The 134,662-nt window shown below is 55.1% G+C and overlaps 6 protein-coding genes and 2 non-coding genes across 16 annotated transcripts; 6 read left to right on the top strand and 2 right to left on the bottom strand.

Moving 5' to 3' along the window:
- The first annotated feature begins 15,725 nt into the window (after window positions 1–15,725).
- Window positions 15,726–59,389, top strand: EFNA2 (ephrin A2). Its single transcript, XM_086767339.1, has 4 exons — window positions 15,726–15,847; window positions 52,756–53,045; window positions 55,570–55,635; window positions 57,070–59,389. The coding sequence occupies exons 1-4, from the start codon at window positions 15,726–15,728 to the stop codon at window positions 57,189–57,191; spliced, it is 600 nt and encodes a 199-aa protein (XP_086623465.1). The 3' UTR covers window positions 57,192–59,389.
- A 15,137-nt stretch (window positions 59,390–74,526) lies between these two features.
- On the top strand, window positions 74,527–87,150 carry LOC104484995 (calcium/calmodulin-dependent protein kinase type IV). 2 transcript variants are annotated; one of them, XM_086767592.1, is made up of 12 exons: window positions 74,527–74,596; window positions 75,871–75,998; window positions 79,511–79,589; window positions 79,871–79,933; window positions 82,242–82,324; window positions 82,492–82,564; window positions 83,061–83,151; window positions 83,254–83,328; window positions 83,553–83,628; window positions 83,763–83,889; window positions 84,016–84,168; window positions 84,599–87,150. In XM_086767592.1, exons 2-12 carry the CDS (start codon window positions 75,901–75,903, stop codon window positions 84,821–84,823), a joined length of 1,143 nt encoding a protein of 380 aa, XP_086623718.1. In that variant the 5' UTR covers window positions 74,527–74,596; window positions 75,871–75,900; the 3' UTR covers window positions 84,824–87,150. The 2 variants fall into 2 exon arrangements, with proteins under 2 accessions (XP_086623718.1, XP_086623717.1); XM_086767591.1 differs by lacking the exon at window positions 74,527–74,596 and adding an exon at window positions 74,806–75,445.
- Window positions 87,151–88,815: 1,665 nt separating this feature from the next.
- Window positions 88,816–97,703, top strand: PWWP3A (PWWP domain containing 3A, DNA repair factor). Its single transcript, XM_010125110.2, has 13 exons — window positions 88,816–88,909; window positions 89,171–89,262; window positions 89,631–89,701; window positions 90,116–91,144; window positions 91,735–91,854; window positions 92,278–92,348; window positions 92,813–92,889; window positions 93,388–93,448; window positions 93,927–94,002; window positions 94,130–94,180; window positions 94,624–95,054; window positions 95,519–95,607; window positions 95,853–97,703. The coding sequence occupies exons 1-13, from the start codon at window positions 88,853–88,855 to the stop codon at window positions 95,929–95,931; spliced, it is 2,304 nt and encodes a 767-aa protein (XP_010123412.2). The 5' UTR covers window positions 88,816–88,852; the 3' UTR covers window positions 95,932–97,703.
- A 510-nt stretch (window positions 97,704–98,213) lies between these two features.
- Window positions 98,214–98,286, bottom strand: TRNAF-GAA (transfer RNA phenylalanine (anticodon GAA)). Its single transcript has one exon. It is a non-coding gene; the product is annotated as a tRNA-Phe (tRNA).
- A 204-nt stretch (window positions 98,287–98,490) lies between these two features.
- On the top strand, window positions 98,491–98,564 carry TRNAN-GUU (transfer RNA asparagine (anticodon GUU)). Its single transcript has one exon. It is a non-coding gene; the product is annotated as a tRNA-Asn (tRNA).
- Window positions 98,565–98,693: 129 nt separating this feature from the next.
- On the top strand, window positions 98,694–102,827 carry NDUFS7 (NADH:ubiquinone oxidoreductase core subunit S7). 3 transcript variants are annotated; one of them, XM_086767288.1, is made up of 8 exons: window positions 98,694–98,812; window positions 99,249–99,285; window positions 99,704–99,811; window positions 100,105–100,222; window positions 100,941–101,120; window positions 101,205–101,251; window positions 102,052–102,140; window positions 102,618–102,827. In XM_086767288.1, exons 1-8 carry the CDS (start codon window positions 98,797–98,799, stop codon window positions 102,713–102,715), a joined length of 693 nt encoding a protein of 230 aa, XP_086623414.1. In that variant the 5' UTR covers window positions 98,694–98,796; the 3' UTR covers window positions 102,716–102,827. The 3 variants fall into 3 exon arrangements, with proteins under 3 accessions (XP_086623414.1, XP_086623415.1, XP_086623416.1); XM_086767289.1 differs by lacking the exon at window positions 99,704–99,811 and adding an exon at window positions 99,585–99,653 and having other exon boundaries at window positions 98,701–98,812; XM_086767290.1 differs by lacking the exons at window positions 98,694–98,812; window positions 99,704–99,811 and adding an exon at window positions 99,585–99,653 and having other exon boundaries at window positions 99,283–99,388.
- A 580-nt stretch (window positions 102,828–103,407) lies between these two features.
- Window positions 103,408–106,870, bottom strand: GAMT (guanidinoacetate N-methyltransferase). The gene is made up of 6 exons (XM_086767287.1): window positions 106,464–106,870; window positions 105,670–105,815; window positions 105,526–105,589; window positions 105,149–105,216; window positions 104,588–104,698; window positions 103,408–104,240 (listed from the first exon to the last, which is right to left on the bottom strand). The coding sequence occupies exons 1-6, from the start codon at window positions 106,645–106,647 to the stop codon at window positions 104,100–104,102; spliced, it is 714 nt and encodes a 237-aa protein (XP_086623413.1). The 5' UTR covers window positions 106,648–106,870; the 3' UTR covers window positions 103,408–104,099.
- Window positions 106,871–107,644: 774 nt separating this feature from the next.
- On the top strand, window positions 107,645–133,750 carry DAZAP1 (DAZ associated protein 1). 6 transcript variants are annotated; one of them, XM_086767643.1, is made up of 12 exons: window positions 107,645–107,799; window positions 113,018–113,058; window positions 113,503–113,669; window positions 114,006–114,071; window positions 114,700–114,807; window positions 117,154–117,202; window positions 121,722–121,804; window positions 125,200–125,353; window positions 126,863–126,892; window positions 127,323–127,463; window positions 128,402–128,584; window positions 132,723–133,750. In XM_086767643.1, the coding sequence occupies exons 1-12, from the start codon at window positions 107,768–107,770 to the stop codon at window positions 132,893–132,895; spliced, it is 1,227 nt and encodes a 408-aa protein (XP_086623769.1). In that variant the 5' UTR covers window positions 107,645–107,767; the 3' UTR covers window positions 132,896–133,750. The 6 variants fall into 6 exon arrangements, with proteins under 6 accessions (XP_086623769.1, XP_086623768.1, XP_086623771.1 ...); XM_086767642.1 differs by having other exon boundaries at window positions 114,697–114,807; XM_086767645.1 differs by lacking the exon at window positions 114,006–114,071.
- Window positions 133,751–134,662: the final 912 nt, after the last annotated feature.

Below are 134,662 nucleotides of genomic sequence, written 5' to 3'. Positions count from 1 at the left end.
CTAAAGGGGGCTGCAGGAAAGGTGGGGAGAGGCTGTTCAGTAGGGCCTGTTGCGATAGGACAAGGAGTAATGGTTTTAAAATAGAGGGGGGTAGATTTAGATTGGATATTAGGAAAAAATTTTTTACAATGAGGGTTGTAGAGCACTGTCCCAGGTTGCCCAGAGAGGTGGTGGATGCCCCATCCCTGGAAACGTTCAAGGCCAGGTTGGCCGGGGCTCTGAGCAACCTGATCTGGTTGGAGATGTCCCTGCTCCTTGCAGGGGGGTTGGACTAGATGACCTTTGAAGGTCCCTTCCAACCCAAACCATTCTATGATTCTATTATTTCCATCGCAACTTCCCTGCGTGTAAACAAATGCCCACTCCAAAGGAGCCAGCGGGTTCCCGCTGCCGCTCTTGATCTGGATGCGGACAAGGCTGGCGTGACTGCGTTCTTTGTCAGGGCTGTCGCTGCTTTAAAGCCATTCTGGTGGTGTTGTGATAGTGCCAGAGATCCCCGCCAGGATCAGGGCTTTGTTGCGCTGGATGCTCCGCACACGGATGCTGAGAGCCAGTCCCCATGCCGTTGTGTGGCAGCCTGGGCTGAAAAGGCTGATGAGAGAAAAAAAAATAGATGTGTGAGGCAGAGCCCTGCCGAAAGCGCTGGCTGGAGAGCAGGGTGGTCCCGGGGCCGGACTGGAGGAGACGGGGCTGTGAGCAGCGCGGACGCGGTGTCCCCGTGTACCTGTGGGAGCGGCTGCACCCCCCATAATGTGGGACTGGGGTCCGGCTCCGGCACTGCGGGACCTGCGCGGCGATGGGCCGATTGCTGAGAGGAAATGGCTGGAAGTTGGCTTGAGGGAGGTGAGTTTTGAGTTACTCGGAAAGGGCCGGTGCGAGAGGCCCCTCAAAACGAGCAGCCGTGAGCAGGGGAGATGAACAATGTCATAATTAGAGAATTAAACCTTTCCTGTTCTTTTCTTTTCCTATCCTGATATAATTAGTAATGATTAGACCTGGGGTGCAGCGCAACCAGACAATGCGAGTCGTCTATACAAGAGCAAAACAAGACTCCTGCACAGACCCTGTCTCTTTATTAAGTTGATTTGCATTCATAATCTTCATTTGCCGTTATTATTTTTCCCCCTTGTGCTTACTGAGTGATATTAGCATAAAGTCCCTTTTTTCTTGTTTTCTATTCACACTCAAGGTCAGAGACTTAGTGAGACACCGACGAAAACAATCTCTTCCTCACCCTCTTTTAATTCTTTGCAGAAACATGTCCTGGGGATTTTAACATAACAATTGTTGGAAAAGGAGGGGGGAGACCTGAACAGAGCCCTTTCTGTGCTGGAAACGGGAGCTGCCCCAAAGAGAGATGCAAATCCGCAAAAAGGAGGGAGGGAAATGGATCTGGGAGAGGCACCAGTCCTGCCTCATCTCTCTTGGAGCAGAGAGCGAACGGAGCCGTCGCAGCAGCTTTCCCAGAGCCACGCGTGGAGCAGACGGGGCTGGCAGCTCCACCGACGAGCCTCCGGTGTGTTCGGGGTCACCAGGGACAGCCCAGCCCAGAGCATCGCCCGGTCGCCTGCCGCACCTTGCTGAGCTGGGAGCACCCGGATCGTGCCGGGGCACGCGCGCTCCAAGCCGCGTTCATGGGGGGAATGGTGCTTCCCTGGGGGTGGTTCTCCAGCTTTCCCGTTTTCTTGTTTCAAAGCCCCGCAGCTGCAGGGATGTCCCGTTTGGGAGACGGTCCAGGGATGTCGAATAGCATGGGTCAGGCGGAAGGGACCTACAACCATCCCCTACCGCTGCCCTCGCCAGCTCCGCAGCGGAACAGGCTGTGATGGGAAGCGGGAGCTCCTGCAAGCAGATTTATTGGAAAGGGGCAGGGGTCTGTCAGAGAAAGCCCCAGGTCCTCCAGCTCCTGCTGTGCCGCTTCGCTACGTGAAGCCAACGACCTTCTCCGCTTCCTCACCTTCCGAGCTCTGTGGGCGGGTGCGCAGGCATTGCTCCCGCCTTGAATTGTTGGGACAAGGAGGAGGACAGCTGAGTCCAAGCGGGTCTGGTTTCACCGCGGTTAGAAGATTAAAGGAGGGGGGAAAATAAAAACCACAACCGATTGCCGAGGGGCTCACACGGAGCAGCTCCATGGGCAGCCCCTCTCTGCGGCTGAGCATCGGCTGGATTTCGGGCTGGTTTCCAGCTCCTCAGCGGCTGCCAACGAGTCTGACCCTGCCTTTGGAGCCTGGCACGTGGCTGTGGGACGGGATGAACAGGGCACCCGCGCTCTGCCCCGCGCGACTCGGGTTCTTCTTGGTCAGACCCTGCGGCATTGGTGAAACCGAGCATGGAGGCAAAATCCCTTAGGTGTCAAAAATGGAGGGAGAATCCCTCAGGGCCCGAGGTGTTTGCAGGTCACTGTCAGTTTTGACAGGGAGGCAGATTGAGGAGTTGGTTCCTTTTTTCTGTGCTCAAGCTGTGATGATTTTAACATGTATGAAACCACGCGAATCTCCGGTCTCGGGCACGAGCTCTCCGCAGCAGGCCGTTTGCTGGGAAGCCTGGCGCGAGGCTGGACGGTGGCAGATGGTGGCTGCTGCCGATTACGGCCCGAACGCTCCCGAGTGAGCCGGCCGGGAATGGGGAGCGATCGACTTCAGGAGCTGTGATACGTCTGATGGCTGGGCTGGAAAAGCTGGCGATAGCTGAGATATGGATGTTGTCTGGCGCTGCAAGCAGGTTTGCTGTGCACAGAAATATGTCTTATTTTACAGAATTGGTAGGTTGCTATTTTTTTCCTGAGGACGCTTCAGGGCTTTCAGCGCTCAGATGCAATGCGAGTGTTTTCGTGCCCCTTTAATGCTTCACTAAACAGTTTGAGATGCTGCCTCTTAATGCCCCAGTAAAGCACAGAATGCTCTAGAGCGGAAAGAGCATGTGAGGGAAAGGAGGGTGGTGGAGAGAAAGAAGAAAAGAGGCTGTGAAGAGAGACAAAACCAGGGAGAAGTCATCTTTTCCCTTTCTCTCCCTGCACATACGCTGTCCTTGCTGCTGTGAAGGCAGCTGGACGCTGAGATCCCCCCGGCTTCCACCGCTCCTCTGGGGAAGAGCCGCACTTCGCTCGCCCGCTCCCAGCCCCTCCCGGGCTCTGTCCCGCGGCCGGTGGGCGCGTTGCAAGGGGACAATCTGGTCCCCGGGTCACTGGAGCGGGGCGCGGGCCCTGGCTCTGCTTCGCACCCTGGGATGGGGTGCTGGGGGGTTGGACGCCTGGGTTTTGTCAGCCATTTCTCGACCTCTGTCTTGGGCTGCGGTGTGCATGATGGGGCCGGATGAGCGCCCCGTAGCCCACACTGTGGGTCGTGGCTCACCATCCTCAGCGCGCACACATTTTCTGAACAGATGCCAAACTGAGGAGAAGGGCAGGCGGGAAAAGCAAGATCCAAAGTTTTAACCCAGCAGGGCAAAGTTTGTGTCTCCTCCCGACCAGCGCCAAGGGGAGTCGCCGGCTCTCCTGTCGTTAATTCAAGTCATTAAATTTCCTGCACTCTGTGTATTCCTCCCCGGCACCGCTTGCCCTGCCTGTTTGATCTGTAAGTACCAAAAGTACCGCCTCCGGCTGCAACATCGGCATCCTCGGTCGCCATAGGAACGGGAGCCGGGGGTCCCCTGCGCCCCGCTCCCCTGGGGCCCAGCTCCTGGGGCTGAGCTCTAATGAGCCTCTGAAGTCGGGTTTATCAAGGCCGGGGCTACACGGCCCCCAAGGCCAGCGCGCTCTGCGGCAGGCTGCAGCTAACCTGAAAGGTAGAGTTTTTGTCTGAGCCGGGAAGCACAAAGGCAGAGGTTATTGGTGTCAAAGAACTTGCAGATTGAGAGGCTAAACTGCTATTACATTTTTTTCTTAGCGGAGGGGAGTTCAAAACCAGGAGAAGGGAAGGGGAAGAGCTTCGGTGGGGAAGGCACAGGCTTGGAGCCAGAGCCAATTATTGCGGGGCAGGGCGGGAGGAAGAGAAGGAAGGCGATGGGGATGTCTGCCGCAGGGAGGGCAGGTGGGGAGGATGGGGGGGGCTGAGGCTCTGCCGCCAATGTGTCGCAGGACCCCAGCTGCCGGTGGGGATGGGCTGCAGCCTTCGGCTTCCCACCTGTAAAATGGGGGTGTTAATCCGTGCGTTCCCCCTAAACCCTTCCGTCGGCGCTGTTTGAGCTGTAAACACTCTGTGGGGAAGTCATCCCTGTATCTCTAGATACTGACCTTGTGGTTGGTGCTCCCAGAGATGCCCAAGGCCAGTCAGGGCCCACAGCCAAATACATTTTCATCTGGCTTTCACGGAGAGCCAGCCCCAGCCCCAGCTGTGGCTTTTAGAGGACATGGCAAAACCAAGGCTCCCCACGACGGCTTTCCTGGACCTGCAGAGTGGGAGCCAGGTAAGGATTTGGGAGATGGGAGGCGAGGAGACCGACCGAGCCAGGACCAGGGCCGCATCCCCGCTCTGGCACCCTGGCTCTGTGGGGCAGAGCTCGGGGCTCCAGTCCCGCTGGCCCTCCTGGCCCAGAGCCTGAGGGCTGTGGCCGTGGTGCAGCTCACCACGGGTCTGACCGCTCAAGCACCTGGGCTTACAGGTGTTCAGCCCGGCACCAAACAGTTTTTTTGGGTTTTTTTGAGACAAACGCTCCAGGACCTGCCGGCACAGCCCTGTGTCTCCGCTGGAGATGCCCCGTGAGCTCGGGAGGCGATCGCCGGCGCCAGAGCAGCGAGGTGCTGCTGGAGGGGCTTCCCTGCCATGTCCGACAGAACGACCCGGCTCCGGCGTTGTCATCCTGGCACGGGGCTGTGATGAGCAATGGGGGACAGTGACCTTTTCCAAAAACAGGGCGTTTGCAATGCAGCCTCTGGCTGCAGCTTTCTGCTGCCTCCCTCCGCAGCCATGGCCCTGGGCACCGCTGCGGTAGCCGCCATCCCTGCTCTCGGCAGCGGTGGGTGGCATGTCCCTTGGTGGATTCGAGCGCCCCTGGGGAGTTTGAACCTGGAAGGCACGCTGGACCCTGGGCAATCCGCGGTCCAAAGGCAGCGCTGTCGATGTAATGATTGATGTGCTGGAGCTGCCTGACTCCCCTCCGTAACACCTACACCTTCTAATTGCTGACAGTTATTTACTGTAAAGACAGGAGCACATGCACCACCAACTCTGACAATGCGTGTCAAAACCCCACAGGAAACTGTGTCTTCATGTCTTCATCTATTTTCCCCTCTTTTCCTAAACACCTCTGTTTTCTCTCCCCTCTGGGTGAGAAAACCTGACGTGCGCTGCCGCGGGGCTCCCCTGCCCTAAACCCCGTCCCAGGAGCTGTGGCAGGCGCAGGGCAGAGCTCGCCCCCCTCCCCGTCTCCCCGGTCCATGCCTGGCTGGGCGCTGACGGACGGGTGCAAGCCTACATACAGCGGATCCCGCCGCACGCCTGCTTGTTTATGTGCTGTCTCTCAGCCCCTCGATGTTCGAACATAATTGGTTCTGCGTGGCGCGGTAAACAATGATGTGCGATGCATCAGTGAGCCCTAAACGGTACCTACACGCAATTAAAATAATTGGGCACGCACCTAGCTCTGATTTCACCCCTCCCCACGTTGCTTTTCTCCCTTCATCTCCTTTTTCATCCTCTTTGTTCCGTCTTGGCAGCCCATCGCACGCCTCCTCTCCGGGCTCCTCTCGGAGCGGGTGCCGGTGCCGCGCCTTTCTCCGGCTGGAGCAGGGGGTCCGGGGCCGCTCGCCTCGGCCTCAGCACAAGTGCAGAATGAGTTCCGCAAGGCACGAGTGAGGTGATATTCCAGCCCAGGCCCGTGAAATATAATGAAGGCCCAGGGGACTGTACCAGCTCCTTGGTTAAAAATGATGCTGTTATATTTAGACAAGGTAACTAGGAGCCCCTCCGGACAGCGAGGAGTACAATTTTTTGTTTAATGATTCCATAATCTGATATAATATTGGGCCTGTAAGACATAATGAAGACCTGGGGGAGTTTACATCTTTGCAGCATTAAAGGGCCTCTGCTCGGGGACACAGACAGGTGGAGGTTTGAACTTTGATGCAGTCAAACATGTTTTTCTCTGGATTTGTTTGACATGATTGAGAGGGAATCCAGCAGCCGCAGGGAGAGGAGAAAATGGTTGCGAACGCAGTGGTGCTTAAACCGAACCCAGGCAGCTGATTTGCCTGCGCTGAGAGCGGGTGCCGGGGAGCTCGGGGGGACCCATCCAGGCGCTGAGATTGGCTGGGGTCCGGGCGGGCACGGTCATGGTGGTCTTTGGGCAGCAGAGGTGCCATGGCCAGGCAGAGCCGCGCTGACCTGCCGAAGGCTTGGCATGGCAGAGTGACGCTTGGTCCGGCTGCACCTGACCTCTCGCAGCGGTGGAGCCTGGGCTGAGCCCTCGCACCTCAAACTGAGCTGGGAGCGCAGCGTCGGATGGGCTTTGCTGACCGAAGCTGCTGAGGAACAGGCGTGCGGCAGAGCCCGCTTTTCTTCACGGGGCGAGGGTTATTTGGTGACTGTCAGACAACGGGGGTGACGTTTGCCCAAAATGCACAGCGACGCTAAACGTGTACCAGAGCCGCATCATCCGTACGTCTCTCCTCTGTGCCCGTTTTGGAGTGGGTCCTCATCCGGAAGGCTCATCCCCCATCCCGAGGGACCGGTGGCAATGCCTCTGCAGGTGCCGTCGTCTCCGGGTGAGGAGGAAACCCTCCGTCGAGAACCCGCCAACACGGAGCTGGGACCTTCCCCGCTGTGCGCATGTCTCGGTTTCAGTGCCGGGAGATAACCTAATCCCATTTAGGCTTGGAGAGAGCTGGCAGATTCCTCCCCTGGGAGCCAGTGCGCGGCGGGGGGTGGTCTGTAATGAATTCCTATCATTCCAGCACAAAGGTAGCTTACAGGAGCGCTCGCTGCTGAAAATATTAGGGTCGCTGCCCTATCATCCCTCGGAGACATCCGTCGTAGATCACTGATTCCTGCCTGCTGACATGCAGGAAGCCCTGGGAGGGCAGAGCCGGCCTCACCTTCCCCGGCTCTTTCTTTCCTGGAAAATGTTTTTTCCGTGTAACGAAGGGTTTTAACGCCCTGCTCGGGGCCGTGTTCTCCCGCATCACCCGCATGAGCAGGTGCCCAGCCGCATGCAGGGCATCGCTCTGTGGCGCCAGTGCCTGTTGTGCTCCTGGTTTGCTATTTTTCTGTGTTTCAGCAGCTCCTCGGGGGTCCCGCCAAGGGTGAAAGACCCCGCACCAGGTCCTGCCGGGAGCTGGGGATGCCGTGGCCTCGCACCGGCCTCGGGGACGGCTCGGTCAGTGGATGGGAGCTGGGGGACGATGCTGGGGTCATCCCAGGGTCCGGGCCGTGCAGGGCGAGTGTGCCAGCACAGAGGAGCCCTGCAAATGGCCAGGTTCGGAGAGGGGGTGCTTGGGGACCCACCCAGGGGGTCCCCGTGGCAGGGGTCCCCAGGAGCTGTGCCCCCTGCCAGGCCCTGTTCCAGCTCCCTGCTCTCCTTCCCCTCTTGCTTTTATTTATTTCATTTATTTTTTCCTCTGTGGAAAAACGACGTAATGAAAGCTGCCCCCTTCAAACGGGCTTTAATACGGCTCCGTGGCTCCGGCCGGGATGTTTCACCTCGGGAGCTGCCAATCCGTCTCTGTCAAGCTGTCAGCCCTGATGCGTTTGCTGTTGGCTGGAGCCACGCTGCAATTCAAAGTGGATTAACTCTTTGGGCTGCCCTTCCCTCCTCCCCTTCCCATTCCACTTGGGTGGGTTCAGGTCGAACAGAAAACGCTCTTCCCCTGCGCTTTCCATATTCAAAAGCTCCCGAAGCGCGGTCCGCAGGGCGGCTCTGCTCGCTGGGGCGGCAGCGGGGGCTGCGCGGTGCCGGGGGGGTTTGGGACGTGGTGCAGGGTGGCTGGCGATGCTGGGACGTTGACAGCTGTGAATGGAGCGCTTCTGGGAAGGGCGCATGGGAATGGATGCTCCTGGCCACCCTGGTCCAGCCCTGGCAGGGAAGGGGGCCAAGGGCTGCGGACCCTCACAGAGCCCCCAGCTGTTTGCGTCACCCGCTGCTGCTCACCCCAGCTGGCCGTGGGGTCGGGGAGCTGTGGGACTGGGGTCTGAGGGTCTTTGCCTATTTTCCTGGGTGATAAAGTTTTCCCCAAACAAACCAACAGCTCCTGGGAAGGGCTGGAGCTGTGCTGAGTGGTTCTTGCGGGCGAGTTGAGTCCATGGTGCCGGCCGCTGCGTCCCTGCCCGTGTGGCACCGGCATGGGGCGTGGGCAGGATGCGACCCCACGGAGGGGCACGGCACTAGGTGGGGGTATTGGCCAAGCAATGAGGTGCTGCTCGGCTCTGCCTGCTGCTGCTGCGCACCCGGCCTCCACTTTGGGTGAAAACCACAAGGCTTTGGAATTATGGACCTTGGGGTTTCACGCGGCGACTGGGCAGCCATTGCATGTCCCCGGTGCTCTGCGGGTCAGCCGTGGGCTGTGGGATGCAGGATGTGTCTCCATCCCCCTCGGCGAGGGGGCTCAGGGGTCCACAGCCACCCTGCTCCTGGGCTGTGCTGTCTCCAGCCACGCTCTTGCCGTATGCGGGTTGAACCCTGATCGGGGGTTAGAAAATAATTGTTATAATGGGAAAACAATATTTGGGCTGCTACAGCATGAGATTGATGGCTTCGGTGCTGGCCTGGACTGGGAGGACCAGGCTGGAGCTCGTGTCTGGCTGCATCGTGGTGCTGGCCGAGCTGTGTGGGAGCTGTGGTCGGTGCTGGAGCTGGCGGCGTTATCTCCGTACGCGCCTGTGCAGGGGCCCTCCCCGGCTTGGCGGTGGCAGATCGGCAGCTGGGAGGTGCAGCTCTTCCCGAGGACGGACCGTATTGCTTGCTAACAGGGCGCCGTCGTTACGCCCGCAGACGTGATCCGCACAAGCTGTTCCTCGCTTCGCAGCGCGCCGCCGGGTCATCCGCCTGTCTGCGTGCTGTTTGCCTGCTGGAGGCGATGGCCAGCTCTCTGTCCGTCCCCTGCCAAGGCCTCGGCACACTGCAGCGGCTGCTGGGCGCTGGGGTCCTGGCTCAGCCCCGGGACAGTGATGCTGGGGCTGCAGCGAATTTCCAGGTAGAAGCAGGAGGAAGGCTTCATTGCCAGCGCGCGCCTGCGGAGCTGCGGGCTGCTCACCAAGAGCTGTCGCCTTTCCTGCTCTTAGCCTCTTTGGGTGTTTCAGTAAGCCCGGCTCGGCTCCTCAGGAAAATTAGACCCCTGCGTTCCAGGAGGAGTGAGGGTGGTTTTTACCGGGCTGGTTTTAGAGCTGTCAGCTGCCTTAGCATCCAGGTGACATTCCGCATCCTTTCCCACCCCCCTTGGTGAAGAGGCTGTGGTTTAATTAACGTTTGCAGATTGCTTTGAGGACGGCTGCTGCAAGAGGGGCGCGGGTGCTGGCGGTGCCAGCGTCTCCCACAGCCGAGCGCTCGCATCAATGCCACCACGCTCCCTGGGAGAAGAGGAGCCACGCTCGCCCATGCCGGTGCGGTTCCGGCGTGGGATGGCTCGGCAGCTGGGGAAGGCTTTATCTGCAGCGGGATTTTGGTGTTTCAGCATCTGATGATGTGGCAAAACGTGCCCGGTGCTGCTGGGGGAAAGGCGTGTTTCTGCTCCAGGACGGCCCCGGGCAAAGAGTGTCCCTGTGTGGAGGGTGGGGGAGAGGTTTGGATGTTTCCCTCCTCTGGGTTTCCACCCCTGTGCTGAGGTTTGGAGCTGTCCCATGCTTTCCAGCGGAGCGGAGCCAGTGCCTGGGGTCTGCACAGGAGCTCTGGGCTCAGGGGCGCAGCCGGGTTTGGGGTTTAACTGCAGAATTTGGCACCTCTGCTTCTTTGGAAGGGATTTCCTAAATAAAGAGGAGACTCCAAGGGCCTCTCCCAGTAGACGAAAGGTGCATCTCGGAGCTGTTCCTCGGTCCAGCCATGTAGCCCACCATGTGGCATCACCGGCCTTTGAGCTTGGGGTCGTCCCTCCCCGTCACGGACCCTGCGGGATGGGGCCATCCGCGTAGACCCCTCCGCCATCGTCCTGCGCTCCTCTTGGGGCAGCTCGGCCCACAGCGATGGGCGCTCCTGGGCACGGCCAACATGGCCGCCCCTGAACAGCTCCGGCACAGCTCTCACCACCCATCGGGTCAGTTTTGGGCTCGCACGAGGCTGCCCCACCACAGGCAGCCCGAGGGATGGAGGCGAAGCGAGCAGCCAAGGTTCAGCATCCTTGCCTGAGCTCCCTCTGACACAGGGCGGGAGCAGAGCCAGGCCCGCTTCCCAGCCCGCATCGCCTCCGCTCCAGCCGCAACGGGAGACGGAGCAGCCACCATGGCTCGCGGCCCTCGCCGTGCGACGGCCCGGTGCTGGCCTGTGTGTCCCGGCTGGGGGAGTGCAGCCGTGCCCCACGTGTGCCCTGGCACGGGCAGGGTCGCCCGCGGTCAGGAGCCGTGCCATCAGCTCCTGCGTGGCGCCGGGGGGCGGAGAGGCCCGAGCGACAGCAGCTGCTGATGAGCCGGCAGGAATGCGCCGCTGGCTCTTCGTTACCGTGGGCTCTCTGCCAGTTGGGTCCGTTCATGGATTTGTCTCCCCTGCCAGTGGCTGCCCGGGACCAGCTATGAACCAGCCCCCAGTTTCTCAGGTGTGCCCTTCAACGCTCAACAGCAACCCCCCTGCCCACCCCTTCCCTCCCCGGCCCCTCGGGGGTTTTGGGGGCCAAGGGTGCCGGGGCATCAGCATGACCCCACCGCAAAAAAAAACCACACAGATGGACGCCACTGTCGAACCACACAGACCGACCCCACCGCTGAGCCACCCGGACAGACCCCGCTGCCAGCCGGGATCCCCCCGCGCTCCGACCCTGCGTCTGTGCGAGGGTTTGCGCTCGGGCTGGGAGGGCTCCAAGGGCCCTGCCTGGGCCCCTTTTTTTCCTGTTGCGGCTAAATCATAACCAGGCTTTGTGAGGAGGCGCAGGCTTGCCTCTGCGCCGGCTCTTCACCTTTTAAGTGGGAAGTTTTTCTTTCGGTAGCAAATATTTTCCATAATTTCTAGGCTGATACAATTAAAGCTAAAGAGGACGGGTGTAAATTATACATCCCTGCCACCAGCCTCGCCCCCCTAGAGTAGCTAGGGGCTGGAAATACGAGGATTTGCAATAATTAAGGCAAATAGTTGTTTTTGTTTGGTAAGAAAAACAACCCAGTGCTGTTAGAAAGAAGGCAAGGAAAACCATAGAAAATGTTTTCCTTACAATTACCAAGAAGGGAGGAAGAAAAAGTCATTACGTGCAAAGCTGGCGCTGGGCTCTGCGCCGGGCAGAGGCGTGTACAAACGAAACCAGGAGCGGGCTGGGACACAAACGCCCGTCGGGGAGCTGGGTGGCAAGGATTAACCAGGCTGCTTCCTTCTGCTCTCCCCGTTTTCCAGTGAATTTGATCCGTGACCTCCCACAGCTCCGGTGGAGCCTGAGCTGGGATGCGCTGGGATGCTCTGAACTGGGCCAGAGAAAAGCCGTGCGGAGCACTGGGTGAAGCCGCGGGACTCGCCGGCACTGCCCGGCGCCCGCCGTGGCCTCTCTGCCAGCCGCGCTTTGCCGAACGGCCGCAGATTCGCCAGCCGGCAAGTGCCCGGGCAGGAACCAGTGCCCCGAACCGCAGCCAACTGAAATGGATAGCCGCTGCCGAGTGCAGCGTGATGCTTTTTATTGTTTCCGTTCCTCAATCCGCAAAATAACTATGGAATTGATTAGTCTCAAGGGATATGGTGAAGCTTGATTAATTTAGTAATTATGACTTGGAGGTATTGCCCTCCGCAAGGGCCCGATCCCAACGCAGAGCCCTTCGGAGACCCTTGGCAGCGTTTGGGCGGCTCCGAGTCCCTGCTGCCAGCGGGAACACCGAGCTCCATGTTGTTCCCGGGAGTGGGGACCCGGGATGCGTCTCTGGTGCTCGGAAGCTTATCAGCTTTCTCCAGCTCTATCGCTGGTCTCATAAAAGGTGCTGCCTCTCCCGGCAAGCCTTGCCTGAGGTGTTTTAGGCAGGGCTGGAGCAGACCCCTGGTATTTTAGCTGCCTATGACTTTGTTCTTTGGGCTGAATTTCTCAGTCAAGGTGTCTTTTCCTGTAATTTCAGCCAAATTTGTTTAGTTATTTCCAAGAACAAGGCTTGGGAAAAAGATAAAATACTTTTTTTTTTTTTAATTGTGTTAAAATATTCTAGTGACCTTTTCTTTCAAAAGCCCGAGTGCCCGGTGCCAGGGAGAAGGGACACGGAGCCTGGCACGGAGAGGGCGCAGCTCACTGCTGGCCTGCGGTCCGGCTGGGAGCCCGATCCCAGCGAAGGCCGGGCAGAGGAGCCGGGGTGGTTTGCGGTGTCCCGTAGGCCACGTCCCCACTCTCCAGCCAGAGCTGGGGGGAGCCAGTGTCCCCAGCATCACTGCTGCCAGTGCTCCAGCAGTTCGGCAGTCTAAATAAGGTGGAATAGGCAAAAACTGGAGGCTGGGAGCACGGCAGCCTAAATGAGCCTGGCTAGCCAAAATCTGAAGCCTGGGAGAGCTGGGAGAGCTCAGCCCTGAGCTCGCCTCGTGTTTCTGGGGGAAAGTAACTGCCTGTCCCCAGTGCAGAGGTTGGAGCTATCGAGCCTGGAGCGGATGGAAATTCAGCTCAGTTCCTCCACGCCACGGCCTGAACCGGGCAGGGATTCCCGTCCTTTCCCAAGCCCTTGCAGCTCCTCCTGGCCTCGGCCGCGGGTTTTCCAGCTGATGTTCTTGTTTTTCCAAGCTCTCAACAAGGAGCAGGGCGGCTAGCCGGAAGAGTCTGGGAGCCGTGCTTCCTTCTCACTTTTTGGCTTTCTCGGTGGTGTTCGGAGGTTTTTTGATCTTAATTGGCATTCGCGAGTCTCGTGCCCGCAGCCGCCATCCCGCTGCGCTGTGGTTTAGTGTTAGGGAGCGGGAACCAGTTCCCCGGAAGCTCCCGCACTGGTGTGGCAGTGGGGGATGGTGCTGGTGGTCCTGCTCATGATGAACACCATGCCGGTACCCCAGGAGAACCATCCTGAGTGGACGGAGAGCTTGCAGCCGGGGGGCATCGCAGGCAGGGTTATTAGGGAGTTTATCCAGGGTTACTCCTTCAGGATGTTTGCCGTGGGTTTTTAGGGGCAGCCGAAGTCCCCAGCGTGGTTCTGCCCCAGCACAACCCTTGCCGTGAGGGAATCAGATGCAGTCACATGTGCACGAAGCCTGCGATGGACAGGCTGGGTTGAGGTTCACCTTGGATCTGCCCCAGAAACGCTTCTTCCAGCATCTGTGAGAAGGATTTTCCATCGGCCGCAGCCGTCTCCTGGCGACACCCTGAAACCTCCCTGTTGTGGACGGTGTCAGCTCCAGTTTTTGCCGAGCTGGAGGTCCCATCTGGGTCTCCCCCAGGGCTGTGCTGTCCGGATGGGCTCTGCTGGGGGTCCCTTCGCCGTCCGCTGTGCCAGGAGGGACCGCCGCCGGCCGTGTCGTCACGCTCGCAAAGGCTTTTAGCGGCTTGGCTTGATAAATGAAAACAAATAAACTTGATAGACAAGTGGACAGCTTTATGATAGCTTCCCACTGACAGGGAGAAAGATTGGTTGTCGGTGGCTTGATAGAGAAATATCTCGATGGGAGTCAGAGAGAGATGTATAACCTTGGTGAGGATGAGGAGATGGCTGCGCGGGAGGACGCCCTGGCAGCGTTATTCAAAAATAATTCTGCCTTTATTTGTTTTACTTTTTGGTGAGGGGAGGGATGCAGAGCCCCGCAGTTCACCGAGTTTTTCAAAATAGATGTGCTGAATAAATAATGGCGACGATCCATATTTTATTTATATCGCACCTATCTACATGCAGCAGCGGAGCTCTTGACAGTGGACCTCGTTCTCCCCTCTAAAGCGAACAAACTCCTAACTAAAAGCGCGTTAGCCGGAGACAGATTTGCGAGGATATTTAGAGGCTGAAGCATAAAGACGGGCAGTGAGCGGGATTCGCGGAAGTGCCTCGGCTGCTTGCTCCCGTTGATTTTTAATGGGCACCTTGTTGCTATCGTAAATCCGAGCAGATGCGTGTCCGCAGCCGGGGGCACCTGAGGAGCTCTGGCAAGCTTGCAGGGTGCCTCAGTGGCCCGGGAGGAGGGTCCAGAGTCCACTCGCCCCTGCTCATCCTTCTGCGGCAGCGGCGATCCATGTATTGTTTCCAGAACTTGGCGGGGGACAGGGGGACACGGTCACTGTGCGGGGCGAGGGCCGTGGCTCGCGGTGGCCCTGGCCAGCGAGGGCTCTGCCTGAGGCACCGCCTGTGCTGCGTTGTCCGCGTCAGCGTTTTCCGAGAGCGCGAGGAAAGGGAGCGGTACGTTAATGCAAATCGTTGTTTAATTTTATCCCTGGATTGGAGGTGAAAAAAATGTATATGCATGCCAGAGAGCGAGCGGCCGTCCTCCGCTGCCGGCCTGGCCCCGGGACGGGGTCTCCGTCCGTCCATCCCTCGGTGCGTACCCCTGCTGCCTGCGGGGTACGGCCTGGCCCTGTTAGGGGGCAACCCCAAACCAGGCGCTGTGAGCCCCCAGCTGCCCCTCCCTAATGTACCCCCCAACACACTTTGCACCCCCTCCTCCCCAAAGCAGCCCCAGCGCCCCTGTGCACCCTCACTCCCCTCGTGAGCCCTTCCCTTCCTAAAGGTACAGCACCCCCAAACCTCCCTCCCCACAGTGTGACCCCCCCCTTTGCACGGGGACCCCTCGATCCCGCCAGCGTGACCCTCCCTTTGCACAGGGACCCCCCCCTCTTTGCACTGAGCCCCCAGCCCCGCAGCGTGACCCCCCTCCCGCCGTTGTGACCGCCCCCCCGACTTTTGCACAAGGACCCTCAATCGCGCCCGTGTGACACCCCCCCATTTTGCACGGGAGCCCCCAGCCCGACCGGTGTGACCCCCCTCCCCCCTTTTCACAGGGACCCTCCCCCGCCGGTGTGACCCCCTCCCGCCATTGTGACCCCCCCCCCGCCTCATCCCGCACCCCCCCATCCCGCAGCAGCTGCCCCACCCTGCGGGCGCGCTCGCGCGCGCGCGCTCCCGCGGCGGCCGCCGGTGGCAGCGACGCGGGGCCGGGAGAGAGGGGGCGGGGCCGGGAGAGGGGGCGGGGCGTGCCCGGCGGGGCGGGGCCGGGCGGCGGCGCGGGGCGGGGCGGGGGTCGCGGGCGGCGGGCGCAGCATGGCGCGGCGGCACTGAGGCAGCGGCGGCCTCCCCGGCCCGGCCTTTGTCTCTCTCCGGTGTCCCCGGGGCGGAGGAGCCCGCGCGGGCGGGGGTGGGCCGGGGGCTGAGCCCACAGGTGCGGGGATAGCACCGGGGCTCGGTACCGGGGGGGAGCGGCGGCGGGGGGAACTTGGCCAAAGTTCGGCGGGGGTGGGTTGGGGGGGGCGGGGGGGGGAGGTTCCCGGTACCGGGGCACCGCGGGAACCGGCCGTTCCCCACCGACAGGGTGCGGGATGCGGTTGCCCCGGTTCCGCCGCCGCACCGCGGGCCCCCCCCCAACTTTCCCCACCGACGGCTCCCGGCGCCGCGGGCGATGGTGAGGGACCCCCGCCCGCCCCAGGGCTCCACCGGCCGCCGCGCCCCCCCCGCCGCCGCCGCCGCCGCCCCCCCCTGAAGCGGCCGGAGCCGCGCCCGCCGCCGCCCGGGACGATGCTGCGCTGGGAGGCGGCCGCGCTCCTCGCCGCCCTCGTCGGTGTCTGCGTTTGGACCGACGAGACCGGGAAAGTTATCTCGGACCGGTACGCTGTCTACTGGAACCGGAGCAACCCCAGGTGAGGCCCGGGGGGCGAGCGGGGCCGGGTTTTGGGTTTCACCCCTCCCCGCCTCGGCAGCCCCCGCAGCCGCCCGTCCGTCCCGCTCCCCCCCGCCCCGCATCCCGGTTTGCTCTGGTAAACAAGCAGGGGGGTCCCGGGCTGACACTCCCTCCCCAAAGTTGTCCCGAAGACCCGTCCCCGGGGGCTGCGGCAGTCCCGACGGCATCAGCCCCCAACCGGTCGCCTTCCCCGGGGGGCGCGGCCCGGCTCCCCCAGCCTCTCCGCGCCCAACTTCGGGGAAGTTCCGAGTTCCCCCCCTCCCCTGGTTCCTCTCCTGGCGAAGGTCCTGCGAAAAAAACCCGAAATACGGCAAAAAGCGCCGGGTGCTGCCGGCGGCGGGCGGCCGCGGAGGACTGGAGGCACCGAATTGGGGCTGAAACGGTAAAACGGGCCGGTTGGGGCCGGGAGCATGTGGAAAAGCAATCCCGTCCTGGAAGCAGAGCCCCTGCCCAGTTGGTTTAGTTGCCCTGGTCTGTCTTTAAATTAAGATTTTTTTTTTTTTTTTTTCCTCCCCCCCCAAGCATCCTTTTTTTTTTTTTTTTTCGGCGAGAGTTTCCCTTCTGTTGTATTTCTTTGTTCGGAATTCCGAGGAGCCACAAACTGTTGCGGAGTTTGAAGCGCGGGTGAGTTCTGCTCCCGGCTCAGGTGCCCGCCACCCCCCAGGACCCCACGCCCTCCTCCCCCTGGGAGACAGAGCAGTGGGGCTTTGCGCGGGCTAACTCGCGGGGTCTCGTAAAACACACAAAAAAATAACACTGCCACCAAACCCGCCTCTTTTCCACCCAATTAATCCAAGTTAGCCTGGTCCCAGCCGAGCCAAGCGCGGGGGGCGCGTGCCAGAACTCGGTTCGCCTCTGTGGTGGGTGCTGCTGTGCCCGCTGCCTTCGGCTCTCCGGGTGCGAGGGGGGTTTCTTCGTCCCCCCGTGGGCAAGGGATGGGGGGTGTGTGGCCTGGCCTGGCCCTCATCCTCCTGGGCTCGGAGGTTTTTCCCCCTCTTGCGCTGGGAGAGGCGTTGAGGGGTCGCCCGCTGGCACCTTCTCCTCTCCCGACCGCATCCCGCTGACACCATCACGCTTTATTAAAGTTCCCGGCTGCATTTCGACGGGTGGCTGCAGGCGCATGGAACCGTTGGGATGCGCATGGAACCGTTGGGATGCGCTTGGGGCCGAGGACTGAGCTGGCCGGCCACCAGCCCCTGCTTCAGGGGGATCAACCCGGTGCCATCGCCCCCAGCCTCATGCCACCCCGAAATTGGGGCGAGCCCATCCCTTTGTGCGCGGCGGTGCCTTTGCCGTGGGCCGCCTGTGGTGCATATGGATTTTATTATCTCTCTCACATTTTTGTGGGGAATTGTAAGAGGCAGAGATTTCTTTTTTTTTTTTTTTCCCATTACAAAGTTTTTGGTTACAGTTCCTGGTTCTCCCCAGCTCCCACACTTTGGGCTTTTTTCTTTTGTTCTCCCAAACGCCAAACATGTGCGAGGGCCCCCCTGGTCAAACTCCAGCATCCCGGCCGCTGGAGATGAGGGCGGCATCGCTGAGTGGCCGGGGCTGTGGCCGAACTTTAGCACCCAAGGGTTCCTGCGGCGGTGCCGATTGACAAAAGTGGCCCCTGGCCCTTGGGTGACAGGCGTCCCGGGAACTGGCATCGGTAGGGGCCTCGGCCCAGACCCTTGAGCCGCTCGCGTCCCCGTCGCCCCCTCGTATGTGCTGGGATGGGCGCTGCGGAGAAGGCAACGGGAATTTCTCCTCGAAAATAGTGGTGGCTCGTTATTACATATATATATATATACATATGTAACATATATATATTTTAAATCCAACATTGGCAGGGAAAATATTTTCAAAGTGGGGAAATAAAATAGGGCAAAGGAAGGGCGAAGGGGTAGGAGGGAAGAGCAGACAATGGCTGGTGGGTTTTTGCAGGCACGTCTGCAGCGCCCGGCTCCGGGATGTGACCCAAATTTCCCAACGTGGGAGCACCCCGTGTCGCAATCGGCCGACGCGCTTGCCGCCTGCCTGTGTGTTCAGGTCTCGGAATTCAAGGCGATTTATTAGACGTTGCAAATGTAGAAATTGCCATTGAGTTTTCTGCTTATTTTCCTTTTTGAACCCAGCGGTATTTTTATTTTGTCTGTCTCTGGAGTTGCTGGAAGACTCATGCTTAAAAATGAAGAACAACGTATATGTGCTTTTGCTGGTTTCTTGTTTTCCTCCTCTTTTCCCACCTACCATCTCATTTAATAAGAGGGAAATCAAAAAGGATTTAAAAAAAAAAAAAAAGGGAAAAAAAGGTGAAAATGCCCAATGCTCGTTTGAACCCACAGAACTGATCTTGTGATAAATATTTTTCTTCAGGTTTATATTGCAATCTATATTTTATAAAAGACAGTAATAAATCTCATGGTCAATATGATTTGCCCAGATTAGATAATTCTATATTTCATAATTGGGTCTAAATTAAAAATAAGTGGTAGCTCGGGATGCTGCAATTTACCTGTTCTGTGGAGATATTTAGCCACTCCCTGTGGATTTAGGTTTTTTGGGGTGGGTGTTTTTTTTGTTTTTTGGTTGTTTTTTTTTTTTTTAATTTTTTAAAAATGATTTTGTAAGCATGCGTTTGGAAAAGGTAACCTGGGCTTTGCTAGATGTAACTCTGGGGTTATCCTGGAAATAGCCAAGGGAGGTAGAGCCCGTATCACGGGCTGTTTCCATGCCCACGTAGAGCTGGGGATTTTTGCTCCGCGGTGTCTACAGACGCGCGAACACCGTTTTGCTTCCTGGCTGTGGGGTGCGTTGGCCGTGCCCCGGCAGCAGCGGGGCCGGGCCCGGCCGTGGGTGCAGGCGCTCTGCGTCCGGGACGACGCGCCCACTGATGGACCGTGGGCACGGGGCGCTCGCAGCCCCGGCGTCGCGGGCAGGGCTGTGGCTGGGGCAGGGCTCTTCCCCTCTGCGGGATCTCGGGGGGGCTGTGTGCTCACGCTGGGTTTTCCAGCCGACATGGCCGGTGGCGTGGGAGCTGCTTGCCCGTGGGGTTCTTGGGTGAATTTGCAGCCTTGGGACCCGAGGAGAGGCCCAGCGGACTGGGCCGGGCATCCCGGAGCATCCGATGGCATCGCTTGGGCGGGTGGGGGGTCTCTGGCTTCAGCCCCCCTCGCACCCAAGGCCCCCGCGCTGCAGCAGCAGGGTTTCGTGTGAATGTCTCGGGTACACCACGGTGCATCGTGGGGCGAAACACCGGGGCTCTGGGAAACCTCCACGCGACGGGCGGAGAAGGTCTGTGGGACGGAGTGAGCTGCCCTCACAGGGTCCCCAGTCCCGGGACCCCCTGACCCGTGCCCTCGGGGCTGCGACTGGAAACCTCTCGAAGGCCGAGGAAGGACGGAGGGTTTCAGATGCGTTTTCGTTCCCCGCTCTACCTGCGGCTGTGTAATGGGCAGGTTGTAGTAATTCTAGAATGACAGTGTTCCTGCAGCCAAATGCAATTTCCCGTGTACGCTGCCGTGTGTTTCTGTGTCTACGGAGAGGGAAATGTGCAAAGTATTAGGTATTTTCCTCTCTCTGTTTACAGTACAGATACAAATTCTGTAAATGGTCTAGATTTTACCCGTGGCCTATATTTAACTGTGAAGTCATTTCTTTGCCTTGGAAGGCTTATTTTCTGATTCCTTTTTTTTTTTTTTTTTGGTTTTGTGAGCACAGCTGGGTTTTCTGTTCTGCTCCTCTGCACTCCCCAGTCCCGGGGTCGGGAAGCCGCAGAAATGGTTTCTAGCCGGGAGATTTACTGTGGCGGGCGAGAGCCCAGGTGATGCTCGGGGACAGCGGGGATGGCAAAGCAGGACGTTGGGGGGCCCCTTTTGTGCGCCCTGTCCTTCGGGAGTGGGCGAGGGGTCCGTGCCGCAGGGATGGTGGAGCTGGGGTGAAGGGGGCATGTCTTGGTGCGGGTCTGGATTGTGCTCCTCAGCCCGTTTTGTGCCCCTGTTCCCCCCGCGTTGCTGTCTCCCAGAGCCGCAGCCCCGGTGCCTGCTGGCGGCCGTGGCCGGTGCTTTGTCCGAGAGCTCGGCGCGCGGCGAGAGCTGGGGCTGAGGCCGTGGCCCAGCCACTGCCCGAGCAAGCTGGCCCGCCTGCGGGTCACGAGGGCTCGCGGCCGGGATGATGGCAGCCCGTGTGTGCCAGCTCTCCTTCGAGAGAGTGGAGAAGCGACACGTTTGTTTTTTTTTCTGGGGGAATTTGGTGCTGGAGAGGGATAGCCGAGCAGAAGGGCTCTCGGCTTGGTGGGAGCACGTGCAGGGCGCTGGACGCGTCCACCCACGCCTCCGTGCTGGGTTGGGTTTGGAGCCAGCCCTGCCATGGGGCTGGTTCCCAAAACCTCCGTGTTCCAGCTCTGGCGTGGGCTGCCTGGCCTGGGACCTTTGGGGTGGGCCCCCCGTCCCTGCTCCTGTAGGCCTCGCCCTGGGGTCTGCACCAGCCTCTGCAAGAAACGCGCCCCGGTCCCCCCTCGCAGCGATGTTAGCGTGAATTTTAGCTCCGGCGCTTGGGCGGGTCCTGTATCGCCGCAGGCCGAGTCCCCTCACCGGGGGCTCGGGGTGTTCGAGGTGCCCTGCCACCCCGCTCCCCTCTGCCTCGTCCCATGTCCTGCGCAATTCCTGCTCTCTTAGTTTTCATCTGCTTCGCTTTCCCTTTGTGCCGAGATCATTTGCAGCCCTTCCCGCCCCTCTTTTCCAGCCCGTTAAGCCGTGTTAGCTATTCTTCGCCAGCCCAGGTCTGCGGCGAGCGCGGTTAATGGAGAGCAGATACAAACAGGTCCAGCGTCTCTGACAAGATTTTCTCTCTCTGCCCGTCTCTCCGCCCGTCCCATTCGAGGGACCGCAATTACGTTCCCTGCTGCTCGCGCATTTGGTATCCAAATGCCAGCCATGTGCCACATCCTAATGCGGGGACGGGCTGGGGGTGAGCGGCGCTGCTGGCGGGTCGGCTGCCCCCCGGTGTGCCCCGGCGTCCCCCGTCCCGTCCCGGTGTGGGGAGGCACCGAGGGGACGGGAGTGAGAACGGTGCAGAGAGATGCTGTCAGTTACCACTGTAAAGCTTTAAAAGTGCTTTTTCTCATATGTAGATATGTGTGAGTGTAAGTATACGCACCTACATACGTGCTCTTTACACACACACATAAATAGCGCAGATGCCCAAACCTGCGCCCGGCCAGCCCACCTCGGTGCCTGGGGTCCCTGCGTGACGTACACGTGTGATATCTGCCTGCAGGCTGAGGGGTGGCCGTCGCTTTGGGTTTGCAGGTCTCGGCGACCAGGTCTGATCTCGCCCAGCTGTCCGTCTCTCTCGCTGCGTACGCCCCACGTGCCAGTGGCCGTGGCTGTCTCCAGCCGTACCTGCCTACATTTGACAAGGTTCATCTGTCGGGTGGCTGTAAAATTGCAGCAATTGTTCTTTAAATAGCTCCTTGTTCCTGATGGTGGAAATTTCGGTTCTTTTGTGTTAGATATTAATCATGATTTTAGAGGCTTCATTTTTACCCTAGATGTTTTTCCCAAGTCGGGGCAGAGCTCTTGCCCTGTTTCGTTTGGTTTAATGGGGTTTATGGAAGCCAAGCAGATCTTGATGTTGGTACCTTCAGCCCCTAAGAGGAGTTTAATTTTTTTTTTTCCCCTCCACCCTGACCCGTGTGAGCCTGATGCTCTCCAGCCCAAACGCCGACCATTTTCCCATGCTTTGAGCGTCATTATGAAACCAAAACCATTCCTGGATCTGCCTCTCGGCTCAGGGGTGAGCCGTGCTTCCCCCAGCGCCGCCGACGCGGTCCGAGCCGCCGCAGCAAACGGGTTGGAAGCCTGAGAAGCACCGATGTGAGCAAGTGGCTGCCGCTGGCGCTTCGGTCTTTGCCAAATGAATTCAGGAGGCGCCTCTGAGCCAGGGACACCCCAAAAACGGGGCGTGTGTTTCACTGACACGTAGTGGGTGTTTGTGTCCGTACAAACTCTTTGCCCGCGTCTTTCTCAGCCGAGAGCGGCCCGGTAAATCCTTCTCCCCCGGCCACCAGGCTCGGGGTCCCCATTGCCGTCCCCATTGCCGTGTCCCGTGGGGCCACGGGGCTGGCCCAGCCCGTGCCATGCACCGAGGTTGTTTTACACCAGCAGGAAAACTGGGAAGGGATGAGGCTGCGAGAGCGCGGCGGGCGGGAGGGAGCCCGTTCGGGTAGCGGCATGCCGTGCCACGTCACGCCACGCCGCCCGGGCAGGGTGCTGTGTTCCTGTGCGGTCAGAGTGGTGTTATTTATTTATTTCTCCTCCCTCCTCTCTCTCCCTTGGCTTGTTGATGCTGCTGTGGCTGGGCTGCTAAGTAGCTTCCCATTGTTGGAGAGCTAATTACCTCTTAATGAGGCTCCTTACTCAAAAGCCCAGCAAGAGCGGAGGCTGTGGGGTGGGCTGCTGTCAAAGGCTGGCGATGGGACACGGGACCCTCTTGGGGACAGCGGTTGGGTTTGGCTTTGCTGCACCAACGGTGTGAAATCGGGGCTGCGGTGGGGGCTGCGGTGAGGGCTGTGGAGCTGCCAGCCGGGCCTTTGTCCCAAAGGGGTGGCCGGGGAATGGCTTTGCCGAAAGTCCCATGTGGAGCCCCAAACCGGGTGAACGCTGGGCAGAAATGAAAACCCCGCGGGGTTTGTCCAGGGCAGAGCCTGGGAGCAGGTTTCCACTGTCCCCTCTGGTAGGACACCTTGCCCCGTCTGTAGGGACGGGTGCGACCCTCAGGGCCCCTCTTTCCTTTTGGCCGTAGGTGCTGAAACCAGCACTCCTCAAAGCTGATCTCATGGTGGGACAAATCCTGCTCCGCTGTGCCCATCTCCTTCTGACCCGGTCCCGTCCCTTGGTGGGAGGCTGACGCGAGCCCTCGCCCCTGACGGGGTTCAAGAGCTTTGGCCGGAGGGAGCCGGGCAGCGCGGATCGAGGGTCCCTGCCCTCCTGGGGTGAGGAGCAGAAGTTTGGTCTCCACTTGCCAAATCCTGGCTCTGCCCCCAGAATCGTGCGCATCCCTGGGGCCAGAGCGGTGCTGGGCAGCGATGCCGCAGATGTGATGGGGGCTAAAAAAGGATCCTTCTCCAAAGGGATTGGGAAAGCACCCGCCACCGCCCTCCCCAGCCGCCCCGTTCCCATTGAAGCTGGGCTTTGCGCCCCCGCGCTGGGGGTGGGTGTGGGTGGGAGGATCCCAAACTTCAGAGGGGGACGAGGCGGTCAAAGCAACAACAGTGGGAGAAAATAAAACAAAGGAGGAAAAATCACTCCCTGGAATAATAACGAAGACTGAGAATGGCTCCTCCATCCCCTGTGCCCTTGGGGAGTGCCCAGGGTGACGAGGGGTCCCCGAAAATGGGGGTGAGCCCGTCTGAGCTGGTGGAAGTGCCAAGGCACATGCGGTGCTGGGCTCGAGCCCCAGCCTGGGCGACTGGGAGCTTCAGGGTCATCCCCCCGTCCTGCCCAGCCGTCCCGGGCTGCCAGCCAGGGCTCGGCCGGGGCTTTGCGGGGTGGCCAGGGAGACCCACTGGTCTCGCCCACGTAGCACCTTGGTGGGGACTGGGCGGTTGGCGCTGGATCTGGGGGTCCAGGGGCAGAGAGGTTTTGGGGTGAGGCTGGGGCTCCCCTGTCCCCGTGCTGTCCAAAAACGACTCGCCTGCCCGGTGAGGCTGGTGGCAGTGGGGGCCCGCAGCGCGCCGCTGTATCGATCCCCGACAGTGATTTAAATGCCACAAAGCGTGGCTATCGATGTCCTGCGGCCTCCGGTGAAGCCAATCCGTGCTGGGGCCGGCGAGACCTGCGCTCCCGTTTCTGAGCCCTGCTCGCATCCATCTGACATTTTCCTCCAGGTCGTGAATGGAGGGAGAGGGATGCGGACAGAAATGGGGATTAAGACTTTGTTATTTTTTTCCCCTTTTTCCTCCTTTTAAATTTTCCCCCTCTTCCCATGTTTGCTTACCAAGCCCTTCCTGTTAGAGCGGCGAGCGATGCTGGTGCTGGGCTGGGGCCCAGCCGCGTCCCGGTGCGATCTGCTGGCCCTGGTGGGTTTTTTTGCCTTTTTTTCTTTTTTTTTTCTTTTCTTTTTTTTTTTTTTTTTTTCATTTGTGGGGTTTTCCATTATTTTTTTTTTTACTCTGCGGTGCAAATGCCGCTGGCCCAGGGCTGCCCATGCAGAGTCACTCCCACCGAACGCCAGCCTGGACCCGGTACCGTGGGCCCCGGCAGCAGCGCAGGCACCGTCGGTATGCCCACCGCGTGCGACGGAGGCGTTACCGGGGTCTGTCCCTCAATACTTTTTGCTGGAATATGGGAACATGCTTTTATTTAAGCTCCTTCCCCACGCCACCCTGAAATCCCCCTGAGAATCAAACTTTGTATTTCATATCTTTTGTACGAAATGTAAATCCCCCCGCCCCGGCTCCGTTCCCCGGGGCCACCGGCTTTGGCAAAAAGGCGAATAAATTGCGCGGGGGGTTTGTAAGGACCGGAGATGGGAAAGCCCCGATAGATCCCCCAGCCTGTTCCTCTCCCGATGCGTCAGAATTGTCTTCTCCGTCTATTTGAGTAGCGTGGCGTTCAGCCTAATTTCTCTGGAAATATTTGCTGTTTCCTCTGGTGCGTCTGCAACCGAGTTTTGTAGGATTTTTTTTTTCTGCAGGAGAGGAGAAATTATTTGTATCGGTTTATTTTTTCTTTAACATTACACGGAGAGCAAAACTCTCCCATGTGCTAGGAAACAGATAAAGTGTTTAGACAGCAAATACAAATATTTCTGAGCACTCGGCCCGGCTACAGATATTTCTGCCTGTCCTCCAGCAGGATTTCTTACTGTGTCTTCTAGTGGGTTTTTATTTAGACTGGCTTGATTTTTTTCTTTTTATTTTTAAAAAGCTCTATTTATATTTGCAGTAAAATAAAATCAGCCAAGCCTGACCCTGTAGAGAACTTGAAAAATCCCAATTCTTCCTTTTTCCAATCCCGTTTTGACTGAGAAAAAAAAGCCGCTGGACCTCACGCCCCGCACAAAATCCAGCCGCGACAGGATTATTTCGGCAGCTGAGCTTTCGACAGCCGCGGGTGCCGGGACGGTGGCGGCACCGGCAGCCCCCCCCCCCCGAGCCGGGATGCAGGGATGCGCTTACGGAGATGGGAAGGGAGCTGGGGGTCCCCGGGTGCTCATGAGGGACATGGGGTGTGGGCGGTGGCCGGGCTTCTTGTGCTGCAGGTACCGACGGTGCATGGTGCATCCAAAAAAGGGGTTTATTCTGTTGCTTTGAAAAAAAATTATAAATCAACTAATGCTGCTCCCTGGCAGTGTCCCAGCCTCGCTGTGCCCGACCCCATGGGTGTCAGGAGCTGGGGAAGCTCTTTCTCAGCCAGCTCGATAATCCCAATTATTATCTGCTTTCTCGATCAGGGTTGCTTATTAAACTTGGCACCGCTGGCTTTGCCGTTCCGGCCGCCTGCCTCGGCGGAGGGATTTATCTCCTGCTGACTTGGGAAGGAAATTGAGTGGAAAAACGCGGGGCAGAGCCCCCCGGGACGGCAGGGCTGGGGGCGAGCGGGGGCCGGGGGTACCTGGCCTCTGAGGTGCCGCTGGGCTCCGGTCCAGCCCCAGCAGGCTTTAGGGGACGGGGGCGATGCCGCGGCACGTCTGCCCCACCACCGCGTGCCAGCGGAGGATCGGGCTGGCGGTGCCGGGGCCGCGTCCGTCTGTGCGTTCCCGCTTTCTGTGCTGGGAGGCTGCATCTGGGGCTTCACATGGTGGAAAGACCCGGTTCTGGCACAGGTGCTTTTATTTCAGTGTTATTTTGAAATGGTAGGTTTTTTAAAGGAATACCTAAGCGTTTTCTAAATAGTTGTTGTTTTCCCCTTACCCTGAAATGAAAGGGAACCTTCATTGGCCTCCTCTCCCCGCTCACACCAGGAATATGAGTTTTTTTCTCCATTCAGGCCTTCCAGCGTGAATTCCTCTGCCTCCCATGACACAAACGTTCTTCAGTGCTTTGCAAACCGATCCTTGCCCTTGCATTTCTTCTGCAAATTTTATTTTGACCAAGACAGTTTGCCAGACCCGCTGCCAGAGCTGCCCATGAGTGAGGCGCCGTGCTGGCCTGTGGGGCTTTTCCCAAATCTCGGACCAGTTCTCGGCACGGCCATGGTGCGACTGGTGAGATGCTGCTGGAGAAGATGCTCTCCCAAAGGGTTTCCTTCCTGGTGTTGGGTACTTGGGTGTTCACCAAAATTTCCCTTTGCTCTGCTGGAAAACTTGAAGCCGGATGGTTGAGCTCCTTTTTCTCGTGCTCTCCCACCATTTTCATTCATTTTGAAAAACTGCACAAATCCTTTATTCGGGGAGATGACCGTTATCCTGAACCTTGCGAGGTTCATAACTCCGGGGCAGCCTTGTGCTTCAGGGTGTGCTGTCCATCCTGCAAATCGTCCCAGCTTGCTCCCTGGGTTTCCCCAGGTCCTTCCCTGGTGGGCAGGAGGACGCGCTGCCCACCTGCCTACACGGCTCCGGCAGCGCTGCGGGACTCGGGACGGAGCGGTGGCCCTGCCGGGCTGTGCCATGCCGTGTCCCAGGGGCTGCTTGGGGGCTGTCCCTCTGCCGCTGACACCGTGTTGCGGTTGTAGGACCGCTGTCGGATACGGCGTCGGTACGCGACGGTTCTGGCACCAGCTCCAGCTGCAAACGCCGGTCGAAATGGTGCTGGTTTGGTTTCCAACAGAGAATCCAAAGCACCGTCTGGAATAGAAACGGCTTTTGGTTCCAGTCCTTGTCTGACGTTGTGCTCGTCGGATTGCCTTGGGCTCGCAGGTCTTGCTTTGGCCGGAGCTGGGCGGGCACGCAGGGTGCCGAATCCTGGGAAACACCGAGGTGCCGGTTTTCGGGGGTCCAGCCACCCACCGCCGCCTCTCCGGCTGGAGCGGCCGGGCTCGTCCCCGCCGCCATCCACAGTTGTTTGTTTTCTGCCTTGGCTCCGTCCCGGCGTTGGGATGTGAAGCGCTGTTGGGGCTGAGGGATGTCGGGGGCCCGGCCTGGGCATGCGGCAGCAGGGATCTGGACTCCAGAAAACATCTCAGAGCTGATTAATAATAATAAATCATAATGTTGTCTTTTAAAATAGAAAGCTGTTGGATAAGGTGGAGGCATGCTCTCATCATTAAGACAGCGAGCTGGGGTGTGAGCTCTGGATCCGTTTTCCAGCTCGTTACAGAGACAAATGGCCTCCCCCCTCCCGGCCTCAGTTTCTCCGCCGTTAAGGTGAGGATCGCTGCCAGAGGCTAAATTAAGCAATTAATAGTTGTAGCGCACATGCAGAGACTGAGAAGAACGTGCCTCTCCCAGTGCTGTATCCCACTGCACAGCGTGTCCTGCTCCGTGGCCGAACCCAGGAATTGCGGCTGGGAGCCGGAGCGTCCCCGTGACAGCTCCGCGAACGCAGCCAGCGGTGCCGATGGTGCCGGCTGCGGAGCCCTTTCTCCTCCGTGTCCGCAGAGCCCGAGGCACGAGGACGGGCTGCAGCCACCGGTTCTTTCCGGGCCGGTTTTGGGGCCTCGGCGGGGACGCGGTGGCTCAGAGCCGCATCCGTCGCACGGCCGAGCGCGTTTGACAGCGCTGGGGCCCAGCTTCGTTACGGCTTCTTGCCGACCTGGCCCTGCGCCGGGGGGTCCCTCGCTGCCCCACGAGGGGGCAAAACCCTGGTGTCACTGAGGGTCCCTGGTTCACGCCAGCCCCGTCCCTGGCGGGAGGGGAGCCCGGATGGGTGGGTCTTTATTTTTTTTTTTTCCTTAAACTTTGTAATATTTGTTCCACCTTATAAATCACCCCACCCGGGCTGCCTTGTAGAAGCAGGATTTATGGGCGCAGGCGTCGCTGCCTGGGACCGGCCTGGTTTAATGTTTTTCTAATGATGGTGTTGGAGCAGTGATCTCGTCGAGGGGAGACGTCTCGCCCGGCTGTAAATCCTGCCCGGGGGCTGTGACGGGAGCAGGGGTTGGTCCCCGGGATGGGACAGACCCGGCCGGGATGGCGCGAGGTCCGGCACTCGTCTGCGGGGTTTTCTCCGTGCTGGAAGGGGTTGTGATGCTGGCACAGCGACAGGTCGGACCCCAAATCGTCTTCTGCTGGTGTAAATCGGCAAGGTGGAACTGGGAGGGGCTCAGCACCCCAATGAACCAAAAAAGGGGTTTCTGAAGCCTGGGGGTGGGCCTGGGGTCCAGCAGCCCCGCTGAGCTGTTCCTGGCGTCACTCCCGAGGGATGGAGCCCTGCGAGGGGCTGGTGGGTGCCCCGACTGCCTCGGACGTGGACCTGCTCTCGTGCCCCATACCGGCATCCCGCTGCGATGCATGGGGAGCATCAGCGGCCCCGCCAACCTCCGAGGGGCAAACACGGGCGTCCGGCTCTGTTTAACTGCACTTGGCATTCACGCCTCTGGAAATGGGGTCCAGCAGCTGGAAACGGGGGTCTCTGCCCTCCGTCACACCGTGGTGGCAGTGGCCTCGGCCCCCAGGACATTTGTAGCTCGGCGTGGGGACATTGGGGGAGCCTGAGCGAGGCAGAGCCGGGGTTTTGCAGCCACTGCAAACCAGGGAGTTTCGTTGCGACCCTCGAAGGCCAGTTTAAATCCCAGGAAGGTCTCGCTTTCCCGCCGCAGCAGCATCAATGTCACAATGGGGACATGGGAAAGCTGTTAACCGTCTGCTAACGAACGTGGCTCTGGTGGCGAGGGGGCTGGGGGGCTTTGGGGTGCATGGTGAGGATGAGAATGCTCGGCCCTGGAAGGGCTGTGAGGGGACTGTGCCGGGACTCACCTGCAATGCCCGGGGGTCAGGACAGCTCCAGCGGGATTTTCCCTGTGCCAGCGCCGCCCGCAGCAGCACAAACGAACCAAGTAATTGGCAACATGGAAAGATTTTGTGCTCATTAAGCAGTGGGAAGTGGCGGGTGAGGAAGCGGCGTTCTCCAGCGCAGGCGAGGGGCTGCTGGCAGCCAAAACCTCACCAACCTCTGCCTGGAAAGCGCAGCCTGCAATTGCTGACGGAAAGCCGGGACAGGGACTGTGGGTGTCCGGGGCGCCCTGGTGTTGGGGCGCTGGCGGTGGGAAGCCCGGCACTTCAGTGCACTCTGGGGAGCCGAGGAGCTGGGTCCCGGCACCGTGTGGTTGGGAGCCCTGGATTTGTTGAGGGGGCGAGAGCAAACTTGGGGAGCGGGTGGTTCACAGCCGCTGGACGGAGGGCTGGGGCTGTCACCGTGCGTTTTCTTCTACGTACTGTAACTACCACGGATTAAAACTCGAAATGGCGAATCTCAGCGGCTGCCTTCGAGCTCCCCGAGCCCTGGCCCGTGTGTCGCTGGTTCCCAGGAGGGCTGTTGAGGGGAGCCCTGTGCGGCTCTGCGTCCCCTCCTGCTCTCAGCGCAGCCACGGAAGCCGGGGGATGCTGTGGGCTGGGGACCCCGGCCAAGTGGTCGACGGCCTGGGGACGGCCGCTCCCTTGCACCTCAGCATGGAGCCGTGGGCGGGCGGCGGCCCCGGCGGCATCCTCTGCCGCGCCCAGACCCCAGCACGCGCCTCTGGCACTTGGCGAGGCCGAGGTTTTGCCGCTTGAGCCCCCCGGCGCGGCGCGGGGAGCGCCCGGCAGTGCTGCAGGCGGGGGAAGCTTTATGGCTGTAGTTAAAGTGACTTTATGATATTGTATCTGAACAATTGCCGGCTATTATCTGGATCGATGCCGCGTGATTGAGACACCGGTTGATAACCCAGCCGGGGCCTCTGATCGCTTTTAAACCGCGCAGGGTCGTTTGTGCTTTCGATAAAACCCCTCAGCATTTTCTATTTTAACTCTGCCCCGGGCTCCGGCGGGTTTTCCCCAGGGGGGCTCTTTCCGCCGTGCTGGGTGGTGGGAATGGGGATGCTGGGACCCAGCTCAGGGCGACAGGATGCATGCCGGCTTCAGGGTGTTGCGTGGTGCCCAGCGCTGCCGGGTCCTGTCCTACTCAGGGATGGGAGGAGGCGACGAGGGGAGATTTCGGGGTCCCGGTCCCACCTTCGCCCAGCTCTCAGCAACCTTGGGCCAGTCACATGACCTCTGTGCGCTTCGCTTTCTGTAGCTGTAAAACGAGGACAGTGATCCCTTTCCCACCTCGCCAGAGGGGTTGGGAGGCTTAATTAGTTAATGTTCGTAAAGTGCTTTGAGGATTAATTAATATTGTGACTCTAATTTTTTTTCCAATGGTAAAACGCTGCTTAAATATCTCCGCGCTGGTACCTTCCCCGTCACCCTATAAAGCAAATCTACCCAGGGACAATCTACCCCGGACTCCGCAGGAGCGGGGCGGCCCCGTTGCTGGCAGGCATTGTCTCCCCAGTGCCCAACTGGGAGGCCACTGGTATTGGGAAGAGAGCAAGGCTGAGCAGGAGGCCCTGGGGTCAGTGCACCCTGCAGCGGCCGTCGCAGAGTTTGGGGTGCAGCCCTGCACCCCAGCTCCCCAGGGCATCCGCCTGGGCCTGATCCTTCTTTGCCAGCCTTTCCCTGCTGGGAGCAATTCCGATGTTGGAATGACACCTCTCACCTCCCTGGGATGCCGCTTGCCCTTGCCTGGCCTGCTCAGGCACCTCCAGCATCCCCATCCCCAGCGGGTTTGACCTGCTCCCACGCTCCCGTCCCCGCTTGCGCTGTGGAAAACCGCCCCCAGCAAATCCCAGACCCCGTGTCCCATCCCATCCGGCATCTCGGGGCCCGGGGGGGTGGCTCGCTCCAGGGAGAGGTGTGAGCCAAAGCGCCGAGTGCCCGTCGTCAGCGCCGCGCAGGCATGAAGCCGGCGTTCCCCGGGAAAACGAGCTGCGGCGCGCACACCTGCCTGGGAAGCTGCCGGCGGGCGCAGGAGGGCATTTTCTGGTGTCTTAATTCCCGTATGCCATTAGTCAGATCGCTGACTGGCAGGTTTTGTTTCCTCTGAGATGATTTCTCAGCAGTGGCTCTCGACTCCGCCGTGCACTCACACCTCCCTCCCGCTCTGCCACTGGGATGGAGCTGGGGGACGGGGGTGACGGAGGGGTCCCTGCGGTGGCAGGGCTGTCACGGGAGACGTGAAACCTAGGGCTGAGTTCAGCTCCAGTGCTTGGGGTATCGGCACCGCTGGCCTGCTGCTGGGGGGGGATTTCCTGCGTGGGAGCAGCTGAGGCAAGGGCTGAGTGTCTTCCCCAGCTCCCCAGGACCCGAGGGGGGCCAGCCGCGAGCGCTGGCGCAGAGCTGGGGCTTTTTACCGTGTTGGAGACGTGCGGTCTCCAAGAGGGGCTGGTAGGAGGGTGCCGGGCGGGATGGGGTGCGATGGAGCACTGCGGCTGGAGAGTTGGTGACGGCGGGAGCGTCCCTCGTTGCAGAGCACTGGAGGGGATGGGCACCTGCAGTGCAGCGAGGAGGAGGAGGAGGAAGGACTTGGCAGGGCCCCCATCGTGCTCCCAGGTGCTGCTGAACAGAGCTGGAGGAGGTGGGAGAGGACAAGCCGGGATGCTCTGGGCCCGGCTGATGGCTCCTGTCCCTGGTTGTCACCAAACGCAACGCGGAGCTGCGGCCGTGCAGAGGGGAGGCACGCGCTGGCGTGCGGCGAGCGTGCTGGGTCTCAAGCCCCACTCCAACGAGGGCGTCCGGGAGGGGTTTGAGGCAGGACAGAACGGCAACAGTGTCCCCGCTGCCTGGACCCTGCTCTGTGCCGTTAATAGCATCCCGGCAATTAAGCTGGAACTAATGCAATGATAAAAATAACGCACTGTCCTGCAGCCCGCTGCATCCCACAAGCTCAGAGGTGTTTAAAAACCCATTTAAAGCCAGATCCTACCATCAGACCGGCACAGGGCGCGGAGGGGGTGGCACTGGGCTCTGCGGGACCGGGATGGTGGTTTCCAGCCCTGATGAACTCCCTGCCTTCCGCAAGGTGTGAGTGGCCCCAGTTCCCTCCAGTTGAGAGACTGGTTTGCCAGGTTTTAATAATATAAATTAGATTAATGTTTTTTTCTTCTTTCTAGAGTTGTTTAATCCCCAGAGGTTGGTTTTCAGGCTTTTCTCCGTAACGTGAAGAGCAGAAGCGTGTGCTTTTAATGGTATTTGGGATTCTCACATCATTTCAGGGCTTGGAAGCCGTGACGGCCTTTAAATAACGTGAGAGCGGGTGAGTTCAGGTTCTGGCTCTTCAGACTGGTTTCTAGTGGTTTTCCTTACTCTGCTCTGGGGTCAAAGGGGCCAGAAGGCTACGTCCCTGTCTCGTGCGGGGGCATGCTGCCCTGGGCACCCTCCCCAAAGCGGGATGTGACTTAGGGGGCAGGCAGGGACCTGTGGGCCATGGTTCTGGAAGGGATTTGGTGGGCCCCTGTCCCTTCGATGAGCCCTGGGTGCCCGTCTCGTTTTCCTTTCGGCAGCGAGAGAGCAAGCGGTGGCGGAGGTGATAATCTACTCCTCGCCTGCCACCACAGCTCCCCACTTCGCCGCGCACAAGACCGGGGTGGTTTTGGAGGGGGGTAAAGAGCAGCAGCTGGCCGGGCCCCCGTGTGCCAGCCCAACGCGAGGAGCTGGGTGTGCAGCCTGAGCGGGGGTCCCGTCTCTGAAACCTCAAGTGCGGGTGCTGCCGTGCCCATGCCCCCCCGAGCTGCCCCGTCCCCTCGCCGCGGTGGGGTGAATCCCTGCCCTGGTGCCGGCGGCACGCGGCCGCACCAGCGGCGCTCGCCCACCCACCACCAGCCTGTCCCCGCCAAAGCTGGTGCAGGGCGGTGGAAGGGGCTGCCGAGCACTTTCTGGATGGGGGAAGCAGTTTCCGGCTGCTGGGGGAAACATCTGGATCCAATTGCTGCTCCACGTGCAGCTGGCCGGGCCGGACCCGCTTGTCCCACACGACGCAATGGGAATCGCTTTGCTGCGGAGGGACCCGTCCCGTGCCCGGGAGCCCCGCCGTGTCCCCATCTTGCCGGTCCCCTTGCCGTCGCTCGAAGCTGCCGCTGCCCGTCCCCGGCATCCTGCTGCCCTGTCCCGGGCCGTGGCGGAGGGTGGGAGCCGCTGCCCGCCTGTGCCTTTTGTCAGCCTCAGAAAAATTGACCTTGAAGTACGCTGGAAGAGCCCTGCAGCTAATCGTGTTAGGAGGTATCTGACTGCGGCTCCGCGCGGCTCTACCTGAGCGGCATTAGCAAGGGGGACGCGTCGGGCTCGCGGCGCCCCGGCTCAATAATTGATGCGTTTTTCTCAGCTCCCCCTTCCGTGAAAGGAAACCCAAGTGCCGGGAGGACAGCGGCTCGGGTGGGGCCGGGGTGCCAGGCACGATGCCGAGGGTGGACGGGGATCTGCTGCCGGGGGTCTGGGCAGCCCCCTGTGCGCTCTCCGGCTCTGCCCAGCCTCCTCCACGCGGGCGGCATGTCCCTGCCTGCTTTTTTGGGAATCCTGCAGAAACCCTTGAAACCTGCGTTCCTGTGGGAGCGCCCAGCATCCTCGCACCGAGCCGTCGCCCTTTTCCCCGCGAGCATCTCCTGCTCTGGAGCCCGGCCCCAGCGCGCGCTGCCCCAGCTCAGTCCTGACCTCCCCTGCTCTCCCCACCGATCCCCGTCACTCCCAGCCACCCTGGACCCCGCGGAGGGGGACGTCGGCCCCGGCTGCCCCCCCCGGTTCGGCCACCGCGCTCTGAGCAAAGCTGCCTTGCCTTGATACAAACCCTCCTCCCCCTGCCTCTTTTTTTTTTTTCTTTTTTTTTTTTTTTCCTTTCCCCTCTTAGAAAAGCACGCAGGGAAGGGGAGAGATTTTAACCTTCTGCCTGGAACCAATTAAAAAGGTCTTTCCACAGAGACGAAAGTGCTCGTGCACCTTTGTGCGTTGCTAACGGGGGGAAGAAAGCAGAGGCAGCCTTTGAAGGGGGAGATGGAGGTCTCTCCGCTGGGACCCCTCCGGGCTTTCAAAGCTGGTGTTATTTCTTTATTTTTAAATAGCCAAATTAAAGTGACTCCCGCTTCCTTTCCTCCCCGTTAGCGCATCGTGGATGGGGAGATGCAGCCGGGGGGGCACTGCCGCTGGCTGGTCCCACGCTGGGACCTGCTGGTCTGGGCATGGGGACCCCGAAACCCAACTCGACCCCGCAGGACCCCGCCGGGATGGGACAGAGCCTCCCGCCTTCCCCTGGGGCTCGCGAAGGTCGTCGGTGGCAGGCAGAGGTGGCCCCGGCAGGGCAATGCTGGGGAATGCTGGGGGGTCCTGGCTGAGCCCCCCCGCCTGCCCCAGCAGCCTGCCCCCTCCCCTGCCCCTTGAACTCAACCAGCTGAACGGATGAGTGAGTTTCTTCAAAGGGACCCCCCCCAAAAGAGCTCTGTGCCCCCCTCCCCAGCGCCCTCGCCCCAGCTCCCTAAGTCTCGGGTGAAAAGGCGGCAGAACAAAGCACAGGAAGGATTTGAGGTGGTTTCCGCGCAGACCTGAATGTCGAGTTGCTCAATGGAAGAGTAGATGCCGGCGCGCCGACGCTTTCATCCCCACGCCCGAGTTTGGCCAAGGGGGCGAAGGGGAAAGAGCTGCCTCCCTGTGCCCCCCAGCCTCTTTTTTCTTTCTTTTTTTTTTTTTTTTTTTTTATATAGTCTCAGATTTATTTTTCCACAGTATAATTCTGAAAGACAGCGGAGTATGAATTATTCATTGACCCCTAAATGCCTTTGCATACAATCCTGGCCGGGGGAGAGTGCCCGTGTCGAATGCATTTGTGTGCAGAGCTGGGCCAAAGTGAATTGAAATCAATTTTTAAGGTTTAGGGGGGGGAGAATTTGGTGATTTCAGGGCTGGAGGAGGCTGGAGCACGTGGGGAGGCGAGTGGGGTGGGGCCAGAAAGTTTCTAGTGGGGAATTACTCCCTTTCCAAAGCTGCCGAGGAGCAAGGCTGGGCTGCGGGGGGCAGCTGAGGGGTCCCGGTGGACAGCGCGGGTCCACTTCCCGTGTGTGGCTGGGGGTCTCGGCTTTGTCCGTCGCTGCCGTGGGCAGGCACCCATCGCGCTCCCCAGTCATTGGTGAAGGGGCGGCTGGTGCAGAGCAGCGCTGGCGCATGCAGCTCCTGGGCAAAAAGGGGGGGAAATGTCAAAAACGCCTGTTTTACTCAGTTTACTCTGTTCCTAGATGCTCCTTTAGCCTGACTTGAAATGCGAGGCGTGGCTGAGAAGGGGCAGGGATTCCCCAAAGAGTGCGATTGCCGCCCCACTGCCTTCATCCGCATCCTGCTGCCCTCCGTCGCTCCCTCTCCCCCTGCACCCCCCCACCCTGTGCCCCTCGCGGTGGGCTCCTCGCCTGCCCGCTGCCACCCTGGCGTGGCGATGCCTGGACCTTGGCTGCCAAAACCCGCCGGGGGGATGGACGGGGGGGAGCACCCTGGGTAAGGCTTTAATCTGATTAGTCTTGGAGTGAATGGAGAAAGCGAAAAGGCTTAAACCCCAGTGAAAGGAGCGGGGAGGGGCAGGGGGGCCATTGTGCCCTGAGAAGTGCAGACCCTGGCCGATCTCGCCAAATTAGGTCAAATTTGGCCGGAGGAACAAGAGGGGAAGGAATGAGGGAGGGGGAAGAGCCAGGTGAAGAAATGAGCGTGGTTCTCTTGGCCCCGTGACCTCCCCCAGGTTCGTGAAGGCGGCTGCTGGCTCCCCTGCCACAGTTGCCTGCCCCCTCCCCTGCCCAGGGTCCCCGCTCCCCTCCAGCCTCACACAGTGCTGGAGGTGCTGGGGAGGAGCCTCCCCTTGCTACTGTGGTCACCTGGCTCCTTGGATGGGGCAAGGGGCTTTCCCGTGCCCCCCACCTGGGACCCGCCAGGTGCCACCGCGCTGGGAGCTCCCGGTGCCGCTGGCAGCCCCTCGCCTGGCGAGCCGTTCTGGTGAGTGAGTAAAACCGTATCTCCGGTCGCCGTGCGTGGGTCACTTCTGCTCGCTGGGGAGCCGCGGTGCTTGCTGGCAGAGCCCGGCTGTGCTGTGGAGGTGCCAGGCTGCAGCAGGGCACAGTTGCCGGCACGGGCGGAGCTGTGCCGGACCGGGCATCCTTCGGGCTCTCGGCGTGTGCCACGTGGCGCCTTGTGGCTCCTCTGCAGCCCGCGCCGGTGGCACCTCTGGATGGATTTTGATACCAACATCATTTTGCTGCTGCGATGCGCGGGGATTGTACCTGGTTTGGTTTTTTGGAGGGGGAAGACGGGGAGGCCCTGTCGGCATGGCCAGGAGGGTCACCTCAGCCCCAGGCATGCTTGCTGGCTTCGCCTTGGGGTTGGACTGAGTGGGAGCAAAGGCTGCTTGGGGGTCTGCTCCCCCTCGGTCCCCTCCGTGGGGGTGGCCGCCCATCCCCTCCATCCTCTCCTCCATCCGATCGATCCTCAGCCCGATCGATGGGCGCTTCCTGCGGGCGAGGGGCGGTGCAGCCCGGCTGGGCAGGCAGGGAGAAATGGCTTTTCACAGAGCCGTGAGCGGGTTCCGGCATCGATCTCCCGGCGAGGAGCAGAGCATCATCAGAGATCAATTAGTCCAGTCATTAACTGGGCCCCAGAGCCAAGCGGGAATCTCGGTGGTGAGCTGGGAGGGAAAGAGGTGCCCACCCAGCATTGCTATGAGCTTCTGCGTGGGGCTGCGGCCTCCGGGGAGGGTCCCTTGGGGTCATCGCCTTCCTGTGGGAGTGGGGATATCCCAGCACCCCACTGCTCTGGGAGCTGCTGAGCACCACATCTCACCCCAAGCATGTGTAGACTCCTCTGTGCCTCAGTTTCCCTGACCAGCAGCCGGGGTGGAGGCTCTATCTGGCTGGCGATGGTCCCGGGGGCCGTCAGTGCCTTGCGGCAGCCCCGTGGCCCGGCTTGGCCCTGTCTGCGTGGCGGTGGCGTCCTCCTGACCAGAAGTGGGAAGGGGAGGTGAAGGAGCGCGGCTGGGGCTGTCCCGGCAGCTGACGAGTGACGGGCGGCGTTTGCAAACTCCCCGCGCGTGTGTCCATCCCGGCTTAGGGAAAGCAGGCCGTGGGAGGCCCCGAGGGGCCTGGCGTGCGGAGGAGCCGGACATCGGCCAAGTCGTTGTCCTTCTGCTGGGAGGCACGCGAGTCAGAGCGGCGCGCACAAGGCCACCCAAGCAGCGACGCTGGGGCCGGATGGGACCCCCAGCTCGGCCCCCGGGGATGGGAGAGCGCGGGGAGCCGCGGCTGGGTGATGGCCATGGCTGCGGGTTTCCTCGCTGGCTCTGGCAGGTTTGTGCCCGGGTGGCAGAGGATGGAGGGAGCGGAGTGACACGGTGTTTGACATCTGCCTTTTGTGCTGCTGCCTCACCGTCCTGCCCGCTTCCTTCGGCCGAAACACAGCCGGAGAGCGAAGCCGGACAAAGCGAAACCGGACAAAGCAAATCCTGGGGTTAGGGGAGGAATGACCTGGAGCGGGTACCGCCTGCGACAGCCACCCCTGCCCGGGAGCTGCAGCTTCTAAGAAACAGAAAATAAGGAGTTTCAGAAAAAAAAAAAAAAGAAAAAAAAAAGAAAAAAGTTCCCCGATTACATCTGGTGAAGTGACAAATCTGCCAGGCAGGTGATTATTCTGTGTACGGACGTGCTGAACACAGATGCCGATAGGATTAAAGGGGAAGGGGGGGAGCTCGCCCTGTTAAACCAACACCTGATAAAAGAATAAACCAGCTGGAGGAGTAAATTGCCTGCGCTGCCAAGGTCGTGCGCTGCCAGTCCTGCCGCCGCCACACCGCAGGGAGGGGGCTGCGTCCGAGCTCCTGGCTGAGGCACCGGCGAAAAGCCCCCCGCCCCGCGCGCCTGGCCGTGCCGCCGCAGCCCCCCGCTCCCGGGTGCGCCCGTACCCAGCATGCCCTCGGCTGCCTGGTTGCTTTCCAAGCACGTCCCGGGCATCCCCTTGGGACGGCGCAGAAAATTAACAGCGGTTCAGATCTGAGGAACTTTATGACACGTGTATGATAGGACTGAACCAGGGCGTAATTGAATGACGGATGAGCTTCCAAGAGCCACATTTCCAGGGAGTAATGAAAAATAGAAGTGCTATTGACTAAAGGAGCTTTCGGCGGCCGGGCGGCGCAGCGCGGGATGAGCAGGCTGCCGGCAGGGGGAATGCATCAATACGGCAAGTAATAGCTCAGTTATTATAACTCTGGAAATGTCATTCAGGCCTAACCAGAGAACACTAGCTATTAACTAGCCTTAAACAGAAAGCACCGGGCGGGGAGGCCAACCTGGGAGCTCCTGATAATTATTTTACTTCTTTTCACGGCTCCGGCGCTTTTTCCGTTGTGGGGTGCCGGCCCGAGCGCACCTCCGCGCTGTCGGCAGCCCCGGGAGTCCCTGCGCCCGCTGCCCTGCCCGCGCCGCAGGGTCCCCTTCACGCCCCCGGCCTGTGCCCCCTGCCTGCTGCTGCCCGTCCCTCGCGGGGCCGCGGGCGGCAGGGCGCTGCTCTCGCCGTCTGCAGCCACCAGCTCAGGGCTGAAAGCCTTGAGCGCACATCCCTCCCCGCTACGCACGCATCCCGCCCTGCGTGAGCATCCCTCCCTGCGCACGCGTCCCTCTCCGAGCATATGTCCCACCCTGCATCCTGCCGGAGCCTCTGCCGAGAGGCGGATGGACGGCAGAGATGCGCTCTGGGCTCGCAGCTTGGCCGTCTCGGGGCCCCGTGGACCCTCGAGGTGTAATGAAAGCCTGTGGAAGAGTATCGAGTGAATCTAAATGGATTTCCTCCATTAACACAGACCCATCATCCAGTTATCAGCTCCTCAGCACAGCGCTCTGGGGCCGCGGTCGCAGCGGCTGGCACTTAAAGGCGCTCTCCGTCGGCGCAGCCAACATCTGCTGCCGCAGCGCAGCACCCAACCCGCCGGCACTGCCAAAGCGGGCTCCGTCCCGGCTACGCCGCCGCCCTGTCCCCGGCACGCTCCGCGTGCGCCGCTGAACCAGCACCTTCCTCCTTGCGTATGGGGCCACCTGGGTTTCGGGGTGGCCTGTTTTGGGGACAGCGTGCCCATGGGAAGGATGGTGGGAGGCGTTGGTGGTCTCAGTGAAATTTGGGGGTCCCAAAGCCCAGCTTTAGCCCTGGGTACCCCGCATCCCCCTGCGCCCGGCCCGCTGTGGGGGTCCCGGGGTGGGCACGACACAGCAAAGGAGAGGAGTGACGGGGAGGGCTCTCATTCCTGCACACAGCCGCTACCTGTTTTGCAAGTCGGAGTTCATCATTAGCCAGGAAATAATTAATTGTTGGGCAGACAAAAGGCATCGCTCGGCCCCCCCGGGGACCCTGTCAAAGGGAGCTGTCAGGGGTTGGCGTGATAAATTACGGCTCCACTGGCTCTGCAGTCCGTCACCGTCAGGGCTGGGGGAAACGTCCCGCGTTGTTCTTTCGATTGGGGGTCACTGCGGCTTTGGGTCCCGCCTGGTGTCACCCCGGGGACACTGGGGTGGTGTGGGGCTGGGGCCACAGGGCTGGGGGGACGAGCGGGCAGCTCCCTGCCCTGTGCCACGGTTGTGCCCGCTGCATCCGTCCTTCCGAGCCGTGTCTGTCTGCCCACCCCTGAGCATCGCCTGGCCCCGCCGCAGCGTCCTGCTGGCTGCTGGCGGCGCATCGGGCGGCCAATTTCCACCTCGTCGGCGTTTTTGCAGTGATTGTGGGGCCGACGCTCTCCCCAGCTCCTGCCGATCAAATTACCACGGCCGCACTCGTTGGCAAATGCGCTCAGAAATCGCTCCCGCCGCTCGCGTGAAATTTCCTGTGAATTAAAGTGTTGCAAGGTTAAAGAGTCACTCGTGAGCCCCGCTGCCCCCCTCAGCCCCTGCGACCGCAGGGGCTGCTGGAAAATAACGTGGCCGACAACCGAAATAATGCAATAATACCTGTTTCTCCGTGTTAATTCGTGTGTCTTAGACAAAGCAAGGTGTTTGTTGCTGGTGTTGCTGGACCCGCGCTGTGCGGGATGCTGCAGCTCTGGGACAGGGAAATTGATGCACGGGGGGCACTGGTGTCACAGCAGGCTTGTGCCGAGCCCCAGCCGTGGCTCTGGGATGAGGCCACAGAAGCGGCTCCGGGGAACGCCGAGACAGCAGCTGGTTCGGCTCAGAGACCCAAGAACCCCATCTCCCTGTGGTGGGGCTGGCAGGGTGGGCGCCCTGCAAAAGGGCTGTCCCTCGTCCCTGCGACGGGACGGCGGGACGGTGGGGAGGTGATGGCACATGGGATGAGAGGCCGGCACGGTGCTGGGGACGCTGCAACCTCAGGCTCTGCCCACAGCGTGCCAGGGCCGGCCCTAACGAGTGCTGGGGCTCGGCAGTGCTAATGAGGTCAGCCATGGGGGCTGTTTACCCCGTCCCCCTGCAGGAGACCCCCAAACTGGCGCCTTGATCCGCCTGTCCCGGCGGGCTGCGGCGCGGAGCCGGCGCGGGCGGCGGGGGGCCCCGGCTGCCTCCGGTAGATAACCCCCAGCGGCTCCCGTCCCGTGCCCGTTATCAGTGCCCGCCCGCTTCGCCAGACATGTTAATTAGGGCACTCAGCGTGAGCAGCCGGAGCACGTATGAGCACGCGTGGTCTCGTGCACGGGCTGGCATGTGTCTGGTGCCCAGCTGGGAGCGACGTGTCGCGTCGGGCCCGATGGCTGCGGGAGCACCTGCACGGCTGCGGAGACGTGAACGGAGGCTGCGGGTGCATCCGCGTCGGGCCGGGTGTGTGCAGGACAAGGCGTGCACACATCCTGGGTCAGGCGCGCGTGGGTGGACATGTGTGGGGCAGGGTACGCGTGAGTGCGGGCACGCTGGACCACAGCAGGCTGTGATCTGGAGAGCGCGGGCGGCCTCTCGTTGCTGCCGGAGCCCGCTGCCCCTCTCACCTTTGCTGTCAGCCACTGCCGTAAACACCTTCTGCCGCCAGCTTTGCCCTCTCCTGAGCCATCTGCTTTTGCAGAGCTCCACTCACCCTTCCCTGGCCCTCTCCCCAGCTCCCTGCCTCCCTCCAGGACCCTCCCTTCTCCCTGCCTGCTTCCCCCTGGGACTCCCAGCGAGCCCCCTGCCCCGGCATCGCCGTGCCCGGGACCAGCGTGGCGAGCCGAGGCCGCGGGGCTGCCGGCACTAATGCAATTACTGTTACACTTTCCAGCCGTCGTCTCTCCGACAATGAATTTCTGATCTGATTAAATTTGTGCAGACCTTGGCTGAGTGTACGGCTGTCTGCCGCCATCCCTGGAGCCGGGCCGGCACGGGCGCTCCCCGGGGAGGGCGAGGAGCAGCCACGGTGGGAGAACCCCCAGTGCCGTCCCGCCGGAGAGAGTGGAGTGGGCAGCGCTTCGCCTCTGCGCCAAGGGCTGGCAGGAAGAGATGTCAGTGTGTTCACGATTGAAGAGGCGAGCGGCTCCTTGTGCCTTGGCCAGCCGGGAGCGGCTCCTGCGGCAATGCCCGCTGGTGCTGCTGGTTGAGCTGCGCTGGGGCACGAGGGTGGTGGTCAGCCCCCGCGCGCTGCTCCCAAAAGCCTGGGGGAAGGGATGTGGGGCAGCGCGCCCCCCGGGATGCCAAGTGGAGAAGAAAGGGATGGTGCTGGGTTGCCAACCCGGTGGGGTCTAGGGGTGCTGCAAGCAAGCGGCTGGCATGAGGTGGGCCCGGAGGAGTGTCAGGGCGGGGAGGTCAGGGTGGGGGTCCCAATGCGGTGTGGGGGTCCCAGTGCAGTGTGGCAGGGCCTTTGGGCCACGTCTCGCCCCTCGGGATGTTGGTGCCTTGCTGGTCCCTGATGGGGGATGATGGCCAGCGTCGCTCGGTGGCCACAGGGTCCGGCTGGGCACAGCTGGGGCAGGGCTGCAGGAGGGGGAGCTGGAGTGGGGACCTCTGTGCACCCCGCTTTATTATTGAGTTTAACCTACAGCCTTCCTTACATGCCACAGTGCCCGTAACTAGTGCAGAGGCTGCTTTTATGTGCAAATGAGCCTTTTTTTTTTTTAATCTTTGACAGAAAATGTGCTGTGTTTACATAACAGAGGGCCCTGGTACTCTGGAGAGGGCCACTGACAGTGCTGGCAGGAGATGTTAGGAAAGATCTAACATTTCTGATCTCTGTTTAGCCAGAGGCGCTGCGAGGCAGGCAGGAGCGGCAGGGGAGGGTGGCTCTGGGGTGCCTGGGGGAAGGGGCCGCGCTGGCGGGGCCTGGGCTCCGTCACCTGCGGCAGCGGGGACGGGCAGAGCAGGCCGCAGGGCGGTGGTGGCACTGGAGGGTTGGGGACCTGGGGGTCCCCGTGCTGGGGCAGCGGCCACAGAGCCCTCGTGGGGGTCCCCAGCCCCAGGGCCGTGGGGCAGAGGCTGCCCTGCCCTTGCGGTGATGGTGCTCCCCGAGGTTTGGAAGCATCCGGCAAACGCAGGCTGGCCAAAAGCTGGCTGTGAAGCCAAAGCTGGCGGCGAAGCCAAATCTGGCGGCAGAGCCAAGTCTGGCGGCGAAGCACTGCCTTTGGCAGCAGGGGGAGAAGGGCCCCCAGTGCCATGGCCTCCAGCTGTCCCAAGCAGCCGTCCCATCCTGGACAGGGGTCCTGCTCCCCTTCGGCGGCACCTCGGGGGATGGGTCTGGTCGGGATAAACTGTCCCCACGTCCCTCTCTGAGCCACTGCCACCCTCACCCGGCACCGGCAAAGGGAAAAACTCCTCCTGCCAGGTTAAGTGGAAAAATGACCGATATCGCAAGGCCTGCCGGGTTAAAATGCATTAATTCAGGATAGTCCGTTAATGGCAATATTGATTAGTCTCAGCGCTGGGCTAACGAGCATCCATGTTAATGAGGGGTGAGCGGTGTGAATTGCAGCAGCTGGTGTGGTTCCAGGGAGCTTGGGTTGGGGGACGAGGGTAGGGCACCCCCAAAAAGGGGCTGCTGCTGTGATGACCGGCTTCACCTGTCCGGGGAGCGGGTTTCTCCCCCAGGACAGGCTCAGGCACACGGAAAATGGAGTGTTCGCGTGCCAAAAATACGTATTTCCCATGGACACCGGCGGGTTTTATCTGGGGAAGTGAGTAACACTGTGAGCCCGAGGAAAACCCTGTAACGAGGCATTTGGGCGGGAAGGGGTCTCAGGAGGCAGAGAGCAAAACCTACGGCAGGTTCCCGTTCCTGTGCACGGCGCGGGGCTGGGGAGGCGAAGCAGCTCTGGCTCTTTCCTGAAAAGCTTCTCATTTTTTGAACTCCTTTGCTTTTTTCTTTTCTTTTCTTTTCTTTTCTTTTCTTTTCTTTTCTTTTCTTTTCTTTTCTTTTCTTTTCTTTTCTTTTCTTTTCTTTTCTTTTCTTTTCTTTTCTTTTCTTTTCTTTTCTTTTCTTTTCTTTTCTTTTCTTTTCTTTTCTTTTCTTTTCTCTTTTTTTTCCTTTTCTTTTCTTTTTTTTTTTTTTTCTCCTTGAAAATACTTGAAAGATGAAGTTTCTTTCCCCTCCACTTTTTCTAGCAGCTCTGCCTTACTCTGCCCCCCCGGCCCTGTTACGCCCTGGTCCCCCTGCAGTGCAGGGGGAGGAACGATGCCCAGGTTTGGCTTTTCTGCTTCTTTGCCCAACTTTGCAAGAAGCGTGGGAGGGGATAAATTTGGTCTTTCAAGTATCGAGAGCGGTTTTGCTTCGAGGTCCCCACGAGTTCCCTTGGAGGTGACCCCGCAGTGGGGTGCCAGCCCCAGCCCAGTGCCGGTGAGGATCCATTTGTAGATGAAAGCCCGTGAGAAGAGTTGTTCCATCCACGTCGCTTGCCTGGTGCGCCCACAGCCGGCTGGCGTGATCCTGCCTCCAGATTACCTGGGGTGGTTGAGGGCACATCTCGTGAGAGAAGCACGTCGTCTGGAGAGCGTCTGGGAGGTGAGGGTGGCTGGGTGCTTCCTCACCGAATGGCGACGGGACGCACCTGGCACCGCGTAGGCTCTGCCACAGGCAGGAGGGAGGCCGCGGCTGCTTGGGCTGTGTTTTCAGTGCCAGTTTGGTGGGAAACCTCTCCGATGTGCCCCGTGCCCAGAGAACGGTGCGGGACGTGGTGCCGGCACTTTGCTGCCGAGCACCGCCAGTTTGGCAGGCTGGTGCTTGCATTTAAACAAATTTTGTTTTCTTCTCTGTTATAAAGCTTCCGCGTAGCCTGGGGGAGCAGGGACTGCAGCTTTTTTTCCAGATCTGCAAACAGGCTGGAATAATAGCTCCGGGTGTACCCATTTATCTCCGTGTCTATCTCGTCGTGCATCCCATCTCATCCCGCTCTATCACCCGGTCCTGTAATATCTCAGCATCTCCCTAAAGCAGAAGATGACAATAAAGCGTAAATGGGGAGTGTTGGCTCTGGAGCATAATGATGGCAATTTAGATGCCAGCCATAATTTCCCCGCCGTTGCCCCAGGTAACGGGAGCCGTTGTCTCCTGTGGGAGTGCGGCCGAGCTGGGACGAGGTTACCTCTGCTCTCCCGTGTCTGATCGCCACCATGGGTTTCTCTGTCGTTTACGTTAGAAGAAAGGAAAGGGAAATACTGTTAAATGAAAGCGTGAGCCTCAGGAGGGCTGGGCGGAACCAGCCAACGAGGCTGCTGCTTCCCAGTCCCGGCTGGACCAGTGCTGGTCCTTGACCGTCAGCGTCGCTGGTGCCAGCCCACATTGGCTCAAGGGTTGCCTGGGCTGGGGAAAACGCTCACAGGTGGTGGTTCCGCATGGGAATTTGGATACGTTACGCACAATGCCCTGCCCTCCCCAGTGCACCCGGGAAGCTACGTGTGCTGGCTTGTCCTCCCCTTGCATGCTCCAGCTCACCGTAACCGCGTGATGCTGACATGGGCAAGCCAGTGGCCTCTGCAGCACCCCCAGAATGCTGGAAAAAAAAGCAGGTTTTAGAAGGAGCAAGTTTGGGGTTTGTAGCAGAGCCAGCCCTGGCGCTGAGGGCATGGTGCCTGCCGGGGATCTGGCTGTGCCGTGAAACCACCTGTGCCGTGAAACCGCCGCTCGGTGAAACCGCCGCTCGGTGAAACCGCCGCTTGGCGCTGCAACCCAGCGCCTGGTGCAGAGGCTCACAGCCCATAGTTGCTAGGTTTTTAAGGATGAAAAAAGTAACACAGAGGCCTGGTTCTCAGGGCCCTTCCCTGCCAGGGTGTGTATCCTTGGGATGCCAGGTAGAAAAAAAAACTAACGATGAATCTGTTAGCGATTTCCCAATGCCAGAGCGTGATCTCCCCGTGGGCTGCACGGGATGCCGCTGGCGATGACTCAGGGATGTTGATGCCGAAGCTGAGCCGGGGCACGCCGGGCCGGCCTCGGTGACTCAGGAGGCGAGGGTGTCGGGAGAGGCTTGCGAGGGCGCATCGGAGCAGGCGGCATCGGGCAGCCCTGTGCTGGGAGCTGCCAGGTGCCGAGGGGGCTCGCTGGGAGACCCTCGGTGCTCACCCCTTCCTAAGCTGGTTGCATGTCCCACTGCTGGCTCTTGGTGTGGTTTGGTCACTCTGGTTCGGGTGACAGGGACAGGCGGTGCTCTGTGTCCCCGTCCCCATCCCTGTCGCAATCCCTGTCCCCGTCCCCATCCCCGCTGCCAGCTTGGCTGCGCTGAGACTGTCAAACGGCATTAAGCCCAAACTAACCTCCCGTCCGTGGGAGCCGTCACCGTCATTCCAGATAACTATAATCGAGCTGCTGAATATGTAGCTAGGCTCGGAGTTTTGTAGTTGAGATAAATATTGATATTAAAGCTGTCAGGGCTGGCGACGTGACGCTGACACCCGCTCCGCCGGTATCTCGCCGCCTGACCTGTTAGCTCCCGCCGGACGTGGAGCCCCAGCTCCCGCCGGCGGCCTCAGGGGGCTCACCCAGTCCCGCCACTCCCCGAAGAGCAGGGACTGTTTCCTGGAGCAGCAGCCAGGTTGGCGGCTCATTGCTGAAGCAAAAGGGCGACCTCGGGCTCTCGGCCTCTGCGTCGGCGCAGCACGCGCCAGGACGGCACCCGCTGTCCCTAACCGAAATGGTCCCCACATCCCTCTCTCCACACCTGCCCTGATCCTGGGGGTTCAGGGAGCTCCCGCACACCCTGCGACAATGATCAGGAGACCAACAACCCCTGTCCTGCCCGTGTTTTGGCCAGCACCGGCACTTCCAGGTGACGCGGTTGCAGCTGGGACTGGCTCGTTCCCGGGGCTCCCCTGCTTGAGAGCTCGTGGTTTATGCTCAGGGAAAAAAAGGGGGACAGCAGGCGATGGGTGCTGAGCCCCCGGGGTGGCACCCGCAGCCGGGCTGGCCCAGCGGAGCAGCAGCCAGTGGGCATGTGGCTCAAACATTTGGGAAATTCTAAAGTAAATATAATCCCTCCAACACCGTCTCTGCCTTTCGGTTTGTTCCTGCCGGAATTCTGCTTGACACCACCTTTCCCAGGCTGGCTGCTTGCCCGTCAGGGCGCATGGCGAGGTGGGGACAGGTGACACGAGCTGAGTGTGGCTCGCTTCCCGAGGGAAGGAAAAGGGGAAAAACGGAGCAGGCATCCCTAAACCGGCCCCGTCCGCCCGTCACCACCCGCCCGGGTCATGGGGAGCCCTCGTGCAGGTGCCCGTCCCTCCGCCCGCCCTGCCACGCTCCCACTCATGCTCCCGCTTGCTTCTTTATTTTTTTAATTAGCTGATTCGCTATCTGGCAGCGAAGTGCGTTTCCAACCACCGCACTCAGGAAACCTCATTAACACAGATCAAAAGGAGCTTTTAATGATTTATAAAGGTGCAGCAGTTTGGAGAAATTAAATAATTTAGGTGGTGTGTGTACGGCGGGTCCCTCAGGACCGCATTACAGCCGTACCGTGAGCCGCAGCCCCAGACGCGCTTCCCTGCTCTGTCCCGCCACCGCGGCGCTGGGGACGTTGCCGGAGCGCGCGTGGCGCTGCGTGGCCCCGCTGGGAGCGGGACTCATCGCCGCCTCTGTTCTGCGGGGCTGGGGGAGGCGAGGCCAAGGACGGGGCAGCTCCTGCCGTGACCCTGAGCATCACCTCGCTCCTGCGAGCGCTGGGGCTTGGCCGGGTTGGGATGCCGGGATGCTCCGGTGCAGCCTGGCGGAGGTTTGGGAAGCAGTGGGTGCTGGTGCCACCGCTGGGGTGGCTGCGCTCGCTCTCCAGCCGTGCAGAACATTTTACCAACATGGTTAAAATAAACCCCGGCGCTGGTGGGTGGTGGGATGGGGTGAGGGGAACGCCCGACCCCTCTGGACCAACACCGGGTGGACCCCCGTGTCCAGGTGCATCTGGCTCCAATTCCATCCCCTCCTGGACCCCACAAGTGGCTTTTGCCTCTTTTGCCCCGAGCACTGCGATGGCCCTGGAGCAGGAAAATGAATCTGCCTCCAGGACGCCGTGACCAACACATGGCCAAAGTCCCCCGACGACCCCGTCTGGCTCCTGCCGCTTGTGCCCGGCGCTGCCTTCAGCATCCCGCGGGACGGCGTTCCGCGCCGCGGCAGGGCCGGCTGTCCAAGGAGAAAGAGAAACAGATGGGAAAACCAGCTTAAACGTTCCCGGCGTGAAGTCCATTGCCGGCTACGGACATGCCAAGAACCAGGCGAGCAACAGGATTAATGGAGAAAAAAACCGGAACGCAGCTGAAAGGAATCAGGCGGACGCCTCCTCTTGCGGGGGCCATTCTCCGCCACCCCCCCAGCGCCCGGGAGCTGCTTTGTGCCTATTTCCCGAGGCGGGGGGACCACGGCAGAGGCTGGCGGGGGGCTGGCGTTGGCTGCCGCGCAACTGAATTTTCATCAGGTTGCATTTAAAAGACAGTGAGAGGGCGGCGGGCGAGGTTGGGGGCTGGTTTGGGGGGGGTGGGCTGCTGTGTTTTATTTTGCTCTGTAATAGGCTTATTACTCCTGATCACGCTGTGACTATTTGAATGAAGGAGATTTCAGGAGATGAAAGCGTCAGGGAGATTTTAAGTATCTTGGTGCCTGACTCCTGCCAGGACGGGTGCCCTTGGAGCTGAGGGACCCCCGCGCCCGGGACCCCAGTACCGGCAGCACCCAGACCCAAACCCCCTCCTCACCTTGCTGCCCCCGCCACCACAAGGCCCTTCCAGCCCCTCACTCCCCCGACGGTTACAAACCTCCTAATTTCCAGCCTCAATTTATTCATGGCCAGTTTATATCCATTTGTTTATGTGCCAACACTGTTCTTCAGCTTAAATAGCTCTTTTCCATCCATAATATCTCCCCCCACCCCATATTTCAGCAAGCGCAATCATATCTCTTTTCAAGCTGTTCAGGAAAGAAAAATCTGAATTATTTAACCCTTGGGACGCTGGCTGGGTATAGCAAGACCGAGAGAAGTACGCTTTGTTCCCGTGCTGGGTCGGTGGCCTTGTTTGGGAGTTTTGGCAGGGGGGATGCTATTGCTACCCAGGGGTAAACTGAGGCACTGGCTGTGGCTGGGGGGTCTGGGGTGCGGGTTGGGGTCTCGCGACACCCACGCCCAGGGCTGGGAGAGCCGCGGGGGTTTGGGTGCGGGCAGGGTTTGCTCTGCCAGTTGCTCTGTCCCACGGGGGCTGGGGTCTCAGATGGCTCTGGCGCGTGGGTTTGCGGGACGGGCTCTCGGAAGGGTTTTTCCCCTCCACGGCGAATATCCAAGAGGTGAAAACTTGGGAAGCCATCAGGCTCTGGCATGGGCACGGGCAGGGTTTGGGTGCCACTGCGGCCGCTTGATGGGCTCCGAGATTTTATTCCAGGCGATTTCACTCCAACGGATTCCTGCTCTTGTCCTGCGAAGGGCCAGGCGCGTGACGGCGCCAGGAAAGTTACCGATTAAACGCAAACCAAGATGGAGCCGGGGGAGAGTGGAACGGCCGGCAGCAGCTCCGGGACCCCAGGGTGCTGGGAGGTGGGTGCGTGGCACGGTCGGCTGCTGCTCTGTGGTGCTGCCGTGGATCATTCCTGGGGGATTCCCACGGTGCCGCTGCCGGAGTCCCCGTGCATGGACGGCAGCGAAGGGGCCCACGGGGTGAGCGAGCCCACCGAGCCGCCTGCCTGTCCTCGTCCCCTGCCCTGCCCCGGCCCGGCTGTCAGGCACCGCTAACAGTAACGAATGCCCCTAATGAAGCACCCAATTAGCCGGGATCCCAGCCTTAATGGTAGCTGACAGAGCTGAAAGCTGCGAGTACTGGATTGTCAAGTGTAACATCCCGCTGGGGTGACGCGGGGAGGCTGCTCCATCCGTCTCTGTCACGAAAAACAAAGCTCCCGCGTTAACCCCTTTGGCAACGGGCAAGCTCCGTGCCCGCCGGCAGGGCTCCAGCGACCGTGGTGGACCGCGGCGTTGGCCCTGGTGACGGCGTCAACCCCATCCCACGCCACCAGCCCATCCTGTGGTGTGCGTCACCCTGGCCATCGACCCAACGTCTGTCCTGGAGGGGATGGGACTACCCTGTGCCCAATACTGGGGTGACCCCCACGCACCCCACCAGCCCCCTGCGGCTCAGCACCCTCCTCTTTTATTTTTCCATGCATCGCAGTGCGTGAAGACAAGGAGGCCGAAGCTGCGGCCAGCCTCATGGGCAAAACCACCCCATCCCCGCAGAGCACTCTGGCATGGGGCAGGGGCCGGCCGGGGAGCGAGGGGAGCCCCCCAGCCTCCCCTGGCAAAGCCATCCCGTGCCGAGGGGCTGCTCCGTGCTGGACTCGTGCAGCTTGCAGTGGCACGGCGTGGCGGACGCCGCTGTCAGCCCCCGGTCAGTTGTGGTGAGCCCCAGGGTGCCGCCGGCACGTCCTCCGAAACACACCCATGGTTTCTGCTTCGCCAAGGGGACGGTGGTTACCCCGCAGCTACTGGATGGAGAATCGCCCGGCTGCTGCTGCCGCCCCGGCACCGTTCCCGTGTTTGGAGTAAGTTTGGGCGGCGGGTTTCCAGTTGGAGTAAGAGAAACGGGGATTTGCTCAAAGCTGAGCTTTTCATTTGGCTTGAAAATGTGAATTGGCGTTTGTCGGTGTGCTGAACGGGCGCCTCTTCTCTTGCTTACCGCATTTCCTGGTGGCCGCCGTCCCAGTCCCTTGGGGCCTGGAGGGCGGCTGGGCCTCCTTGTCGCACTCGCCCTCGGCTGGCACCCATGGGGACGGGGAGACTCTGAGACGGCGGCGCAGGGGGGGTCCAAGCGGCGCGCACCCTGCACGGAGCAAGGCGTGCCAGGCTGGAGCGCGGCGTGCTGGGCACGGGTCTCTGCTGTTGGCAAAGCCGCGACTCCCGTGAAACTGGGGAGCAGGAGAGGGGCATGGCGCCCGGCTGGGCCCCGGCCGCTCGCCCTTCCCTGCGCCGTGTTTTATTTTTTCTGTTTTGAGGCAGACGAATTAGCGATGTGCCTCGTTCAGGCAGTTGAAATTGCTCTCATTTTAATTAGTGCGACCTGGCAGCCCTGCTGCGGGTATTACACGGGGCGACAGCGTGCTTTCCAGGTGGCGGGTTTTTAAAATGCTGTTGACATTTTGCAAACTGAATGACTTAAACGATAACAAATTAACAGACGGCTCCGTGCGGGCGTGCGGGGCTGGCTCTGCGTGAGCCTCCGCCACGCGCCTCCGTGAACAAATTCGGTTATCTGAGCGCGTCTGGCCGCCGGCACCAGACTCTCCCCGCGCGCTCGACGGCTCCGCGCCAAGGTGCGCCCTGTGCCCCCGGCTCTCTGCACGGGGGGACGCTGCTTGGGGGCAGCTTTCGGGGTGCTGCGCGCTGGATCCGGTGCTGGCTGCTCGGCCGGAGTTGGCTGCGAGCGATTACCGCCGGGGGGACGGGGGGCTCGGTGTGAACGCTGGGGCACGCCATTAAGCGGACGTGTCCCAGTAACCCCCAGCTGCGGGCTGTCGGTGCGGTTATTGGCCCGATGGCGCCGAAGACGGCCGGGATGGGGTGCTGGCAACTCTGGTCCCGCGCTGAGCGGAGGTTGGTAGCAACTCCGGATGGCCGGTGCCCAGGATGGGACCCAACAAGGACAGAGCCACCGTCCCTGTGCCGGGCGCTCTGCCCAGCCGTGGGGTGCCCGGCACGATGCCACAGACCCCTGACCCCGCACCCCTGTCCCCGAGCCGCCTCCGAATCAGCCCCTTCCCTCCTCGGTGGAGCCGCTTGCACTGGGCTTCGCCTGGTGCCGTGGCACGGCCACGCTCCCGCCGAGCGGGCGCTTTGGGCGCGCGGGTCACGCGTGCCGCAGCGTTCGACAGAGCTGCCGGAAGGGAATATTTGATCAGGCAGGAATGTAATATTTATAGGAAAGGGTGAATCAGCACGGGGAAAGGGAGACATAAATAAAGATTCACCAGCGAGGAAAAGCCAGGACAGAGCTGAGACAAAGTCACGGGACGGGGATGCCGAGGGGCATGGGCAGGGGTAGCAGCTGGGCACGGGGGTCTCTCCTGCGCTCCGTGGGGCTGGGAAGAGCCCTGCACTCACCGCAGGCTGGGGTGCACCAAGCCGGGGGTCCCCACGGCTCCTCAGCACCCGCTGGGGAGCGACCCCTCCCGGCAGCCCCCGCCAGCGCCCGTCTCCGTCTGTGCCATTTATCACAGCTAATCAGCTTTAATTCAGCAATTTGTCAGTCCAGAGAAAGCCCTTGGAGTTAGTTGATTTTTTTTTTTCTAAAAAAATACAGTTGTTATTGTTATTCCCCTGGTAAGCATGGACCCTTCCGTTACAATCGCCTTTGCCTGGGCTTTAATAACAATCATTAAAATAAATAATTTTTTAAAGTAAAAGGCAGAGAGAAGAGTGGGAGGTTTTTTACATTTTTTTATTGTTTTGTATGCGTTTGAAAATTGTTTCCCAGTAAATCCTGGCCCTTTGTATTAATTTTACATTTTAAAATGTTACCTTGCCAGGGGCAGGGTTGGCACAACTGACTCGGGAAAGGAGAGAGGAGAGAGAGAAAAACCCTTCTCCTTAATTAGCGCATTTCCCTGTGTGATCAGAGTGCTTATGAAGCAGGTAACGAGCTGGATGGGGGCTGGACGCTGCCGCTCAGCTGCTGCGAGGCTGGAGGACCAGCCCCGCGCCCCCCCCGTCCCGTCCTCGGTTCCCCCTTCCGTTTTTGGGGTGCTGGGTGCTTTTTGGGTCACCCTCCACCGCTGCTGGCGTTCCTCTGCCGTCCCCGCCTGCCCTGCGTTCCTCGGCCGTCCTGAGGATGCAGGGCTGCATGCTGTGTGATGAGTTTGAGCCGGCCTCAGCCCTGCTCACAGCTGCCAGAGTCTCAGACGGACACGGCGGGGGTGCCGGGGAGACCCAAGACGCTGCTTGGGGTGGCCGGGGGGGCCAAGGCCACCATCCCATCCCACCCAGGGCCACGCTGACCCCTCTGGCCGCTGACCGCCCTGGAGCCGAGCTGCAGGGGTGCACGCAGAGCTGCTCCTCAGGGTCTGCACCGTCCTGCCACAGGGTGCAGTTTGGGGGTGGGGGGGTCACAGGGGTCGCCCCGAGGAGGCGGGCGGGCGGGGGGCTGCCGGGCAGGAGCTGCTGGCGTGTGCCGTGGCGTTCTCCAGCACCACTAATCCCTTAATCTCTCAGATAATCAGTGCCAGAAACACAAATTACACTGGGATTGCAGTGCACAGCTGCAGCCATGCCAACGCTTTGACAGTATCGCCCTGAATAATGATTTTTTTTGTGTGATTTACTACCAAGTGGTGCTGGTTTATCAGGTGTAAAACAAAGGCTCTGGGTTAATCTGGTGGGTTAATGGGAGTGCTGGGGTGGGCAGGGGGCTGGCATGCCTGGGAGGGGGGCGATGGGGAGAGGAGAGCGATCTGGAGGATCCGGTGCTGGGTCGTGGTCAAACCGCGGTGTTGGCGTGCCCGGGTCCGCCGGCATCCCCACGGCAGGATTTGGTGAAACGTTTGGTGAAACGCCGGCTTTGTTCCCTGCAGGTTCCAGCGCGGGGACTACACGGTGGAGGTGAGCATCAACGACTACCTGGACATCTACTGCCCGCACTACGAGGAGCCGCTGCCCGAGCAGATGGAGCGCTACATCCTCTACATGGTCAACTACGATGGGCACGCGTCCTGCGACCACCGGCAGCGGGGCTTCAAGCGCTGGGAGTGCAACCGGCCCGACTCCGCCAACGGGCCCCTCAAGTTTTCGGAGAAGTTCCAGCTCTTCACCCCCTTCTCGCTGGGCTTCGAGTTCAGGCCCGGCCACGAGTACTACTACATCTGTGAGTCGGGGGTGCCGTGGGGATGGTGGGGAGGGGGCTGGCGAGCGTGTCCCCCGTGTCGCCCCGCGATGCGGACTGGACCCGGACGCTGAGCAATGACTTGGTTTGCCTTGGTGACCCAAAACACCGCCAAGCACCCAAACCCAGCCATGGCCTTGTGCTGGCAGCGCCGGCGTCTCCACCTCGAGGCAGAGATGCTGACTGGTGCACACTGGGAGCCGAAGGCCTGCGCTGGGGCTGAGTCCCGGCTGCAGGCGTGAGGTGGCCACGAGAGTACCTGCGATTTCCCGGGATTGTGGGGACACTGGTCTCATCCCTGTGGGAGCCCAGGCGGGCACCAGCGACGGAGCTGGGGCGCAGCCCTGCCAGCCCCAGGCAGTGGCCCCACGTGCTCCTGCGTGCTCCCGTGGATTCCCATGCTCTTCCACGTATTCCCATGCTCTCCCATGGATTCCCATGCTCTCCCGTGGATTCCTGCGCTCTCCTGGCATTGCGCTCCCCATTCTCGCCCAACAGAAGCCCAAGCTGGCTGACCCCCTCCACAGGAAACTTCTGCGGGCACCCGGGCGCTGATTGCAGGATCGGGTCCCCGGGGAGCAGCGGATCAGGACCTGCCCCCACAGCCCCCGTTGAATTTTTGCCTCCGGAGGAGCCAGGGCAAAGGACGGGGAGAGGAGCCAGACCGGCTTCCTCAGGAGCCCGCTGGAGCCATGGAAAAAAAAAGCTAATGGGGCTCGATCAGGCACTGGGAGCCTGGCAATCAATAAAGGGAAAAAAAAAAAAAATAAATGACAAAGTGTGACCCCCAAGCACTTGACGGTGTCAGAGGGAGACAGGGACGCCTCTCTTCTCGGGCAGGAGCCAGCCGGCACGCTTATCTTCCTTATATTTCTCCCCCTTTTTCCTAAAGCATCTGTTTTCAGCCCACTTAATTTGTTCCTTTTATCTATATTAAATTACCATTTTTTCTCCCCTCTCCCTCTTCCCGTGTAAAATGTCACTCATGAAATAACTGCATCTACAACTCTCTCTTCCCCCCTCCGCCCCATTTTATTTTTTTTTATTTTTTTTATTTTTAATGTCGTTAGAGAGAGATTACACAGAAGTAAATGGTGAAGCTGATCATTGCTAAACCGGTTAGAATTCATGTCATGCGGAACATTAGAAATTATGCCTCTTTGAGGAACCGTATTTAGCAGACATGAAAGAAAAGAAATTACCTCCTCCTCGAGCTCACAAATTGGAATGCCATTAACCTCGCAGGCACGGGGACGCGCTCGTGCTTCCTGTGCCAGGTCAAGGGCACAGGCTGGCCCTGGGGATGGAGCCGGCGGATGGAGCTGCTGCAGAATGCCCACAGCGTGGCACGGCACGGCTTGGCATGGCATAGCATGACTTGGCATGGCTTGGCATGGTTTGACTTGGCACGGCTTGGTGTGGCACGACATGGCTTGGCATTGCTTGGCATGGCTTGACTTGGCACGGCGTGGCACAGCGTAGCTTGACATGGCATGGCACGGCTTGGCATGACGCGGCACGGCTTGGCATGGCACAACAGGCATTGGGCGCAGCTCACGTGACCTTCTCCTTCCCCGCCTGGGGTGTAGCGCCAGGGAGGAAAAGAAAAGAGAAGGATTAAAAAAAAACCCCCAATCCTGGAGGCTCTGCAGCGTCCCTGGCAGCACGGCTGTGCCCGTTCCCGTGGCAGTGCCGGCGGCACGGGCGAGGGGCAGACCCCGGTGCAGGGGCTGGTCGAGGGGGCAGGGGGTGCACAGCCCCCATCGCGGGTGGGTGCTGGGGCGCACGCCTAAGCGCCAGCGGGGAGGGGACAGGGGGGGCCGGGTGCCGCCAGAGGGGACCGCGCGGGCCCGGGCAGGGCTGGCGCCTTGCTGCCGGCTCTCCTGCGAGCAGCGTCCCCGCTCTCCCTTCTTCCAGCTGAAATTAAACTTTATTGCGAATAATGCTCCCTCCCCTTCTTTAATTCAACAAAAAAGAGAAAAGAAAATTAAATTCCTTTAAAAACATATATATAAAAATCCCATTTTCTCACATCGAGAGGAGACTTTCACCAAGATAATTATTGCAATTACTCCCTTTCTCTCTCCCAATGAGTATTATTTTCATTCTGTGCCTTTATCCTCGTTTTCCTGGTCGGGGAGAGCCGGCGGCCCTGCCTGCGCTCCCGCAGCCCCAGAGGGAAGCTCCAGCTGTGCTGGGACCATTCAGGTCCCTTTACTGGGGTCACTGGGGTGGGGCTGGTCTCCCTCCCACTATAAATAGGGCTGGGGAGCAGATGAGGGCTCTGCTGTGCTGGGGGTGCTGGGGGGGTGGCTCGGTCGCTGTGCCCCTTCCTCCCGCCTCCCCGCAGGATGCGGCCCGGGGGGGCTCTCCCGGGGACAGGTGGGTGCTGGGAGCGGGTGCAGGGGTTCCCTGCCCCAAGCCGGGCTCTACTCTGGCCCTGTGGCGGGGGCCCAGCCGCTGCCCCCTCCAACCCGCTGCCTTCCCTCCCCTTTGCTCTCTGCAGCCGCGTCCCGCCCGAACACAGTGGACAAGCCCTGCCTGAAGCTGAAGGTTTATGTTCGGCCAACGAGTAAGTGAGCCGGGGCAGGGGGCTCCGCGTCCTCGGCGGGGACCGGGGAGGGGGTTCGGGGTGGCCCAGGTCTCCCCGGGAGCACCCTGACGGGGACGGTGCCCGCAGCCCTGCCAGAGCCGTCCCGGCAACGTCTGCGCGGTGGCTGTTTGCTGCCGAGTGTCAGATAGTGGGGGAAAAAAAAAATAGTCGTAATCTCTGCGCAGTGGCTACTTTTCAGAATCAAATAACTCAGCCATTTAAAAAAACAAATTAATAATTTTCTTCTCCTGTTAACGTGTAATTAGCAAATGGCAGCAGCTCTCCCTGGGGAAGGGCTGAGTGCCTGCGAAATGTCACCATTTAAAAGGATGTCTTTCTTTTTTTTTATTTGCATGGCTTTAAAATAAAACCCAATATAATGAAACCGTCTGTAAAAAATCATTCTGTTTTGTTCAGGACTAGGGCATAATAGGGGAAAAAATATCTCCTGATATTTTTCAGTATTTTAATAATATCAGGATTCTTTTGCGCCGATGCCTCGCGGAGAGGAAGGGCTGCCTTTGTGCTGCGCGGGGGCTCCCTGGGGGCCGTCCTGGGCTGGGCACCCCCCCGTCGGGTCTGGCCCCAGGGCAAGGCTGTGAAACCTTCTCAGGGGACCCCGGTCTCGGGTGATCCCACCCAGGGACCCTCCAGGACAGGGACGAGGGGATCAGGCGCGTGGGAGGATGGAGCATCCCCAGACCACGCCGTGCTCTGTTTTTTCTGACTGCGGGTCCATAAAAATTCTTAATCCAGTAACGAGCACGAGCGTGTTAACAGCTTTAGCCATGGTTTCATGTCTTCGCCCGCGCGCTCTGGGCTGCCACCGGCCGGGGCTTGGCCGCGGGACTGCCAGGCTGTTGGCGAGCGGGTGCAGCTGTCCCGTGCAGGCCGGTCCATCCCTGCCGCCCCTCATCCCCCTCGCACGGTGGCACCCGCCTCTGGCCCAGGGGCTGGCCGGGGGGTTTAGCAGGGGCCAGGGTGCAACGCAACGCTGCCTAATCCCATCTAGGGGGCAGGAACCGGAGCACCCCGTGCTGTTGCCCACCCTCCAGCCCCCAAGGGCACCCGCAGCCCCCCATCATCCCCACGCTGCCCACTCCACAGCACGGGGCTGTCAGAGCCGCGCATCAGTGCTTCAGGTCCGGCAGCACCTTCGAGGAAACTGGGAGTTTCCCCGAGTCCTTTATATTTTTTTTTTTACATCCCATTAACCTTGAGACGGTGCTGGGGTTTGGGATGGGGATCGGTACCCAGCTCCTCGCCGTGGGAGCTGCTGCCTTGGCAGCGTCCGGACCCCAAGGTGCCGAGCATCAGCCCCTTGTGCCAGGGCAGGATCCGCCCCGGAGCGTGGCCGTCCCTCACGGCTCTGCCGCCGGCTCACACCTTCCTCTCTTTTTTCCCCTTCCGCAGACGATTCCCTCTACGAGTCCCCGGAGCCCATTTTCACCAGCAACAACTCCTGCTGCAGCCTCAGGGTCCCGCATGCCGTGCTCGTGGTGGTGCCGGTCGTCTGGACGCTCCTGACCTCGTAGCGCCAGCGCCGACGTGCTGGGGTGCGGCTCCATGGGGCGGGAGCAGCCCGGGGACAGATCCTGGTCACCCTGAATCGCCTTCAAGCTGCGGCTCCTGCGGCAGCGGGACAGCGCCCGGGGAGGTCACTGGCGCAGAGAGTTGGTGCTACCGGCGAGAAGCTCGCCCGGATCCTGCCGCCGCGTGACGTCCCCATCCTCGCAACGCCACCGCACCAAGGCGTCGCACCGGGAAGGGCGAAGGGCCGCCCCGCGGGACGGATCCTGGCTGCACACGTCCTGCGCTGCAGCTCGCTGGGCTCCGGCCCGCCCCGTCAGATGTCGCTTTTTACATTTCTAGACCAAATATAGAGTCCTCGTTGTTTGGGTTTTTTTTTTTTTTTTAAGAAAAAAGATTTTTATTTTTATTTGTCGGGTTGTTTCAGTCCAGGCTTTCCCTGTGTCAGACTGCCCAGCGCAGGGCTGGGCGCAGCCCCCTCACGCTGAGCCCCTCGCCGGGGCGGCCGCAGCACCCTGCCTTCGCCCGACTGCAGGCAGCGCCGGGAGAGACGGACGCCAGTGATGGTGCCGACAGCTCCGTTGTACCAGACTCCTTCCCAGCCCGGCCATCGCTCCGGCGGCAGGACGTCGCCATGCCGGCACTGCTGCGCTTCCCCTGCCACCCCCCTGCCACAGAGGCGCCGGGACGGGGGGCCCGGATGGACTCGAGCCTCCGCTGAGCGCCCGGTGGGGTGACCCTGTCCCCATCGCTTGTGCCATGGATGTCACCGCTGTGCCCAGTGGATGCCGGCGTGGGTCTGCGGGCAGCAAACTGGATGAACCCGAGGGGAGCGCTGGGGATGCCCAACTGGCGCTGGGAGCACCGGGGATGGCCGGCTGGCGCAGGGATACCCAGTTTGGCCCCAGGAGCGCCGGAGATGCCTGGCTGGCCCATGGAGCGGCGCCGGGCGCTGGGAGCCGGCTGGCCGGGCTCGCCCAGCAGCTGGGGTTGCTCCGAGGGCCTTCGGCTGGAGCCAGGCAGGAGGAGCGTGCCGGCCCCGGTGCTGCCCGTGGGGCAGGTTTTCCTCCTCCGCAGCCTCGTGCTCTGCACTGCATCCCGCTCGACGCCTTGGGGGCCAGTGGCTGCGTAGGGGACCATCATGGCGCTCCCCATGGTCCCCACTTCGTCCCCCGGCTGCTGCCGATGTCCCTGGGGCCGGGCTTAGGATTTTTTCCTTGTCCTCCTTTGCATTAAGAAAAACCCACCAAAGCCCCCGATCCGCGGTTGGGCCCTGACCCCGGGGCTGCCAGGTCCCCAAGGAGGGGTCACCCCGGGGCCCGACCCCTCCTCGCCTTAAATCTGGGGCTGTCCCACCCGGGGGGGTTCCCACGCCCGTCCCGCAGAGCCCCTCCCTGTGCCCAGGGGCTCGGTGGTCCCGGGGGATGACGGCAATGGGCTCGGACCCGGCCGAAGCCCCTCGTGCAGGCACCCCAGACCCTTCCGGCGGCGGGGGCTCCGTCCTGTACATACAGCGCTATACTGTGAGCGGTTTTTTTTATGTATTGTTGAGAATGAATTTTATGGAAGGGTTTATTTTATTTTTATTTTATTTTTATTTTTTAGACTAGGAAGCTGAAATCTCGCAATAAGCTCATCTCAACCATCCAAAAAATACAAAAAAACCAAAAAACAATAAAAAAAAAAAAAAAAAATCACATTCCCTGCCGTCCCGTCCCCGTGTGTCCAGATCAGGTCGTGGTTTCTCCAAGGTGAGCGAAAGCACCGTGTTTATCCAGGGGGGAGGGAGGGCACCCAGCCAGCCGGGGGCTGAGCACCCACCACAATCTGGTGAGGAGCCCGCAGCACCCGCCCACCGCCGCGGCGCCGGCTCCTGGGGGAGTGGCGCCAGCAAAACCTGGCCTTGGGTCTGTTTTATATATATATAGATTATATATAAATATCTATATTGTGTGCAGCCGCTGGGGGAGAGTGGCGCGGCGGCGGTGAGGGCTGGGGTGCTTCGCCGTGGCCGGGCTGGCCCTCGGGAGCGACCCGTTGCTGGCGCCGGTTCTGCGTGTTGGCCTCCGTCCCGCCTGGCTTCGTCCATAGACGCGCTGCTTCCATCCTCGACGTCGTGCTGATGGTAACTGGATCACCGCCCCGTTTGGATTCTGTATTTTTTTATAATAAAAATCAAAATAAATGTCATGTTGGGGCCTTCCTTTTGAGAAATGATTTTCCCTCCCGACGCCGCGGCGCTTCAGGCTGAGCCGTGCCGTGTCCCCCCCGCTGGGATCTGTGCCCCGGGAGCCACCGGCCGGGGTGGCCAACACTGGCACCGTGCGCCGGCGCTGCGACGCCAGACCGCTCTGCTGGGTGGTGTGTTAATTATGGGCAGGATTTAATTACCACGTTAATGAATAATAATGGATATTAAATTAATTAATATGCAATTGTTGATAGTACTTAATTATTGGAGGCGATGCAGCCTGGCAGGTGGGCGCTTGGGGCTGGGATGCTCCGGCGTCTCCCCAGGTGCTGCCGCCGCCCCGGCTGCTCGCTTGGCTCTGCCTCAGTTTCCCCAGTGCCGGGACGGTGTCGGGCCACCAGAGCCGGGACTTGGTGGTCATGGGTGGCATCTTTGAGTAACCCTGCCGCAACTCCCACCCCTTGAACCAGCAGAGCTGGGAGGGGAGGGCTGGGCACCCCCCACCTGCGCTTTTTTCCCTGAAATAACTTTTTTGCAGAGCCCGTGTTCATTCTCGCCGTTGAACGAGTATTTCGGCATAATTAGCAGAATTAATTGTTAATTAATCCAGGCTTGTACAGCAGGCTCTAAAGTTTGCCACGAGAGGGGGAAAATACTAACTTTGCTTTTTGATAGGGGCCGTCTGCGTGCCCGGAGCGGGGAGCAGCACCAGCACCGACGGCCAGGAGCTGGGTCCACACTGAGCTCTGCGGTCGCTGCTGGCGATGGGCTGGGGTGGTGAAAAGAGGCTTGCCAAAAAAAAAAAAGGCAATTTCTTTAGACCCACTCTTTTCAGGCCTGACTTATGATTTTTTTTAACACTTGAGGTTGGAAATACCGAGTTAAAAATAGCAAACTGGCAGGCACAAGGCTGAGACGGATCATCGTTAGTGGTTAATTAATAGAGTCAGGGGGTTTTAAGGCCTGAAAGGGATGATTTAGATCAGGCAGCCCCTCTCTGGCGGAGGCACCGAGGTTTGATTTAAGGACTTGTGGTGATGGAGAACAGGTCCAGCCCCAGTGCTCCACCAGCTGCATCCCGCTGGGGCCGTCCCTGCCAGGTGTCACCGCCCGCCAGCGCGGTCCAGTCCTTTATCCCATTTCACCTGGGCGCAGTCCAGTCATTCATTGTGTTTAACCTGGGGCCGGATGGGGCACATGGGGCCAGGGCTGCTGGTGAGGCCGGGGTTTGTGCTCGGGGGGTCCCCGTGGCTCGGGGGTCCCGCCGGCCTTGTGCAAAGGGGAGAGGGGACACACGGACCCGCCGAGGTGCCTGCGTGCCGCTAACGCCAGCACGTGGGTGATCAGAGCCGGGTCGCTAATGCAGCTGGTAACTGGGGCTGAAACAGCGCGGGGTCCCAGCACCACATCCCCTCCCAGCGAATGGGGCTGGGGGGGTTATTACCTTTCCAAGCATCACCGTTTCTCACCAGCCTCCCACCGTATCCCAAACCCTGCCGGCAGCATCCTCGTTACCTCCAGCTCCCTGCCCGGCTGGAGGCTGTGGCGATGCTGGGGGGGGAATAACCCAAAGCCGCGGGCGGGCTGCTGGGGAGCGGGAAAGGATTTGCAGCCTTTTTCCTTATTTGAAGTGTCTGGCACTGCTGGAAAACAAGGAATTCCTCTGCGCGCTGACCCGGAGAAATGAAACGTGTCTTAAATCTCTTCTTCTTGTTAAAGGTGGCAGCAGGTGCAAAGGAAGGGGAAGGAAACAGCCCCCCCCAGCGCCGTGACCCCCCGAATATCCTTTGTCCCGGCTGTGGTCGGGATGTCACTGGCACCCAGGGGGTGCAAGGGGGCAGGACGGGGCGCAGGGCCAAGCCAGGGTCCGTGCACCTCGGGGCAATGGCAGAGGAGCTGAGGCTGAGGGATGGGATGGGGCGGGATGGGGCGTCCCTGAGACCCCCTCGCCCTGGGGCCCCATTGCGCTGGGGGGGCTGCAACTGCAGCTGGAGCAGCTGCTGGAGCGATGCCCCTGAGCGTGGCCAGCACCGCGGGCAGGCGGGAGGTGGCGGCGGGGTGTCACGTATGGCTGGCGGTGCCTGAAATGGGTTTTTACGGGCCTGAGACTCCTCCTGCTCCAGTTGTGCCTCGTTGCTGTCGGAGCTTTCCAGCCCCCTTCAGCCAGTGATTGGGATTTCGGGGCTGATGGAGATGCAGCTTCACCTCCCCGTGCTGCACTAAAGGCTGATTTACCCTGGGGTACAGCTGCGCCAGTTATCGGGACCCTGGGGCTCTGCGCGGGGGTGCCAGGGCCGTGCCCTCCTTCCAGATGTTTAGGCGTGGCGTGGGACGAGGGCAGCTCATGGACCTCGGCTCTCCCACGTGCTGCAATTCCTCCACTGAGCAGCAAAGGGCCTTTCCTGTACGGCTCTGTTCCAGCACACCCTCGCCCTTCTGCGCCCTCCTCCTCCTCCATCCATCCTGGGACGCGCTCAGCTCCATCTCTCCCCGACCCACAGCCAGACCCGCGTCTGGCCGCGGCGGCGGTGGTGTGAGCTGGTCCCTGTCATCCCAGAGAGGGACGAAGCTCATGTCTATGCAGGACGGATGCTGGGGCATCACCTTTGGGAGGTGATGGCCCCATGGCCGTGACCCTGTGGCACGGTGCAAAGGCGCCGGGGGTCCCAAACCCTCGTGGTGGCACCTCCTGTGCTGTAAGCACTGGGTTGGCAGGAGCTGGCGTGCACCTCACCGAGGAGAGCAGTGACCGCGCACCTCCACTGCTCCTTGCTCCATTTCAACATTCCGGCGTTAACAGTTTTGGTTTTTTTTTTTCCTTCTGATGCCATGAAGGGAGTAGGTGCGCCATGCTTCGTTGGCCCGGGGAATATCCTGTCTGGCATGAAGTTACTGAGGTCCGATCCCCAGCTTGCTCGGGAGGGTGCAGCCTCCCAGCCCCGGTGTTGCTGTCCAGGTTTAACACCTCGTCGGGACTCGGGATCCGGCCAGCAGCTCACCCGCTCCCCTGGCACCTCTCTCGCTTCCCTCCTTTTGCTCCAGAGCCAAACGCGGCCAGAGGATGCCAGCCTGGCCAGCCGTGCCAGGCCCATCCCGGGAGGATTTCCCAACTCACAGCGCAGAGGGGCCAGCCTGGTGCCTGCTCAGGCGAGGATGCCGCCTCGGCTCGTCCGGCAGCCCCTTGCCGTGTGCCAAGGGAAGTGTCAGCACGAGGACAGGCTGAGCTGAGCTCTCCCCGGGGCTACTCGAGGCGCGGCAGGGGCCTGGCAGCACCTTGTGCTAAAAACAATCCTTTCTGCATGGCTGCTGGATTCCCCAGCCTCCTCGGGGCTCCGACTCCAGCTCCAGCCGGCCCACCTGCCGAAATGCTGCCTGCCTCGTGTTATGGGCTCCCTCCCTGCGAGCTGCCCCATGTCCCCTCCCCAGCACCTGGCTTCAATTTTTTTCCGTTCAAACGAATTCCCCAAGGCTGGGCTGCCCCCTCGCCGCTCTGCGTCCCCCATTGCAGCTTGCGGATGCGGCCGAGGTTTGCACGGTGCCACCCGGCCCCTTCTGCCACGGCAGTGCCCCCGCAGCCGTGCGGAGCGGAGCAGGGCCCTGGCTGCAGCAGGGCTGGGGGGTTCGTCCCTGCGGCCCCCTTGTCCCACCCCATGCACGGGAACACAGCCCCCTGTGCTCACCCGCGGGCTCCGGCGCTTCTCTCCAGGCACGGCCCCGTTTCAACGCTACAGAGCGTGCATCCATCACCGCGAGAGGCGGCTGGGCTCGCCATGGGGACGCGCTGAGCAGGCGGCGCGGGGGGGACCTGCCGTCCCTGCCGCTCGTTTTCTGCTCCCTGGCTGTTGCATTCGCACCTCGTCCCCTCCCGCCATCCCGCTCCACAGCCTCGTCACCAGATAGCAATGAGCAACACGACCAGGACCGCTCGTGTCACAAGCTGCTGGCTGCCAAGCACCCGGGAAACCACCAGCTCAGAGGTCTGATTGATGAAAACAGCGCGAAAGAGAGGAGAGCAGGGCGTTTGCTGAGCCGCAGCGGCGAAGGGTCATACGCGGTGAGGGACGCCGGCTCCCCGAGCAACACTGGCCCCTGATCTGGATGCGGGGCTGGAACGGGCAGCGGCGTGGGGAGGTGGGGGAAGGCAGGTGCGTGGAGCCCCCCACGTTGTCCCTTTGCGGCCATCGATTTCCATGAAATAAGCCAGCCGGGTGTGTAATTGCGTGGAGCGATGGCAGCCTCCTTTACATGCCGTTCGGCGGGGCCCCGCTCGCAGGAAATGAAACTTTTCAGGCCACTAGACATTTCGGTGTTCTTCGGTTGTTAATTCCCCCAGCCTGAGGAGAGGAGGGGGCGAGGGTGGCCTGGCTGGGTGGGTGATGGAGGGGTGGGCTAGGGGCTGCGCCCCGAATGTGGGAGTGTCCCTGGGAAGTGATGGGTCAGAGTATCTCTCCCACGCCCGGGGTACCTTCCCTCCCCTTTTGCCCCCACCCTGAGCCCGGCTTGGCTATGGCTAGAGGTGAAGCAGGCGCTGAGCATCCTCGTCCCTGCCCCTGCCAGCCCCCAGAGCTTCGCTGGGGAGCGATTTCTCCCCCAGGCACAGAGTGAGCATCCGTTTTTTCCCCCTGGCGAGCTCCTCTCTCGCAAGGTAAACCGGCATTATATCCGGACCAATTGCTCCAGCATGATCCTCCTGAATGTTGCACAGCATGTACACGGCGTCTTATGTAAAATACATGCCCCTGGGTGAGCCTCTTAATAGCGATGGCTCCTGCCCGGGGGGCGGGGGCCGCTCTCTGCCACGGCGGTGCCAAGAAATGATTGAAAAGTTGGGGCTCGCCGTAGGAAACACCCTGCTGGGGGGAACAACGTGTTTTCATTCCCCTGCCAGGTAACAAATGGAAAGAATTGCCATGAATGCTAATGGGGCAGGGAGCGGGATGCTGCCGGGGCTGGGCAGGAGTGGGGATGGGGCAGCGGTCCGGCCCCGGGAACGCGGGAGCTGCCAGGGGACCCTGGTTTCACAGGCTGGAGCCGGCCGTGGGGCGGACGGCATGGCCCGGCACGGGGCTGGTGGGTGCTATGGGGAGGATGCTCTGGGCTGCTGGACAGAAATCATTTAGTTTCGCAGCAAAACGCGGCTGGGGGAACGCAGCAGCCCCCCAAAATTCCCCTTGGCGGGAGCTCCCATCCCCAGGGAGCCCGACCACGGCCGAGCCACTGTCGCCGGCAAAGGGCTGCGCCAGGCTGAGCTGTTTGTAAATGCAGCCGGTCTGGAAAGCGGGTGGGTAAACACGGATGAATAGCCTTCCTCCGCTCCAGTAAATATTTTATATCACACACCAAGAAAAGACACTCCTATTTAAATGATTTATAAAGGAAGATCATGTAGAGGTTTCTATAAAATATGTAGGGCTCCTAATCCCGACATCATCAAGCAAAGAGGACTGAAATCATATATTACCTTTTCAACAGCCTCGCCCGCTGCAGGGATACAACTGACAAATAAAAGTGTGTGTTTACAGCTTTTGGGCTCCTCTGGGGAGAGGTAAATCACGGCGGGGCTGGGAAGGGGGAAAGGAAGCCGGAAATTAAGTAGCAATTTCTGTCCGTCAGGGCGGCAAGGGGCGGGGGGGTGCCGGACTTGGGGGGCCCCGGTGTCCCTATCCCAGGTGGGGATGCTCGGGGTGCAGTGGTGCTCGGGGCTCAGGGTGTCATGATGCTCTCGGTGCGGCAATGCTCCGGGTGTGGCGATGCTCATCCTCCGGTGGGACCCTGGAGGGGTGGGCGCGGGGTGCAAACCCCTCTGGGATGCCCAGAGCCGCACTGATGTGCAATGGGCCGGTGAAGATTGAAGGCCGACATCCACCACTCCACGCTGCCGCTTGGCGCTCGCATGGCCCCATCCCCTCGCTGCATCCTTTTGGGTCCATTTATTGGGTTTTTTCCCCCGACTGCAGACCCATTAACGGCCGCCAGAACTGAGGAGACCCCACGGCCCCGGCAGACGACATGCATCACACGCCCGCGCCAGCAAGGCCCGCAGCCGGCCTCTGGCAGCAGCGGCAGCGATTTGGCATGCGGCGGCGGGAGCCACCAGCCGACGGGGCCCTGGCCGCCGCGTTATTAAGGGATTAGCAAGTTGTCTTGGCGCTCAATTGTAGATAAGTGCCGCATTTCGTATTATCTTTTCACGCTGCACCGCGAAGGATGACAAAGAGACAACATGGGTGTCATGGCCTTCAGCATATCATTACGGGTAATTTGTCTTGCGGGGAGGGGGAGGGTGAAGGGAGAGAGGGAAGGAGAGGAGGCGAAGGAAAAGCAGCCCGGGAGGAGAGAGGGGATTAAAAACTAAGGAGAGGAGATTAGGAGTGAAACGCGAACCGTATTCAGAGCCAGCCAGGCAGGGAGAAGCCAACAGCCGAGGAGGGGACGGCTGTGCCGCTGGCAACCGGGGCCAAGCCGGTGGGAGGAAGCCACAGGGCTGGGATGGAGGAGGTGGGGGAGTGTGGGGGGCTTTGGAGACCCCCCTCTCCTCTTCCTGTGCAGAAGAGTCTCAAGTCCGTCCCCAGCCGCCATGGCGCACATGGATCTGTAACAACACGCAGTGTCGCGGGCGATATGTGCACCGGAGGAATCGAGCGAAACTGTTGTCCCCTTCACGTGACTGAGTGCTGCCATCAGCCTGGGGGGTTGGGGGGGCCATGGCACGGCGGCCGCTCCCTGGTGCAACCCCATTTCTCACAGGCTTTGCAGACCCACCGGGCTCCATCCTGCTGCAGCACGTGGCAGCCAACCCCCCCATTAGGAGCCTGCACCCCATGGCAGGGTCTGCTCCCCCCTCACTGAGCAGCAAAGGGCAAAAGAAGGAGTAACAGCCAGAGGAAAGAGTAGCAGAAATCCAGCAAAGCCCCCCAGGCCTGGGGAAGCGGAGGCTGAGCTGGCGGTGGTTTGCTCTATCTGTCAATCAATCAATCAGGAACAAAGGCGTGGGTATTGATCGAGGAAGATGGCTTTTCAGGGGTCGGGTAATGGAAATACGCATCTGGAGAGAGTCAGATGGAACCACCAATGCCACCACTGCCACGAGGAGACGCCGAGCTGGTTCGCAGGAGGAGAAGCCCTGTGACGACAGCTCGTCCGCACCCGAGTGCCTCTGCAGCCCCTTCCCGCAGAGCCCAGTGGGGCCGGATCCCCGTGGGGCAGCGAGGGGCAGCAGCCACCCAGGGGCGAGGGGCGTCCGGGTGCCATCATGGTCCCTGGCCCCTTCCTCTGCTGCAGGGACCGGGGCTGCTGGGGCCGGGGCATCCTCCCGCGCCCCCTCCCTCCCCTCCCCTTCTGATAATCCTATTTTTGAGCCAGGGGATTAGGATCAATACTTCACTCCTAATGCTGTGGTAATACAGTGTTACACCGCCAGCGCCAGTTCCCCGCTGAAACACTTAAGGTAGTTTAAACCCATTTGCGCTGGGGAGTGCGGTGAATCCACAACGAGCTCCTCGCGTGGCCGAGGCAGAGCACGCTGGGTGCATGTCCGCTGGGCCAGCGAGGGGACGGTGACCCTTGGGGCCTAGGGGTCTCCCAGATCCCAAGGGGGCCATGCCAGGCAGGGTTGGCATGCACCAGGGCCACCGCTGCCCATCTTGGAATTTTGGATAGCCGAGCCCTTGTGCAAGCACCCCCTCGTGCAACGGAGCCCTTGGGTCAGCAGTTGTGGTGGCTGGGTTTGGGTGACCCTGGCTCTGCCCTGGGTTTTGGGTGACCCTGGCTCTGCCCCGCATCCGAGCAGCCCCTCACTGTCCGGCTGCAGCGCGGGGCCAGGGGAACCCAGCCGTCTTCTGCTCCAAATTGGCTGAGGGGTTTGGAGGCAAACTCCCAGGGAATAGAAACACAAATATTTCCATCCAGCGCTATAATTATGAATTAGAGCAGAGCTCTGTCTTTATTAGGTGCTAATAGAGATAAAGGGGGGTTTGAAATGCAAGGCACGGCTACATAAATGCTAATTCACCCGGAGACCTTCCTTTCTCCCCAGGCCGCAGAGAACCGAGGTTTCAAGGCAACTTCGGTCCAAAAAAATCCGGCCGCGCAAGCTCCAAGAAACCATCGCAGTAGCTCAACGAAGTTTGTCTGGCTACGCGGCAGCTCCCCTCGGCCGGGCTGCCCTGGCCCCAGCAGACCCCACCGGCAGGCTCGGGGTGCGGGGGAGCGGCTGGGGAAGCGGTGAGGGGCTGGCCTGGGCCAACGCAGAGGCACGGAGGGGACTGTGTCCCCTGTGCACACACGTGTGCACAAAAAATGGCGTGGCTGCAGCAGCCCTTCTCGAGGCACCGGCGCCGGAGAAAGGCGAACGCGGCCACGGGCTGCCCATAGGCCGGACCCAGCAGGCTCTTGGCGATAGGGGCACAGCCGTGGGCCCCGTTCACCGGAGCTGTAACGCTCGCCCGCCTCGCTCCCCACCTGGGGACCGGCACTCATACTGCCTTCCGCCATCAGGGGCTCAATCTGAGCCCCGCTCCTCGCTCCTCTTTTCCGGGGAACTCCTCCTGGCGATGGCTTACCCACGGTAGGGTGTGCGGCACCCATTACACCAGCCCCGGCTGTACCCACCGCCCCCTGTCCTGCTCCCTGTCACCCCAAATATGTATTTTCTCATTTTTCTCCCGTATCAATTTTCAATCAGGTACAGAGAAATGAAGCAATCCTGGCTGAGCCAGCGTGGCTCGTGCCACTCAGCTGGGATCCGGCAGGCTGGGCCTGATCCTGCACTGGCACACAGGGACCCCATCCGTCCGGGCGGTGCTGCGTACGCTGCTCACACAGGCAAGGCCCTCCGTGCTCAGAGTCGCTTTCAATTAAAACAAAAATATCCTGTAATAGCTGACAGAGGGTTTTTTATTTCCTTCCTTTTTTTAAATTTTTTTTCTTAAGTAAATCTATTATGAGGAGCTTAGAGATGTATGTAAAACCGGCGAGGGACGATTTGAGGATTAGGGATCGGCGCTGTCCCGGTGTGACAAGCAAAGAAAAGAAAATCCTGCGGGGCCAGGAAGGGGACACGGTGTTCGGCCGGGGCGGCGGAGCAGAGGGGTCACTGCTGCGGCAATGGCTCCGAAAGCAGCGGAGAGACCCCAGTGCCGGCAAATGGGGGTTCCGGAGCGGACCCCCGCGGCCGCATGTGCTCCTGCCGCGCTCCCTACCAGTTCCCTGCCTGCCTGCGGCCAGTTTAGCATAAAAGTCATTTTGGTTTGGGCCCCCCGTCTGCTGCTCCCTCATTTCCAGGCGGCTGACAACCGTCCTGAGCACCAGGGAAACCCACGGCGGAGAGCTGCGTGGGGCGAGGAGCGTTTCACCCCCTCCGCCAAGGATAATTGGCTTGTTTACCATTTTCCTGACCCCAAAAAGACAATGAAATTGTGCATGAAACCAATAGGTTTTAGCCACACGCCTGCAGAGAGAGAGAGGCGATGTAAATAAAATCCAGATAGGGATTTGTACGGCGGGGATGGGTAATGGGATTCATAGCGTGAGCAGGGACGTGCCGGGGCTGCCCGGGCCTCGGGACGGGATGACCCCCAGCCCAGCCCCACGTGCACGTCATGGCAATGCTCGGGGTGGCTTTTGGGGGCCCGATTCTGGCTTTCCTGGAAACAGCGCCGAGCCGGCGCCTTCGGAACTCCGGCTCATCCTCTTGCTTTAACGCGCCACCTCTATTTATTCTGCTCCTGTAACTGTAAAATTGATTTCCTTGCAACAAGACGCTTGTCTTTCACTACTGAACGCACCCAAATGCTCCAACATAAGACACTGGCAATTTTTAATTAGTTTCCTTTATACCTCCTGCCTCCCCGAGCAGGCATGTGGAACCAGAACAGGGGAGCCCGAAAAAGAGTGGGATCCAGAGATGACAAAAGCACTTTTTATTCTTGATCTGATTACTAATAATACACGCCGCCTACCTAACAAGGCAGGAGCAGGGGTGAGTGGCAACGGGCGCAGGCAAACGCTCGGTGCATCTTTCAGCCGGAGAAGCATCTTTAACCTGGCTGGTTTGCAGAGGGTCCTGCTGCTCTGCCGCACGCCCACCCTGCACGCAGCCTCGCAGGGGCTGCTGCCAGCCCCCAGCTTGGAGGCAGGGGTGTCCTGCAGCCGCCCCGTGCCCCCCGAGGGGCCGCACCAAACCCGCCAAAAGCCTCGGCTGATGCCCCTGGGGAAGCATGCAGGTGAGGGGCCAGCGCCGTGAGTCCTCCTTCACTGCAGCCCTGGCTGGGGGGGTCACTCCTGGCTGGTCCCTGCTCTGGGCAGACCACCCCCCCCCGGGCATCTCCTGGCCCCCCTGGGCACCCCTTTCCCCCCCCTGCACTTCATGCTGTTCTCCCCCAACCCCGTGCCTTCCCAAAAAGCACAGACAGCTTGGCCATGATGGGGCAGGAGAAATTGGCCAGACCCCCCCCCACCACCCCGGGCAGGGCCGGGTGTCCCCAGGAGCGGGGTAAGGTCAGAGGGGACATTTTGCGAGGAGTGAGCGAAGCCCCTCTGCCCGCCCCGGCCGCACGGGAGCACTCATGCGGGAGCACACATGTGGCTGCACACATGTGTGAGGATGCGTGCGCGCCTGAACAAGCTGCCCAAAAAAAGTTACCAGAGGGGAAAAAAAAAAAATGGCAAAGGAAAGTCCTGCCGTCTTTTGCCTTGTCAGTTCTCCGTCTGCTGTCACTCAGCCGCCGAATTCTCCTTCAAGTTGTCATAGCAAGGCTGGCGGGGATTATGCCGAGGCTCTGTCCAGAATTGATTCATGTGGAACGCGTGCTTGACGAGCGGAACCGCTGGTGTGAGCGGGAGCCGCTGAGACCCCCTATTTTCCCACCTTCCTCAGACAATCTGGTATTGTTTGGCCGCAGCCTTAGTGATCCCTGTGCCCGGGCTGTGACTGACACAGCTTTGAGGCTCTAAGGCGTATTTTGAATTTCTAAAACCTCTCAGGAAGTCCCCGGGGTGCCTTCTGCCATTGTCTTGTTCCTCCTTTCGCCTTTTTCCCCTTCCACCCCGAACCCCTCCTGTTTCCCCCATCACCTCCTCCCCTCTTTTTTTTTTTTTTTTCCCTCGCCTTCTCCCCCCTAATTCCAGGTCCTACAACCCCTAGCTCAACCCAGTTTTTCCTTCCCCTCTATGTTTATGCTCTGACTCTCTCTGGAGCTGCTCAGCCAGTTTGCAAACACGATTTAAAAAAAAAAATAATGAAAAACTAAATAAAGCTTTAAAAGTTTCCAAATCCTTGATCTGCCGTGGAGAAGAAGGGCTTTACTTGTTTGCTTTTCATCAGCTGACACAAACCCTGAGATGTGTGGAAAAATAATAATAGAGAGAAATCTTTCACCTAATCTATCACACACTTGTGTCTGCCTCGCTCTGGCCATCAGTCACCTGTCCGGCAGGACCTGGCTGAGGAGTTTCCGTCCCAGTGAAGCGTTTCCACCAGGACCCCCCGAAAAGGGTGCGGAGTCCCTGTCCCCGGGCTGTCCCCAGCGCGGGGTCCAGAGCGCTGCTACCCCTGCCTCAGGCTTTTTCTTCGCCGGGACCACTGCACCGGCCCCCTGGCCTCTCCTGGGCTCGGCACTGTATAACCGTTTCCCATTTCCAGTCTTAATCTTATAAGAATGAATTGAGAATGACCAGCGTAAATACACAGGTGCCACTGGGAGCAGAAACCACTCTTTAATCTCAGATATGAAAACAATTCCCTGCTCCGCTCACTAGCAATCAGCAAGTGCTATCAGTGCCACGCTCTCCCCGGGAACAGGAGAGCTTATAAATATGAATTAGTGCAGAGAAAATCCACTCTCTTACCTAAAGCTAAATGTTATCTGGGTCCCTTTCCAGCAGTGGCTGACATTTCCAGAGTGCTTTTAGTCACATCTGCGGGAAGACAACTCATTTCTTGTTTTTAAAAAAAAAAAAAGAGGGAGAAAAGAGAGAAAGAGGAAGCGGAGGAGGAGCAGGAGGAGGATGAGCGGCAGTGCGGGGAGATGCTGCCTTTGTTTAAAGAGGGAAATGCTGGATGCCTAAGCCTCCTCTGAGAGCGGGGAGATGCCGGGTGGGCCCTGCCCCGGCACCCGGCGCTCGCTGGGGAGGGGATGGGGCGGCCGAAGGGACGGGGCAGCAACACAATGTGCTCCAGCCTGAGCGAGGCCTCGGAATGCCGGTGCTCGTGGCCGGGGCGTCGAGCAGCCCCGGGGTGGCTCCAGGTGCCACTACTCGCCTGCGCTGGGGTGCGGCTGGGAGACGTGGGGAGCAGGGACCAGCGCAGGCTGTGGTGGTAATGGCAGCCAGTGCCGGAGGGACGGCGCATCCCGTGGGGACGGGTGCCCACGGCCCCGGCACAGAGCCCATCGGGTTCGCCTGGGTGAAGCCTCATGAGAAGGAAGCCCGGAAAGGGCTTGGTCCTGCGGGGATTTTCGGGACAGTAGATCCCGGCACGCTGCTGCTGCCCAGAGCCTTGGTGAGCCGTGGCTGCGTCACCTCAGTGGGGCACGGCCAGAATGGCACGTACGGACCACCGAAAGCAGCAGAGCCTGGCCCGACAGCAGGAGTTGGTGTCTGAGACAGAGCTGGGAGCATCCGTAGAGATGTCCTGAAAATGAGGAGATTCAGCACCCACGGCCCTGCCAGAGCTGGGCAAACTGAGGCACGGTGTGGGAAATGCTCCCACAGCCCTGGGCAAGTGCATCTCTTGGAAGAGAGGGGAGAGCGCGAGGGACGCAATGGGCAGGAGGGGTCCCAGGTATCGCTGGCAGCGGGAGATCAGCCCCGGCGGCACGTCCCAGGCACGGAGCTTGCTATGCTCCGGAGGCATCCTGCCCGGCTGCATCCCTTCCTGCCTTGCCTACTCCGCGGCTGTGGGTGCGTGAGGGACCCCCGCGCTGCCGCAGCTGCTGATGATGGGGAAGGATGCGGGTACACAGACCCCATCCCTCCTCCCACCACCCAGCTCTGATCCCCGCTACTTGCGCACGCTGGCCTCTGGCCGCAATTGTCTGTGAGGGAAGGAGCTACGGACCACGGCAGTCTCTAATGGGATGCTTAAGCTGTCTTTTAGGTTTTTTTAATGAGCGGTTCCTGGCAGGAATGCTAAACATCACTAGGTAGACAGACCTGTCTCACTGTCAGGCAGCGCGGTGCGTTTGTGTCCTTGTCTGGCTTAAGTGAGCTCTGACCTCATTTGCTTCGCGCCATTCAATTAACAAGGCGAGCGGTGCGGGGCTGGGGGTGGGATGCCGGGGGGAGTTTAACCGTATGTATTAATTTCCATTTTATGTTCCAAACAATTGAGCATCACTCGGCGGTGGGAGGCGGCAGCCGGCCCATCTCAGGGGTGCCGTTCCCAGCCGCCGCTCTGCCCCGGGCTGGGCTTTGCCGGTGATGCCCAGCCCAGTGCTGGCGGCTTCTGGGGTTCGGGGGGACCTCGGGGGTCCCCACTTTGGCCTCATCTTCCTGTCCAGGCATGGATCCACGCCCCGCACAGCCCTTTCACCACACTTCAATTAACGTCCCTCCACCTTGTGCTCCATCCGGAACGTTGATGGCTGCACAATGAGACAGAAATGATTTGGAAAAGGGCGAGAGAGGGAGAGAAATGTTTCCTGGGGTGTTAAAAAAAGCTACTTCAGGCACCTAAATTTATGCTGCTCTAAAATGAATTTTATTCCAGTGTAATGAGAGAATAAAATAATTAATTCTTCTCCTGCAGACAGGAAGGTGTCCCAGTGGGGTTGGGGGGCCGCTGTGCTTGCGGGGTGCTGGGGTGTGCTGGGGAGCGGGGTCCCGCTGCCCAGGTTGGCTCCAGCCCCCTACTCCATCCAGCACCCACCCACGGGTGCCAGAGTCGGTGTTGGTGGGCAGGAGCGCAGCCCCCTCCCCAAGAGGCAAATTACCGGTTTCCGAAGGGAAGGGGCCGCCTCCGCTTTTCAAACGCAGCCCCCCCCCCCCCCCCCCAGCTCCCTTGGGAAGGATGCAGGTCCCTAGGGGATTGCGCTTTTTCTGGATGAAGCGATAAATATTAATTATGCAGAAGAGCCTCTTCCAGCCCACCCTTGTCTCCACAGCCCACCAGGACGGGGAGAAACGGAGGCAGAGTTGATTTATTCACAGAGCAGGTCACTTCCTTGAAGAACATCCCTTCCAAAAGAGAGTCGCAGCCAGACTAGATCAAGCAAGGCTGAGTTTGTCTCCCTCAGACATGATAAAATATTCTAATAAATACTTGGGAAGCCCATTACAAGGAGAATGTTTCACGCTGGCAAGGCCTTCGCGGCGAAGCCTTTCATGTGGGTCACGGCAGTGGGGGGCCGGTCCCACACGGAGGGTCGCTCCCCCACAGAACGCTCTCCCTGTTTTCAATTTTTAATAGCAAAACATAAAAACCAGCCCCTGGCTGGCGGCTTTGGGGAGTGGGCCTTGCCTGGGATCCCCTCTCGCCTGGGTGGGCCCCCTGGCAAGGGTAGCCCCAGTTCCCAGCCGGGGGAACAGAGCGTGTTGCTGAACCCCCCGCACGCCTCCGGTGTGTTCGGTATCAGAGTCCACACTGGGGCGTGTGCGACCCGCGGCAGCGAGCTTGCCCAGGATTTATTTCCTCCCCTCGTGTGCATGGGAGAAACCTCCCACTCGGGACCCTCGGCTGTGGGAAACACAGAACCTCATGGGGCTCCCTCACAGTGCGGGAATCCCAGCCACTGGGACATCCCCAGTCCCATCCCAGCCCCATCCCAGTCCTAGCTCCAATCCTAACCCATCCCAGTCCCAATCCCATCCCCAATCCCAGTCCCATTCTCATCCCATCCCAACCACATTCCCAGCCTCACTCCACCCCAACCCCACTCCCTCCCCAATCCTGCCTCCATTCCCACCCTGTTCCTGGCCCCAACCCTATGCCGGTCCCGCTCCCGATCCCTAGTCCCACTCCCAGTCCCATCCTTGGCCCCGCCCCGCCCCTCCCCCTAATCCACCCCTTCCCATCCCCCAGTCCAATCCCGCCCCAATCTCAATCTCAGCTCCGCCCTTCCCCTCCCCCTCCCCCGCCCCCGCCCCTATTCCACCCCCCTCCGCTCCCCCCAACCCCCCCTCCCCGTTCCCATCCGGTGGGCGACGGCGTCACCGTGCGGCAGCGCCCGGCAGCGCCCGCGCCCCCCGGGGCGGGGTAGGATCGGGCCCTCGAGCCCCGAGGTGGGTGCGGGACTCTGGGCGCTCCCCGGGGAGCGGAGCAGGATCGGGCCCCTGCGTGCGTGCGGGGCTGTGGGCGCTCCCCGGGGAGCGGGGCCCGGTCCTGCGCGATGCCCCCCGCAGCCTGACCCCACCGCGGGGCCGGATCCAGGCACTGGGTTGCGAGCGATGGGGAGTGACTGGAGCCTGGGGCGGGGGCCCGGGACCGCCCTGCGCCCCCCCGAGCACGGCGCGGGGTCCCGCGGGGTGCGGGGCTGGCGGGCGCGGTGCAGTGGCGGCGCGGTGCCGTGGGGTGGCACGGCCGAGCCGGGCTGTGATGCTGCCTGGGAGGGTCCCCGGGCACCGCAGCCCCGACCCCGCGTCCCCACCTTCCTCTCTGCCTGCGTCCCTGCATCCCCGCTTCCTGCCTCCGGGCGGTCCTGCATCCCTCCTATCCATGCATCCCGGCATCCTCCTATCCCTCCATCCTCCATCTGCATCCCTGCATCCTCCCATCTCTGCATCCTCCATCCCTGCATCCTCCCATCTCTGCATCCCTGCATCCTACCATCCCTGAATCCCTCCCATCTCTCCCATCCCTACATCCCCGCATCCCTCCATCCCTGCGGAGCACCGCCAAGGAGCTGAGCCCTGACCCCCGCCCCGGTGGGGATCAGCGTGGGGCCCAGCCCACCGGCTGCCAGCACGGGCCCAGGGGGCTGCGGCCAGGCGCAGGGGCAGCACCGAGGCGTATGGGGGGCTGAGGGACCCCCCTGCGCCCAGCACCCACCCTCCCCGCAGCCGCCCCACGCTGGGGATGAGGCAGCGGCGAGGGGGATGCGGGTCTGTCACACAGCGCCACTGCAGCTAACGGTATGTGCCGGGTCCCCACATCTGACCCGAATCTTAATGGGCTTGCAAAGAACAAGAGACTGCCAGGGAGGGTTTGGGGGTGACTGCAGGAATAAGGGGGGGGCAAATATGTGGGGCACGGCCTGCGCTGCAGGGGCAGAGTCCGGCCTGCCAGGCTCTGAAAAGCTGTGGCAGCCCCAGAAAGGTGGGGATGGGGAGGGGGCTGGTGTGAAAAGCTGGGGGGACACACACCACGGGCTGGGGGGCGGGTGTTATCTCCAAAAAGACAGCGTACGTGCCTGACGGGACGGAGATTTGTGGCTACGACTTCATTGCGCTCGATAATCCCCAGCGCTGCTTTCTGCTGGGCCATCTGGGCACTGGCAGGCTTGGGGCAGCGAGGCCGGGGGGGCCGCGGCAATGCTGGAATCTCCTTTTCCAAGCAGCTGGCAGGAGCTCGCCGCCCCCGGCCCGCCATGCCCTCCTCCAAGACTGGCAGCGAATACTGGATCGACGGCTCCCACCGTGAGATGGCCCTGGAAGATTTCTACGTCGTGGGCCCTGAGCTGGGACGGTACCGGCTGGCAGGGGGGTCGGGCAGGGGCTGTTGAGGGGCAGGAGCCCTGCTTGCATGGGAGTGTGTCCCGATCAGGGCAGGGACTGGCCTGCTGGGGAGAGGGAGGGATGTGGGGCGGGATGGGGGGGCTGGATAAGGGGCAACGGAGGGAGACCCTGCCCTCGTGTGTGAGCTGGGACTTGGGGTCTGTCGTGACGCTGCAGCATCGGAACGCCCCACCGAGGGTACCGGCTGCGTTCCCGTGGCCATGAGCTGTGCGGTGGCACTGGCAGGAGCCGCCTCGGCAGACACTGGCCGTTTGGTGGAGGCTCTTGGGACTAATTTATTAGAGGCCCTACTGTAAATCCTCGTGGGCAGGGGACACCAGGGCTGGCATGCCAGGTCCCATGGGTGCTGTGTGCCGTTTCCCAGGGCTGCCAGGAGACACACGTTTTAAACCTGCCCAACAGCAGTGCCCATCTCTGCTTCCCCGGCGGGTTCGCCCTCGCCACTGGCACATGGTCCCTGCCACCACCCCATGGCTCCTTGGCCCTTTCCCAGCCCTCCTGGGGCCCCTTGGGATGCAGCCTCCGGGGGAGCCCAGGGTCAGTGCCAAGTGCCCGTGTGCCCAGGAGGCTGCCGGTGCCCCAGGGGCCGTGACAGGTCCCAGAGATGCCCAGGCCCAGCTCCCACATCCCATGGAAGAGAGTAGCAGCGCTGGCACCAAGAAGCTCCCGTGCCACAATCATCACTGGGAGGAGAGGGATGCCCTCCTGCCCTGGGAAGTGGCCTCAGACCCAGCCAGTTCTCTTCCACCCTGGAAAGTCTCCTCTGACTCCTGCCCTTTGAATCATCTGCGTTTCTCTGGGCTGGGTTCGTTAGCACAGACCAAAGCGTGCCACCGTGGAGCTGCCCCTCACCAGCGGAGCGGAGGCTCCTCTCTGCCCGCTGCTCCGCAGGATGGGGATGCGGGCAAGGGGGCCCTTCCCTCAGCAAGGGCAGAGGGGTGCAAGGGAGCACCGGCATCCTGTGTGCAGACAGTTTGGCGGTCCCGCTGGAGCGGGAGGTGGGGGCTGTGGAACCCACTGAGCCCTGGCTCTGGAGCAGATGTTTCAGTGGTGGTCGTTCAGGTTGGGGCAGCCAGTTCCATCAGCAGAGGAGCTTTTGAGCCTAAAAACCAGCTTGGCAGCCCGCAGCCCTGCACAGATGGATGTAGGACAGGGGGACAGGCTCTGAGCCCTGGGAACCCCGTCCATCCATCTGTCCATCCAGTTTCAGCATTCAGGTTTCAATCAAACTGGTCTGTGTCTCAGCGCTGTCTGCTCATGGCTGCACGGCCAGTGCGTTGGGCATGCGGTGGAACCGGCGCGCTGGGGACTGCTTTCACTCAGCGCCTCGGTGCCGGACTGCGAGGTCAGGTCCTGCTCTGGCCTTAGAAGCCACAGGAAGCAGGAGACGGATGGAGGGAGCAGGCGGTGGTTGTCCCCTCACCGCACTGCCGTGCCAGCGGGGAGGACCCAGCCAGACGTGGGTGACTCAAAGCAGCCTCGGGGCTGCTCTCGGCCGTTGCAGCGTGGCTGTGGGCAGCAGCATCCGGCCGGGGCACTGGCCTGGCTGTGGGTTCGCACCAATGTCCCCACGCTCGGCAGACTGCACGTGCCCCTGCCGCCGGTCCAGCCTCTCTCGGCAAATCCCATTGTTGGACATTTTCCAGTTCATCTGTAAAGCAAATGCAATTATGTCCTGTTGCAGTCAAGCAGTTGGGCATGTCCCTGCTCCTTGCAGGGGGGTTGGACTAGATGACCTTTGAAGGTCCCTTCCAACCCTAACCATTCTATGATTCTGTGATTCTATGATTGCGGATGTTTATTTGAGGCCTTAAGCAGCAGCGAGCGCTGCAGCTGGGGAGCAACCCCAGCACCTCCTAAACGCTGAGCCAACGGCTTCTAAACATTCTGTTAGCAGCTGGAATCAGGCTGTATATCGTCCGTGCGGAAAAATCTTGCGGGAGGGTAAGAGGTGCCAGGTCCGGGCTGGGATTCAGAGGGCGGAGGGATGAAGAGTGGCGGCTGCTGGGTCCTGCCCCCACGCCCGGGCCGGCTGGGAAATCAGGATAATATCCAGGCACCCACCGCGCGCAGAAAGCAGAGTGCCACTGGTTTACTGCAAACCACTCTGCGCGTTTGGGAGCGGTGCCTGACGTGAGCTGCGGGGGGGCTTGCGGGGGGATGCCGCAGCCAGGGGAGATGCTCGTGGCTTTTTCTCCCGCTAGAAGCACATTATTGCTGCTGTTGAAGCAGTGGCAATGCCATTCTGGGTTCAAATTGAAGCCTTCTTCCCATTTTCCTGAGCTGGAGAAGAGAAAGGTGATGGCCACCTCGCCCCTCCAAGCCTAAGCAATTTGTTTCCAAATTGCTTTTTTTTTATTTGCAAAATAAAATTTCATAGAAAATGTGGAGCAAAAGGAAGGAAATGTTTTGAAAATGGCCAAGGTCTAAAATTGCTGGGTTTTGCTGGCCCTGCAGCACCCCCCAGGCCCCACAGCATCCCTGTGGTACCTGGTACTCAGCTCTGCCATTGCCATGGGAACGTGATTCCCAAGTTCAGTCGGATGAGTTGCAAAATCCGCTCTTGTTTTTAAAGCAAATCTCTCTCTTTCATGAGAGCACCTCAGGGAGCGCTTGCGGCGGCGGGGCATTTGGCACGTGGGGCTGCAGCACAGGGTTGCTTGCGGCGGCGCTGTGGCTTGGTCTTGGTCTCAGGGGAGATTTTAGTGTAAAAGACACTGTGTGGCACGGGGCTGGCCTTTTGGGGTCAGTGCTTGCCTGGGCCCGGGGCGTGGGGCAGTCAGAGATGCTGTGCACCTCGAGGCAGAGCCTGAACTCGATCCCAGAAGACAGGGAAGCCAAAGAGCAATAAAACGTGGTTGATTCCTCGTGGGCAAGAATTAATCTGCTCTGAGGAGCGAGGCAGTGAAGATGAAACTGCAAACGAGCCCCGTAATGGCCTGCAGCAATGGGGTGATTTCACCGTCCAGTGGTTAGAAAACATCATTAACCAGATCTAAAAATCACTGGCAGCCGAGGGGCGCTGCTGGAGGCTTCACGGGAACAATCTCTCCTGTAACTCAGGGTGGTTTAACCTGGCAGGGAGGTTTTGCGGCGGTGTGGGATCACCCTGTGTGCCGTGGCCTCACCAGGGACGTGGCCATGACGCGGACCCTTCGCAGCGTCCCTGCGGTCCCCACTGAGGTTGTCCTCGCGGCCGCAAGCACGGAGAGGGAGGCTCCGTCCTGTTGTGAAAGCCGCTTAAGGATTTAAACACCCTGTAGGACTCGGGTTTAATTAAAACGCCTTTACCCAGGAAAACTGGACGTGATGCGGGGAGGGGAATGCACAGGGGAAAGGTGCACGCGGAGCTCCCAGGGTCTGGTGCTAGCAAAGGTCATGGTGGGGAGCACGGGGCAAGTGGGACTCCCACTCTGTCCTGGTCGCATCCAGGCCACCTCACGCACCTCCGCCCTCCCATAGGGGAGCCACCTCGGTGGTGTACAGCTGCGAGGAGAAGGGCACGGGCGCCCCGTACGCCGCCAAGATACTGAAGAAGACGGTGAGTGTTGGTGGGAGGAGGGCTGCGGGGTGAGGTGGGGTGGTCTCTGCTCCACTCTCAAAGCACCTTGGCACTGGGATGGGCATGAGGCTGTTGGCTGGGCATTGCTCCCACCGTCTGGGGGTCCTGGATGGAAAAAAGTGCCAGGGCTTGGGGTGGGGGTGCAGCAGGCTGGGTCGGGGGGGTATTGGGTGCATGAGAGGGGTCTCTGCATGGCAGGGGGCTGGAGCCAGACCTGGTGGCAGAGATAACGCCACCTCCGTGCGGGCTCTGCTTTCCAGATTGACAAAAAGATCGTGAGGACGGAAATCGGGGTCCTGTTGCGGCTCTCGCACCCCAATATCGTGAGTACGACCCCACGGGAAATCCTGCCTGCACCCCATGTCCCATCCCTGCCTCGCAGATGGGCTCGGAGTGCCGGGTCCTCGCCATGGCACGGTGACTCCTTGCTGCCGCATGAAATTCCTGGTCCTTGCAGCATCTTTGCACTTCCCAGCTCTGATATCGAGGGCTGGCCCCCCCCCTCCCCACCCATCCTCCCTCCTGTCCCCTGGCCTCAGATTTCCATTTGCTAAGCAATTTCCATCGAGGAGATCAAATGAATGCCACAGAAAATTGCCCATCTGTAATGAATCCTGCAAGGGGAGATAAAAGGGGAGGATGGGGCCGTGGGTGCTGGGTGCTGCGTCTCGGCGCGGCCGGCTGCTGTTTCTCTTGCTCAGCGCTCAGGGGATAACGGTGGCTTGGCTGGAACGATTCGCAACGCCTGGGAGCGGATCTAATCACCGCTGGTGTCAGCAGAGCCGGGGCCGTCGTGTCGGCCCCTCTGCAACGGCAGGGGCTCGGGGGGTCCGCGCCTCCCATCCCTCCACCTGCCAAAAGGCTTAATCCTGACTGCTTAGTTCCACCAGCAAATTGCAAAAGCATCTCGGAGAGGACCTGAATTAAAGAAATAACACAAAAAGCCACCTGGCAGCTGCTGCCGCCACGGCGCCGGGCACTGGCTCTGCAGGGGTGCGACAGACCCCCCTCCGATTGATTTTTGTGGCCAGGACATTGCCAGGACACAGCCTCACTGCTGCCCAAGCTGCCGGGTTTTTGCAGTGCTGCTCAAAACCCCGGGCACAGCTGCTTCCAGCTCAGCCCGCATCAACCGTCCTCGGAGCAATAAGGCTGTGCTCTCTGGAGGAGCCCCAGCGGGGATGTCCTGCCTGCCCGCTGCCCTCCGAAACCTTGATGCCAAGAGGCGAAACCAAAAGAAATCCAAAACATCCTAAAACCAGGGACGATGTGGGCAAAACGAGCCGGGGTGTCCCTAAGTCCCTGGGCCAGCTCGGTGCGAGCCCGCCTTGGGGGTGTTTTGGGGCAACCGGGCGCTTCTGCCTTTTCCATGGAGACACTTCCCTCATCCCAGAATATTCGGGCAGATGCAGGGGCAGAGCTGGGATGGGGATCGCCCGCTTGGAGCAGCCCGCTCGGACGCTTCGGCTGATATCGGCCGTGGACGGAGAGAGGCTGCTCTAACGTGTTGTCAGAAACAGAACAGAAAATTCAATTTCTGCCCTCCCTCCTCCTTTACTCTCCAGGCAGTGGCACCACGGAGATGCAGAGGAGGAACCATCTGGACAGTTTTATACTGAAATCACTGAGTTTTCCATAGGGTTCTGCGCACTCCCGAGTTTAAGTGATTTTTGAAGAAGAGATGCTCTGTTTCATTATTTACGCCGGTGCTGTCTATGCACTCGTTATCGTTCAGCACCAACCTCAACAGTGGATGATAATAGGATTGTAAACTTTTGAAGTTAATAGGAAAATTATAGTGCTTCCGTGTATTATTATAATGCAATAAGCTGCCACATAGTGTCTCTCACCCCGCGGGGTATCGCGGCTTGTCACCCAGCCTATGTAGGTAATGATTAAAGCCCCATGAAATTCACAGTGTCACAAAAGTCTTAGGAAGCATGAAATTCTCTGTTTTCCATTAAAAAAAAAAAAATTGTATTTGGATGTATTTTTAAGAGAGACCTGTTAATTCCAGATTTGCTGCAGTGGCACAAAGGTCTCGTGCAGACAAGCTCACCTCGCGTGGGACCTAAAAAACAAAAATCAGGAGAAAGACAGTTTCTTTAGTGCCTCCTCTGCTGCAAAACGGTCCAAGGGACATTTCCAAAAGCACCCGCGGGGTCGCAGGGCCCCCGTCCCAGAGGTGGCTTTGGCCCCTCGCGGCTCTGGGTGTCTCCCCTGCATCCCTGCAAGTGCACACGTGCAGGATCCGTCCCGGGAGGGACGAGGGCAAGGCTTTGCCGGGGAGTCGCTCCCATGCTGCGGGGCTGGATGGAAGCGCCCGAGGTGCCAGGGTGGCCAACGAAGCTGTGAAATTAAAAAGGTTTTGGTGAGCTCCTCTTCCAGCTAACGAGCTTGGAGATATGACGAAGAGAAAGGTTCTGCATGCCTGTCTCTTCCTATTCCCAGCATCATTTTTAATGCGTGATTAAGTGAGCAGGGCTGTTCCAAACAGTTAAATCACATTCAAACAAACAAAAAGGCAAGGAGCTCGATGAACCCCTTAGATCCGAACGAGGTCCGGTGGTGGTGCGCCCCTCCCGGCACAGCCAGCCCCCGTACCCGTGTCCCTCCTGTGGCCCCTTTCAGATCAAACTGAAGGAGATCTTCGAGACGCCCTCCGAGATCGCGCTTGTCCTGGAGCTGGTGACGGGAGGAGAGCTCTTTGACAGGTACGCCGGCCCCGCAGTCCCCATCCCGGCTCCTAACGAAGGAAGACGAATCCCCAATGGCAGGGGGAGGATGAGGATGGAAGGGGCTAATGCCCACCACGGCTGGGGGATGGTGGGGTGAGGGGGGGCTCTGTGCGGGGCAGGGCGCTGACCCCGTATGCCTGCAGGATCGTGGAGAGGGGTTTCTACAGCGAGCGGGATGCAGCCCACGTCGTCAAGCAGATCCTGGAAGCCGTTTCGGTAACGTGCCCCCGGCGCGTGTCCCCCGCCACGGCCCGGCGAGGAGATCCTGTGCGTGGTTCAGGGGTGTCGCTGCAGGGGCTGCACCTTGGGGAAGGGCATCGGGCCCTGCACTCATCCCAGATATCCCTGGGGAAGGGCGTTTGCCCACTCGCCCTTGGCCCTCCAAAGGCAGAGGCGTCTCTTCCAGTCCGCACTTGGGGGGGGGATGAAGGAGAGGAGGGAGGAAGGTCAGTGCTGCTCTGCATCACAGGTTGGCTAGATATGGGGTTTCTATGGCAACGGGAGGGTTTAAACGTGGAAATTCGTAATGGGAAATGTCTTTCCTGTGCCCCATCAGCGCCGGCACCGCAGGAGCTGGAACAGGCAGTGAGTTGGTCCCATGTTTGTGCCGGGTCCCGGATCGCGGCCACCTCCTCCCAAATTCTGTCCAATGCAGATGGGGCTTCCCTGCCCCTTCCCTTCCTTCCCTCATCCCCGCTTTCTCTCTCTGCAGTATTTGCATGAAAATGGAGTTGTCCACCGGGACCTGAAGCCTGAGAACCTGCTCTACGCAGATCTGTCCCCCGATGCTCCCCTTAAAATTGGTGGGTTTGTTGGGGACCCTGGGGGGGGCGGTCCTTGGTGTGAGGCAGGTTAATGGTGCCTCTCCCTGACGGCAGCACTGCTCCTCTCTGTATCTCTCCAAGGTGACTTTGGGCTCTCCAAGATCGTGGATGAACAGGACACCATGAAAACCGTCTGTGGGACGCCGGGGTACTGCGGTGAGCAGGAGGGAAGAGCTGGGGAGTGGGAGGGAGACCCTGGGAGACTGCTCCCTGCCTGAGGCTGTGCACAGCTCAATGCAGGGATGGCTGATGGCTGCAGCAGGCTAGGGAGATGCTGCCAATGCCCAGGGGATGTTTCCTCCACTGTGACATTCCCACCGTGGCCACGCTGCTGGAAGCTCCCCACACCCGTGCATTTGAACCCAAAACTTTGTTTCCAGCCCCTGAAATCCTCCACGGGTGCCCGTATGGCCCTGAAGTGGATATGTGGTCCGTGGGCGTCATCACCTACATCCTGTGAGTAAGGCTGCCAGGGTCCCATGAGCCGGTTCGCTCCACCTCATCCCACCATGAGTATCTGGCAAAGGCCAGCACGGCTGTGCCGCAGGGCCCGGACGACGGCGTGTAGCTCCTCTCTCCTGTGCTCACAGGCTCTGTGGCTTCGAGCCCTTCTTCGACCCGCGAGGGGACCAGTACATGTACAGCCGCATCCTCACCTGTGACTACGAGTTCATGTCCCCGTGGTGGGATGAGGTTTCCCTCAACGCCAAGGACTTGGTGAGTGAGCCAGCGCCGGGGCTCAGGGCTGCCAAGTATGAAGCCTTCAGATCAATGCTGTATAAATAGCAACACTAGGGGCATTTAACAAATGAAGCCTCTTTGTGTGTCTGAAATTGGTTACAGGTCAGAAAATTGATCGTCCTGGACCCCCGGAAGAGACTGACTGTCTACCAGGCTCTGGAGCATCCCTGGGTCACTGGGAAAGCCGCTAAATTTGCTCACATGGACAGCACGCAGAAGAAAATGCAGGAATTTAACGCCAGGCGGAAACTGAAGGTAAGGCGAAAAAGCCCCATTAACCCACAGGGGTTGCTCGTGTTCGTGTCCCCCTGTGCAAACTGCTGGGTCCACCAAGAGCCGCCCTCACTGGGTTTTAAGGATCCCTTGCCCGGAGCAGATAAATGTTCAGTGAGATGTGGCAGCTCGGGGGGCTGGCTCGGGGACGAGGGTGAAGGATGATGGAGCAGCTCCTTGTGCAGCTGCATCTCTGGGGAGCGGCAGCTGGGTTGTGAAGGCAGCTGCTGGTGAGAAAAGCCTTGCCTGAGGCAAAGGGCTGCATGTCCCAGCTCAGCACAGCTGAAGGAACGGCCACCATCTCCCCTTCCACATGCTCCGGGGGCTCAAGCACGTTGGGAATGGCATCGAAAGGGACACATGTGCCAAACACATGCTGATAACTGCTCACGCTGCTGTGCCTTCGCAACAGGCTGCCATGAAAGCCGTGGTGGCTTCCAGCCGCTTGGGCAACCATGGGCACCACGACTGCTCCCGCAGCAGGCGCAACCAGGGGGGTCCCCGGGATGCCCGCCTGCCCCAGGGGACAGGGACCGCTGGCCCTGAAGCCACCACCACCGAGGACCTCGATACATTCCAGAGCGACTGCCCCGCTGTGTCCAAGGTTCCTGTGAATGGTGCCGGCTGCAAGAGCTAACGCGCTCGGCACGGCCGCCGGCTTGCCGCGGCTTTGACAAGCAATATCCCACTGACCCTTGGACGCTGGCACCGGGAGAGGCAGGGGAAACCGGGGCAAAAGGAGTGCCCGTGTGTAGGTGTGCATCAAGAGGCGGTGGTTTGTTGTGTGGAGCATCCTTCTTTAGTGTCCTGTTGGCAGTGCAGTCGTACCTGGTCGCTGTGAGTGTGTGTCTGTACGGACCCCACCGAGGAAACAAGGCTGGTGACCCGGTCTTCCGACAAATTAACAGTTTTGGCCACTGTGGCAAGAAAAGATCCCAAGAGGCTTAAAAACAAGGAGCAAACATTATTAAAAGGATTTCTCTCACCTTCCCTACAAAGGCAGTACGTTGTCTTTACGACAGAGTTTTGTCAGTTGCTGTAAATAGTCCTGAAGGGTTTATTTGCTAAGGGGAGAGGGGCGTCGGGATTATCGCCGCCCATCGACGTGACATCTACAGTCGCTGTCACATCTGCGGGACCCAGCTGTAGGTTTACTGCTGTATTAGACAGGGTTTGTAGGAGCCTTTGAACCCAGCTGTTGATCCTACCCGGAGAAAAAGCGTTGGCCAGTGGTTCCTTTATTATCTCTAGACTGTAGGCGACCTCTGCGTGATTTGTGCTTTGGTTCCACTCTGGTTTCATTTGTTCCCGTGTTCAGTCTTACCGTGCATGGTGGTGGCGGGACTGTCACACACCAGGAACGCTGGCTCGTCTGACCTCTGCGGTGGCATTCTGGGTTACAATTTTACACAACGAGTTTTAACGAACAATGCAACTCTTTCTATGGCATGTTGTAAGACTTTGTAACGTGTAACGGTGCTGTTTCCTGAGTGAGGACAATGAGTTTGTACATATTTTGTTTGGTTTTTTAAGACTAATGAAATCAGCTGACAAATTTATTGAAAAGGAATTTTTTAGGCAGTTATTTACCAAGCCACAGGATAAGCATTTGCAGATTTTAATACAGAACAAGTAATCAGACAGGAAAAGCCATATTACGCATGGGGGATTACAGAAAGCCAGGCGGCCGCCCCGCGGATCCATGATCTCGCGGGAGGTTTGCTAACCCGAGGCAAGGACCGTCACCTGCGCCCCTCGCAGCGTGGGCCGTACACATATAATGATGTGTTTGGGCAGAAAAATCTCAACTGGAGAAGAACCAAATTTGTATGTGAGGTTCATTTTTTTCCAGGATGGGGCCACAGAACTGAGTAGTTGATAAAGGAGGGGCTGCAAAAAAAAATTAAAATTTTGCTGAAGCTGAAAGCCACCCTTACAGACACTTGGCTCGGTGCAGAGGGTGAGTCAGCAGGTCAGAGCTGTTATCGGAGTGGCAGGAAGGCAAACGTCTCATGATGACTTTCGTATTTACTTACAGCACAAGCAGAAATCATAGAGACTACGTGATCCAAGCTGTACGAAGCTCATTTATGTTTAGGGTTCTTGTAAAGCTGAATACAGAGGACAGACTGGATGTTCAAGAGGGTTTTTTAATTGGAAAAATATTAGGTCTCAACCAGAAATGTGCTTTTTTTTTTTTTTTTTAAGTCATATCTTCAGCGGGGAAGCAGATGCACAGCAAGGTATCACTTTGGAGAAAGCAAACGCTGATAACATGAGAGAACGCTTTGGCAAGGGGAAAATTATTCCTTTTTTTTTTTTTTTTGCATTTTGCAGGCCAGGCAGTTGTTTTCCCTAATTTTTTAAATATAGAGGGCTGAACCTTGCAGTGTGCTGAACTCCGGTCTTTATCCTACAAGTAGGCTTAGTCTGTCCTTCAGACTTCATGATGTGTCCCCATTTACTCCAACTTTAACCATGTTATTTACTAACCTGGGTCTTAAAAAAGACTATTTTATATCCTTTGACATGAAATACTTATTTAAGTGCACACCCGGAGCCTGTGAAACAGAGACCTATGCTGGGAAACGCTGAGTAGCACCGCCCTGTCCGCAGACGACTCCTGATCCTGAAAAAGAACAGGAAATAAGGTATCAGTTAGATAACGGTGATAACAAAGTGTTTTCAGCGAAGGAAGGCACCCGAGGGAAAACTGTAAGCAAATAAAGGGGTTTGCCTCTTATGTTATGTCAACAAACTATTATTTCACAAATATCAGTACTTAATGGTAGGAAAAAGAACGCACTGCTGGGAGTCAAGCTAATATGAGATGCCGTTTTGGTCTGTACGCCGTTTTCCGAATGTGTTTTAATAACTTACTACTTCTGTATAGTGGTGACATTTCCAATATCGCAGGTATTTATAAAGAAGCATAGACAGCTAATAAAGTATCAAACATCATAACCTGGGCTCTGTTTTTATTGTTAGTCTCAAAATCCAGGCGCTAAAAACTGACAGAGACGGATAGTGGCTTGCTGAAGGCCTCTTTTTTTTTTTTTTTCTGATCTTTTAGCCTGTTTTCACACATGGATTTATTTTCAGGCTCTGGACAACCAACCGCCGGCTCTGTCGGTCTCCCCCGGGGGTTACGGCGGTTTGCCCGAGCACCGTCCGCGCGACACAGCCCTCCCGCTCGACACCAACCGGCCTTTTCACGCCGGGGCCTGTGTTACGCAAGGGCGCTCGGGCCCGCAAAATAATTTAATCGGGAAAAAAAAAAAACAAAAAACAAACAAAAAAAAAAACCCCCACAAATCCCTTGTGACGCCGAATTCGGAAAAGCGCCTTCGCGTAAGCCCGAGGCGGAAGCGCCGGGCGGGGCAGCCAGGCCGCGGAGCCCCTCGCGCCTGCCGGGGCGGGGCTCCGAAGTGACGTCACCGCCACGCCGCCCGCAGCGCGTGCCGCCCTGGACACGCGGAGAAAGCACGGCCCAATCCCCCACCACCTCCCCCCCCCTGACGTCACCGCCGCGGCGGGCAAGAGAAGTGACGCCACTGGCGGGGACGCGCCCATAGAAAGGGGAAGGGGCGGAGCAATCGGAGGAGCGGGCTCTCTGATTGGCTGGAGCGCATGTGTTTTGGCGGCGGGAAGGAGGCGTCCTCCGCTTTGTTGATTGGCTGTCCTGTTGCCAAGGGGAGGGCGGCGCCTGCGCAGACGCAGGCGGCCTGGTCGCGGAGGGAGGCGTCGCTGTCCGCTTCGGCCCGCGCGCGGTGACTGGCCGTCCCCCCGGGGCCCGGAGGGGCGGAGGGCGGCCTGCGGGCTCGCACCGGGGCCGGCGAGCGCGGCCCGTCCCCTCAGAGGGGGGCAGGAGTGTGGGGGGGACGCGTCCCGTCCCCTCAGCGCGGCGGGAGCCCCCCTGGCTGGGGGGCAGCGGGCCCGCTTCGCCCGGGTCCCGGCCTTTGCCTCGGGGCGGGTCCCGGTGCGGCGGCCCCCGCCCCCCTTGGCCTGCCCCGGCTGAGGTGGGGCTGTCGAGCCGCCTCGTTTCCCCGAAACCGCGTCCCTGCCCCGAGCCGGCGGGGTGCGGCGGTGACATCTCCTCCTCGCCGTCCTCCGGTGGCGGGGCCCCCCCCGTCCCGGCGTGCCCGGGAAAACGAAGTGTGCGGCTTTGTAAGTACGGGGTCTTCGTTAGCCTTTCAGGTCTTTACGAAACACGTGAGAGCTCTGCGGCTGGCTCACTCGGATTATAATCGTAAACCACCTGCAAAAATCGGCACAGCATGGCGTCGTTTGTAGGACGTGACGAGTGGCATCCATTGTCCGGATTTGGTAGTAGGGAGCTGCGGAACGTGCAGGCCCGTGGTAGCTTTTTGTGCTTATTTACGACAATATTTACTGTGCTTGCGTGTCCTGTGAGACCTCCTTACGGTGCACAGCTGTAGAAAGATACACTTTTAAAACTTAATTTTGGAGAGTGCTTGCAAAGTAGTATTAGTCCGGTGATCTCGGAGGTAAAACAGTACGTAATCGTAATAATGCATGTTCTATTTAAGCCCTATGTTTCTTCTTAAAAAAAAAGAAGGCAAAAATGGACCCAGTGTTGGCTAACTTTAATTCCCTTTTTCTTCATAGCACACCGGAACTTTCCTTTTCTATGTGAAACACAGTCATGACAGATCAAGAGTATGTTCTTTGCACGTGGAAGAAGCGTTTATGGCCAGCAAAGGTAAAGCACGTTTACAAATGAGGATAAGTTCGTGAATATGACTTAGGAATGGATGAAACGGAGCAGTAAGAGCTCCAAGTAAACACATATACACTTTAAAAAAGAGCTAATTTGTGGAGGTCCTAATGTGGCAACCAGATGCCATGGAATATTAGTCTGTTCTGGCCTGTTCGTATTAACAGTGTTTTGGTGTCAGGTCTGTCTCACGCTCTAACACACTTGGTCAAGGATTTTAAACGCATATTTTTCTCTCTGACGTAGGTTTTGTGCAAAACTGGAATTGCTGGGAAAAAATCTGCTAATGTTGCAAAGGAGGCTTCTTTTAAAGTTGAAATAGTTGGCTTGGAAGAACAGTTAAGTATCCTTGTTACTGTTGTACACTTGCACTGTTAGACACTTGGAAAAAAAAAAGTAATCCCTTTATCTGAAGGTATCTGTGAAATGAGATCGTTGATTTACAGAAGGATTGTACGGCTCACCCAAAACCCGTTGCATTTTCAGAGCTGGCTGTATAGTTGTCTCCTGGAGCACCCATCAACAACAGACTGTTAGCTCAGGCATTCTTCGTGCGTTTTTCTTTCCTTAACTTCTGCTAACAAGTACAGATTTTGGGGGGGGGGGAAAAAAAATATGTCAAGTTTATTGCCAGATGAAAGCAGTGTTGTGCTGTTAGTGGTGTTTGCTGCTGTGACTTTTTCAGTCAGCTTTGTTGTGATTTCAGGATTAATGTCAGCTGTGCAGATATTGTACCCCTGAAGGAAGAATGTGTAGAAAACATTGCCTCTAACTTAGGTGAGATGTCAAAACGTTTGCTGCCTTGTAAATGTTCTGAAAGTAAACTATAAACAAAAACTCAACCTGGGGAACAGTAGTTATTCATTTTGCTTATGTATTTAATGAGAGGGGTTTTTTTTGCATTTCTTTTCCCTCTTTCCATTCCATCCATAAAGTTTGAAAATAGACTAAACGTTATCACAGTTGCTTTTGCTCTTCCCTTGTGTAGTGTGTTGGAAGTGATGATGAAGGAACTTGTGTGTGCTTGCATTAAGATAATGTGCTGGAAGCTTGCACTTTGTGTGTCCCTGTGTACTTTGCCTTAAGAGTCACGGGTGATTTGGGTGTTAAGTTGTATCTTAAATAGAAGGTATACTATAAATGACATTTCTTATCTACAAATCAAGTTTATTGCTTGTTCTTCTTCATCAGATCAAAGGCATAATTTGAGTGAGGCTGTGGAAGAACTGAAATATCGCCGTTCTCTTAAAATTGCCCTGGATATTTTGAATCAAAATGGCTTAGCAACACAAGTACCACCTTCAGAAGGAGGACCAACTACTCGGTTATCCCAGGAGAACAGTGCAGAGTCTCTCTCATCTGTCCCGTTACGTAGATCTCGATCACTCTTTCGCTCTAAAGAGAAGTTGGAGCCTGAGTCTTCCAAGAAGAAAAGAGAACAGAAAAACAAGCCCAACCTGAAGAGTGATACAAAAAAACAAAACCGGAAAGGCTCTTTCATTTTGCAGGAGAGCACTAAAGCACAGGAAAGCGGAACAAACGCATCCAAATGTAGTACTGGGGACTTGTGCAATACATCAAACTCAGATAGTCAAAACTGCAAAACACCAGAATCAAAATCACTACCAAGACAGAAAAAAGTCAAGCCCAGGTTGTTGGCAAAGTCTGAACCGCGAAATGAAGTCTCCCTTAAGCCCAAGGCGGAAAAAACTAAGCTAGGAAGGAAAAGGCTAAGAGATGCAGGATCACCTGTCTCGTGTGGGAGTGGTTCCCCCAAGGATCGAACACAGCCGCTTGCTGGGGAGGGGTCTCCCCTGTCTGTTCCCCGCAAGTCTGGTGCGGTGGTACCTGTCAGAAGGGCGAACGCCAAATGTCAACCTGGAAGGACGTTACTGGATTCCTCTTGTAAAAATGCCTCGAATGACTTGGAAAAACGCATCAGTGGTGAGAGTGAAAGTCTAGCAAAGCAGTTAGGTGGAAGAAAGAAGGCAGTGAGCTTAAAACGGATTAATGGAGGGCAAGAGATTGGTGCCACTGTGTCCTCATGCAGAAAAAGGAAACTCAGGAGTTACCCTGAGTCTGCATCTGGGCCTTCTAATCACGGGACGCTTTCCCATAGCTTCCCCTCTCAGAGTAAAGAGGAAGAAAATAAGAATACTTCACATGTGCTTATGAATAAAGTAAAGCAGTTCCAGCTGCCTGACTTTGAGGAAGATGAAGGTGGGTATATCGCTGGGGGAAGGGGAAACTTCATCCCACTCGCTTGTCGAGCACTGTTACTCATCTTGGAGTGCTGCGGTGCTTTCGTGAAGGTGGCTCTTGAACTGCTGATTTTAATTCCTTTTGAGTTTTGGAGAAGCAAAAATGCAGCTGTGTGAATACGCACTAAAAACTAGTGTTGCGTTTAAGTTGTCTGGACTTGTTTAGGGTGTTGCATTGAAAACGTGTGTTTAGCAGTAGTTCTTACCCTTCGTGAGCTGACTTGCTAATTTCCTACGTAGTTTTTCTTTCCTGCTATCCAGCTAGTGTGTGGGTCAGTGAGATGAAATGATGTTATGTAAAGGAACAGACTGGTACGGAGTCCTGAAACCAGCCTGTTCTTGTTTCTTTCCCCTTTTCGTCTTCCGTTCAGACCATTGGGCCCTTACCTAGGCAGGAATTGAGAGCGGGTGTGGTGCGGCAGGCCACTGTGTTACAGGGACTCGCGCTGCTGGAGGGTCGCTTACGCAGTTGTTTCACCTGGTCTAAAGCGAATAATTTTTAATCGCTGTTCCACGCTTATGCACACTGGTGCTTGCTGCTCTTGGCAGGACTGGAATTGTCTGACCTGTCTTCAAAGACAGAGACTTCAGAGAGTCTCTCTCGCCTCTCAGCTCTGGTAGATGAAGAGGAGGAGGATGAAGAACTTCCTAGTATCTTATCACATCAAGGTGAGACGTCAATGTACCTATATGGAACTTTTTCACCCAAGTTTGGTTTGCTCTTTTTGGCTATGTGTGCTTTTTAGCTTGCTGACAAGCTATGCTAACGAAACCTTTCTAGAAAGTGAATCCGGCTTTGTTCAAGCTTGGAATAAAAGGAATTTCTTGGATGCCACGGAAAGGCGCTTTGAAACAGAGTGAAATGCAAAACTTGTGAAACTGGGAAGGGGCCTAGGATTGAAATGCCCGAGTCGCTGTATTCAGAGCGACCTGTGCTGCCTTCTGGGGGATGCGGGGGGCTGCCCCGTCACCTTAGTTGAAACCCGTAAAAGCATTGAATTGAAACTCCCGAAAGGAGGCTGGTAAGAGAGGGCAAGCTAACTGTCTTGTCTCGTGTTTTTTAAAGAAAAATTCATTTATTTTTAATTACAGAACCACAATCAATTGAAGAAGGAATTTTGGTCTGGTGCAAATTGCGAAGGTATCCTTATTGGCCAGCAGTGGTAAGAGCAGCTCACTGCCTTCTTAGAGTGATAAGGAGCAGCTTACCAGGTTCTTAAGTGTCTTTTGCCATTCTTGACTTGTGTGGAGCTGGAAATGGTAGAGATCTTCCAGCAGAAGTGTTCCAAAGATAATGGAAGTAAACTTAGCATATGACAAAAGCACGTAAAAAATAAATGTGATTACTTCAGATACGTTTATATTGGAGCAGATGGTTACTACTCAGTTTTAGATCTTATATTGTGAGTTAGAGTTGCTGTACCCAGCTAACGAAAGAAAGAGGATGGATCCTTGTGGGCTAACAGAAACGCTCAGTTGGGGTAACTTGCTGTTCTTGCCACTTTGCACTTAATCCTTCATGTTTGTGTAGCTTCCTTTAAGTATGGGGTGTACTACATAGTATCTTCCTGCTTTGTAAGGGTATGAGGATTTTTAGGGTGCTAATGAGACTTTGTCCTTTCAACAGGTGAAAAATGTGAAGCAGAAACACAGAAGGGCATGTGTACTGTTCATAGATGGGAATACAAGCGACAAGAAAAAAGGGTAAATGTTGTGGATTCTGATAACGTTTTGAACTTTCAGTTTCTTTTAAGCAGTGTCCTATACTCTTTTCCTGGTACGGGGCAATTAGTGTCAGTTAAAGCGAAGGTTGATCTCTGAGGGAGGGACCAGGTAAGGTGCGGATTTGCAGGTGTGGGCCAGTTGAGACAGGCTGGCACTCGTGTGAACAGCTGACGCTTATGTGGGGAATTAAAAAAGAGCTGGGGACCTAGCTACTGGGGTGTTTTGTTTGTTTTTTAACATGTGGTGCTTAAACTTTCTGGAGTCAGAGGCCTGCCTTTAGTTTTGTTGTAAAAACAAATACTTCTCATTTGTTAAAAGATTCCATGGTTTTAGCTTGTTATGAAAACCAAAACTAGTAAAACCTGCATTCCTGAATTGCTTATGAAATCTAATGTTCAGGGAAGTGTAGAATGGCAGTAGATATCGAGGTGCAACCGAACTGCCTGTTTTCCCTAACTGTTTCTTTGTTTCGTCCAGTTTGTCAGTATCTCTTAAGAATCTGAAGCATTTTGATTGTGAAGAAAAGCAGGACCTCATAGTAAGTACTACCAGTAACATGTAACTGCGAGTCTATACGTGTGTTGGGGAAAAATAAAGCGTGTACACGAGGTGTAACTGACCCTGCAGGAGGAGTCTGGTGCAGCCAGCTCGTCACAGTTTGTTCACGATTCTCTGTTCTTTCTCACTCTATTCGACAAAATAATTAAACGTAACTTGTGCTCCAAACAGCGGAGAGTGCTATGGGAATGGAATCCCCCCGACACCTTTTTTCCGCGTGGAAGGCAGGCAGTTGCTTAGGAGTCTCGCTTTGTTTTCACTTGTGGGTTTTTGACATAAAACAAAGCCACTCTCGTGCTGTGTGACAAAGTGATGGCAGAAGTTGAATTTCAGGGGAATGCAGAAAACCGCAGGTAAACTTTGATTGTCATTAGCAGTTTCTGTTACCTGGTTAGTGTCTTAGCCCTAGAAGCTTCAATAGCCGCTCTTTAGAACTGTAAATGGCTCCTGTTTTGTAGGAACGAGCCAAAGAAGATTATCGCCAAGAAATTGAGTGGTGCATTCGATTGATTTCGGACTATCGAATTAGAGTAGGTAAGCAGACGAGTCAGATGATGCCATCTCTTCTGATATATGTCAGAAGAAAGATAACACCAAAACTGTCAGGTTTGTTTCAAAGGCTTAATTGAACTGATAAATAACCCTGTTTTGGACTTTCTAGGCTGCCATTCTTTTACGGGATCTTTCTTGGAATATTTTGCTGCTGATATCAGTAAGTGAATTCATTATCTTTTGTAGTCTTCTCTTAGTTAGTAAGTTTAGCTCTGTTTACAAGTATGTGTTGAGTTAGGCATCGAACACAGAGAGGGGGGGAACTGTTAAAATTACTACACGCTGTTACTGCACTCGAATGCTTTTAGCTCCACAACAACAGTTAAATAAATGGTCATTGTTAAAGACAGTCAGGTAACTGGCTACTTCGCTTTGTAGGGAGTTCATTTCAGAGCTCCTCTCAGTTTCAACCCCCTAATTTATTTTTTTAAGGCAAAATTAAGATGATTTTTTGTTGTTGTTGATGGTGATGTTGGTAGGGGAGGAAGAAAAACCTCTCTCTTACCAAGAAAGTCGCTTATTTTGTATTTGTATATGTAATTATGTATGCAAGAAAACCCTTTGCTTTGTATACTTAAGAAGGACTGTGGCTTTTCTATTCAGGCTACCCAGTTAGAAAGCAAGGTTACCAAGATTTAGTTCAAATGACCTTTCCAAACACAGCAGAGGAAGATGTGGAAGAGTCTTCATCAGAAACTTCACCTCAGAAGCCCTCCAAGAAACTTCTTCCTGACAGAACAAGAGCTGCTAGAGATAAAGCAAATAAAAAGATAGTGGAGTTTATAGTAAAGACTAAGGGGGCCGAAGAGCACCTTTTGGCTATTTTGAAAAGCAGAAAACAATCCCGGTGGCTGAAGGAATTCCTGAATTCAAGTCGGTATATGACCTGCGTTGACACTTATTTAGAGGATGAAGAACAACTAGACCTTGTAGTAAACTACTTGAAGGAAGTCTACCATGAAATAGACACTAAAAATCTGCATCAAATAAACGGAGATGGAATAAAATTTATTTCAGATGTCCTTTTACCTGAAGTAAGTAAACATGAAACACTGAGAAAAGTGAATGTTAAAGTAGGTAAATAACACTAGTGTTACTTGGTTCAAGTTTACTGACTCGCAGAGTGTTCCCCAGGAGCTGGGTGATGTTCACGCCGGGCAGGCGTCTTCACACCTGCCTACAGACCAACTTGGGTCACGGTCCCTTCAGCTCAAAGGGCGTGAGGCTGCGCTTAGTTCCTGTGTGTATCTTGAGCAGGGAATATTAAAATCAGGGCAGGAGGCTCTGAAGCCATGTTCACGGGCTGGCAATCAGAGAACAAATATGTTTACGTGGCGTGTTGGAGAAAAGGAATAAATAAAGCAGCAGTGTGAATCGCGACGTGCTTCCTGCGGGCGCTGCAGATGTTGGCATTAGGAGGCTGGCAGGGTTATGGGTGAGATGTGGACTAAATTTAGTTTTTGTTTCGCAAGTATAAATTAAGTAAATACTTTTATAGGCCATCATTTATGCAATTTCTGCTGTGGATGACATAGATTACAAGAAGGCAGAAGAGAAGTACATAAAAGGACCATCTGTGAGCAAGAGGTATATTTTTATTTTTAGTATTCTCTGAAATTTTTCTTACTAGTTCACTGTTTATATGGAAAAGTGAGAGTATAAGGGTGAGGGAATTCAGTATCCTCCCTCTGTAAGGCAAGCTTGTCTTTATCTTAAGTAACAAAATGATTGAACATGGGAAACGTTCTCACTGAATTGCTGTAGCACATTGCGAACTGTTTAATATGTTAAGATTATTTTTTACCACAGAACTTCAATGTATTCCTTTTCAGAGAGAGAGAAATATTCGATGAAGAAATTCTAGAAAGAAAAAAGTGGAAGTCCGATCCAGCGTCTGCCGGCAGCATCTGAACAGTGGTACAAACTTTCCCAGGTTATACTGGCACTGAGTGTATATAGTGAAGTGATGATTTTGTATAAAATGTGTAATTCTTGCTTTTTTAAATCCATGTGTATATCTTCAAAAGATGTAGCCGTTATAATGCTGTACTACTGTCAGATACAGCTGTGTCTTCAGTCCTTGCTCTCAATTCTGCGTCCTGGCGCTGCACACAGCTTCCCTTGGTCTTGCCGTGTTGAGCTGCCTGTAAAAGACAACGCAAACCGTGTAGGAGCACTTCGAGTGCGCGGCCGCCTCAGTCCTCACCCGGTCAGTGCCCGTAACATGGAACTTGCGAAACCTGCGAGTGTTTTGCAGAGCTCCTTGATGTAACAGAGTTTTGTATGAATTATTTTTGGCCAAATATCTCTCAAAGGAAGGGCTCTTGTCCTCAAAAAAGCATGTAAATTATGTAGCCATGTATTGCCTGGTGCCTTTCTGTTATTAATGTACACAGGTTTTCTGTCTGAGAATGTCTCCAGTGGGATGGCTGTCCTTGCTTTACATGGCTCTAAAAGTGTAGGAAATAAAACTGATAGTTAGCGATGCAGTCTGGATAACAAAGGCTTTGTTTCTGTGGCTGTAAAATTCAGTGGAAAAGGAATCGGTGTTTGCTTAAAAACCAAAAACTATTCACTCTTCCATTTAAAAGTGAAATAACTTTGAGTCTTTGAGTGCTGTTTTAATAGTGGGTGGGTTTTTTTTTTTTTCTTTTTAGGCCATGATTTTAGGAACACTTTTAATTGTCTTTTTTCTGTCTGATTTAAATATCAAAATTAATCATGTGGTGTTCCCTCCCCCAGCTTTTGCTAAAGGTGCGGCATGTTGCCAATTGCCTCTGACAGACTTGCAGTGTTACAGACAACTGTTTAACGGTAGAAGCCCCGTGATTAGTATTTTTCCGTACTGTAATGCAAATGTGATCTACTTGCTTGTCCAATGACGATCTGGATTTAAGGGAGAAGATTAAATGTAAGTTGAGATACAGATGTGTATTCTGGCTGTAGTTATTGCCTGGGTATATTTTAATTACACTTTTAATTACTCTGTACTCTGTAATGAGTTTCAATATGCATTTGGAATCCTTTTTCACATTATCAAAGGAACGTTCACGGGTACCTAAATCATAGGAGTATAACAGGTACTTAACTGGACAGGTTTTTGTTTTTCATTAAAACAGTAATGCATTTTCTGTGATGATACAACAATGTAATGACAAGCGGATGGAGTTAACTCCGGAGCTGTGAGTGGCGCAGAGGGAGTTGTTGCCTCAGAACGCAGAAGCTTCGTGCCCGGGAACTCAGGCGCTGCTGTGGCGGCTGAGAAGCCGGCATATCCTCACGTTCCCTCTGCTTTAAAACATAATCGTGTGTCCGCTTCTTAACAGTAGGTAAGGGATGTTAATTAAGATCATTCTTCGAGCCATTGCATGGAAGCAGAACTCCCCAATCACCTTGCCTTCATCTCAGTCTTTTTGTACCTTTTGGCTATAACAGGGTCTGAGTTTGATTCAGCAGGGACAAGTTGTCGTTTTAAAAATCAAACTGCGTTCTTCTGCCTGAGGATGATTAAGAGGGGGTGTTGTGTTGAAGCGCTCTAAAATGTTTACATCTTTAAAAACCACTTTCAACTTTTGAACCAGGTGTTAAAGGTTACTTACAGTACTTGGAATATCATGCCTCGAGACCAAATTCAGTCTTGTGTTGTATGGAATTGTCTGTCAATTAAAGTTGGATGAAGTGAATCATCAAAGGCTTGTCATTATTACTTTTGTTTGAATATGCTCATTTATTTCAAACACCAGTTTTAAGCTGCGCACAGGCACACGCTTTTCCACCCCAGTTTTACATATGGTGAAGATTATTTTTGTGTAATGGATAAAACTGTAGTATCATGTTTCAGTCGCACAATTTCACGTTATTAAGTACAGGAAAGCACACTTACTGTTTTCTGTTATTGTGCTTTATTTAAAACAGGTACTTGCATACATCGTCCCTGCCGAGAGCAAGCTTGTCCCATTTTAGTTGACGCTTTTCTTCCCCTCAGCTGCCTCCTTCCACGTGCAGTGTTGCATCCCCTGTACCTGCCCGTTCTGCTGTTTGGTTCTAGGATGTTGAAACAATTTGAAGCACGCTTTGGGGAGGCTGTGATGCATTCACCGCCGCCTGAGAGCCCCGGGATGGTGGTTTTGAGGGGCTGACAGAAAGAAAGTGGCGATATTGGCCCCTCGGCAGTGGGCAAGAAAAATACTGCCTGCCGAAACCCGGGATCGAACCAGGGACCTTTAGATCTTCAGTCTAACGCTCTCCCAACTGAGCTATTTCGGCTGTGCGCCAGCGCCCCTTTCCCCTCCTGTCACCCCCCAGTGCGGCCGGGCCCGGGCTGAGGAGGGCCGAGCCCCGGCGGGGGAGCCCGGTTGGGGAGGGAGGGGGACGGACAGGCCCCGGGCCCCGCCGGCGGAGCAGGGCGGCCGGTACCGGCGCGGTGCGGCTGCCCACAGCAGCGGGCGCGGGGGCGGCCGCGACAGCGGTGTCTCTGTGGCGCAATCGGTTAGCGCGTTCGGCTGTTAACCGAAAGGTTGGTGGTTCGAGCCCACCCAGGGACGCCCATATGTTTTTCCCGTGGGGCGAGGACCTCGCGGCACCGGGGTGCGCCCCTCGCCTCCCCCGCCCCCTCGTTTTGTCGCGGGCCGGGGCAGGGCCCGGCGTGCGCCCCCGGAACCCCACGCACTCGGCCCCGCGTTCCCCGCCGGCGCGCTAAGGCGGCGCACCGGGCCCGCGCCGGGCCGCTTAGCGGGTGCACCGCGCCCAGAGGTTGCCTGAAGGGCTGCGGGCGAGATGGCGGCGTTGGGCTGTGAGCGGGGCCGGGGACGAGTACCGGGGCCGCGCTGGGCCATGGCGCTCTGTGGGAGGGAGGCTGAGGGGACCCCGGGACGGGCTGGAGGCCCCGGGGCCCTGTGGGGGGACCGGACGGGGTTGGGGGGTCCGGGGTCCTGAGGGAGGGATTGGACCAGGCCGAGCTGGGGGCTCTGAGAGGGGGGCGGGGACCGGGCCGCGCGGGGGCTCCGGCGCTGCAGCTCTCTTCGGTGCTACGGGGCTGAGGTCCCTGGGGAGCGGGGACGAGGGGTGGCCCTGTGCCTTCCGGGGCGGGCCGGGGCTCATCCCCAGGGCGGGAGTCCCGTGCTGAGCTCTCTCCCAGGGCCTGGCCGTTCCCTTCCCCGTGGCAAGGGGCTCCAGCCGGAGCCGGAGCCGGAGCCGGAGCTGAGCTCTCCCGTGCTCTCTCGTTGCAGGTCTTCGTCTCCCTCGGCGCAGCGTGCTGGCCTGGCGGTGAGGGTCGGGAATGGGGTGGACCTGACTGTGTCCGCGCGTGTGAGCACTGGTGCGAGGGGAGCCACTGCCCAGCAGCTCCCTCCATGCCCGGGAGCCCCGAGTGAGCTGTGCTGGCAGTGGGAGGGTTGGGTGTTCAGTGGGGTTCTCTTCTCCGGTTTGGTTTGATCAGAGCGCTTGCTTTCTCCATTTCTGGGGAGAGCAGCGATGTCTGCTCCTGCAGGGTCGAGGCCGGGGGAGGCAGCGTCGGGGCGTGCGACCGTGTCACACGGAGGTGCAATGGCTTTTCTGTTTCCCAGGCCCGGTGCTGTGACATCTGTCCACACTCAGCTGCTCCATCAGACGCCAGTGGCTGACCACGCTGACAGGTAACGCTGCGCTCAGAGCGGGTTCCTCAGCTACGTTCTCCCTCCCTGAGGCCTGGGATCCCCAGTGGTACGGGGAAGAAACCTGTCTGCTGTAGCTCTGTCTGCCTGTGTGTGACAATCTTTTCCTCGCTTCACTTCTTAACAGCCAGGATTAACTGGTAGGCTGCTGTCAGTCTGCGAGCCCTGGAGACGAGCCCGCCGGGCACCCTCTGTAATTTGCGTACAGCAAACAGAGGCGCTCTGCCTGAGCAGCAAACTCCACCTATCTCCCCACAATGAGGGGGAAAAACATGATATAAACACAGTCTCCAGTGGTAGCAGAGGGTAAGATTGTCCATAAGCAGTGTGCCACGGATTCCTTATGGGATCACAGCTCCTTGAGGCTAACGATTGTGTTCTGCAGTTATACTTAATAATTGGAGACTGATACTACTGCGCCGTTTGTCTTCAGCTCTGTCCAAGTCCAGCAAAAGAGCTCAGCTGTTGTTCAGAAAAAATCTTACGTCCCCACTAGCAAGGGTGAATACATCGTCACCAAACTCGATGACCTCATCAACTGGGCGCGAAGGGTGAGTTGCCGAAACTGTCATGCTCACGAGGGAGAAATGGTATCAAATGCTTTGAGGTGCTGGTGGGAAGTGGATTTGAGCCATCTCCTCCTCAGGATAAAAATAGGTTCAAAATTCTCCGCAGGGAAATAGTCAAGTTTCTTGTCAGAGGTTGACATTTAGCGTACTGTGTCAGAGTGTGAGAGAGACGCTTATGTGAGGGTGGTGCAAAGCAGCGCAGGCTGCCTCTCTGAATAGAGCTGTCCTGCGGTAACGAGCAAAAGGCACTTTCTGGTTTTACATGGTCCACGCAATGAGCAGCTGCTCCCTGCCACGGAGAAGGCTGCACAAGTGGCGCTGCCCTGAATCCAGTGTGCTCTGGCATACCTGAGTTTTGCCTTCTCCAGTTGCCGCTGCCCTTGTGCGGGGCTTCTGAGGCGGCTGTTTTAGCAGCGTGAGATGTAAAGGCAAGTGTCTGCGGCTTTGGGCACATTCAGCATCTCTCTGGTTGCAAACGCACAGATCTCTACGCGCCTATTTCCCAGGAGCTGTGGGTTTTGCTTTCCTGTGTAACGGCAAACGCCGTCTTCATTGGTGAAGCTCTGACTAAGCAGACCTTGAAACTTTTCTTGTTCTGTTTCCTCTTCTGTCTTGTCAGCTCTTGTTCCGTGTCACTCGCACAGTCTCTGCTCCTGCTTTCAGCATTCTCTACCTGTAACTGGCGTCTCTCCTGCTGCAGAGCTCCTTATGGCCAATGACGTTTGGCTTGGCGTGCTGTGCCGTGGAGATGATGCACATGGCAGCTCCTCGCTATGACATGGACCGCTTCGGGGTGGTCTTTCGAGCCAGTCCCCGGCAAGCCGATGTCATGATTGTGGCTGGCACCCTGACGAACAAAATGGCTCCAGCTCTTCGAAAGGTACAGCCTGTGGTGGATGCCTTGTGCACAGCTGTGCAGCCTGGACGCAAATGGAGAGCAGTCTGAAATGTCTGTGTTCTGCAGGTCTATGACCAGATGCCGGAGCCTCGCTACGTGGTCTCCATGGGGAGGTAAGTGACGGGACATCCTTATTGCCTTATACTGCCTGGGCGAAATCTGGTGTCTCTGCTTGACTGGAGAGATTAAAGGAGGGGAACTCATTTCTCGTTTGTATTTCCAGCCCCTTAAATTATATAAAGAGGCCTTGTTACAAGGCTCCCTTTGATCAGGAGGAGGAGAATGATGTCTGTCAAGTCACTGTGAACTGCGGAGTCTTCCTAGTGAAAGATTCTGGGGTTTTTGCATCTGCCAGAGTCTGAGGACTTGTGTATGTCTAGAATCTCAGAATTTGCATTTAGAGGAAAGCTTTTGAAATATTTCTACTGTGCAGCATGAAATCTGAGCTCCAGGGAGCTCTGGCATGGTGGAACTGACAGCTTGTTCATCTCCTGGAGCTGCTGGGGCTGAGGGTGGCCGTTTCACCAAGGCCTGGAGGGGACAGAACAAGTCCTAGAAATGCTCTGTGCAGCTGAGGCAAAATAAAAAAGGTTTTGCAGTACAGAGGAAGGACTCTCTGAACATCTGCTTTGTAAGAGTAATGAAAACAGTTCGGTTTGGTTTGATTCAGCTTAAAATGTGACAGCCTGTGAGCGTAGCCTCTGCCTTCCAGCCAGGGCTTGTGACGAGGCTGAATGGCCACGGCGTAAACCTTGGCACCCGCTCCATCCCTTCCTGTAAAGTCTGTCGGGTGGCTCCATGCCCCACAGTGCTCGGACGCCAGGTTCACCTCCTCCTTTGCCTCCTGCTCGTCTTTTCCGTGGGCTGCTGAGCCACGTTTGACAATGTGCTGAAACCTGCCCGTCTCTTGCAGCTGTGCCAATGGCGGGGGTTACTACCACTACTCCTACTCCGTGGTGAGGGGCTGCGACCGCATCGTGCCAGTGGACATCTATGTGCCAGGTAAGGGAGACGCGCTCTGCGTGCCACGGCACTAACTCAGAGCAGGGCGGGAGTGAAGTTCATTTTGTATGTCTGGATGGTGCTTGGTGTCGTTTTAAAAGCTCTTTCTGTTTCAAACTCTGTTTTAAGATCTGCCTGGGGTTTCCAGTAAGCCAGTGGAGTTGTTCTGGTGATGTTACTCACCAGCAGCCGTTGTGTAAAGTGTGGGCTGTAGTTTAGTCAACCGGAGACTTTGTCCTGTGAGATGTGACCTTACTTAAAATCAAAGCATTTCTGTGCTTTTCGAAAAGCACATCACTTTGGTTTCTTTAAAGCTGCAGCCCTCTTGCTTATATGAAGTCTGCAGCCTGTGACAGACAAAGCCAGAGGGAAATCACAGCCTGCTGTGGGGTAAAGCCAGCGGCTTATCGGTTCTCCTTCTGCTGGCTACATCTCAGTGCGGCTCGCCGCCCCGCGGGCTTCCCTTTTCTCTCTCAGGTTGCCCACCTACTGCTGAAGCTTTGCTGTATGGAATCCTGCAGCTTCAGAAGAAAATCAAACGGGAGAAGAAGATTCAGATCTGGTACAGGAAATAGCCTCTTATTTATGACCTGCCCACTTACCGCCCGCCTGGGGCACCTGCTTGCATTCATACGCACAACAAATCTGTGTTCTCACAAGCCTTCCAATAAAGCTCTACCTGGTTAAGATGCTTTTCTGTCTTTAGTCCACCACTCTTAGCTAAAGTGTGTTTAACTGCTTTAAAAACCTGAATTAAAAAGCAGGAGTTGAATTTGATAGCATTCAGTGTGGTGTTTTCTGGTCTGAATAGCCTGTGGGGGAAGGAGAATGTTTTGAGTTACCTCTCATGAGATGACATGAATGCATGCCAGAAACCTGGGACTTCTTCTCGGCTTTGTTAGGAAGTTTTGAGACCAATGCACATCCAGGTGAACCTGAGATCTCCCTGCGCTCCTCTCTTACCCACCAGCTGCTTTTTGTTTTTAATTCCTACAAAGGATCAAATGAGTCCTTTGTATCTGTGTGCACAGCAGACAGAAATGAATTCTGTTTCTATAATGTAAGTAAAATAGTAATGCTTAAAATCCAAATATGACTAATAAAAATGAATGCTGCAGCATTCTTTAGCAGCCCATGGTACTGGGCTTTGGTACTGGATGTGTTCCAGGAGTCGGGGTGGTGTTCTCCCAGCAGCCTGGGAGGAGGAACAGCCACTGCAGAATTACACGCACTTCTGAAAGAAATAAATTGCTCTGAAACAGCAGTCGTGTGTGTGTCATTCCTTTTTAATGGATTTTATCCCTTCGGGGTAGAGAGAGGATATGTCATTTTTGCATTATTGAACTGCAAGGAGGTCGTCAGAATCAGAACTTGCTATGACGGGCTTTAGCCAAAAGTGTCCAGAAACTTCACTGGGGAGTTGCTCCAGGAGCAGCCGAAACCCAATTCGAACAAAATGCCTCCAGCTGCCCCGTCTTCCCCCTTTCTCCTGCCTAGTCTAGATTATTTAGCTCGTGTGATTTCTAAAAATGTTGCAGTTTTTAGAGGAAACTTCTCGTCCTTGAACCCCTTTGGCTAAAGGCTCAGAGCCATGCCCTTAAATTGCAGCTTAATTGAGGTATTTGGAGAGGAGGGAATTGAGGGTATTTGGAGTCTTGGGTGGAAGCCAGCCTCTGGGACAGACGCAGAGCGGGACCTTCCTCTGCAGAGGCCCCTTGGGGCATTGGGCTCGGTGACATCTGCGGTGGGGCAGGGAGTCCCCAGCCTTCGAGTCCAGACCCAGGACTTCCATCCCAAGCGTCCAGCCATCTCCTACCTCCAGATAAATCAACTTGAATCTTGTCTCATTAGCATCAAAGGAGATAAGAGCTTTTCTCAGCACATCAGCCTCTCCTCCTCAGTGTTTGCTTCTTGCGCCTTTGGGCAGCCCCGAGGGAAGGTGGCAGGCTGCCAGCACACTCAGTGCTTAACGATGGTGGGTGTGATCATCTTGTGGAAGGAGTAGTACCTGCAGTCCTCGGGGGGCAGCAGGTCCATCACCGCCGTGCTGATGTTCTCCTTCTTGAACCCGGCCTCCACCAGGTGCTTGACCTGGGTCTCCTGCGGGAGAGGAGCAGCAGCGATGGTTTGAGCTGCCTGGATGCGAGCGGAGATGGTGCTGAGCCTCGGCCAGCGGGGACACGGGACAGCGCAAGCAGCTGGATGTTGGGAGCCCCATCTTGGGTTGCCATTGGCAAAAACCCTCAGGCCTTCCCTCAGATGTTCCCTGCCGAGCCCCAGCCATCACGGATGAGTTAAAGGTCCACGGAGCACTCTGACTTGTGCTGCCACAGCATCGGGCGAGTGCCAGGGGATGCAGCAGGTGCCCAGGCTGGTGCTGTGGCTTTGATGACCCCAGCTCGGGCCGCGGGTGCCCGGCTCTCCCCAGCCCAGGGACCTGCGCTCACCTCAAACATCTTCTCGATGTCGCTGTACTTGGTCTTCAGCAGCTCCCCCCAGGAGGTCAGGTTGCAGTAGGTGAGGACCCCGCCAGGCTGCAGCAAGCGGAAGGCATGGTCCTGCAACGGGAATGGCGCAGAGCGGGGCTGGCTCAGTACCCAGCACCCTGCCCTCGCCTTGTACAGCACCCCTTGCTCAGCACACAGCCCCCACCTTATCCCCCCCGCCCCAAGCTCTCACTTCTCCCCAGCCCTCTGCGCCCTCCCACTGCTCCCCTCCATCCGGCTGCAACCATGCGAAGTGAAAGTGCTGCCGATGCCACCATGATGCTGGGGACATCACGGGAACACTGGGGTTTTCCAGAAGGCGCTAAGTCCTGGGCAGCAACAAGGGTGCTGGGATGACGGGGGCTGCAGACCAACACCTGGCTCTGGTTTTGACTCCTGAGCTCTGAAATTCTCCTCTCAGCCCTGTGTGCTCCCCATCTCCCACAAACCCACCCAAGCTGGGGGCTCTGGCCCCTCACAAAGGGCGGTGGGAGGTGCAGGCGCTGCACCCGGCTGCGTTACCTTGATGAAGGTGAACTGATGCGTGTGCCAGGTCTCCTCCGACAGCGGGTAGGTGTCGTACAGAATCCCTGCCCAGGAACACCAGAGACTGCCTGTTAGCTGGGATCAACCACCGAGGCGCTGGCGGGGCTCGTGTGCCGGGGGAAGATCCCCCTCCATCGCCTGTTACTATTTTTTCCCCTATTTAAATTTGCACCCTGTGTCTCCAGCCCCTAGAAGGCAGCAACGTGCTGCTCCCCAAGGCAAGGTGCCGCTTCCCCGCCACCGTGGGAGGGAGCCGGGCTGGGTGCTCACCTGCACCCCGAGCTCTGCCACGGGGTCCCCCACCCCGCCGCCCCCTCCCCAGTCTGGCCGGGCTCAGCTGCACGGTGCCTCACCCCTGAAGTGCCCGTCCGGCAGCGTTGGCACCACGTCCTCCCACAAACCCTTCAGGGGCACGACCTGCAGGCGGGATGGCAGAGTGATGAGCCCCGGCACCAGGCGCCCACCAGCAGCGCGCGCCAGCACCGCCCGTCCCACACCTTGTGCGGCTGTGTCCTGGCCCACTCCTCCAGCCGCTGGAAAACCCCCTCATTGCACTCGATGATCCAGTGCTCCTCGATGTCAAACTCTTCCACTTTGGTGGCGGCGATGGCCATGCCGAAGCCAACCTCCAGCACGCGGCCGCCTGGGGAGGAGAGGGCAGCTTGGGGGGAGCTGTGCCACCCCGGGGGACGCCGGGCAGCCAGCGGAAACCCAGCAAAGGCAGAGCCCTGGTTTTCTTTCACCTTGGAGCACCCCCAGCCCCAAATGCTGCCCCGCTCTTTCCCTGAATCGGGCTTTTTTCGGTGCACGTTGGGAAAGCACGGTGCTGCTCGTGCTGGGGTGAGAAGCCAGGAGCAGCCCCGTGCTCCCGTTCCCTGCCATCTCCCCTGCTATACCCGCGGCAGCCCTTTGCCCCCATCGAACCCCCCCGGGGCGGTCACAGTGGGAACAAGCAACGGATCGCAGCGGCGCTGCTGAAGCCCTCCCTCCACCGGTACGTGGGGAATGCAGCCCCAAAAGCTGGAGAGACTGTGCTCTGCCCCTGTGGGTGCTGTGCCCCCCTGTCCCCAGCCCCTTTTGGGAATGTGTCACCCTGACACGAGAGCACAAATGCCGCCGCTGCAGCCCCACACCCACCGTGGCAGTACCAGCATTGAGCGGGGTGTGCGCAGCAGGGTCCCCCGGGAACAACCTTCCCCCCAAACGTTGTCTGCTCACGCGAACGCTGCCACTTCCAGTACCTGAGCTGCACCCCATGGCACAGCCCCAAACCCAGAGGACCCCCCGTTACCCCTCGATGCAGCCACAGCCGCCAGCGAGTGCATGTAGGGGGTCTCCCAGCGCTCCATCACCGGTTTCCCCAGGATCTCCAGGTGGGCGTCCGGAGCATCGTAGCCAGCTGCTGCCTCCCGCCATGCCGTCCGGCAATCCTCACCCTCCGCGAATATTGGCCTTGCTGCCGCCTGGGCACTCATGGCTGTGCTGCTGCGGGGAGGAAAGTCCAATAGATCGGGTCAGCAGTTCTGGGGGAGGGAAAGGGCCCCCCCCCCAGCTCTTCGCTGACTTTAAATAGTTGGGGCTGGAAAAGTGCTGAGCGTGCACAGGGAGCTGGGGCCCTTCTGGGGGAAAGGGATCCCTTATCGGGAGCTGGGGCCGGGGGGCGAGGCCTGGCTGCCCGCACAGGCACGGCTGGGCAGAAGCCACCGGGGCCCCAGGCTGGAGTGAAGCTGCGGGGGTGGCCGGGGGACCACGGCCGGGGTGGGGCGGAAGGACCAGCACCAGCGTGGGGCAGCTGGGCTAGGGTCGTGCGACCGGGGGGCACACGGAGGAAGAGCCTCTTCACCGGGGGCTCTGCCCCACGCTGTGCCACGCTCCAGAGCTACGTGGCGGCACCACGCCGCGCTCCGGGGCCATGCACGGTGCTGTCCTACGCCGTGCCGTGCTCTGGGGCCGCGCACGGCGCCATGTCTCCCTCTGAGCCACGCACACCGTCGTACCCGCGCTGTGCCAAGGCACCGGGGCCGCGCACGAGGCCTTGGCCCACGCTCCTCCGCGCACAGGGCCCCGACCCACGCCACGCCGCGCTCTGCGGCTGTGCACGGGGCCTGTGCCCCACGCTCCCCCCGTGCGCGGTGCCCCGGCCCCCACGGCAGCTCCGGGCCGGGACGAGGGTCCGGTCCCCCCCCGCCCCCCCCGCTCCCCCCGCTCGCTCCCGGCGGACTCCCGCTCCCGGCGGCCCCCGCGCGCCGCCCCGCCCCGCCCCGCCCCGCCCCTCCCTTCCCTTCCCCGGGCGCGGCCCCGGAGACCCCGTAGCGAAGGCAGGTGCGCGCGCAGCGGCGGTCGGCGGCGCTGAGGGAGCGCGAGCGCGCGGCGCGGGGGGGGGGGGCGCCGGGCCGGGCTGGGCTGGGGGCGGCCGCTGCTGTTGCGCAGCTCGGGGAGCGCCCGGTGGGGGGGGTGGGGGGTGGTGGGGAAAGAAAGAAGACGGCGAACGGCGAGGAGCGCCCGCCCGCAGCCCGCGACCTGCCGCCGCCACCGCCGCCGCCGCCGGAGGGGAGAGCCGGGCGCGGCCCCGGATACCGCCGAGGAGCCGCCGCCATGAACAGCGTGGGAGGCGCCGACGAGATCGGGTGAGGCAGGGGGGGCGGGAGGAGGAGGAGGAGTAGGGATGGGGGTCCGCCCCCTCCCCCCCGCCGCCTTTTCCTGCGCTCTGGGGGCCGGGGGGGCCGCGCCGGGAGGGGAGGGGGACGCACGCCCCCCACCCCCCCCGTGTCCACCGCCGGGCCCGTCCGCCATGCTGGGACCGGGCGGCCGCCCCCCCCCACTTCCCCCCTCTCACGTGACCGGCCCGCGCCGGGCTGCGGCAGGTGCGCGCGGCCAAGGTCACCCGCGCGCCTCCTGGGAGCCCCGGGCCCGCCATGGCGGCGGGGGGGGGGGACGGGACGGGACGGGACACACCGGCCACACTCGCGGTTTGTTTTCCCCTTGTAAGGGGGGCGGGGAGGGTGTTAAAAACCCACCAGTGACTCATCGGGGCTTCCCCACCCGTGACCGGCGGGGCCGCGGCTTGGGCTCCTCGTGGCGGGACAAAGGCGGCGGCCCGTAGCTGCCCGTCCGAACTTCCCCTCCGTTGCCGGCTGCCTCCTGCCCGCCGTCCTGCTCTGCGGGCTCCGTTCCGGGCAGAAAAACGTTTTAGTTTTAGTTCAGAACCCGCCCAGAGATTTTTGTGGCTTCTCCTGACTGATAGCCCGACGTAGCTCTCGTCCTTCTGAGATGCGTTGGGCATTGTTCTAGCTCGCTGCTGTGCTCTAAAGCCCAACGACGTTTAAACGATGAGACGGTAGGCCTGGCACATCAGAACTGAAAATAGCAGAAGTAAAATAAATTAAAAAATAAGATCGGCCGCTTAGCTTTCACACCGAGTTTTGGCACAGAATATGCACGTCGTAACTGGTCACCTTTTTTTGAAACTAGAGTGGACGTGAACCAGTCTTCTGTTCCCGCGCTGTCTACACCGCGTCATAAGCTGCCTGTTTACTCGGCACCTTCTTAATTTGTACAGTCTTAAAAATGCGAGAGTCAGGACAACTGTTTTGAATATAACGTGTTGCTACCAACAACACGCGTTGCGTGAGGCATGCTTAAATGTGTAGATTTTGCTCTGAAATTAATTTAATTTGGGCCTTAATTACTCTCTGCTGCTCTGATGGGCAGAGTTCTATGTGCTGCTGTTCTGGAACTGCAGGTGAGCACAGGCTGCGAGTTACTTGGTGAAACACTGTCAGCTCTCATCCCAAACGGGCCCGGTTGTTGCAGAGCTCATTCCCAGTCGCGGACAACTTAGATTTTTGATCCTTCTCAGTTGTAATCAGGTTTGAAAGGATTAGATTTTAATCAGAGATGGTAATTTACTTTTTTTCTTCTCCTCTAAAAGCGGTCAAACAGAAAAGTGAAAGCATAGAACGAACTGCTGTTTTAATGAGCTGCCGGTAGTTGTGAGAAGGAAGTTCTATTTTGAAAGCTGTTGAGAGATGCAAGTCTTAATAGGAAGTTAGGAATTTAATTGCTTTTCTAGACAGATTTTACGTTAAGAAAAAATAATACTTCCGAAGGCTGTAGGCCTTGCAGTTACATTGATATGAGTAGGTAGGGCTTTGTGAGTGTTACTCCTTGTAATTAGTACTTGGAACTGTTTTGAATAAAAGAGAAGTGAAATTGTTCTGTCCTACAGGGTGAAGCTCCTTGGATCACTCTAAGAGAAATGACAGATGTTAATCAAATGGCCGGATAATTTTACGTAGGCAAAGTGTTTGTGCTTTTGCTGAGTTTCGGCACTTTAAAAATACCCGTGTGCGCTTTTTTACTAATTCTAGGATTAGCTGCTTCAGTGACAGAAACATTTCTGGCAGAATAGAAGAATAAATTAGCAAGTAAAATTTTGTCACTAAATAGTTGAAGCAGAACACGTGGGTTTGTGAAACTTGATTAAAACTTATTAAACGCAGTATACCTTCTGAAGAGCCGTTGTTCCGCTTCCTGCTGCCAGTCCGAGGAGTGCTGCCTCTTTGGGTGCGCCCTGTCTGTGGGTGTCTTTCACTCGCTGGTGTGCGGCGCACGCTGTTGTACTGTCCGTGGCAGAAAGACCCGCCCAAAGAGACGGGCGGGCGTTCTGCGTTCTCATCGGCCTCGTGCTGGGCAGCTGCTTCATGTGCCGTTGAAGATGGGCTGTAGCATCCACCTAGTGCTACAGTCTGTAAATATGTGGAGGTTTGCGTTTTTGAGGGTGGTGTATATAGGTGCGAGGACAACGACGTCAGCAGGCTCAAACTGATGGCGAAACTTTAGTAACTACCAGCCCATGAACAAAAAGTTTTCTGGGTGGCCGGGAGGCAGCATATGTAACACCTTACGAACAGGCTGATGATGCAAGCTGAGCAGAGGCGAACAAACACTCACCTAGTGTTATTTCGTACGACCGTCTTGCATCTGACAGCTGTCCTGTACGATAATGTGTCTGGATTTTTGTGTTGGGTAGGGATTAGTTAACTCTGGTGTTTGCCCAGTGTGTTCAGACCAGTCCATCCGGGAGTCGGAGGCTAGAGCAGGCCTGGCTCTTGGCACTCTATATAGTGTGCATATAAGTAGAAGCTGTGTATTTACATACAGCTGCTGTAGCTGACCTTAGGCAACCCTGCTTTTTTGATTGTTAAATGTATGTAGGGTGACTACAAATAATTAATAATGGAATTGGAAGGTTTCAGTGACAGTTAACTGCAGGGAGCCCTCCTTCCCTGTAGACGGCTTGATGTTCTGACAGCGTGCAGCTGGTATTTTTAGATTGATCTTATATACCAACCTATCAAATTTAGTTTTAAAAAATAATCCCGAAATGCGGCTGGTCAAGAAAATGTAGCTAGCACACAGTCATGGACCATCAAAACTTTCACGTGAATATAGCGTTAGGTTGGTTACTTTTTTTCTTTGCTGTTAGGAAATGAAGTTATTTCCTTGTAGAACTTTCCCTAAAAATAAAGGCACAAGAAAGAGCACATAGATTTGTGCGTCTGTCCTGTGTGTGGAGAGGAGACCTAGTAAAGGGCCAGCTGAAGCTACCAGGAAGTCTGCATGTGGTGACAACTGTTGGGTGGAGTTTGGCTGTTACCAGAAAATGACCTGTTGCTGAAAACTGGCTGATGTTGAGGAAGCTCTTTGAGCAGATGCCACGAGCAAGCGCTTTGCCAGTAGAGGGAGGTGGGAGGAGTTCTCCTCTCCTTGAGAAAAACTTTGTCATCCTGAAACATGCAAGTAGAAAACAGGCCTGCTTTCAGAGAGGGCTGGTAGTTGGTGAAATGTCCTGCTTGTGCTGTTTTCAGATGCGTTATGATAATGCAGGAGCAGATGCAGCCACTGTCTGCTGTAACACTGTGAAGACTGGGCTTTCGTTGCATATTACCAGTGCAGTTATTTTCTGGCCTGCCTAAGAACATGCTTTGATCTGCTTAACAGTTGGTAGTCTTTTTTTTTTCTTTCTTTTTCTTTTTTTTTTTTTAAAGATAGGACTTAAACCAGTGACTTAGAAATAAAATTTACCTCGATGGAACAAGACTTTTAGGTACCATGTAGCGCTGAATTTAGTCACCCCTTATTTTCATGTGCAGTATGCCTGCACTCCTAAGGCACGAGTTTAGTCACTGTTGGCTGTTGCGTAAGAGTCGTGATACAATGCCGTATCACAGAGAAGTTAAGCAAAGTGAGGGACTGCTGGTTTCTTCTCCAGCCCTTGGACCTTCTAGGTGCAAGCCTTTCACTTCACTGCTGTTCCCTGTGCACCAGCAGCTCTGGGACTGGGGAGGGTAACTGCTTTCTTACTGCAGTGAGCTGCTCCTCAAAAAAGCAGGTGAGAGGAAGTTGGTTTTTGTTTTTTGGTTTTTTTTTTTTTTCCTTCCTGTTAGAACCTCAACTTTCTCTGTTGAAGTGAAGGTGCACTAATTCCCAGCCTCAGCTCGGTTGCAGCTATACTCGGATATATCTGAGGGTGAGTAGAAGACAAAGCAGGCTATGGTTCCTCTCTTTGAGGACTGATAAGAGAAATAGAGGGCATCCTCCAAAGATAAACTCTCCCAGCACTTGTCTGTGCAGACCCATAAAACTGTTAACAGAAGTTTGAGTTGGTGCTTGAGGTGGCTTTGAACTAACCGGTAATTATGGAGTAAATTACTTTACATGGAAGCTGTGTCGCACCCTAATGTTGATAAGGAGTTGCAGAGCAGGCAGCCTGGCATCTTGCTGCCTCTTTTTGTGCACTTGCCCGAGTGCTTCGGCATGCTCCGACATGAAATGGTGCAGATTTGGGTGCTCTTCTCGGAAGGTGAGGTTGCTTCAGATTTGACTTAAGTTTAAGCGTGGAGTTTAGTTTGGGTTTTGGCCATGACTTTCTCATCTATTCGGAGAGATCTCTAAACTAGATTGTGAAATGGTTTCACAACTAATTGGTGAATTAGTGCTACTCTGTTATTTAGTGCTTGCCTGACAAGTTTGCCTTTTATCTTAGACTCTAACTTGGTGGTTCTACTTTTGCTTTCATTTCACTAGAAGACAATGGTAGACAAAAGTGATTCTGACTGGTCTTTCTAGGTGAGTGAGGGAGTTAATGGAATGGACTTGGGTACTTAAACTGGCATGGCTGGTTTTCTGTCAGTTTGCTTTATCTCAGAAGTTTTGGATTTTGTTTTTGTCCTTAAATTGGAACCGCGTGGACCCTGCAGCTGTTTTCTTCTGTTGCTCAGAGAAGTTGTGTAAGTAACTTAGAGCCAAGGATCTAGGCCTTGAGAGGAACCCAAATGTGCCGTTTTTAGGGGGGGTGGGGTTAACCAGGTGGATCACTTTTCAAATAATTTCAGTGATGCATTGTACATATTTTTCTGAACTATGAAGTGTTCTGTGCTGAAATTCCTTTCTGTCCCAAAAGAGCAGGTAAATGTACTTCGTGTGATGTTCAATGTTGGGTTTTTTTTTTTTCCTTCTGGCTACTGTAATGATTTCTCAAAGCAACACTGCCTTCTCAAATACCTGGAAATAAGAAGTTTGGAGGAACTTAGTCTTTTCTGATATTTCTGTCTTCCCTTAGAATAAAATGTATTCCTGTAATAAGCTTACAATCTCTGTTCATTTTGTGAACATTTGTGTGTATCTTCATGAAAGAATAGGCTTTGTAGAATTCTAGGCTTTGTAGTGTATTTTGGAGGCCTCGTTACCGCCAGGCCTCTTCAGAATAGCTGACTTGTGCATTAAATAAGATGAAGCATCTGTCATATAGCACCCTAAAACTGCTGTATGCTTCATTTGCAGAAAACTGTTCGTGGGTGGCTTGGACTGGAGTACGACACAAGGTAAGCTATGTATTTTACAGTTGTTGAGCCAGGTCTTTGTGAACAGCAGAACAATGTACAGACACACAGCTTTTTAACTGACAGTACTGTGGTAGGAAGATTTGGATGAGCTGTACTGCTCTCTTCTGCTAATGAATAATTTTTTTTTTTGTACAGATAGATGTTAATTGGTTTTGGTTTTATATTTTCTGTCAGTGTTTGGTACTGAAGTTTTTGTCAACTCAGAGATGACAATTTTTTATCATTGCTTTACTACGATACTACTTTCCTTTTGTATGAGTGGAAATTAAGGAGTATATATGATTTATTTAGAGGAAGTAAATAATTTTCAAAAGATGAGAACTTATTTAGCAGTTTCGTTTATCTTTTGCTTCATAATTGTGAATGCAGCCTGGTAAAGTTAATATCTGGTTCTGTTTAATATGTGCCTTTTTTTTTTAACAGAAACCCTTCGTAGCTACTTCTCCCAGTATGGAGAAGTTGTAGACTGTGTAATAATGAAAGACAAGACAACAAACCAGTCTCGAGGATTTGGATTTGTCAAATTTAAAGATCCTAACTGTGTGGGAACAGTACTGGCCAGTAGACCTCATACGTTAGATGGCCGAAATGTAAGTTGCCTTTGTGTTTTGTTTTGTTTTCTTGTTTGTTTGTTTTCTTTTTTCCCCTGCTTCAGAACTTTCTGCAGCAGACTGCTTCAAAGATCTGTTTTAAATTCTGGCTGCTTATTTGCTGACTGGATAGTGTAAAAGTTGCCTGGTTGTTGCTTTCGATTATTTATTGCAAGATAGCTTTAACTCAATGATTTGTGTCATATTGTAGAAGTGATACATTGACTTTGATCTGAGGAGCTGGATTTCAGCAGTGCTGTGTTCAGCTGCCATAAACGTAACTTTTAGAACAATATTCTGCATGCTGAGATCTGACCAAACTGGAACTTCTTCCAGATTGACCCAAAGCCATGTACACCTAGGGGGATGCAACCAGAAAGGACACGACCGAAGGAAGGATGGGTAAGGAAAGATACTTAGTGTATCCTGCCTGATTTCCAAGTTTTGGCTTACCCTCTAGCAGTTGAATTTAATTCACTGGGATTATGTCCATGTTTTAAAATCAGGAGTCAGTACGCAGGCCTTGAATTGTATTTCTGAAAAATGGCTTCTACTTAGATCTCCATGGTAAGACTCCAAGTATAACACAGTGTTAACAAACGGTTTGTGTTTGCATTAAACTCAGTTTGTGGGTGTGGTATTTTCTTAAGCTCTTACCCATGCTTTCAGTTGAGTTCTTCACATCTTGAAACAAGTGTCTGGAAGTGCACTCGCAGGACTGGTACTCTTTTACAGCCTACTTCACACCCGGCTGGTTAATACGATTTCATTATAAAATGAGTAAATGGCCTCAGAACGCAGTCCCTGGTTCTCTGATCTTCTGAAGAAGAGAGACTGGGTTATGACTGCAAATGCTGATCTGAGCTCTGAACATGCAGTTGCCTCACTTTAATGAGTAGGAGATTTCAATCCTGGAGCTGGCTCCCCCTCAACCTGCAAAAGACCATTGTTCTTGTTTAAATGTAAGATGATAGAAGTAGCCAACTTTGTTGTCCTTCTGACTGAATTTTTTTCCTCCTTGATTTAGCAGAAAGGATCCAGGAGTGATAACAATAAATCAAATAAAATTTTTGTTGGTGGGATTCCTCATAACTGTGGTGAGACAGAGCTCAGGGAATACTTCAAGAAATTCGGAGTGGTGAGTCATTCAGCATGATGGTAGTTATCAGTTGGTTGCAAGATGCTTTCCCTCCCCAGTTCCTTTTCTTAGATTTTGTCAAGCTGTCAGATTTTGAGTTAATTTAGACAAACTGCTGTAGGAACATATTGAAGCATTTTGTGATAAACTGTAGTAAACGTTCATCATCGTGAAACGTATCTTGCTGTTTGTCAAAATCTGATATGTAACTTACTTTGCTGCTACTGTTTCCTTTAAGTCTACCCGATGCGTTATTCTGTTCCCTTCTTGCAAAAACTCACAAGTTGAGTTGGCTTAAGAGTAATTATTTCTCTTCTAAATTGGTAACTTACAGCTTGGCAATTAAGAAATTGTTGTTGAATTTTTTTTTGGCAGGGAGGGGAAGTAGTTCAGTGAGCTTCTGAGATCCTCATCTTTGCCTGTACAGATAGGTTAAAGTTTGCAGTCTCCTGCTATTATTTTAGTAATAGTAGTTGCTTTTAAATCGTCATCTGGGTTCCATTGTCCCTAGAACTTCCATTCTAGAGACAAACTACTACTCATGTTATGCACCCATTTTTAATTCCGTTTGTAACCTTGGACTAAAATTATTGTATCTTCTGATTATATTTTTCTAGTCAGTTTTAATTTCCCATTTATCATAACTAGTGTTGCCCCTTTTAGATGGTAAACTGTTGAACTAAACTACTAAACTCAGCTGTGAACTAGTTTAAGAACCTTAAAGATTGCCCGAGTTAAATTCAAGACTTGTGCCAGTGAGTGTGAACGTGCCACCTTTGAGTGGCATTTAGTGCGTTCTTTTGATTTTATTTTTTTTAAGTCATAGCCGCTTGAGATCTTAGAGAAACAAGTTTATAAACAGTACTGTATTTAAAATTTTATTAAGGTAATTTTTAAAAATATGAGGCAGTGGCTAACAAATGTTTCTTTAGTTTGAAAGGCTGCAGTTAACTTGTAAATAAAAATGGGGGAGCATGTTCCACAGCTGTGGAGCGTAATTTCTAAAGGCTCTTCCTCGCAGACTTTTGGCTTTCCAATTCTGACCTCTGGATGGCTTGGGAGATACAGGGTTATGTTTCACCAAATATAGAAGGCAACAGCCGTTAAGTGTAAGTGCGTTTAAAAGTAAGTAGTAGACCTTTAACAATAGTATAGAAATTGTGGAGTCTGTGTAGCATTCTTAACGAGTTATCTTTGGAGAAATAGAGGCTATTATGTATGTTTTGTGGCCGCAGAGTGAAGAGACAAAAGCAGGCACTGATTCTTAGGCGTAGTACTTGCTTGGTAAGTTAAGACCAGCGTGAAGAAGGGGATCCAAATGGACCAGTGGGGAAAAAAATCTGGCACTGTCACATGGCGTGATCCCCAAATGGGGATAAATCTCCACTGTTAGCATCCAGTAGGATATATACAAGTGAGTGTATATGGTATAACAACTTGAAAAGTATATTTTCTGTCTCTAAGTGAAAGGTGGATTTGTGTCAGATTTTAAGCTAGTTCAGGGGATTCTAGTGAAAAAAAAAAAAAAAATTCTAAGACTGACTTGAAGGTGAAGATGTGATTCCGTGACGTGATTCCACACATTTTGTGACTGCTTTTCTGTACCTGAAAAATTGAAGGGCAATTCCTTTCAACTGTTTTAATATCGCCTTGACGTAAATGTTTTGTTTGAATTGTAGCTTACAGTGATGCCTATTCTGAAAAAAATACTGAAGCCCTCAAACAGCTTACATTTTCAATTTTTTTCTTGTTTGTTTTTTTTTTTTTTTTTTGTTAAAATCCTACTGATACTGATCATCCATAACATAGGGGGTTTTCTGTAATGATATTTAAAGCATCGGTTTATAACTGGCATTTTGTGCCACACTAATATTCAAGTAAGTAATTCAGAGAAGCCGTGCAAATTCTTAAATGTGTTCGGAGTTAAAGCTGCTTTTCATGTTGAGAAGGAAAATGCTTAAAAAGGGGAAAGTAATCTTTTAAGAAGCTACACTGATAAATAGTATGTTGAAAACCAGAAACCTTTGGTTTTTTTAGTAGGCTATACTATGGGTATAAACAGTGTAGCAATTTCAGTGCTAGATTAAAATCTTAGAAGTGTGATGAGACCTTAATAAGCCACAACGTAGCAGCTTTTCAGAACAGATCGACTCGGGATTTTCTTAAACTCCTGTGAAGAGCAATATTCCCAATTTGTTTGCGCTGTGCTAGGACAGACTGGTATTGATGGCTACATTGAGCATTTAATTGTGCTTTGTGGATAGAGTGCAGGAGACCAGCCTGTAGTAACTGTTTGTAACGCTCCCCTGGTAGCACAGCTAGTAGAATTTCCCTTCTCTCTTCCAGGTCACTGAAGTTGTAATGATCTATGACGCAGAGAAACAGAGGCCCCGAGGTAAAGGCTGATCTAGTTTGTCCTTGAAATTTCTTCATGCTTTCCTATAGTCAGATGGCAAACTATTTCACACCATCAGAAAAGGTAGACTTTTTTTTTTTTTTTTTTTTTCCTTATGTTGCCTCAGGAAAAGGAATAATTCACTGGGCAAATATCACTTCAAGTCTAGACTCTTCACCTACAGCTTTAGTTGGTATCTGTGCATTTAAAGGCAGGTGTTTCATGCTCATTTATGTTTTTTTTTTTTTCTAGTTTTTTAGTTGAATGAAATTTGATTCTCAAGCCACTTCTGTGGCTTAAGGTACTATTGGGGGGTGGACATTAAAAAAAAAGAGAACTTCCTCCTGTTCCACATAAAAGATATGTTGATGCCTGTAACTGCATGGGGGGAGTATACCAGTTCAGAGTACGTTTGAACATGAGATGAGAACAGAATCCATCCATTGTATGCTTTTTGTCTTGGTTAAATGGCTTAACTTAAAGAAAAACACTTCTTAAACTACACAAAATAATTCTGAAATACACATATTTTTATTGGGACATATAATCCCTGTGTGCTAGATGGCTTTTTTAAGGGGAAAAAAACCAAATCCAACCTTGAATTTTCGCTAGAATATTTAAAGAAGTTGGTAACCTTTGGTCAAAATATGAAGCAAGTTTCATGTAATCTACCTTCCATTGCATCTGTTATCTGTTTGACAATTAAGAGGCAATATTTTAAATGCGTGAAGCTTAGTTGCACCGACCACCTTGTAGCATGTTCTACATGCTAGAGAATAGTTTGCCATCTGAACTTTCGTTTCTCTTCTGACTCGTTATTAAGAAATATATTCTTCACTTCATATTTATTAAGCTGTTAAGTCTTAGTTTTATTTTTAATTTAGACATACATCCTTAGTGACATATTTAAGTGTTTCATAGTAAAGTATGGTAATGTTAAGTAAGTTCTTTCTTTTTTTTTTTTTCTTTTCTTTTCTCTCTGTGAATTGTTTGACTGTGATTAACGATATCTCTTTAGATTTCTTCTCTCTAGGTGATAATTTATCACAGAGGTACAGGCCAGTTCCGCAGTCAGAGGAGGGACAGGCTTTGTCTTTTATTGGAGTGTAAACGAAGTTTCAATATATTTGTTTTTTTTGTTTTCTTGCTTTAGCTATGTTAATCTTCTTTCAACAGATATCTTTTATTTAAGCAGAACATAAATTCATCTATTTAAGTGCTCTAGACAATCCAATTTTAAATAGAAGAGGTAGTGGAGACAGATGTGGGTGTCTGAATGTAATCTGTGGCTGAAGTTCTGAAATATTTCAGTAATTATTGTATCATCTATATCTTTGTAATATTTAATCCCAGCCTTGCAGCCTCTGATCAAAAGGTACTAAAGTGTCATGTCTGGTCTGGATTAATCCTGATCTCAGTTAATGGCTTCTCTGCTTAAAACTATACTAACAAAAAAGAAAATTCTAGGTGGAAGCTTAAGGCAGAAGTGACAGATTGGTGGGTTTGAGTACATGTCTGTCCCCATCCAGCGTGCAGATGTACTGCAGAGTACTTTCTCCTTTAATTTTTCTAACTTCTTAAACAGTGTTCTTGAATCTTGTTGCTCTGGCTTTCATTTTTATTCTGTTAAGTTCTATTATGTAGTGGGGTAACTAACTATCATCTCCAAAAATGGCCTTGCTAGTCCCTGGGGATGGGCTAGGAAAAACTCTGTATTTGGTACTTCTGGTCATACATCTCAGAACACGCTTTCTCTTTCTGATCTGTGTTCTGTTGCATAGAGCGCTACTCAGTCTATACGCTTGTCCTTTTAACACGGTACCTAAATGACAAAATTTAGAAGGTAAATTCTAACTTTTTCTACTTGTATCATTCTGAATTTTACCCTCTTGCGTTAACTTTACCTCCTTGCATTTTTTAACAGATCCCTTACTGCATGTCATTTTACTAGCTTGCTGGCAGGAGAAGGGAAAAACTATCCCCATTACTAATCCCTGTAGCATTCATCTACCTTCAGCTTCTCACAAGAACACTGGGAACCAGATTCTCAGTTAGTGTCAGAGCTGCAGTGATGCCCTTGAGGAGCCAGCTGGGTGTCTTTGAGTATCCAAGTCGTCTTTGCTTACTCGCAGTCCCTACCTGCTTCTGTTAGCTCTCCTGCAAGCTGTGCTTTCATCAGAATTCTTTTCAGAGTCCCAAGTATGAGCGCAGCCAGCCTCGTTACATCTTAAAAGAAGCAGTGGCTTTGTGGCAGTCTCTGCTTCTCCTGCTTTCTATTCTTGCCTAAATCAACAACTGTGAAGTAATTTACAGGTTCTTGCTGTGTTTGTTCTCTTCCTCCCCTTGGCTGCAAACCAGCGTCATTGCTGTGTTTGGTAGTCCACTTGGGTTCCTGCTAAATGCAATTAGTTTCTCTAGTCTTCACTAAAGTCTTGTCCTTCAAAAAATAAAGCTACTGGATGATAGACTTTGTCACTTTTACTGTAGTTAAAATTTTATGTTGTTGGAATTTTGCTGTATATTGTACTCTGATTTCTTCACTGTTCCTTATCTTGTGGTGTTTGGCCCTTTTGAATCCCTTTTAATTTTTTTTTCCTTTACTGTCTTCCTCAATGACCTCTTATTCTCCTTCTTTCTCCCCCTCCAAACTCCATCCCTGTACCACGGTCTGTTCCCCTCCTTTAGTCTTCTTGGAGTCAAGTTAAATGAGTAACCTTCATGTGCAGATGGTATCCATCATTTTTCTTTCCCGTGCCTTTTTAGATAAAGGCTGTAATACTAAATGTGTGATTTAAATACAAATACTTTTATTTTGGCTCTAATACTTAGATTTCTAGTTAACCGCAGACAAATATATTGTGATGAAATGCTGCTCTCAATTTTGAGGCTGCTTTCATCACAGATGAGCAAAACTTCGTTTATACTGCCAGTCTCTTGTGTGTGGGAGATGCTAAGTTTTTTCCTTTTTATTTTCAGTTTATTTTAGTGACGTCTTTTGCTCTTGTTGCTGACAGCAGAATTTGACCTGCTGGAATCTATTTTGGCCTGTATCTTTGTGTATTTTTTTTATATATAAACTTTCTCTACAATAGGCCTCTTTGGGCTTACCCAACTCAGTTGGATAAGCTTAGAGAGACACTAACTGTTATAGATAATGTATTTTCTGTTTAACGCTTTAGAGCAATATATGGCTGCTGTCAGCACTAGCTGCAAAGCAAAATGCAAACCAAGGGGGAAATCTTGGGTTTCAGAAAAGCAGAAATGCATCCATGTTCCATATGCTTTTGATGCCGCACCTCATTTTTCTTTCTAATTTTTATTGCTCTACCCTTAGCTAATCTAAAGAATGGCACAACTTATGTACTGCATGTGTTCTTACCTTTCCTGGGATTTGGTTGTTAAACCAACAACGAGTGGTTGATGGCATGAACCAGCCTCTGCGTTCTGTGAAATTAACCACTATTTTGCCACTCTCTCGGCAGTATCAGCAGCTACAACCTAAGTGCAGTGGTTCTCAAAGTGTGACCTCAAAAAGTGGTTTAGTCCTGGGGCTTTGCCTCTTTTCCAGCATCTCCTACAGGCATCAGACCTTCCCCCCACAGGCTTTTAAAAAGCTGCTGGGTTCAGCTGAGCTGCCACCATCCAGGGCTGTGGTCAGATAAAAAGGAATGAGCCGTCCTTGGGGATCTGAAGCAGTTAACAATGTCCTGGGCAGAAAGAGGGACTGAAAAGTATTGTGTAGGTTTTCAAGAGAAAAGCAACAACAAATAAAAAAAAGTAAAATAGATTAAGATAAGTCAGGGCAAGTATCCCACTCCATATAAGCAATGCTTCTTTAGTTGGCAGGAGTTGCTGTCCTTGGAAGGGGTAATGTCTGTTATCTGCTTTTTCTAAGGTGTGGAAAACTTGAGAACCTCTGATCTAGGTTGTTAGTTTCTGAAGCTTCTCATTCATCCATGGGGTGGTAAAATTTTTCATGCTTTAACAGCTACATTTCAAAGACAACTTTCTTATTTTCCATGGAAAATACTCCCTAATTGGAAGATGGGTTGAGGGATGGGAGGAAGTTGCTTTGCAGCTTTGGGGAGCAGGGACGTAGTAGGTTTTCTTTGGGAACCTAGTCTGAATGAGAGATAGGAGCAGCAAAGTTGCTTGACTTTAATCTGCTGTCCCACAAGTATTTTGTTTTTAATCCTGTGGCACAGTTATATTTATGACTGTGTTAGCACTTTTTTTTTCCATTTCCTGGTAGGTGAGTTAGGAATAAAATGAAATTAAAAGATAGTTAACAAGCTCAGTTTGTAAGTTGCATGTGTGAAACCAAGATCAGGCATTAATTGCCTAATTACAGGAAGTATCCATTGCAATTTTCTCAGATTGACTTTTTTTGAAAATTTAACACAAGTCTCGGTTATCTGAAACCCCTGCTTGAACCCTTGGTCCGCCCCTAATACTGTTCATCATCCTGTTTTGTGTCACAACACCCTGCTACCTTGATTCACTCTTCGTCGTTGGCTAGGTTTTGGATTTATTACTTTCGAGGACGAACAATCAGTGGACCAGGCTGTCAACATGCATTTTCACGACATCATGGGCAAAAAAGTGTGTAGTTGTAGTTTTATTTTACCTTAAGAAAGAACCAAGTCTTGGGCAACTAGCAATTTCACTGGTGAATAAAACTTAATAATGGATTCAGTTAGGTGGGAGAGCACATATGTCCAAATTCAAGGCTTTATCCATGAAGGTGGGGAAAGCCTTCGGAGTTTGCTTGAACAGGCGAGAAAGGCAGTTAGTTTGTGGGCTTAGCCCGTAGAAGAGCTGGATCTTGAAAGCCTGAGAACTCAGGCTGTGGGCTCTTTTGGTTTGGGTAAGGCCTTGTGCTGACAGACCTGGGGGGCTGCTCTGGCTGAGCATAGCTTACATTGGATTGAATTGATGCTGACTGCCTTTGTTTTGAGCACTGCTTAGGTGCGAGAATAGAAGTTAGTTGTTTCCAGCTGTTTGCAAATCGGAATCCCAATGAAATCTGAGTTGTTCAAGGCTTGGTTTAAGATACCACTCCTTCAGATGTGTATTTGATACTCAAATTTTGAGGTGGTGTGAGACAATCTACTTTATGTAATCTTATACTTGAAAAAGAAAAAAAAAAACATCATGAAGGATTGGTTTTTAAAAAAATTGGGTCACTTACTGTGAAACTTTGATACAAACCCACGTACTCTATATAGTATTTAACCACAGTGCAGTTAAGTGACCTCTGGTTGTTTCATCTTCATACTGTGTTGTCAGCAAACGGGTGTTTGATAAGGAGGAATTTCTTAGGCTTGCTTTGATGTTACTCAGCAAGGAACATGCTTGTACCTGTGGGGGGAGAAAAAAAAAAAAATAAACCAAAACTAAAAGCAAAGTAAGTTGTTGCAGGACATTCAAGTTTTATACAGAGGATATAACTTCTTAAAGAAAAATTAACCGCAGGAAATTCTGGTAAATTTAAAGTCCTTGCAGCTTTACAGTATATCCACACTTTTTAAAGTAAGCATTAAAACTGCTAGCCTTAGAGTGAAAAGGTTTCAAGGAGACACAAGAACGCTGTCACTTTCCTTAAATTATTACATTGTGTAATTTTGCATTGTCTTTTAAAGTCTCTCTATGTGCTGATATTTTGTAAGCATTTATTTAGCTAGCAGGGGATATATTCTTGCATAGCAGTGGAATTTTGGTTAATCGTGCAGTATATAATGGTTTTTATTCCTATGAACTTGGTTTGGGCTTGAGGGGTGAGCTGATTTCCTGATAATGGAAATGAAGCAAATGAAGAAATGTGCTTTTGTAATCAAGGACATTACTGTATGTTCTTGATTACTAGTATTTTCCTCATGTGAGCAGTTGAGCATTCCCATTTCTGAGCAGATGCACTGACAGCAGTAAATCTAATTTGGTATGTGTATGAATTATCTGTATCCTATGTACATCCCCTGATCTTGCCTTGGAATTGCCTTAAACTTACATGAACTACTTAAATAAGAGGTCACATCACAAAGCAGCGTGCTAGATATAAATCAGAACAAAGGATAGTACATCTGCTGTAACGGTTCTGGGAAAGTATGGAGAACCCTGTGTGAGCCTCCGAAATGTCACCTCTTTGCTGCCCGTTTTCAGAATACGTCAGTGCTAATTCAGAGTTCTCTGTAGTTTCCCAAACAATCTCAGTACCAAAATGAAATAATCTATTTTTGCCTGCCCCCCCCCCCCCTTTTTTTTTTTTCCTTTCAATGACATAAAAAGCAGAAATATGCAGTGTTTTTTCAGCTCGGAGCAATGGAGATCCCTCATTTCTTGGTGTAAACTGGGCTTTAGGCAGGTGTAGAATTTTAACCGCCGTGCTAAGAATATTGCACAGGGATTTTTCAGTCCTCAGTTTGGCAGCTCAGCATTTCCAAATGTGCATTGAAAAATTAATGGGATTCTTCCACATAGATTAACGAACTCCAGATACTCCGCTCTCTTCATTGACTAATAATGCCTACTTTAAAAATGGTGTCTGTTTCTTTTTGGTAATTAAAAAGGTATTGCTGAAATGAATCCATATGTTGTTGAAAGGGAAAAAAAAAATAAAATTGCAAGAAGGACTCTGCTTTTGTAAGCAATAACTGAATTCCCTCAAGGCAGATGTGTTAAGACTCATTAATTTGAGTCCTTTGAAAAATTCCCGTGGTTCCTCTCTGGAAGGGCCTTCAGCTGACAGAGATTTGGTTACTGTCATGTCTAATGTCCTTGGGGCATCTGCAGCGGGGGAGGGCGGGGGGCTTTGTCCTTGCCTTGTGCCTGCTTCCTGTTTGTTCTCTGACATGAATGGTTTTTAAGACATGGCAGGAAGAATTCTGAATACTTTATTTTCCATACTACTCAGGCCCATTGATGACTGAGATTTATTTTCTTTGTACTCTGGCAGCCATTAAAATTAATCATAAAATAAAAAAAAGGCTTTAATTCAGCATGCATGAGTGCTGAGAGTGTTTCATTAAATCAGAAACTGGATTTTTTTTGAGAGGTTTATATTGAATGTGCAGCTTATTTTAAGTAGGTCAAATGCACTTATTCGATGGCTTGGAACACTAGGACATTTTATCTTTGAATAAAATAAGTTAAGCACTGTGGCTTACTAATTTTAAAAACAGGAGGGTTTTTGTCACTGACTTAACACAGTATGAAGATTTGCTTCTTATTGACTCAACTGTCCATTTTTATTACTTGCATGTTTGTTTACTTTTTTGTTAGATGTAATGTAAGATTCTCTTATCACATCCATTCCCTCTGACATTGTTTGAGTTAATTGAGATTCTTTAAGCGTTAGCCTGGGGAAGGTAAGTCTTTATCTTCCATTAGACATTTAAATAAAATCTAAGTTTAAAAACAAACAAACAAACAAAAAACCCAAACAAACAACTGTGTGTTTCTCAGGTATGAGCAGAATTGAAATTGTAGTTAGATGGGGTGGGTTTAAACCGTAACTTTCAAATGAACCCCAAACACCTTTGAATGGTTAAAGCATTAGTACCCTTTTTCAGAGCGTACTCTTTACTCAAAGTTCTTTTTTACTGAAAATGTCATCTTTACAACTCCTGCCTTAAATGTTAAATTAGTGTATAAATAACTTAAAAGATTATGCTTTTTTTAAAGTGAAGAGCCGTTGTAAGAGGGTACTGCTGTTTTAAGAGTAAAGCCAATGAATACTGTACTATGATGAAACATAAGTGATTTGTAGGATGTTTTACTTAAAATACCTCAATAGTAGGACTTGTAATGTCTTACCATCGTATATATTGTACCTGAGAAACATTTTTAAATTACTGGCCTTAAGTTTAATAATTAAGTATTTAGACATAAGTCATAAGATGCTAAGTGTAGTCTTAAGTGTAATTAAGGGTGTGTGTGAAGGGAAAGGGGGGTATATTAACCTGCACCATCTCTCCTAAATGGTGGCTCTCTTTGTTTAGGTGGAGGTGAAACGCGCAGAACCTCGTGACAGCAAAAGCCAAACTTCAGGGCCTCCTGGTGCCAGTCAGTGGGGAAGCAGGATCATGCCAAGTGCTGCCAATGGCTGGGCAGGTCAGCCTCCTCCGACCTGGCAACAAGGATACGGCCCTCAAGGTACTTTAGTCATCTTAGAGCCCCTGCCACAAGAGCCTTGCCTTTACAGCTTGCTGGTAGTTTGGTTTTGCTGGCAAATGACAGTATTCCCAGGTTTATCAGTGCTTTTGTTCTGCTGGATTATGGATAGCAGAACTAAAATTCCACATATCAGTCCTTCTCAAGTCTACTGAGACTGTTCCTTTGCTTCTTTTCCTAAAAAACTTTGTTCCATAGGACAGAAGTCAGTAGGCTGAGCTGAGTCTAGCATGTCCCAGGCAATGCTTCCCCTACTCTGTTCGGTTCTGCCTCTGCCCAAATAGAATCGGCATGGTTTTTGGTGATGCGGAGAAAATCTTGAGAATGCTCAACAGCTCAAGTTGTGACTCCAGCTATGGGATTGTGGCCTGCCTGAGAGCCTAATGGAAAAATTTTGTTGAGATACGGGTTTTCAGGGGTAAGGCAGTTTCAAAGGAAGTTACAAGTAAAATTTGAAAGGAATGAGAGAAGAACAGATGGTCTTGTCTTTGGATTTTATTGCTTAATGTAGCCTGGAAAAATAACAAGCAGCTATGGGGCTAGCAGTGGTGCAGGGGAGCACTTACTGCATATAATTTTCTTGATTTAGCTTAAACCCTTCAGGGCCTAAATGAGCAGCCATGTGTTTTGGGTTTGATGGCTGTAAGCCCCGCAAGATTTTGAAGACAGGATAAATATGCTGAGTTCATTCAAAGACAATTTTGACAACTTATGGAGAAATACGGTGATATAATTGAGTCGTGTTTGACAGAACAGAACTTGCTTGCTCTGATATAGGAGAAATTTTCACCTGGTGGGTTAAAGGGAGCGTCACTGCTTCATCTACTGCTACGATAGATGATACCTCAGTGGAGGGATTGCTTGTTTCCCCATGGTGCTTATTAACTTGAAAGCTGCAGCTGAGGCTTTGACATTCTGCACAGATGTGCTAATCTGCAACTGCGCAAATTGAGAAACCAGATTATTTTCAGTGTGGTTATTTGTAGAGAAAATTATACCTGATCTACTGGAAAGGTTAATGTAAAGCATAAATGCATTTATCTTTCCGTCTTCATGCTGCAGTGAATGCAGAAGATGTTTTTGTGGTTCAAAAAGTTAAAAAATAACTAGGATAAACCTGGTAGTATATTAAAAATGCCTTGGATGTGTAGTCTGCTGTCATTCTTAGTGGTTTTGTTCTTTAGAAAAGTACAGTTTCCTGCACTTGGTACGCTCATGGTTCTTAAACGCTTCATCTGATTTGTGTTTGGGAACTGCTGTCTCTTCTGTGCATCATTTGCTGAATGATTCAGAGTCTTTACAGGATTGCATATTCAGAAATAGTCCAAGACTATTTCTTCGACCATAAAACCAGATCTGTAAGGGACACTGGGAGGATTCCCAGTCTGTTCCAGAGCCCAGAGCAAGATCAACTGTCTTTAAATCATTCCTGGTTTATAGTACACAACTTCAATGCATGTGTAAGTTGCTTTTTTTTTTGTTCTGTTTTAGGGATGTGGGTGCCAGCTGGACAGGCAATTGGTAAGTAGCTTATATGGAACCATTAAAAAAAAAAAAAAAAGTCCTACTCGGCAAGGGTGCAGCTTCTTTAAGAATTCACATTGATTTGTGGATTTCTGTAGTGTTTAACCTGCATTTAAAAGCTTGATTGAATTTGTCCTGAAAGAGCAAAGGAGAAGATAGTGTATTCCTTACAAATGAGTAATGGGAGCTGACACACATCCTGCTGTTGCCAACCATGCTAATTTGTTATCAAGGAATTACATTCTGAACTGCAGTTATTTACAGTAGGGGATACTTGGAGGACAAATATTTCCCAAAGTAAGAATTCATAGAAGATTGAGACTGCATCCGAAATCTATCAGTGTTACCCCATCTAGAGGATGCTGACTTAAGCAGCAACTTTTCATTATTAAGCCGCTTTAGTTCTTGGTTTCTCTTAATTTTCTAGGTGGATATGGACCACCTCCTCCAGGAAGAGGAGCTCCTCCACCACCACCACCATTTACCTCATACATAGTCTCAACGCCTCCCGGAGGATTCCCACCTCCACAAGGATTTCCACAGGGCTACGGCACCCCTCCACCATTTAGTAAGCGACCTACAGGACTTTGAGTACAGTCCGTCACCAAATTCTGTTTTCAACTTTTGCTCATCTTTCTCTGGACTTGGATTCCCCCCCATCCCACCCCCCCACCCCCCCCCTCCTATTTTTCATCTATCCTTAGGTATTTAACCTATTCTGAGCTATAATTAACTAGGTAGGTACTTTTATTAGTGAGCTGGGTTACTTTTCTTCTTGAGTGCAGTAATCGTTTGTTACGTTTTCTAGTTTAAATCTATGTTGCTGAACATTTAGATGTATTGTGTACCCCTGTTATGACATCTGAGAGACAAGTTAGAGATTACTGCATGGTGACCTGGGCTAGACACAAGCTGGGATTTTTGGAGAAGCTTAAGGAATTAAGGTCGCAACTGGCATTGGAAATATAAATAGGATTTTAGTGTCTACCCCCTCAGGCCATCTTTTGAAAAGTATTTGCAAATTTGATTTAAAAAGAAGGTGAAGAATAGCACCCAGTTATCTAGAGTTGCTTTTTCTGCTATGAAGAAACCATTTATTTGGGACGTATGGTTTGTTGGTTGGTTTGGGTTTTTTTTACCTCCTAAGATCTTGAGTAATATGGCTTCCTCCTCATGTTTCCTACGTGTGCATGTGAGCACACGGAGTTTGGTCTCTAGTTCTACTTTGTCACTTTCTCTTACTGGTTGCTGGTGTGGCTGCAGCCTTCCTTTGGGCTGAGATTTTGAATGATAGAAGGTTTATTGTTGAGATCTTTTAGCCACAGTCATTGCCAGAGTGTAGGCGTGAGTTGCTGTACAACCAGCTGTAGGTAATAAACGCTTTGGTTTTAACAGGCTTATCTGAGTTGGGGTTTTTTTGTATAATACTCTATAAAGCCAAACAAGAAGTCAAGGTGGTGTTTACCTGTGTCTTTTCACATGTATTGTACTTCCCTCATGTTTCAGGTTTTGGTTATGGTGCTCCGCCTCCTCCACCTGACCAGTTTGCCCCACCTGGAGTACCCCCTCCACCTGCCACTCCAGGGGCAGCACCACTAGCTTTTCCACCACCACCACCACCATCTCAGGCAACTCAGGACATGAGCAAACCCCCAACTGCTCAGCCAGAATTCCCGTATAGTCAGTTTGGTAAGTAACTGCATACGAAATAAACTGAGCTTGGTCTTTCTCCCTTTCCTGCTTTTCTTTTATACGTGGGTAGAAAGTCAGTGTTCAGAAGCAGTTTCCTGACACTGAAGGCACTTCTTTCCGGGATGGGAATGGCAGCCACTAGCTCTCAAGTCATCCTTAAATCATGCAGTATTCTAGCCAGAAGGTATTTTGCTTTGTATCCTGTGTAAGAGTCCAAGCTGTGTGCCTTCTCCTCCTTTCCTCCCATTCCTTTCCTATCTGTCTCAAATTATAGTTCTGCCTATAGTGTGTAATGCGTGATTGTGCTGTATAGATAATTGTTTCAGATAGCCAATAGAAGACATTGATGTAACAAGTTTTAAGCCAGGTAGACAGCACTAAAAAAAACCAAACAAACAAACCACAAAACAAACAAACCAAAAAGCACTGAAAAATTTGCTAGACAGGTGCTTGTGCTCCTGGGTAAAATTTCTGCTCATCCCTATTGAAGCTGAGAGGAAGTTCTCATCTTACTCTTCTACTCAGCCCTATTTTGGAGCGGTGTTGTCCAAAGAACTGTTTCTGCACACACCTTGTTTTTTTTGTTTGTTTTGTTTTTTTTTTTTTTTTCTGAGAAGGGATTGTAATTGGTTCATTTTTTTTTTTTACTTCTGCAGTTAACTTTTTGCATGCAGTAGGCCCGTGGATTAAGACTGTTCCTCACTTCAGCAAGCTCTCTATGTGTGATAGTGCCTGCTTGCTTCATTTAAAGCGCCAACTGTTACAAAGTGAACACTTTGTAAAGTTATTTAAATAAATACTATTTGAAGTTCCAAAAATGTAAAATGGACTCTGAAGGAAGATTAGTCTTTTGGATGTGTTCATAAAGCAAGCGTATGTTTCTCATGTTGAGGAATTTGAAAAGGTTTTCAGTTTGTTTGGCAGAAGCACACTTGCTTTCAGAGATAGCTTTGCCTTTGTGACTCAAAAGGAAGTTTTTCTTGTCTTGCCAGAACTTGTCTCTTTGCAGACTCTTTTTGAAGGGAGGTGAACCCTGCTAAATAAGTACACGCCTGTGCACAATCATTTATATTCAGTGGGGAGACAGTATTTGGGATGTTTTGGAAGTTCAGGAAGGATCTATTTTCCAACATTGTGAAAAACTGGGGAGGAGGGGTTCCAATATTTGGTACCACTTGCCTCTTGTATGTTCTAGGAAGCCTCTTTGCCAGTGAAATATTTCAGGTGTTCTTAGTTAGTCTCCTCAGAGTGCTGGGTAGGGAGGGATGAGGGAGGAAGAGGTGTGTGGTACTGCATTTTGAGGAAGAACGCTAAGAAGGTTAGTTGTTTACACCACAACTGCCGTTAGTCTCTCACCTCAAGAGTGCTTTTGTAGCCTGAAAGCTGTTACAAGTGCCAACAGGGATGAAGGTGTTTAATATGCTACAGTGCCGCAGAATCATCCACCTGTTCATAAAGCTATGTGTAAAATCTTTTACAAGAGCTTCAGCACTTCATGGGATTGCAAATTAGTTAGCAGCATTGCTGTACAATAGGCAGTCTAGCTGATCTGCATGTATTTATGTAAATGCATAAAGCTTATGGGCTTTAAAGAGGGGCTGAGATATCTGATCATTGTGGCATTTTAAAATCTGTCCTGGCTCGACAGCATCTTAAATGCTTCTATGTTTACAGCTAGGATGAATGTAAACACTAGTAAATTAAACACTAACATGGGTGTGTCTCCCTTACCCGGAAAAATTATCTCTGTACAGGGCTCTCTGGGGGTTCGTCACCCTGGTCTCCTCATTTCTTACTAGGGCTGGGTACCTATTCTCAAGACCCTTCAGGCTACGTGCCAGTACTTTGTTTACACTCTTATGGTCAGGCTGAGCAGTGAGAAACCTAGGTAGGTGGTACCTACTTACAACCAATGCTCTTGATATATATGCGTTTGGGACGTTAACTTGTGTGTTTCTTGCACGGTCTCTCTTAAGAGGGTGGGGGGAAATGATGTGGCTCAAATGTTTACTTTTGTGAGGGCAATACAGTTCTTCATGTTCATTAGCTGGCTGAAGTGAAAACTCATGACCGAAGTACGAGTGACGCTGCTGTTCACTTCCTAATCTCAGGCTTTATCCTGCGTAATTGAACTGAGCTCAAGTTCTTAAGCCAGACAGTGAAACCATCGTGGTCGGCACGGCTCACTTAGAGAGCAGAGCTGTCTGAAACCACAGATGAGCTCTGTGTTTTACTGCGAGGCGCTGGCGCAAACTGAGAGCTGCGGCAGGAGTTAAGGAAGCAGAGGGAAAACAATATGTACTTAAATGTCTGGCTGTTCAGGTTTATGCTGTAGGTGTCCTGTGTGATAAACAAATTGAGAACTGTGGTTTCCACCACTTAATGCTGTAACACTGCAGCATAGTGTTACATAAAGTGAGAATAACTTGATTTTTTTTTTTTTTAATTAATTTTTTTTTCCACTCCGAGCCTCACCCCTTGGCAAACAATTAAATTGTATTTTTGGTTGCCTGCTTATCTCTGAAAAAATGACTGGATTAGCATTTTGAGCTAATAGAGGTTTGTGATAGATGTGTTTTAATGCTCGTTAGTGGTAGCAAGTCCTGAGAGACAGGCAGAGCTTGAAATTGAAATACTGAAGACATGCTAAGAGACTTTGTTTTGGATTAAGAGCATTAAACCTGCTTTAAGCCAGCATGAGAGAAGCAGAACTGCAGGAATGTACTTAGTAATTAGGATTCTTAATACCATCTTTCATAGCAGAGGCTCGCACTGATGCCACTATTATGATTGAGTCGTATTTAATTACAGGAACTTTTATTAAATTTCTCAGTATTCTTAATGTGCATCTACTTGTGCTTCATATTGGCAGCAAGAATTCCAGCAAGTCTCTCGTCTTCACCCTTTCTGCCTATCCCTGAATTCTGCTTACTCAGAACCTGTTCTGAATCTGGTCTTTGGCAGGGATTATGTTGCAGAGCGGTGGTCGCAGCCCCACTGAGTCGGCAGGAGGGCAGTGTGGCAGGAGAGAAGTGTTTGGTTCCTCAGATTGAGGAAGAACAAGATAAAAGTTAACTTGCAGCATGCGTTAGTGTAGACTTTGAGACGCAGTAGCCGTTCAGGCTTAAAACTAACTGAGCTCAGATGCAGTTGGTGGTGAAAGGGATGTGGGAGAAGGGCTTTATAGTTGCTTACTGACTGCTGCTTCTCTTTAGCTGGGCTGGCAGTATTTGCCGCAATCCGCAGTAGCAATAAGGTATCAGATTTTGAAATGGAGCTTTGTTTTTTGAACATGCAACAAATGTTCTTCAGCCGGCCTGCGCAGTGAGTTTTCGGGGAGGGGTGTTAATTCTTTCTAAGGGCAACTTTGGACCTGGAGTTCCATTACAAAGTGTATGATGGGTGCAGTAGTCGCAGCCGTCTGGATTCTGCTTTACCAACTTTGCCCCCTCATGTTTCAGTTTACATTTTTTTAATTGAGTACTTCTTGAAAGAGAGGCTGATTAGTCGCAGCAGCGCTCCATTTTTTGAAAGGGAATTTAAGATCGTCTTCTCCGGTGTGTCAACGTCGTGGTTTTGTTAGTGAGGGGGGAGCCCCCCTCACTAACAAAACCGCGACAGTCCTTTCAGTGAATGGAGTTTCTCACTGTCCAGGAAAGATGTACAACGCCAGGGTCAAATAACTCTGTGCGGTCAGTCTGAGCTGCTGCAGTGTAATAGTTGTGAGATTTCAGGAAAAACTTTCTTACTCATCTCTGTTGAACCTGACAGTACTGATTTTTAGCCAATGAAAACTCAACTCAGAACAGAATTAAAATATTCAGGAGGAGCTGACAGCAACCCTGCAAGCTACTTCAAGCTTCTGAACGGCCATGGTATGATAGTTGAACTACCAGCCTGGGTAGGATTACCTCAAAAGTGAAAACTACCATTTCTGCTATTCAGTTCTGCTTTCTCCGTTTCTTCTGTATAGAAGGTAAATAAGTGCAAGAACTGAAAGCAGCCGCTTATCTCAGCGTGTCAGACTGAGCGTGGCGGGAGGGAGCGGCATCAGGTTTTGAATTTGCGCCTCTGTTGTTGTGTGTGCAGATGATACCGGATGCTCACTCTGCTGCCTTTTTCCTCTTCTCCCCAGGGTACGGACAAGACTTGAGTGGTTTTGGACAAGGTTTCTCTGATCCCAGCCAGCAACCCCCTCCCTACGGAGGCCCCTCAGTGCAACCATCAAGTGGCCCACCTGCAGGAGGAAGTGGTTTTGGACGAGGACAGAACCATAACGTGCAAGGATTTCACCCCTACAGGCGCTAGCGTGGGCTGGCAATCAGGGAATTCTGTCCACACAGGGATGTCTGGTACCAGCTGAACCCAGGAATCCCAGACTTCTGAACTTGTGACAATCACATACTTGATGGAAGAAAAACCTAACAACGTTTTTTTGTTTGTTTTTTGTTTTTTTTTGAGGGGGGAGGGGTGGGGGAAGATGGCTTCTGAAGGCAAAGCTGTGGGTGTTTGGACTGCAGTTTTTAAATATTTTCCTTTCTCTAACCCATCAGCACAAAATAAAGAAAATGTCACTGGTTCAAACTACAGGGTTTTAAAAATGTCTTCAGCTTTAATTCAAAACTTCAGGTTTCTTTTTTTTTTTGAATTATTTTTCCTGAGCCTTTGTTTTACCGTATATTGTAAACTTTTATGTTTAAAAGAAAAAATATATACATTTACAGATTGTGAAATTTTTAAGAGAAATTTTCTACTATGTATGCTGGCTTATTTTTTAATTTAAAACAGGGTTTCCGTTAGCACTGTTGGAAGTGAGGGTCAGCTGCAACCTCCTTACTCCTGACGTTAGTGGTGGGGCGGATGGTTCAGAAACTCTGGGAGCTAAAAGAAATCTACTGAGTGTATTTTGCTTTTGTTACCTGATGGTATAGAACTGGTAACAAGGCAGGTGCAGACTTGTTGACGCACAGAGTCACTTACGAAGCACGGTGTTAGATCTGTGCTTCAGATGTTTTCAGATCCTCTGTGGATTTCATTAGGGGTTAACGGAGGCCTTGTTAAGATGTAGATTTCCCTCAGGCAAAAGGTTTAGGTGCGTTTTGCACTAACCAGTGATTACCCCTGGTTTGAATAAAGAGAAGTACATTTGGATTAGAAACACAAGCCTGTCTCCATTTTTTTTTTTTTTTTCTTTTGACAAAGAAGTTCCTTGTGAATTTGTGTTTTCATGAGAGATCAGTTGGCAGCCTGACAGTCCTGTCTTAACAGCACTATACAGGCTTACGCTGTGCCTCAGTGGACTGTTAAACTGCTAGCAGTGGAATTAAGTCAGCAATTCTTTGTGCCCTCTCAACTCTCACCCTCTTCCTGAGAGAACCGGCTGTGCTGTGAGGGGTCTGGGGTGGCAGTCGCATTTGCGAAAGCAAATAGAGGCTGCGGAGCCATGAGAGCTGTTGCTGGCTCTGACCTGGATTGGATTTGATGCGGTGAAGGGCTCTTGCACCAAGTCTCCACAACCTGCTGGCGTGGCTGTCGTCAGAGCTGCAGGCGGGTCACCGGGTCGTTTGCATGATGGTGGCAGTGATGGGCTTCAGTTGAATGCTGCTCGTCATCTGACCTGGAGGCTTCAAGACGCTGTGAAAAATCCGTTCATACAAGCTACGAGGAGCACAGGTATCTGATGGATTTGTGCCCCTCCTCTCTTTTTTCCCCTCTTCTGAAATCCAGAGGTAACCTTGCGGTGATGTGATCTAGTGATCGCTCAGAGGTCACGTTCCTCATTTCCGCCCTGCTGCGGTGAGCGTGCTCTGAGTACCACTGATGGATGATCTCGTTACTGCGTACCCTCTCTTTTGGGAGTTCTCTCTGTTACTGCCGAGAGCAGCATAAAACGGGTAGGACAGGGGTTCACGAGCCTCTTACTGTGTAGATGAGCGTCTGTAACTTTGACCTGAGTCTTCTAGAATATCACTTCAGTGTTTGTCCCATTGAAACGCAGGGTTAAGCCCATGGGGAATGAACTGTCCTAACATGGTAAATGAGCGCTGTGTGGTGAAACGGGTCATGGAGGGTGAC

Source organism: Chlamydotis macqueenii, chromosome 26 (genome assembly GCF_036417535.1).
Source record: "Chlamydotis macqueenii isolate bChlMac1 chromosome 26, bChlMac1.mat, whole genome shotgun sequence".
Taxonomy (NCBI): Eukaryota; Metazoa; Chordata; class Aves; order Otidiformes; family Otididae; genus Chlamydotis; species Chlamydotis macqueenii.
This window is presented reverse-complemented; position numbering and strand designations above follow the sequence as displayed.

Coding starts and splice junctions, on each gene's coding strand:
- PWWP3A (XM_010125110.2), top strand. CDS start 88,853: ATGACAGATCAAGAGTATGTTCTTTGCACGTGGAAGAAGCGTTTATGG. Junction 94,003..94,129: donor GGACTATCGAATTAGAGTAG/GTAAGCAGACGA, acceptor TGGACTTTCTAG/GCTGCCATTCTTTTACGGGA. Junction 95,608..95,852: donor GGACCATCTGTGAGCAAGAG/GTATATTTTTAT, acceptor ATTCCTTTTCAG/AGAGAGAGAAATATTCGATG.
- NDUFS7 (XM_086767288.1), top strand. Junction 99,812..100,104: donor TTAACAGCCAGGATTAACTG/GTAGGCTGCTGT, acceptor GTTTGTCTTCAG/CTCTGTCCAAGTCCAGCAAA. Junction 101,121..101,204: donor TGGCTCCAGCTCTTCGAAAG/GTACAGCCTGTG, acceptor TGTGTTCTGCAG/GTCTATGACCAGATGCCGGA.
- GAMT (XM_086767287.1), bottom strand. CDS start 106,647: ATGAGTGCCCAGGCGGCAGCAAGGCCAATATTCGCGGAGGGTGAGGAT. Junction 105,816..106,463: donor GGCTGTGGCTGCATCGAGGG/GTAACGGGGGGT, acceptor TCTCCTCCCCAG/GCGGCCGCGTGCTGGAGGTT. Junction 105,590..105,669: donor CCAGGACACAGCCGCACAAG/GTGTGGGACGGG, acceptor TCCCGCCTGCAG/GTCGTGCCCCTGAAGGGTTT.
- EFNA2 (XM_086767339.1), top strand. CDS start 15,726: ATGCTGCGCTGGGAGGCGGCCGCGCTCCTCGCCGCCCTCGTCGGTGTC. Junction 15,848..52,755: donor TGGAACCGGAGCAACCCCAG/GTGAGGCCCGGG, acceptor TGTTCCCTGCAG/GTTCCAGCGCGGGGACTACA. Junction 53,046..55,569: donor CCACGAGTACTACTACATCT/GTGAGTCGGGGG, acceptor TGCTCTCTGCAG/CCGCGTCCCGCCCGAACACA.
- LOC104484995 (XM_086767591.1), top strand. CDS start 75,410: ATGCGGGTCTGTCACACAGCGCCACTGCAGCTAACG. Junction 83,629..83,762: donor GGCGTCATCACCTACATCCT/GTGAGTAAGGCT, acceptor CTGTGCTCACAG/GCTCTGTGGCTTCGAGCCCT. Junction 83,890..84,015: donor CCCTCAACGCCAAGGACTTG/GTGAGTGAGCCA, acceptor AATTGGTTACAG/GTCAGAAAATTGATCGTCCT.
- DAZAP1 (XM_086767642.1), top strand. CDS start 107,768: ATGAACAGCGTGGGAGGCGCCGACGAGATCGG. Junction 113,670..114,005: donor ATACGTTAGATGGCCGAAAT/GTAAGTTGCCTT, acceptor AACTTCTTCCAG/ATTGACCCAAAGCCATGTAC. Junction 121,805..125,199: donor ACGACATCATGGGCAAAAAA/GTGTGTAGTTGT, acceptor CTCTTTGTTTAG/GTGGAGGTGAAACGCGCAGA.